General features: G+C 56.6%; 3 protein-coding genes across 8 annotated transcripts; 1 reads left to right on the top strand and 2 right to left on the bottom strand.

Annotated features, from left to right (window-relative positions):
* The first annotated feature begins 749 nt into the window (after positions 1–749).
* Positions 750–43,596, top strand: BAIAP2 (BAR/IMD domain containing adaptor protein 2). Of its 6 annotated transcripts, none has more exons than XM_065415523.1 (11): positions 750–811; positions 1,631–1,702; positions 2,485–2,622; positions 23,491–23,643; positions 27,337–27,564; positions 28,355–28,556; positions 29,820–30,021; positions 30,889–30,957; positions 32,120–32,285; positions 35,484–35,518; positions 43,527–43,596. In XM_065415523.1, exons 1-11 carry the CDS (start codon positions 767–769, stop codon positions 43,594–43,596), a joined length of 1,380 nt encoding a protein of 459 aa, XP_065271595.1. In that variant the 5' UTR covers positions 750–766. The 6 variants fall into 6 exon arrangements, with proteins under 6 accessions (XP_065271595.1, XP_065271596.1, XP_065271599.1 ...); XM_065415524.1 differs by lacking the exon at positions 43,527–43,596 and adding an exon at positions 38,885–38,920; XM_065415527.1 differs by lacking the exon at positions 43,527–43,596 and adding an exon at positions 37,544–37,601.
* Positions 43,597–54,059: 10,463 nt separating this feature from the next.
* Positions 54,060–73,388, bottom strand: AATK (apoptosis associated tyrosine kinase). The gene is made up of 13 exons (XM_065416048.1): positions 73,344–73,388; positions 71,447–71,588; positions 69,554–69,633; positions 68,608–68,726; positions 67,531–67,618; positions 66,411–66,544; positions 62,807–62,890; positions 61,241–61,381; positions 60,382–60,531; positions 56,438–59,921; positions 55,980–56,133; positions 54,967–55,203; positions 54,060–54,088 (listed from the first exon to the last, which is right to left on the bottom strand). Exons 1-13 carry the CDS (start codon positions 73,386–73,388, stop codon positions 54,060–54,062), a joined length of 4,887 nt encoding a protein of 1,628 aa, XP_065272120.1.
* Positions 73,389–78,756: 5,368 nt separating this feature from the next.
* LOC135887617 (proline-rich protein 36-like) lies at positions 78,757–105,780 on the bottom strand. Its single transcript, XM_065415335.1, has 3 exons — positions 105,699–105,780; positions 82,019–82,098; positions 78,757–81,855 (listed from the first exon to the last, which is right to left on the bottom strand). The coding sequence occupies exons 1-3, from the start codon at positions 105,778–105,780 to the stop codon at positions 78,757–78,759; spliced, it is 3,261 nt and encodes a 1,086-aa protein (XP_065271407.1).
* Between the last annotated feature and the right edge of the window lie 483 nt (positions 105,781–106,263).

The following is a 106,263-nucleotide window of genomic DNA, read 5'->3' as shown; positions in this document are numbered from 1 at the left end:
CTGCTGGGGGAGAATGCAGCAGCCATTCTGTCACCCCTACTGTATGTTCCAGTCTTTGAAAGTGAGGAAGAACTTCCCTGTTGAACTACACTGGGGGGGGAAAGGGATGCGGAATAGAATTGTCCAGTCTGAACTTTGGCCAGGACACCAGGGCTAATGACCATACACCTGGAGTAAGTGTCGAGGGGATCCTTAATGACCGGGGATCTCTGTATCATGACTTGTCCAAAAGCTAGAACCTTCAGCTTCACAGCACCCTCTAGTGCCATGCTGGGGAACAGGTTCAGTGCTGACTCCAGAATGGGATTGCACTAGCGTGCTTGTGCTCATATTGCTGGTTGTAGCAAGCAGAACTATGCTTCCAGTGTGGGGAGACTCTTCCGGTATGGGCAGTTCGCATTTATGCAGGGTTCCAGGGTGCTCTGCTCATGCTGCTGCTTCCTTTTCCCCCCTCCTTTTATTGCGTTGCATAATCAGAGGAGGCAGCATGTAGGTTTCCAAACCTCCTAGCTAAACATCTGCATGCTTGAGACTTAAATGAGCATCTGATGTAAACACGCTCCATGAATGCCCAAGAGCACACTGAGCTTATTCTGTAAACTCAAACTGCAAAGCACTTAGTCTGATCTCTCATTCCTTCAATCTTGTTGATACGAATGCCCCCATCCTTCCCAGCTGCATCGGTGTGCGTGATGTCTGCAGAGAGCTGAGTGTCTTTAAAACCCTCTCCTTCTCTCTTGTCTTTCTAGGGGATGTTCTCTTCCAGATGGCAGAAGTTCACCGGCAGATTCAAAATCAGTTGGAAGAGATGGTAAGTACTGTACAGCTTGCAGACATGCTCTCTAGAGGAGTCTGGATGGGCCAAATACATAGGGGGAACAGCAGCAAGCTTTTGGACCAGCAGGTGTCTCAGCAATTTGTTGGCCTTTAGCTGCATTTCAGTGTGGAAATGCAACCACAGTACTGCACAGAGGGGGATGCATGAAATAATTGCCAAGCGTTTAGCTAGGAGTAGAAACCTCACTTAGCAAACCCTGACTGAATAAAAGAATAAATTGTACAGGGAGGATCAAAAAAACCACTAGGATGTCTAGAGAGCACTTGTGCAAATGGTATTGTCTGGACAAAAGAGCCAGCTATTCAACAAATCTACTTCACGCAGAGCCAGTTAGCATCAAAGTCCTCCAGTGCTGTGACCAGGGAACAAAATGGGCTTCAGTTTCCTATCCACATAGACTGACTTTATCTAAAACTTGGTTATCCTGCTGATGTCCAGCCTCTCCTATTGGGTCTTTCGCCATATGGGCTTCCATCTGTTTCTCTGACCATCAGCCTGTCTTCCTTTATGTAGCCAATTATACACCTGTTTTTCCATATCCAATTGGCTGCCCTAATGTTAAAGTGCCTCTTTCTGTGGTGTATCCACTATCTGTCTGTCTTCACGCTCTGTCTTGTTTCATCCACTGCTCTCCATCAGCTTTCTGTTGCCTGCATACATCCTACTTTGCAGATAGCCCCTCGTCTCTTCCTCATGAAACTGTCCTCTGCATCGCACACTCATGCTCTCTTTGTATTTGGATTCAAGGCCAGGTCAGTGTTTGCTAGAATATGTACTTTTTTTGTCTTCAAGCTGAAGTCTTTTCACAACGAGCTACTGACGCAACTGGAGCAGAAAGTAGAACTGGATTCCAGGTATCTAAGTGTAAGTAAATCAGAACTCTCTTAGTTTAATATATTAAACAATACGAGCATGTTCCCAGCTCTTCTTTTGACTTTCTCTTTGCCGCTGCCTTCTCCACCAGTATTCCAAGCTTCTCCTAGTCAATATGGGGGTGCAAGTGTTCCACCTTGACTCTGCTTGTTTGGGATCCGATTACCTTCATGTAATCCTGAATACAGTTGCGGGAGTTGAAGACCAGCCTCTCACCATGTTGCAGATTTTTAGCAAAAAATACTCTAGTGCTGTAAAACCTGTGGGCTCCAACCATCTCAACCCTGTGATGGCTGCACTTAACCTTTTCTGTATAATGTGCATGAACTGATACTAATTATGAATGACTATTTATTTGCCTTGTGGTAGTGTCCAGAATATGCTAGGTGCTTTCCAGTCATCCTGCGCTCCCAGCTCTAAGGAGCATGCAGTCTAACTCTCATTGCTGCTAGTGACTGCTGTTTTTAAAGAGGAGAGCGATCCTTTTTTTTCTTCATTTGGTAGTCCACCGTGAAATCACCAACGTGCTGATATTTCTGCTTTCTGGGTCATTGGGAATCTGGTGTTCCCTCGTCTCCCAGAGGAGGATGGCTGCACGGTTGCCTTTTAAACATGCGAGTGTTCTAAAACATGCCTCTTGCCTCAGGAACGAGGTTGTGGAGGCCTTAGCTACAAGGAGAATGTAAACCGTGCTCATTAGGAGCAGAAAACCTCAGCTGATCTGCTGAGCCATTGTTTCAGCTGTTGAGAGCTTCCCCCTGTTTTATATTCAGGCTGCGTTGAAGAAATACCAGACTGAGCAAAGGAACAAAGGGGACGCGCTAGAGAAGTGCCAGGCAGAGCTGAAAAAACTTCGGAAGAAGAGCCAAGGGAGCAAAAACCCTCAGAAGTACTCGGACAAGGAGCTGCAGGTAGGACTCTTGGCTGGTAGTCTGCTGTCGATACCCTCAGTGGTACTGACTAAAATGGGCCTTACTGAGTACTCCATTGGTTGCTAAGTTCATAGGATCATAGAAATGTGGGGCTGGAAGGGACCTCGAGCAGTCATCTAGTCCAGCTGCCTGTATACCAAGTATGGTATACCTAGACCATACCTGACAAGTGTTTGTCCAACTTGTTCTTAAAGTGATGGGGATTCCACAACCTCCCTTGAAAGCCTATTGTGGAGCTTAGCTTTCTTTATGGTTAGAAAGTTTTTCCTAATATTTAACCTAAATCTCCCTTGCTGCAGATGAAGCAATGTCCTGCCTTCAGTGGACAAGGACATCTATGAAGACTGTTATCAAATATCTCCCCCGCCGCCCCCCAGTCATCTTTTCTCAAGACTAAAGATGCCTATTTTTGTAACTTGGCCTCATAGATCCGGTTTTCTAAACCTTTTTTTCACTTTTGTTGCACTCCTCTGAACACTCTCCAATTTGTCCATCTTTCTTGAAGCGTGGTACCTTGAACTGGACACAGTACTCCAGCTGAGGCCTCCCAGTGCTGAGTTCAGCAGGACAGTTACCTCTTGTGTCTTACAAATTGACCCTCTGGTTAATGCACCCCAGAATATTAGCCTTTTTCACAACTCCATCACATTGGTGACTCCTATTCAATTTGTGATCCACTATAACTCCCAGATCCTTTTTGCAGTACAATCACCTAGCTGGTTATTCCCCATTTTGTAGTTGTGCATTTGATTTTTTTTTTTTCTTTCTTAAGTGTAGTACTTTGTACTCTATTGAATTTCATCTTGTTAATTTCAGATCAATTCTCCAATTTGTCAAGGTTGTTTTGAATGCTAATCCTGTCCTCCCAAGGTACTTGCAACCCCTCCCAGCTTCGTGTCATCCACAAATTTTATAAGCATATGCTCCACTCCATTATCCAAGTCATTAATGAAAATATTGAACAGTACTGGACCCAGGACAGACCCCTGTGCATGCCACTAGATATGGCCTCCTAGTTGGACAGCGAACCATTGATAACCGCTCTTTGAGGTTGGTCTGTTAACCAGATGTGCACCCACCTTTATAGTAATTTCAGTTAGACACATTTCCCTAGCTTGCTTATTAGTGTCTCATGTGGGACTGTGTCAGAAGCCTTACTAAAATCAAGGTATATCACGTCTACCGCTTCTCCCCCCCCCCCCCCTCCCCCTTCCGCCCCGGCTAGGTCAGTAACCCAATCAAAGAAGAAAATTAGGTTGGTTTGGCATGTTTTATTCTTGACAGTTCCATGTTGGCTACTCCTTCTAATCCTATTATTCTCTAGGGGTTCACAAATTGATTGTTTAATAATTTTGTTCCAGTATCTTTCCAGGTATGGCAGTTAGGCTGACTGGTCTGTAATTCCCCAGATCCTCTTTGTTCCCCTTTCTAAAGATAAATACTGTGTTTGCCCTTCTCCTGTACTCGGGGACCTCACTCCTCCTCCAAGAGTTCTCAAAGATGGTTGCTAATGGTTTCATGATCGCTTCAGCTAGTTCCTTAAGTACCGTAGGGTGGATTTCATCAAGCCCTGCCAACTTGAATGCATCTTTCACCTGTTCTTTCCCTATTTTGGCTTTTGTTCCTCCCCTCTTGTTGTTAATAATACTTGGGCTGAATATCTGGTCACAATTAACTCTGAAGCAAATCAGGCATTAAATACTTCATACTTCTCCTTGATGTCATCCATGTGTAGCTCTTCTTCCTTGCTAGGTAGAGGACCAACAATCCCCTTTGGCTTCCTCTTGCTCCTAACTTATTTGTAGGCCCTCTTCATATTGCCTTTTGTGTGCCTTGCTAGGTGTAACTCCTCTTGTACCTTAGCCTTTCTGGTTTTATCCCTATATGCTTGTGCTGTTCTTTTGTACTCCTCCTTAGCAATTGGTCCATATTTCCACTTACAGGATTCCTTTTTGATTTTTCAGGTCATTTAAAGAGTCCCTGCTGGAACCATATTGGCCTCTTACTATTCTTACCCTAGATAGGATGTTATTTTGCCCTTCACGCATCACTTCCCAGTGGCAGCCCAAACGCGGAAGCCTCTTCGATAATGGCTCCCTGTTTTCCTATCTCACATGAGCTGAGCACCCTTAGGGAGAGAAGGAGGCAGCATGGTCCAGAAGATAGAACATGGGACTGGAAATTGGGAGACCTGGCTCTTCAGTTGGCCATTAGATCCTGGGCAAATCACTTCACCTTTCTCTGCTCTCTCTAAACTGGCGAATGATGTTCAGTTTTGCAAAGTGCTTTGAGATCTACTGATGAAAAGCATTGTATAAGAGTCAGAAGTCAATTGGGCTCATTGGGCAGACCCAAGTCAGTTTCGCAGCCAGTGGCAAACGATGGAATCCTTTGCCCAGCATCCCGTCCAACCGCCTTTGACTGCTCTAACCTGATGGGATCGGATACCCATTCTGCAGCAGGGTGAATTGGAAGTAGCCTTTTAGTCCAGCACCTTAACCATTCAGCCAGTGCATTAATTAATTCTGTCTCCTTGAATTGACTGAGATTGACTCTTCTCTTATCAGTGAAAGACCCAAGAAATAAAATTTTCATCCTAGTGAATTTCCAATGTCGGACACATCGCATTCTGCTGAAATAATTTCTGTAGCCTCCTGGCTTTAAATTCCTATCCATTTCTCCCCCTCCACTCCCTTGGTACGACAGCTTGTACATGCTGGAGGCCTTTTTTCGTTAGACAGCAAAAAACTTACCTAAATAGTGACTTTTGATTCAAGCATACTTGAAAACTGCATACTGTTTTCTAATCAGATTTTGATTGCTCCCTCCTGAGACTGCTGCATTTGAGTCCCTAGGCAGAGAGACTCTCACTCTTCTCTCAAGAACAGCAGTGCACAGCAGTTTGTGTCTTGGGGAGAGGAGTGGTTTTTTTTTTTTTAATATGCACATTTTAAAAGGCTAAAGCTTCAGGATTTCCAGGCAGGGATAAATGGGGGATAATATTTCATTTCAATGTATCCCACAAAGAGTTCTGAGAAGGCATTGCTGACATATGCAGAGCATCAGGAATTACTCTCCTAGGTACGTCCTACGTTGCAGTAAAAGACCTGCAGCATGCCCATGGCTGACCCAGGTCAGTTGACTCAGGTTTGGGCTGGGGGAGGGATAGGCTAAACAGTGCAGGGTAGACACTGGGGCTGGAGCCTGGGCTCTGAGACCCACCCTCCTCACAGGGTTTCAGTCAAGGCTCCATCTCAAGCCCAAACATCTATGCTGCGATTTTTAGTCCCACAGCCTGAGCCCCGCGAGCCCGAGTCAATCGACCCAGACTCTGAGACTTGGTGCGGTGAGGTTTTTATTGCACCTTCTATTGACAGCAATGGACATCGAACCTGGATTGTGGCACCAGGTGTATTGAGGGGGTAGGTTGCTCAGGGGGTTAATGACTGTATTCATAGCATGAGTTAATTTCTTGTGGAAGTCACTGACCTCCGATTCAAGCCTCACCTGCAACACATCTGGGAGCAGTGCAAGTTTAAGCAAGCAATTAATCCATGGATCTGTAAACACCTTCTGGCTTAAAATGCTCTTTCTGCTTGTCTCTCTCGGTTAGTTCTAGCCACAGCTATGAAGTAAATACAGCGTCAATGGCACATTCCTGTTAGGCAAAATTAACCCACCGGCCAGATGACTTGCTAGCTCCTGTCTCAAATGCAAAACTTTCAGCAGCCGTGTTGCCCCTGGGATCAGTGTTACCCAAAGGTTATTTGAATGAGATCATACTTCCTAAATGTTCTCTTTTTATCTAAGCTGACCTAAACATAGGTAACAACTCCTCAGCCTGGGTTTATTGAAGTTCTCTGTACTGAAAAGCAGATGTGAAGTACTCACCAGCTAATTAGAATGAAGGTTATATAGGGGAGACTACACTTTGTAATTGTACTAAAACTCGGTGAGGGAGTTATTCTGTTAGCAGCGTGGAGCAGAAAGATCGCTGAAGGGAAAAACTGGAAGTGTTTATCAGCATTCTTATCTCAAGCTTCCAGAAATAATTCTTGTGCTTGTTTAAAATGCTGCATATTGAATTTTTACTAATCTGTCCTAAGGCATCATTTATCCAGTGGCGTTTTGATAGTGGGACTGCTGAGAGCCATTTAACAAAACTGTGAACCCTGTATATGTTGGAAACCACTTGAAGCCCGGGGTGCTGCCACACCCCCAGCACCCTGAGTTCTAGCACACATTCTTGTATCCACCTGAGATTGTTTAAGAAGCTAATTTTAAAAGCCAATCTAAAGTGTATTGGTATAATAAAACATGCAGAGAAGTCCTGTTTTCTAGCTTATCTTGCTTGAAGACTTGATGAGCACATGAACTCTTAATTTAAAGATTTTTAAATCACTTCTGAATATCTGCTTCCTTGCAACATATTTCTCTTAATTGCCAGCTGAAAGAGAAGGAATGGTAGACCAGTGGGCAAGGATATCTTTAGATGCAGGAAAACCCAAGGCACCAAGATTGGCAATTAGCTATCGCTTGCTCACGAATGTTGCCTGTATGGACAAAGAGAACTAAAATCCTGCCACTGCTCCTTTATCTCCTCTGAGTCATCTAAGCACCTAGAGACTGCATTGTCCTTATTCTTGCAGGGATTCCCCCACCTATGATGTACACCTCCAAGTTAGCTAAAATGAATTCTCCCCTTCTCCTCCTCCATCTGCACCTCTCCGCCATACGAGAGAGAGGGTGACTATTCAGACGCTCCGTTAACTGAGCCTTTGATGTTCTTGACACAAAGTAGCAGAGATGTGGGTTAGTTCTATTAGCGTGACTTGTTTTGGGTAAAGGGAAAGAAACCGGATCAATCTTTCAAGCACTTAATCTTTCTACCGTAGGAGTTTAGGAAGAGCTTATCTCTTTGGAAAAACCTTACAATGGTTTTTAAGCTTAAAAAGAGCTGTGAAAACTGCTGGATTGCTGGGTTTTTCTGGATTAAACTAAAAAGTTGGCATTGCTGAATTTGACCAAGTGCTGCTGATTCATCTCTGTGCTGTGCTGCTCAGTGTGTTGGGGCTTCATGTCCTCAAAAGAAGAAAAAAGCAAACCCCTTTGGGCCACTCTTAAAACTATTTCCCCCTTTTCTTTACGGTGGATTTGAAAGCATGATTTTGGGGCAGCGTTAGCAAAACAGCCAAGCCCCTTTGCTGGCCCAGGATGCCCGAACTGCCATAGGTTCAAGTGGACTCTTGCCATAAATGCTCACTGGAAAACTTGGGCTAAATGTTGAAATCCAGCGAGCCCTGGGAGAAGACCAACGTACAGCACCCTGTGGAGAATCGCGTGTGGAGGAATGGAAATGTCTCGTTCCTAGGATAGCCGAGGTCTGGTGTGAGGATGTGGCTTGGCAAGAGGAAGTGGCATAGCTTTTGATTTAGTATGTGGAGTGGAACCATGTAACACAGCCCTACAGCAGTTTCATGCGGGCGGCATGCCAGGTGTAGTCATCCTGGGTCTGGGCCTTATCCTCACCCAGAACTCTTCCACTCTTGTTTCTTGTGCTGGCTTAGCACAAGGGCTTGCCATGCTCAGGACTGGAGCTCCACCATCCTCTGTTTTTTTTTGTTTTGTTTTTTTTCCCCTCTTCAGCTGATCTCGACTGACTTCCTGTATCTAAAGAGCAGCTGGTTTGAGGAGGAAACCTCTTGCCTGGGGTACGGAGGATGGAAAAACTTGCCAGCATTGGAAGTGAAGAATCCCAGCTTTATTGGCAGCTCTGAATTCTCTGCTGAACAGCTACTGATGTCACACAGACATCCAGTCTTGTTCCACAAATATCTGATCTCTCTGACAACTCTGCTTATTTCAGCTAGAGAACCACTTGCTTCTTGGCAGAGGATTTGGCATTTGGCTCAGATGCTGCCAACTTTTGAGTTTTGGGGGTGTTTTATACCTTGGCTTAGCACTGTCTGTGTGGTTGTCTTCTAAAACCAACCAACTTGGGGCTTTAAGGAGGATGCACTTCTAGAGACTCTAGTAAGGTGGAGCCATGCTTCACTGAACCAGTGTCTGAAGGCACGTGTGTTGCAGATGAGCTTGTTTTGTAGTGAGAGAAGTTGCTGTTGGCAAAAATATCCTGGCAGTTACAGAAAAGTCATTCTATTCCATAAAAAAAACCACTTGAGGACTCCTAGATTTAAGTTATCGTATCACTTAAACACAAGTGACTGTTAAGCAGCCAGGATTCAGAACCTATGCAGTGTTCTCTGTTCTCATATTTAGAACTGCAGGAAGTGTAATTGCTCTTCTGTGCCGTTTCTTGGTTTGCTGAATTACAGCCGTTTTGTCATTTTGTCCTGAAATTAAACTGAAGCTTAAGTCCGTGCCCCAGGAGGATAGGACTAGTGGCTGCTCTGTGAATAGGTTCAAAATGTGTTTGACTTCTTCCCGTTCCATTCCCTCCACCCCCACTATTTCAGCCTTCCAAGACCCTCCAGCACATCCTTTCCACGTCTAACTAGGATGTGTCCAGGACTAGACAAATAAGACTCCTGAAGCTGTTTGGTTTCTGGCATACCGTGTGGCAGAGCAAGGCCATGATGAATCTAATCTTTGAAAGGGCCATGGCTTAAGAGTTGCCCGCTGTGTCAGATTGGCCAATGGAATTGAGGCCAAACAAGTATCCCTTATCTCACCTGTGATTCTTCTGGCGAACTCCTGCTTTTATTCTCCCTTTCACAAAGGGAAAGATCAGCGCCTAATCCGGATCAGGCGTTCAGACTTCGTTTTGCTGTTTTATCTTGTATGTGGGAAGTTGTACGTTTTCTATCTCTGGGAAGAATAGGGATTTGAGGTGAGGCTTGATCAAGCCGACACAGACAGGCTTGCTCGCAGGACTCCACCAAAGTGGAAGTGTCAGTGTTCACTTCCAAATGAGCCCAAAGTAGAGCTGGTAAAGCCCCTTCTCTCTGAACAGCTTGGGTGCCAGGACCGAGCTAATCCTTGCCTGAGCCGATCACCTGCCTGTCTGAATGTTCCAGCTGAAGTGTGAGCTCTCCTCCTGTCATGCTTGCTTCCTTCACTAGAGTGTTTAGTGGGTGAGGGAGGGACTCTGAAGATTAATGTAGCTAAGTGGCAGAAGCATCATGATTTTCAATGGAAAAAGCTCTGCTTGCATGTTATGGTGTTGGCGCCTACAAGCAACTCCTAGTGTGGCTAGTTGTTGACTTGTGTATTGATGATCTTCTGTCCTGGTTATTATCGCTATTTAATACGTTGCATTAGCTGATTGCTCAATGTCTGTCTGTCTCTTTGTTTTGAAGCACAGTCGCTTTGGGTAACAAATCTTAAATCTGAGTCTAGTACAGTTGAGTCTGAAAACACTATCCGTTTCTGGGATCACTTGTATTGACTTGCTGAATATCAATGCTCCCCCTAAATCAGTGCTCCCCAAACTGTGGGGAACACCCCCCAGGAGGACACAGAGAAATGTTCAGGGGGGCATGGCGGTGCAGGGGTCATGCTCTATGGAGGATGGGGAGGAAGTGCCATCCAGCCCTGCTCTGGCCTCTGCTCCCAGCACCCCAGCCTCAGGCTGCAGACTGATTCCATTACAGGGGGGGGAGCATGACAGAAAAAATGTGGGGACCACTGCCCTAAGTTGATTTCCCACCCCCACCCCCAATGTTGGTTCAGCCAGGTAGGCTTTTGTGTGATTTGCAACATCAGAAAAGCAGGAATCAAAGAATTTTATTTCAAAAGCTCTTTTTGTAGTTGTGTTAAATATTCTGACCTCTTCCCTATAAAGCAACCAACAATCATACCATCCTAATGGGTTTGAAATTGAAGCTCAGACTTAAACAATACAGGTATCAAAACCTTTGACGGTCTCAGCAGGTGGGCTGATAACTGGGGGAGAGGAGAATCTAAGAATGGGGTGGGGGGGATCCTTGAACAAAGAACTTGATAACGGTTTAAATCTCAGCCCTGAAGCTGAGGGGTAGGTAGTGTCTGCTGAGAAACTGACTGTAACCCAGTCCTCAGGACAGTGGGGATACCAGGGGTAAGTCAACCCACTTAAGTCTTGCAGGAAAGGCTAAGTTTAAAAACATATAATAAAATGCCTTTCATTATTTTAACCCTCTTCTCTGACTGCTGTGTTCCTATGGATAAATAAATACTTGTTTTGAACAAGTTACTCAATGTCGCTGCATTTACTACTGTCTGCAGCTCCTAAAAGAAACCCAGTTGGACCTGCTGAGGAAACAAGGGTGCTGTAACCTGGAGACCCAGTCTAAAAGTGGGGTGAACGGCAGGTTTTCACTCGGAGAGAAGGGCAGGTGCTGGGCCTGCCTCTTGGAAGGGTGCCCACAGAGAGACTGGCTAAGGGGTCAAAGGTACATCTCATCCTGGAACTGTGACACTTGCCCGTTCTTAGAGACTTCACCCATCCTCTTTATATTGCATTGGCAAGAACAGTATAGGAGTACAACAGACTTCTTCCAGCCAGGGGACTTGCTAATGTTGCAAGGTTTTCATTCGTACTTAGTATCAGGGGGTAGCCATGTTAGTCTGTATCTACAAAAACAACAAGGAGTCTGGTGGCACCTTAAAGACTAACAGATTTATTTGGGCATAAGCTTTCGTGGGTAAAAACCTCACTTCTTCGGATTCGTACTTAGGTTATTCCGGTCGCTCTGTGTGGGGGGACGGGAGGGGAGGGGACACAGGCAGCAGCAGCCTTATGTAAAGGGTAGGTTAAGTTACACTGATACGTGATTGGAGTAGAACTCCTGGGCCAGGTATCTAGTGCCTTCAGGTACATACGCATACTCTTCTCCTTTCTGAACACTTGAAATGCCATTGGGTCAAATAGCTTGTAGTTTTCATAAAGGTTTTGTAATTGAAGCCTCACTTTGATATTCCCATAAGGAGAAATAATTTTAGTTATAGGTCAGGCAATCCTAATTGATAAGGACTTTGCTGTAATGAGGCCACCAGCTTTTATATAAAGACCAATAAAAAGAATTATGTCAAAGCTCAGAGGAGGCGCTGAATAATTGACATTATTTTTAAAATACTAAAAATGAATCCGGCTCGATTTCCTGAAGTGCTGAGTACAGTCACCAGAGGGACAATAAAAAGGGAGCCCAATTAAAATCTCTCCAGTGCAGCTTCCGAGCATTTTGCTCATAGGTTGTTTCTCTGGCCTTATCTCATTGGCCAGACTTGTTTCTCTTCTGGACCTGTTCAAATTAGGGCTGGGAGATGAGGTTTAAATTTAATAAATATCAGCCTTTAGCTCCACCTAAAACTCTCTCCCCACCTCTTGTACTGAAGGTTTTTCTGAGTTCTTGCAGCCGCCTCTGCAGTTCCTAGTTATAGCCAGCTCCTGAAGCAGCCAAACACGCCATTGGGTGGAAGCACTGACCGGAAGCAGAGTCCTGGAAACCTCATGAGAGCCTGGTGTAAAACTTCCAGCCCAGTTGTCGATGTTCTGGGCCTCGGAGAAGCCCCTGACTCTCAGGCTGTTTCTGGTAGTGAGCCCGTGACTCCGTGCTAGAGGAACCGTGACCAATCAAGGTATTCGCTGCGCTTGTTTCAAGGTCTCTAATTGGTGAGTTGCTGTAAAAGGTGGGACAGTGAGAGGAGGAACCGGCTCTACTCTACTTTTTAGTCAGTTACCCAGCTGCTCCAGCCATAGACCACCAGTCTTTCATCACTAAAATCTAGGCCTTAGCAAGCACAGGTCTTTGAGCTCTGCAGTGTAGTTTAGCAAAGCTGTAAGCCGCTGTTATAAACACTTCCAGCACTGAGTGATTTTTTTTTTTTTTTTTTTTAAACTTTTTCCCTCTGAGCTGAGATGCCCCAAATTAGTCTCCTGGAAACTGCCCTTACAGTTCATTTCTGCTCCGGTTTGGGATAACTTTGAAATGTGTCCTTCAGTAGAGAAATGGCTCTGAATGCTGCTAGTTCGCAAAGACCGATCCTAGATGTTCTCTATTGAGGAGTTGTTTTAAGTGGCTGATCTCAAAACGCCCACATAGTCAGCTGAAGAGAGCAACTGGTTTCTGTTCTTTGCATTTTATTTAATGTCATTTGTGCATGGCACTTTACAGAGAAGTAAGAAAGCGAGGTTTCTACCCTGAAGAACAGTCCTGTGAGAGAGGAAATGTAATGAGAAAAGACCCTAGATCATGGAGGAATGAAACAGGAGGCCTGACTTTTAGCAATGATCGATTTATTAGCTTTGTGTGTTAGAATTGCCTCTGCACATTTCCCATTGGATATGCTTCAGCTAGTGCAATAACCAGCCACATATCTCTGCTCACTCTGCAGAGTGTTTCATGCAGAGAGAATGTCAGTCGTGTCTTGCCTTGGGGTGGGTCTGTTGGGCCTTTACAGCAGATGAACAGTTTGTTTAACAGGAGATTTGTGGACTGAAATGGGGACGTGAGTGGCTGGGAACCTGACTCTGAGCACATTGAGATAAAACAGAACAAGGGGAAGGGCATCCTCAAGGGGGTGGCAAGGCGCTGGCTGGGGTGTGAAGGAAGAGGTGGGCAGAGCGCAGACTAGTAAGATGGTGCCTCGGTGGTGGTAGTGGCGAAGCGGGCTTGACAAACCGGAAGTGTGACCAGTACCTCTTGTTGTCCCACTGGGCGCAGGTTCAGGGCATGGTGCGACCCAAGGAGGTAATAAGGCAGTGTGCATTACCTCCTGAGTAAAAATAAATGGGCTGTTCCTTAGAGAGGGAAGATGGCTGTGTGATTGGGGCACTAGCCTAGGACTTGGGAGACTGGGAGTCGGTTCCCTGCTCTGCCTGAGATCGCCTGTTCTGAGAGACCTTGGACAAAGTCCCTTAGCGCCTCTCTGCCCATCTGGACAATGGGAAAACAGCCCTGCCCTGCATCACAGGATAAATACATGAAGATTGTGAAGGGCTTTGAGATCTACTGATGTGAAGCCCCTTCCTCTCAATCTTGTTTTGTTCCTGCTACCTAGCCTCCCAAGATGCAGTGGGTGCTTCGTGGTCCCTGCCTGAAAACGCTTACAACCTAAATGCCAGTTGGGGGGGTCACCTGCAGTAGGCTGGTGAGGGGGGAATTATCAGAGAGAGAACATGGCTAGCTCAGTGCAGGGATTCACTCTGGCATCGCTTCTAGAGGACAAGTGTGGAAGAGAGGCGTTTTTGAGGCATTTCAATGAAGCGACGACGCAGTGAATCAGAATGGGGGGTTGCACCCTGTGCAGAGGCGGTGGCAGGAAGAGGCCGAAGTCTCTGCAGGTTAACTTGCATTAGCATAGTGGTTTTGAATGCTGTTTGGTGAATAAAGGCATTTAGGAATAATCCCCAAATACTGTGATATTTGCAGTCTGTCTCTGTCTCAAATGCACAAATGGGGAAAAACTGTCAGTTAAGCTGAATATTATTGCAGAATTCAGTGAGTAAAATGACGGCTATTCTTTTCCATCTCCATTGCTGAGACCCACCTGAATAGGGGGTCAGTGCTGTGTATCTCGCAACTACTTATCCCAGTCTCCTCCCAAAGAGTGGGGGGCTGACTACTAAGGGAAGTACTGTGCCAAGAGCATTCTGAGTGGATTTCCCCTTACAGATTTAAGTGTGCTAATGTGGTAGGACAGTGTTTATGAAATGAGGTGTTTGCATATTCATAGGTCCATGTTCAGAACCTCATGGCTTTCTGGAGTAGGGGTTCTGAAACTAGGGGTCGGGACCACTCGGGGTCATGAGGTTATTTCATGGGGGGGTCACGAGCTGTCAGCCTCCCCCCAAACCCCACTTTGCCTCCAGCATTTATAATGGTGTTAAATGTCCAAAAAAGTGTTTTTTAAATTTATAAAGGGGGGGGGGAGAGATTGCACTCAGAGGCTTGCTAGGTGAAAGGGGGTCACCAGTACAAAAGTTTGAGAATGACTGACTGTTCTAGAGGGATTGTTTCTTTGCAAAAGAAAATGAAATGTGGTGTGGCTTCCATGGAAACCCACTTGCAGGCGTTCTCCAATCCAGGAGGAAGGTTGGTTTGCTTACCATACAAAGGAGAGGGTTAAGAGCATCTTTGGCTCATTTCACAGCCTGAGGTCTGCTAGCTGCTTGTGTGTCTTGGAGAGAGACATGTTAGTATCTCCAGATCATTCTTCAAAACAAAACATACAAGCCCCCTAAAATGTCATATGTTAAAATAATGATGGACTCACCAGCATGCTAGTAGATTTGCAGGAACTCTGCATGTATAATTGAGTGCCAAAACCTTTCTCTGAAGTCTTGACTTCAGTGGAACTACACATGCGCTTTAGTGGCTTGCGGCCAGTGTGCGGAGAGACTTTCAGGACTGAGCCTCAAATGCGGATGTGTTACTGACTATTCTCTATTCTCATTCAAAAGGCAGCAGCTCCAGTAAGTAGCCTGTTGCCCCTTGTTACTCAGCTGATGCATTGATTACACTGGCGGGTAGGGATAGGATACAGAGGGGACCTAGACAAATTAGAGGATTGTGCCAAAAGAAATCTGCCCTTGTCCTTGTTGAACCTCATCAGAGTCCTGCACTTGGGACGGAAGAATCCCATGCACTGCTACAGACTAGGGACCGAGTGGTTAGGCAGCAGATCTGCAGAAAAGGACCTAGGGGTTACAGTGGACGAGAAGCTGGATTTGAGTCAGTGTGCCCTTGTTGCCAAGAAGGCTAACGGCATTTTGGGTTGTATTAGTAGGAGCACTGCTAGCAGATCAAGGGATATGATCATTCCCCTCTATTCAGCATTGGTGAGGCCTCATCTGGAGTTCTGTGTCCAGTTTTGGGTCCCCCACTACAGAAAGGATGTGGACAAATTGGAGAGAGTCCAGTGAAGGGCAACAAAAATGATTAGGGGGCTGGGGCACATGACTTATGAGGAGAGGCTGAGGGAACTGGGATTGTTTAGTCTGCAGGAGAGAAGGATGAGGGGGGATTTGATAGCTGCTTTCAACTACCTGAAAGGGGGTTCCAAAGAGGATGGGTCTAGACTGTTCTCAGTGGTGGCAGATGACAGAACAAAGAGTAACGGTCTCAAGTTGCAGCGGGGGAGGTTTAGGTTGGATATTAGGAAAAACTTTTTCACCAGGAGGATGGTGAAGCACTGGAATGGGTTTCTTAGGGAGGTGGTGGAATCTCCATCCTTAGATGTTCTTTGTCAAGCCTGACCTTAAACCCTGGCTGGGATGATTTAGTTGGGGATTGGTCCTGCTTTGAGCAGGGGGTTGGACTAGATACCTCCTGAGGTTCCTTCCAACCCTCTGATTTAATTGTGACTCTTAATTGGAAGAACACCCCCTACAGAATCTTCCAGAATACTTTCTGCAGCTCCTGGATTCTCCTTGGTCTTCCATTCAAGTAGAGACCTAACCTAACTCTCCTTAGTGTGTGAGAGATCCCAGCTCAAGGCAGTACAGCTGCAGGTGGCTAACCGTTGTTCCTGTTATATCCCTGAGAGATCACTTGTGTCCAAGTAGTTGTATGATATAACCTAGGAAAAGCAAAACCTTTCCTTCCCCTTTGTCTCTAGCTTAAACAAGCCGGCCAATAAAATAACTCAAGCCTGTGGTTCAGAATAATTGTTACTGAAGATGACAGATGAAGCACAAAGTAGTTCACTCTCATTCATAAATGGTATGGGGCTCGGAGTAGCGAACTTGTTTTAAGTAATGATAGCAAGACATAAACTTGTCACCCTGCCAAGTGTTCAAATCGAGTATTTTTAACATCTCGTGTTTCCTTTCCCCCTCGTTGCAGAGTAGAGTGTAAGTCCGTCTGTGGACATAGCTCCCCTCCCCCTCCCCAATGTTAACAACAGGGCCCCTCTTGACTTAATTGCCACTTAACTTCCCATATGTCACAATCTTGTGCCAGAACTTTCCATCTGCATTGGTGGTGGCAGCTACTGGTAAAGCCTGGCTGGGGTGGCTCTGGAAACGCGTGTCGTGTTTGCTTAGCACCTTGCTCAGAAAGGGGAGGGCTAAGCTCCTTGGGGGCACTGAATGAATCTGCTAGTTTCGGATTGACTCATGGAAGCTAGAGCTGAAGCCATGTCCTTCCTGGGGCTGCGGCAGGGTCGTGATCCCTAAACATTCGGTCTAGTTTTAAATGTACTCAGCACTATGGATTTTGTAACTTCCCTTGAGAGGCTGCTCTGCGACCTGATAGGGCTCGCTAACAGGAAGCTTTCCCTGGTCATCAGCCTTGCTTTTCCATTTCTGAATTTCTATCTCATCACTTCTAATTACTCCCCCTTGTGCCACCTTAAATAAATCCTCTGCTTTTGGAGCTCACACTTTTCAAAACCTTGTAGGCGGTTTCCATGTTCTCACATCATGGTAGTCCCTTAGCTCTCTGAATCCTTCCAATTCCTTCATCTATCACTCTGATCTCCCTGGTTGGTCTTTAGATTCTGTTTCCAAAAAACTAGTGTTCCGGGCATGTTCCCACCAGAGCTATAGATTGACTGTTCCCTCCCTACTTGTGATGGGATGCATTTGTGTATGCAGCCCAGAATTGCATTAGCCATTTCTGCTGCCACAGCCCATTGTAAACCCGTCAGTCTAGCAGTCTCCTGCGGTGTTACTGGCTTCCCTCTGCTGAGGAGTGGTGTTTGTTTTCCCCAAGATGTATCAGGGCTTGTCTACACTGGCAATTTACAGCGCTGCAACTTTCTCCCTGGGGTGTGAAAAAACACACACACCCCCACCCCCCAGCACAGCAAGTTTCAGCGCTGTAAAGCGCCAGTGACAACAGTGCACCAGTGCTGGGAGCTCTTGTGGAGGTGGGTTTTTTAGAGCACTATCTCCCAGCGCTCTGCCGTGACTACACAAGCCACGTTAAAGAGCTGCCAGTGTAGACTAGCTCTTAGCTTGTGATTTATTTTTTTTCCAAGCCAGATTGTTTTGTTTGCCAGGTCCCCTTTAGTCCTCAATCCCTGGGAGATTTCATTAACGTGGTTCAGTCTCTCCTTTCAGTCATTTATTAAAGAGGGACCCTGATGCGGATTCCTGCAGTACAACTCAATACATTGCTGATTAGCGTTGCCCTTGGTTTTCACTCTTAGCTAGTTTTTCATGGAATTGTTTCTATCCAACATAATTTGAATTAATTTACGCAGTAACAATACATGATTGAATGCTTTAGTGAAATCCAAATATGACATCTGCTATTTTGCCTGCACTGACTATAAATTGATCACTCTCTGCTCGGAATTAGTGTTTGTCTCAAGGATTTTTTTGATCCTTCTTAACATTTATATTTTTTTATATACCTCTAGCCTTAATTTGTTAACTTTTTGTGCCAGCATCTGGGATGAATTTATTGGTCTAAAATCTTGCAATCTCCAGTCTTCTTGTGTTAGTGATGATGGTTGCTTCCAGCCTGCACGGCTGTGTTTTTTCTTCCTCTGTTGCATAATCTCCCATCAGGATATATTTGTCCTTATAGTTATGAGCTGCTTACAGGGAGGGGAAAACCTGGTCCGTCAACTCAAAGCACCACACAAGAGTTAGTTGTTTGTTGTTATAAATATTCAGTAAGCTCTACTGAGGGTACTTCTCTTGATTTGCTAAACAGACCTTGCTTGTGTTTCTAGCAGAATCTCTTACAGGTGTTGTCTTGTAACAGATTCCAGCAGCCCAAGAGTTAAAGCTGTAGGCTGGAAGAATGGCTGCTGTTCCGGGAATGATTCACGTGGGCAGTGCCTCCTTTTTAGGGCAGCCTCCTGTGCTCTCTGCATAGATGATGGCTTTCACCTTGCTGGCTTGGCTGTGAGTGCCTCCCTCCCCCACCTGGAGAACAATGGAGGCAGTTTGCAGTGCTTTAAGTGGAGAGAGCTCCTAGTCTAATTGGGATTAGTCACCAATTTTCAGGGATAATTCTGTGTCTTGTGAGGCTGTCCAGTTTTTGTGACTTGCAAGGTTTTACTCTTCCTTATTTCCCTTCCCTCCCTCACCCTGGGAGCAAAGCTCAGGGTGACCAGACAGCAAGTATGAAAAATCGGGACGGGGGTTGGGGGATAATAGGCGCCTATATAAGACAAAACCCCAAATATTGGGACTGTCCCTATAAAATCAGGACATCTGGTTACCCTAGCAAAGCTGCAGCTTCCTTCAACACAAGTTCTGGTCTCCATGACTCCAGGCCTTAAGTGAAAGCTATTTTAAAACAGAATTCCTCTCCCATCTAATATTCTTGGCTCCCTTGGTGCAGCGATGAAGTGCTGACATTGCTAATTAGGTCATCTTTGTTCCTAGTGCATATTTTAGCTGGTGCCTATACCGGAATGAGGGGAAAGTTATTTGAAGGCTGTCTATCAACCTAGAAACCCAGAAACACTTTCCTGAGTTGTCAGTCAGTAGTTTTTTTGAGGTAGTGGGACATTACTCTATTACAGAGGGTTTCTGTGCCCCTTCTCTCCCTAAATTCCTCCCCTGGTGCCCAGGCAGCCCCTGCAGGGTGTTTGAAGCACTGCAATCATTCACAAAGACTTGAGATTGTGTCTTGGAGGTTACCCTCTGGGCCCATTCATGGGGAGAACAAATAGCAGTGGGTGTTTGATCTTCTGGCATGCCCCATGAAACACCTCCTGCACTAAGCCAATACAATGGTAAGATGCTTCCTTTTTTCTCCTCCCTTTACCCACCCATATGATGCTGACAGCCTTTTCCGATCAATTGGAGCCTACCTGCCGCATTCTGCAAATGCATTGCGTGAGCTTGTTTCATAGTGTGCACAGAACACTGTTACGTCGGTTTCAAAACACACAGGCTGGCTGGAGTAGTGGGGAAGACTGGGAATCGTTTTTGAAGTGTGTTGTTGTTTTGTTTTTGTTTTGTTTTGTTTTTTTTAAATGCAGTTTCTGGGTGCAGAACAGGTGTTGTTGTTTTTTTCCCCCCCCCCCTTCCTTTTCACTGCTATCTGCTTGGTGCCTGTGGGGGAGATCCAGGCGCAAACTAGCCAGAAGACTCTCCTGTGTGCAAAAAGCAGGATTCCCCAAGGGTTTGGTCTTGAGGAGGCATGATCAGAGCACAGGACTGAGAGCCAGGATTTCTGAATGCTAATCCCAGCTCTGACGTGGGCTTGCTCTGTGGATTTGGGCAAGTCACTTAATCTTGCTGTCTGTTTTTATTTCCCCTGCGTTTCATCCCATTTTTGTTCTGAGAGCAGATACCGACAACTGCTGTGACTTGCTCCATATTCAGTGAGAAAGAAAGGCAGAAAATGGCGGGGGGGGGGGGGGGGGTTGGAAAAATTCCATATTTGGTTCTCTTCCAGGGGAATTTAGTTAGTCCACAACCTTATTTAATTTGGGCTAGACTGTAAAGCTGGTCATGACAAGTCTGAGATCGCCTTCCCTGCAAGGCGGAAATGGAGCATATGTAGTATTGAACCCTCCCTTTACATGGAGCATTTATTGCACAAAAATGATGAGGGGTATGGAATGCGTTCCGTATGAGGAGAGAGTAATAAGACAGGGACTTCAGCTTGGAAAAGAGATGACTGAGGGAGGATATGACAGAGGTCTATAAAATCATGACGGGTCTGGAGAAAGTAAATAAGGAAGTGTTATTTACTCCTTCTCATAACATAAGAACTAGGAGTCGCCAAATGAAATTAATAGGCAGCAGGTTTAAAACAAAAGGAAGTATTTTTCACACAGCGCACAGTTAACCTGTGGAACTCCTTGCCAGAGGATATTGTGAAGGCCAAGAGTATAACAGGGTTCAAAAAAGAACCAGCCCAGTTCATGGAGAATCGGTCCATCAATGGCTATTAGCCAGGAAGGGCAGGGAGGGTGTCTAGCCTCTGTTCACCAGGAGCAGGGAATGGGCGACAGGATGGATCACTTGATTCCCTGTTCTGTTCATTCTCTCTGGGGCACCTGGCATTGGCCACTGTCAGAGGACAGGATACTGTGCTAGATGGACCTTTGGTCTGACCCAGTCTGGCCGTTCTTATGTCGCTCAAAGTTACAAGTATGCAGTGGTGTTATAGCCATGTCAGTCCCAGCATAGTGGAGAGACAAGGTGGGGACGATAATATCACTTCAGTTGGGGAGAGAGACCAGTACTTACCCAGAGCTCTTCTTCAGGTCTGGGTGTTCACTGGCCACTTCACCTCGAGTGGCCCCTTGCAATGTGTTAACTACTTATGCTAATTAATCTGTTCCCTCTTGGATTTAGCTGGGACACCCTGAGGGCTTGTGTACATTTAATGCTTCAGTGCCGCAGCTGCCCTGTTACCTATACTGATGGGATTGGTTGTCTGGTTGGCATAAGTATCCACCTCCCCGAGAGGTGGTAGCTAGATGGACGGGAGAATTGTCCCGTTGCCCTAGCACTGTCTACACCAGGGATTAGGTCGGTTTAACTGCGTTACTCAGGGGTGTGGATTTTCCTAGTGTAGACCAGGCCTGAGTACCTTTCCCAGACCCGAAGAAGAGCTCTGTGCAAAGCTCGAAAGCTTGTCTGTCTGTCTCCTCTCTCTCTCTCTCTCTCTCCAGCAGCAGTGGGCCCCAGAAAGGATATTACCTCCCCCACCTTATCTCTCAAGCTACAAGTGCTTTTCAAAAGGGGAGATGTGTTTCTCTTGGATGTGATTTGAAAGATACGAGGCTGGGGATGCGTAGATGTGGTGCAATGCTTTGTAAGGCTGATGCTCTATCGCTTGAAGTGTACAGAAGCATTCTGAAGGACAAAGGAATCCTGAAACAGGGCATTGGCACAAATGGCCTGAGAAGCGAATAGCAGGTTCATAAATGTGTCGGTAGCTGCTGAGGAGAAGGCGCAGGGAATTGGTGAAGGAATTCAGAACCTCTCCAGTCTAGCTTGTTTTTTGAATTCAGCCCGAATTGACAGATGGTCACACTGCTTGGGGTCCTGTGGAAAGAGAATTTGTGGCCGGAGCCCAGCTGGTAACTGACTTTGAGGCGTCTGTCTCAGAATCCTCCATAACAATTGTTACTAAGAGACACCCCCGTTGGGCTTGCTGGGGATGGAAGCCATCCGTGGGCATGGCTTGTGCAACTCTTCTCGGGTCCCAGAGGTCATCCCGCTTGTTTTGATCAGGAAGCTTCAGTTGCCCTTGCTGAGCCGACGGATGTTTTGGGCAGGTGGAGGACTCGGTTGCTATTGTCTTGGTGGCTTCTTCCCCCAGCACAAAACTCACCCAGTTAAAGAGGAACTGGTGAAGGTGAAAGACCGAGCTACACATGGTGGTGGGCCTGGCTGATTTTTGCATGCAGTTCACATGCAGAAGCTATGTACCTGAGGGCTAAGTAGCAAAAGCAAAATGGGACGATTGCAGAATAGTCTGACGATTTGCTGAAGGTTTGTGTGTGTGTTTGATGCAAATAGAGGGGTGAGTATTGGTATCTGCCTTTCCATAGGGAATCCTGCGCAAGGGCTACTGACTCAGCTGCCCTACTGCTGATCTTCTGAGGTACTGGGCAGTAGAGTTCAGTGAGCTCTTGCTACTAGTCTGTCTAGTGACAGATCGGCTGGCCAGGCAGCACGCGTTACGGGAGCCGTTCAGGACAGATTATGGAGTCTGCGCTTGGACATTGCTGGAGAAAGAGGTGGCCAGAAATGATTTTGTGCTCATGGGTTTCATTTAGTTTTTCAATGCATTTTCTAGATCGGCCCCAGAGAAAGGGGATGCCAGATTCCTGCCTCTGGGGCTGCAGCATGGGTGAGCACAAGAGGGATTTGGGGAGGGGCAGGTGAGGCATAAGGGGAAGGGAACAGTTCTTGTCTTGCTCACCAGCCTCTCCCCAGTCTCTCTTCTGTAGCTCCTTGTGTTGATTACTCTGAGGGTGGGTGTGTGTGTGTGTGTGTGTGTGTGTGTGTGTCCATGTGTGAGAGAACAATACTGCCCATGGTTTGCTTGGAAGGAGAGCGCTCTCGGATGCTGTTGCAAATGGAAGTGTCATGATTCCTATCAGCATAAATCCAGCAGGGTTTAAGCAGCAGAAGCAGTGTGTACAGTCTGAGAGCATTAGCTCTACCCAGGTGTGGGTGTTTGAGAGGGCAGCTGCAAGGCAGTTCGGCTCTGCCCTCCCCCCAGCCACCCACACGACTTTCGAAGCCCACGTTCTGAGTCAGTAGCTTTGTGTGGGGGAGTTCGGATGAGTAAAGGATGGTTGGGAGGGATGCGTGCGCGCGCACACACGTGGATGTGCACACAAACACCCCACGTGCGCACACCCTCCCACCCCCGTGTGTGTGTGCATATAAATGTTCTGTGCTAGCAGGCAAATTTTAAATCCAAGCAAAATTGTAAGAGTTGTGTGTGGAGTATTTCAATAATGTTCTCTCTAGTGGGAGAAGTGAAGAGACATACAGGTTAATGCTGCATTTATGTCTTGGAGCAAATATCCAGGCATGGCAATGCACAGGATTCGTACCCAAAAGAACTTCTGTCTTGTTATGGGTTTGCAGGTGACATTTTTCAAACGTCCATTGAGGCGCAGGTAATCACGCAGTGCTGGGTGTGCAGAGATTAACCACATGCCCCTTCCAATCAGGGGGCGCTCCAGGCGCCAGCACACCAAGCACGTGCCTGGGGCGGCAAGCTGCGGGGGGCCGCCTGCCAGTCGCTGTGAGGGCGGGAGTCAAGCTGCCTTTGGCGGTATGCCTGCGGGAGGGCCCGCTGCTTCGGCAGCACTTCAGCGGCGAGTACGCCGAAGGCGCGGGACCAGCAGACCTCCCGCAGGTGTGCCGCCAAAAGCTTCCTGACTGCCGTGCTTGGGGCGGCAAAATACAGAGAGCCGCCCCTGCTTCCAATAACGTGTTTGCTTGTCTTCTTTCCCTAGTACATTGATGCTATCAGCAACAAACAAGGTGAGCTAGAAAACCACGTCTCTGATGGCTATAAGACAGCGCTCACAGAGGAGAGGAGACGGTTCTGCTTCCTGGTAGAGAAGCAGTGTGCTGTGGCTAAGAACACCATCTCCTACCACGCCAAGGTGAGCAACCACCATGTTAATCAGCCTGTGAAGCCGCCTCTGGATAGGAGACCCTCCAAAGAGGTCCAAGTGCTCCCATCGGTATAGGCAGTGATCACACGAGGGCTGTCAATCGTTTTGGTTGGGTGCTCTGTGATGGCTGCCCTTTGACTGGTGCTGGGTTGGAACCAGGGACCTTCAAACAGACTGGGTGAATCTCTACAGTTTATGCTAATGAGCCAGACTGTCCAGCCGAGCACTATACCAGACCAGTCCCCTGTGGTTCAGGCAGACGGGACAGGAATGCACGCTGATCAGGGTACTGCACGTGTGCGTGTATGTGGTTTTTTTTGGGGGTTTTTTTTTTTGGTTTTTTTTTTCCTGGGCTGTGTAAGCCACAATCTCATCTCTGTGAGGTGGTGGTGTTTTTAGTTTTCAGCCACTCCTTGCAGATTGTGCCCTGGGAGGCAGGTGTTTTGTCCAAAGATCTTCGGGATGGCAGGGCACATGCCATTTATCTGCAGGGCCCTGTGAGTGCTGCTTTTCTGGGCTACTGAAGGAGGCCCCCACTTCATAGCTCTCCTGGAGAGGCTGCCAAAGACCAGCTCTCACCCAGCCAGAGGAAGCCGATTGATTCGCTGTCTAGAACGACGGTGACTGGCGAGGGCACGGCAGCAGCACACCACGGCTCAGCTTTCCTTTAAAGATGCTAGCCCCATCTCCGGTGCCTCTGCCTAGCACAGCCCAGCTGAGGAACACACCTCTCCGGTACGCTCATGTAATCCTTGAGCTGTCATTAGTCACTGGGATGGAGTACACAGGCTTAAAGAGGGGGGTCAAATCCCTGTTTGATCTGCTAATGAGTCACAAAACCAGACCAGAACCTGGCGCAGTCACCTTCCTCCTAAAGGGAGGTGAGAAAATTCCTGCTTCTCGTTTTCTGTTTGTCTCGGAGGAGCAGCGAGCGACAGGGAACATGGTGAGCTGGCTCCCTTTGTGAGCCATTGTGATTGCTACCTTACAGCTCATCGTTAACAAAGGAGAGGATTCAATAGGAAGGCGGCTGTTCCACGCACTGCCTACATCTCTTACGAACTGTTCTGCAGGGGGAGGACAGCCCAGAGCACTCGCCTGTCAGCTGGGATCTCGGAGCAGAGTTCTCTTGCCCCCTTGTGGTGCTCTGTTTGCTAACTCGGGTTGATACTGCGTGTCGGCGAGCATGCTGCTCCCTTAGCACAGCAGCCGGCCGCCTGCGTGCGCTCGCACTTCCAGTCACTCCTGTGGCTTTTTCCTACATCTCACTTCTAATCTCCATCTGTCAAGAGTGAGCTTTGAATAAGGGAGTAACAGAAAAGTCCCAGTGAGTCATCGCTATCCCTGCACTAGAATATATGCTGAGTCAAAACCCGACGTAGGTTACAATGGGATGGGGCGGCAGCGGGGTGTGTGTGTGTGTGTGTGTGTGTGTGTGTGTGTGTAACTCTTCTCTTCAGAGATGGAGGTTCCAGAGTTCTCTCCAAGAGTTGTAAGTGACCTAGAACGTCGCTGTAGCCTCACACGTTAAAAACAGCCCTTTTGCACCCCAGGCGTCATTGAGGTTTTACACTGTGGCTTCTCGCAGCAAAGTACGTGGACGATTTGTCAGAGGGAATTTTGCAGGTGGTTCATCCGCACTGCGGGTGGATGGGTGTGTAATGTGTCGGCCAATTTCCGAGGCTGGCGAAGTTAACAAACGGCCATTCCCACCAAAAGCGGCACTGTTTCTCCCCTGAGGTGCTATGGCCTGCCAGCCAGAAGCCTGCACATGAGGTGAAAGGACTTTGATGACGTATGCCGTGGAAATGAGACGGGGCTTTTCCTAAAGCCAATGGAGATGGTTTAGGGACTGACTTCAATTTGCCCAAAGAGAATAGTAAAGCTAGAGGCAAACAGGTACAGTTTCACCCTGCAATAATGCTGCTTTATCAGTTAAGGGAGAATGAGTTAATTTGCCTTCTGGGAGTGGCAGCTTGTCTGCTTTGGCTTCAAAATCTGCTACAGCTCATTTGTAGTGGTGGCATATTGTTCTGTGGTGTGTCCATATTCCGGAAGCCATTAGGTGGGTGTGCAGTTGAGCTGCGTGGAAGGTGGCACCTGCTCCTTCTGTGTTTGGATGTGGGAGCAGTTCCTGTAGCATTATCTAGTTTCCCAAGGGGACAAAACCCAAACTACCAATTCCCCTGCTTCGACAGAAGCTACAGGTCTTAATTTAGGCAAGAAAACCCAGAAACAGAGTTCAGCCCCAGACCTTTGGGCTGGAGCATTGCCGTGGCCTCTGAACATGGGGGGACCCCTATACCATCTGGCCCCAATGCCTAATCGCAGCCAGTTGAGGCAGGCTGAAGACTGAGCTTCAGCTTCAAAATCCTTGAGATTGGAAACTGCAGAGGTCGGGCAGCCCTGTCAGACTAAACGAGGAGTCCTCTGCCTGTGCTGCCGTCTGGCTCCCAGAGAGTTCATTGCATTTCTCCCCTCGCTGCGTGCAACAGATGGCGAACGCTAACGCTGCGTCTGCATCTGTTGTTTTAATATGCCGTGGCTGTGGTCAGTGCTGTTCTGTCGGATGCTTCTGACTATCCCCGGGTTTCCACCTCTGCCGTTATTAGCTTTTTACTGGTGAGGCGTGCAAGTCTGCTGGCATGGACATGATGTGCTGCAGGGACTCTCCCCTCTGCCTGCAGTCTGTCTCAGAATAACAATCCTTCATTAGCCAGCCCTGGGAATACAGCTGCCTGCTGACCCCCAGCCCCCGCTGCTTAGCAATTTCCAGATTTAGCGGAGGGGTATTTCTGAGGATTGAATGGTACAATACTGCCTCCAGCCACCCCCTTCCACAACATGCCCCAAACCTGTCTGCTCTGGCAGGCCGTGGGGGATGGCACAGCCTTGTCAGCATCACAAAGCAGCAGGCTTGTACAGCCAAATATCGGAACAGCAACTCTGGACTTTCCGCTTGCTCACCCAGCGCGAGAAGCGGGGTCCCCCTTGCTTTGTGTTCCAAAAGAATAGCAATGGATGCCAAGCAATGAATGCTGCACTAACACAATTTGTGCTACCAAGTCACACACCACACGTGTTCTCCCCCAGCAAGGCTGGCTAGGAGCTGTCGCTGGATAGCGAACTGATGTGGCTTCCAGTGCGCGCTTCTCGCCTGAGCCTTTGCTTGGAATAGATTTCTTGGTGTACAGGAGAGTTCAGATAAACTGAATAGCCCAGCTCTCTCTCCCTCCCTCCCTTTCTGCTCTGGCTCGTCCATTCTTCGAGCTGCCACGCACACAGAATGTTTCCAAGTAAGCTAGGGAAATGAAATACTCTTCAATTTTTCATGAGACCATACTGGCTCGTCTGCCATTCTACACCCAATATTTGTGAGGTGCCGTGCTTTGTCCTGTTTGTTACACATCCGGGTAGATAAATGTCACTTACTGCTCTAATTAGATGAGTAGAGGAAATCTGGGCTAGTGGCATTCTGTGTTCCAAGCCGGCTCCGGCGGCAGCATAGTCGTGGTCTGCTTTCTGTGCCTCCTGGAATCCAGTCTGAAGAACGGATATTTGGGGGGCCTGGTTTGAGATGGGAGCTTTGCCGTGATCATTCTCTGCCCCTCCTCCTGAGAGTGGATTTGTCTGGGGTCTCTTGTGTTCTCACTCTTCCCCCCCCCCCCCCTTTGATTCTAGGGGAAAGAGATCTTGACACAGAAGCTCCCGATTTGGCAGCAATCTTGCTCGGACCCCAACAAGATCCCAGACCGGGCTATTCAACTGATGCAACAGATGGCCGCCAGCAGCAATGGCACAATCATCCCCAGCTCCCTGTCTACGTCCAAATCGAACCTAATCATCTCAGACCCTATCCCCGGGGCCAAACCGCTCCCTGTCCCACCAGAGTTGGCGCCCTTCGTGGGGGTAAGTATGCAAGGCATCAGTGGTGCTGCCCTTGCTGAATAACGTTATGGGTGTAGTGAGCCTAGCACGGTCTCGCTAGCCTCCACCAGTCAGGCAAGTCCCCTGCCAATAAGCTTTAGACCGCATTCAGCGGTGGGGCTTTTGGGGAATCCCCTAGTGCACACTTGTGAAGGAGGCTGGCGTGGGCCAGTGTGAAATGGACCATCCTGCTTTATCATGTCTTTGAGGTTTGTGTGACATTCGGTGCCTCCCTGTGAAGACAGCCAGGATTTGCAAAGCCCCAGGGGGAGACAGGGACCACAGTTTTTGAGCCCTGGCTTTGCAGGAAGAGTTGGGGAGGGAACCTCAGAGGCTGCATGATCCAGTGAAAACTGCTTAGCAATGTAAATGAAAGGATGTTCCACTTGATGTAGTTAGTCTGTAGGACTTGCTGTCGGAGAGGACTGAACTGAAATCCTCTGGGTGGGCTTAGAAATGGGCTGTCTGAATGCTAGCATGTCTCACTTCACCTCCTGTCAAGAGGTGTATTTGTATCTCCGCCTGCTTGGCACACACTGATCACGGCAGGGATCTGGTCCCTCATGCCACCCTAGATGGCTTTACCCCTCCTCCTGAAGCATTAAGAGCAGGCCATGACTGGAGGCAGGATACCAGACACAATAGACCAGGGCCTGATCGTGTATGGTAAACCGTATTCTCCTAAAGTGTGTGGGTCCTTTACGGAAATGTGACCTCTACGTGACTTGACATCCCTGATGCTGAAATCTCCCTTTGCCCTTTCTCCCTTCAGCGCATGTCGGCACAAGAGACCATTCCCGTGATGAATGGCGTCTCGGGCCCTGAGGTCGAGGACTACAGCCGCTGGCCCGAGATGAAGCCAGCCCAGCCAAAATCCCTAACTCCTCCCCAGCATCAGAAGCAACTGAGTGACTCGTACTCCAACACACTTCCTGTGCGCAAGAGCGTCGCACCGAAAAACAGTTACGCAACCAGTAAGGATTTAGCCTCCGTCAGATCACAGAGCAGCGACGTAGCCGCTTCTCCCAGGGGGTTATGGGTCAGCTGCTGACCGGAGCTAGGAGTAGCAGCGGTTAAGGGTCTTTGCACCTTAATGCAGTGGGAGGAGGCAAGGTGGGATCAGGTGGCACAAAAGCCTAAGTGGGGGCAATGGCTTCCTCAGTTAGTGACCGTGAAGTGTCACATGGTGACTGTAACTGCCTGGTTGACTTCCTTAGTAACTATGCAGTAATTCATGGCTTCTCCCAACAACCATGTGAGGTAGTGTCTCCCTTTTCATGCGTCTTTGGGCACAGGATTAGAAAATAAAGGGGGCAGATTTGGGCTGCAGTTTCCCTTGGAAGGAAAAACTTTGAGCCTTATGACGGGATTCCTGATAAGCAAATCGGAAGGAATCTGGGAGCGGGAGGAGGGATTGTAAACGCCAAGGCTGCAGCCATCTCTTTAGGGTGTTTGTACAACATCGAGCACAGTGGGGCCCTCACCTTGATTGGGCCGCTAGGCACCATATCATGATGATGATGATTGTCTCTTTGCGTGATGGGATAGGGTCACTGGATTAGGCCAAAGATAGTGGGACCTTCCCTGCTGAGTCTTTAGTCCTCTTATGCCTGCGGTCATATGCAGGTGTGTAGCTCAATGCATAGAGACAATGCCTCTCACCTGCTTTAGTTCACTTATCCGCCTCCCCGTGGGCATGTTTCCAGGAGGGTCACGCACTTCTCTCCTCTGGGTTTTTCCCTTTGCTAATGTTAACATCTCAGAGCAAAGTGTCTGGAATAATGAATGGAACCTGGGCGTAAACCATTACAAATAGGTCTATTTGCATACTATTCCAAGTCCTACCTTAGCACAGAAATGCATCCGTTGCATCGAAGGTGTGAAATGAGGAGCATCGAATGGGGGGTAGCCGTTAAGTTAATATTCTGACCGTTTGCCTAAATGCTCTCCACTGGGGAGAGAGTAAGAGGAACTGCACCAATCAGACTGGGTCCACTGAGTGCATTCACTTAAGGTCTTTGTAACCGACTGCTCAAAAAAAAAAAATAGCCCAGAATTAGGGGGGAGGGGGAGGAGGGTCTGAGCTGTACTGGCTAAAAGGGGGTTAGTTTTCCTTAACTGCAGTGCTGGCTGAGCCTTGGGTAGATTAATGACTCTAAATGCCACAGTAGAAAACGGCCAAGGATGTGGTCAGCCACATGGTCTGAGATCTTGGGGCTTGCTTTGCGTCTCACCAGCTGAAAACAAGACCTTGCCACGCTCCAGTTCCATGGCTGCCGGGCTTGAGAGGAACGGCAGGACGAGAGTACAGGCCATTTTCTCTCATGCTGCGGGTGATAACACCACCCTCCTGAGCTTCAAGGAAGGAGACCTCATCACGCTCCTGGTGCCGGAGGCCCGAGATGGATGGCACTACGGGGAGAGTGAGAAAACAAAAATGTGAGTATCTGAACTCCCTAGAACTACAGCTGCCTCAGCACCTAGCCCTTAACATTGGAGTAGCTGGCGCGCCAGACTTGCTTAGCTGCCAGCCAGTATTTCCTGGCATCCCATCATGCCACTTGGTTACTATGGGAGTCGAAAATTGTGAGCAAGGTGAAATACCAGCTTTGCTGGCTGATGTTTGGTAAAGCACCGACCTGAGGCGCAAGGCCAGGCTTTTGAGTGCTGGGACTGCTGGCCTTCTGGTCTTGACTCTTTATCCCAATTTCACTTCAGTGTAACACATGGGGGGCTGAGCGTGGGGCCCTTGCTAATGGCAGAATCGTGGCGTGCTTGTGCAGCACTATCCGTAACGCCAGCAACCTTAAATAACCTCCTTACCGCGCCGCAGAGCCTCCCAATAAAGCAAACGCTCCAGATGGTCTTGGCAGGGATCTGACCTGGCGGGGACCGCTGCTGGGGCCAGCAGCCGGCTCCTAATGGCCCGGGAAGGAGAAGCAATTTTAGTCCAGCATACAAAACCTGGAATCTTACATTTAAAAAACCCAATCCTGTTGCCTGCAAAAGTCCTTCCCCATTTTTCCTGTAAGTGTGTGTGTGGGATGGGAGACTCTGAGAGGGGGTGTCTGAGGCAGGGAATGGGCCTTTTTGAGTAGTATCCCTAAGATCTGGAGTTTTTACCACACTTGACTTATTGGTTTGCAGTGTGTGTAGCGCCCCCTTGAAAGCTATGATCCAAATGATGGTCCCTTCTGTCACAGCATAGTGTGGCATGTAGCCGGAGCGTAATGTTCATAGACTCCTCCCTCCACATATCTCTGCGTGAGCGGCTAGGTTTGACTGTCTTGTGGCTCTGCATTACAGGAGAGGCTGGTTCCCTTTCTCCTACACGCGGGTTCTTGACAGCGATGGAAGCGACAGGTTGCATATGAGGTAAAAACACCCCCTTTTAAAAAATGTGCTGCGTGGTGGTGTGTGGCAGCCGGTGACATTCCCTTGGGTCTGGGGAAAAGCTCCCAGCACTGACCGGCATGTGTCCGGGGCCCGAGGCAACGATGGACTGTGCTTTTCTCAGCTCTGTCGAGCCAGTCTTGCCAACTTTGTTATAGAAACGTTGTGAGATTTTCAGATGTCATGTCTGTAGTGGAGTAAACCAGAGAAATATGCAGGGAAGTGAGACTCCTCACCAGGCGTGTGTTGCATCAGACATGGTCATATGTGATGCCAAAACAACTAAGGAAAAGGCTCTGGATGTCCTAGGACAGGGGTCTCAAACTCAATTTACCTTAGGGCCAGTGCCAGTCCTAAAATCCTCCCAGCGGCCCAATGTCACTCATACCACCCAGAACCTGTGCCCCCCAAAAAACTCTGCCCCCCACCTGCCTATGGCTCTGGGATGGAGTTTGGGTGGGGGAGGAGGTATGGGGATTGGGGTGCAGGCTCTGGGAGGGAGTTTGGGGGCTGGGGTGCCCCCCATAGCACTGCTTTACCGCGTTATATCCAAATTCATGTTATATCAGGTCGCGTTATTATCGGGGTAGAGGTGAACCTTTAAATGGATTAGTGTGTGGGAGGCTGTGATTTTTCCCTGTCCATTACTGCTAAATGGGAGGGGGTCCAGGCTAGAGGGAAGGGGAGCCCTGATACAGGGAAGTCTGAGAACTGCTGGATTAGTCTTCTCTGCTGGAGAAGTGACTGTCTGTAGAGGAGAAACTAGCTCTCCCAGAAGAGCTTGGTGTACGCTCCACAGCTTGCCCCTCTCACCAACAGAAATGGGTCTAATAAAAGAGATTATCTCCCCTACCTTCTCTCTCTCATGTCCTGGGACCAACACGGCTCCAGCAGCCCTGCGTGTCTGCAGAGGACTCAGTCACAATTGTGAATGATAAATAATTGCCACTGGTTAGTGAGCGTCTAGGATAAAATGTGCCACGTGATTTCGCTGTGCTCCCTGCTTGAGGCCCCTGTGACACCTGGGCTGCAGAACTAAATACATTGCTAGCACCAGCGCCACTGGGCAGGATCCCCAGGGGAGCCTAGCAATGGCAGGAAAGTGTGTGTGGGTGGCGGTTGATTGATTATTTTCCTGTTGTAGCTTGCAACCAGGGAAAAGCAGCAGCACAGGCAACCTGCTGGATAAGGACGACATCGCCATCCCGCCGCCAGACTACGGCGTGTCCTCATCACGGGTCTTCCCACCACAACCTGTCAGCACTTTCAAACAGAGACCATACAGCGTGGCAGTGCCTGCCTTCTCCCAGGTGAGGTGCCGGGAGCCCAGGGGGAATCAGTAACCTGTGGATGCAGAGAGTGAGTGCACGTTAATCACTGTCATTGCTGTCAGCTGAGGAGCAGCTTGCCTCCAGCGGGAGAGCTGCCTGGAGAGCAGGCGTTCTGGAGTATTGGGGGCCGGCGGGGGAGTTAAACCGAACAGCCCTTGAATGCCGTGAGAAATGGCTTTAACAGCAGCAGTGTGACTTGGGGGGGTAGGGGGTGAAGCTGTTGGGTTAGCGCCTGTTGCTGCTGTCGATCAGTCATGTGGGTTTCCCTTGGGGATGCGGGAGTTGTGCCTGATGGTTTCCGTTCGCAATAGACACTCCTGGGTGAAATTTTCAAAAACGCCCAAGTCCCATTTTCATAAATGACTTGGGAGCCTAAATCCTATTGACTTTTGATGAGCCTTTAGCTCCCATGGGCAGATTTTTAAAGGTATTTAGGTGCTGAACTTCCATTGAAATAATGGGAGTTAGGCACCTAAATACCTTTAAAAATCTGCCCCCAAAATGGGTCTTAGGCTCCTAACTCATTTAGGCCCTCTTGAAATTTTTACCTCAATGTTTTTTCTAGTCTTAACTAAATAAGGGGAGTGGCTGCATTTGGGGAAAATGCTTGGGGGAGGGTTTAAAAAACCACCCCAACAAACCCCCCAAAAGCACCAACACAACCTCTCTCCTACCCTCCTCTTGGGCAGCTTCAGGCTGTTGAATCCCCATTTAATGTAGCAGATCAGACAATGATTTCCAGACTCCTTCCTGTAGCCGCTGTGGGTTGCGGTATTAATCCAGGGCAGGGTTCCTGTGTGCCTTTAGCTCTGCTCTAGGTACGGGCGTCTGCCCCAACCTCTTGGCTCACTCTCATTGGCTGTTCAGATGTGCCGTCAAAGGATGGGCGTGTGGAATGCCGGTCAGCTGGGAAGAGCTTGTGGGAATGCACTAAACCAGGGAACGCAGGGAATGCACCCCCCAGGAGACAGCCAGTGCCCGTATTCTCCCCATACTGAACTGAGTGGCCTTCCCTGGTTTCTGTGATGTGCAGCAGTGAGTGGGAGGAGGGTTTTACGTACTGGAGTCTCTATGGCCCTGGCGCTGGTGGGAGCCCTGGCTGCAGCACCACGAAGAGCAGTTTTTACAGTGGAAGTAGATGTGGGAGGGTGTTAATTTTATTTTCAATGTTTTACTTTGATGTTGGCCTATTGCAAGTGAATGAGGGTTACTCTCCAACAGGCCTGTGTTCATTATTTATAGGACTACCTTATGCCCTATGGTTGTGCAATTAAAGAATACTCCCGTGGCCTGTGCCAACTGCCATCGGCTCACTACAAGCCTTACACTAGGTCAACTGTAAGTCCAAACGAAAGCGATGTTTCCATTGGGGTTTACCAGCCTTTGCTGTTTTTGCCAGATGATTCTTCGTAGCTTACCCAGGGCTCCATGATCTTTCTCCTTCCGGTCCCTCTCAGAGGGGAACTAAAAAATCCCCCCCTTCAAAAATTATAGTGGGAGAGGAAAGCCAAAGTGATGGAGAAGATGAGCCAGTTGGCTGACTTGGAGAAGATGGGTGAGACACACAGAATGGCACAAAATGGCAGCATAAACTCCCAATCGACAACACTTGCTGCTTCCATGAGAGCCTCCCACCAGAAATGAGTTACTCACGGGTCATATCCATAGATTTTTGAGGTGGAGAAAGCCCCTGGCGCACCAGCCCCACCCGAGACCAGCAGTTATCAGCTAATGTATGAGCTTTAAAAGACTCCTGAGATGAATAAGTTGATCCTTTGTCACTGCTGGACAGAGCAGCATGAGACAACATAGGCTTGTGAGGTGGGAAGCTGTGGGCGAGGAGTTGGGGTTGGTATTCGTAGACGAGAGGTAACTAGGTAGAATGGCCGCCTCAGGCCAGGGACGTGAGGCAGGATTTTTACTTGAAAAGACCAAGCTCTCCGTTCAGAACCGCCCTCCCCCGGCTTCCTGGGCCATGTCCGCGTTACCGTGGGTCCCGGGCGCTCATGTGCCCAGCAGGCCCCACAAACAGACTAAAAAATAATCATTCTGTTACTCGGCTGGAACGGATGCGAAGCGAACGTTGACGTTAAATAGATCTCAGGCTGGCTCCAGCATGGGGCCACGCGGTGCCAGCTGCCACAGCCAGACTGCAAGTCCCAGGATGGGCCGAGCTCCCCAAGTCAGCAATCTGCCCCTTCTTGAGACAGTGAGCAGAGGACCGGCATGTTAGCTCCTGGCCACTCCACAAGGAGCTTGCGAAAAGCTATGCCCAAGCTGGGAAACCGAGCCCCACTTCTGTGCCTGCAGCTGAAGCACAGTGGGGGGGGGGAAACAGTCTCACGTCTTGCTAGTTGGCGCCAGATGAGCTGAACGAGGAACTGGCTCTCTGCAGGGGTGTTTGGCGAGGACAGATATTTGTATCAAAAATAATCTATTCCTGGACTGCCAGAACCTGCTTCTCGGATCCCAGGGACCTGGGTAGCGGGTGCAGGACTCATTGGTCTTGACTCATAACCCAGTATTGCTCACCAAGAAGAGAGCTACTGTCGTCTCCTCTGCCGGCCCCCCTTCTCCCTCCGCACAGATCCTGGCACGGGGTTGGAACGTCCAGGGTCCCCTGCACTAGAGTGCCACGTCCATCTGTTCCCCAGAAGGCTGTAGGCTGCCCCTTTCTGTCCTCCCCCTCCGGCCACCCACAGCATAATGCTATTCAGTACCAGTCCAAGCAGCCGACAGCCCAGAGCGCTGCAATTTCTGGTGGGATTCGGTTACAAGAAACACACTTTTCACAGACCATTTCACCAGTGTGCGCCTAACTTCTTACTTTGTCCCTTTCAAAGTGCGTGTGACGCTCCTTGATAGTTACGGGATCTCTGTAGCAAGGTGGAGCCGGATGGCAGGAGCTAGATTCCTTCTGCCTTTCCTGTAACCGACCTTGTTGTGTAAAGTCACACGCTCTGCAGAGATGAGTGTCACTTTACTCCATGCTGCATTAAACCCCATTTCAATCACCTTCATCACTCTCCACTTTCTAATACCCAGATGCTTCGGCTCTGAGCCTGAAAGCCATTGGGGCCCAGTGTATTTGCTTCTGTTCTTGTGTCCTTCCAGTGCCATCTAATGGCAAAGCCTGTCTCTCTGCCGTCTCACGGTTGGTTTCTTTTTCTCCCGCAGGGCCTTGAGGACTATGGGACGAGAGCTGGAAGCAGGTAAGCCTCTCTATTTCCCATCGTGTTCAGTAAAGTGAATCGTAATGTTCAGAGCGCTGGGTACAGTAAACAACGCTGCAGTATCCCTTGGCAGGACGCATTCTGGGAGGTGGCCATACACTGGCATGCAAGCAGGTGATGCTAGATGTGGCAGTTTAGACGTAAACATGGGGTTAGATAATTTAGGCATTGATAAATCTGAATTTGTCATCTGAGTGTGGGGCAACCATGAGTCTCCTAGGAGAAGAGTCCAAACGTATCTAGCTTGTGTCGGCCTGTTCCAAGCACAGCTGTGGCCTCTCTCAGGGTCACTAATTGGCTCAGAGACTCTGCAGCAGATGAGCAGTTCTCACTTCTCAAAAGCAGGCTAATCCGAAGGGAACATCAGCACTGCCAACGTCTCGCATTCCACCAGTTCAAACTGGGGCAGCCTTTCTGGACATTCCTAGAGTATCTTCTCTTGGTACTTTCCCCTCTAGACACTCACTCCGCTCTCTCCTGCCCCGATGGGGACTCAGCCCAAAGTATAACAGAATGGGAAGGTCTGTCTCCAAAATGCAGGCCCTCCTGCCTGCGTTCGGAACGCTCTCGTTGAGTAGAGGGAAAGCAGCCTCTCGCCCGGGGATAGGGGTTCGCTAGTTTGAGCCCTGCGTTGGTGGGAGGAACTGAAATATTTCAAAATAAAGAGAGAAGAAACCTCCCACTTTTTGCCATGTTGTGAGTGAAATGGCCACCAGTTGTGATGAGCAGGATCTGAACCCGAACGCCAGGGCTGCATGTGGTTCCTCTCCCTCACTGGGGGACAGCCAGAGACGTCGCACGTGGAGCGACTGCAGGAGTTGCTCAGAGCGCTCTCAAGAGATGGTTTGCTTTAAGCAAAAGCGTAATGCGCTCTGCGTTCTCAGCCAGCTGTTCTAGGGAAGTTGTAGGGTAAAGCCAGGGCACAGAGGACTAACCTGAGCTCCAGAAAAGGGATACTGCATTGCAATAAGTGTGTTGTTGTCCATCTGATGCTCTTTGCAGTGAAGTGCAGTCTGGCAGTCTTCCTGTGCTTTCTATTCCACAGTGGCAATGGCACTTTGGTATCAACTGTGTGAGGACACCTGACTAGAAATGGCAACTGCTGCTTTGAAGAGCTTTCTGCTTCTTTCCCTCTTTTCTTTTCTCCTTTTATACTTCTTCTTAGTTTGGATTTTTAACTCTTGTGATCATCCAAGGAAACCATGGTGCTGCTACCTTCCCCTCCCTGATGTTTACAATGCCCTTGTTTTGTGAAGCCTTTCAGAGCAGGAACTGCCAAACAGTGTGTGCTAACTTTTGGAGCAGCCTGGATGCAGTTTACAGTTACTGGGCAGATCCAGTTTTTGTACTTTGTGAATGTTCAAAGATGCACTATCCCTTTTCTGAGGCTTAACATGAGCCACACCGTCCTAACAAAATGGAAGAAACCATTTCCAACACTGAACAAATATGCATGGCCTATGGTATACGTACTGTTACTTTAACTATCCTTTCCATTTCATTCTGATGCCAATTTCCTGTTTCTAAGGGGAAGGCAGGTGTAGACACTAGAGAGGTTTGGTCATTTCCCTCTCTGGGTGGCATCCACTTTAATTCAACCAAACTCGACATGGTTGCTTTAAGAAAAGTGGATAGTGCAGAGGTTTAGGCCTCAGAGAGAAATAGTTGGTTCTTGGTGGGGGTTGGACAGTTACTCTGCTCCATCTAATTAAACCACCAGGGCTGACTCAAGCAGCATTGTTGGAAGGTTCATTCTTTCTTTTGTTGTATATTTTGTAGCAAGGTATTGTTACCTCACATTCGTGCTCTGGGGGATAAATCATGGGATTATGCAGCTTGCCAGAGCAATCCAAAGACTCTTTTGCATTTTGAAATTGGACTTTAAAAAAACAACTGTTTTTTGGTTTGGTTTTTTTCTTGGGAGGGTGGCTGGAGGGGAGAAGAATTCCAGTGTTTAATTTCCTAAATCCTGTCAATCTTCTTTGTGTGTCTTGATAACTTTAGAGACAAACACAGTAGGATTGGAATTAATGGCTACTGGTATTGCTTCTTCAATCACTGAGTGCGGAGAAGTCAGTAAGTGGCCCACTCCCAGAGTACAGACTTAACCCTTTCAGTTCCGGTGAAAGTCTTCATTGCAAAGCTGTACACACTTCCTCTTTCTGATGTGATTTTAAAACCTCTTTACATGCCTGTTTACTAGGACATTGCTGGCAATATACACACACACATCACACACAGAAAAGGTTTTTTTTTTGTTTGTTTTATATAATAGACTATGGGCATATGTAATAAGAACCTCCTGCGTTGATGTCATAATTTTGCTAAAGATTTTTAATCCAGGATATTCCGTGCTAAATGAATGTAGAAAATTAGCAAAACTTGTATGAAGATTGTAAAGTGCTGAAAACCTTTTTTAAAAGCTGAAGAGAAATGTGCCCTGTACTGAGTTATTGTTTGAATAAAAGTTTTATTTATTGCATTGAGTTGGGCCTTGGTGGTTTTTTCAGCTTTCATGCCTATATCACTGACCAATCACCAGACTGCCTCAGCCATATATATATATATATATATTTTTTTTTCCATTCCCCATGATCTTGGAGGGCCAGAAAATGACCTTTTTCCTCGCCCAGTTTCTCTGGTCAGTTTGCAGGTCTGGCAATTTGCATTAAAGTCCATTGCTGAAGGGAAGCAGCTGCAATAGTGTTGAAATGCATAGTCCCCACGCTCAGCCAGTGTCCGGATTTGTCGCTGTTGCAGGTGAATGACTTGCTGATCTCCAGTACAGGATAAACCTAGAATTAGTTGCTTTGCAATATGGCTTGTGGGTAATACCACAAAACCAAATGCAGCTCTTTCCAAACTGCATTTGGGTGTCACTCAGGAGGTTTGAATGCCGTTAACTGAAAGTAAATGGGTCTTTTTTTCTTTTTTTTTCCCCTCTGCGAACTTGTATGAAGGGGAAAGTGAGTTCTGAGAGGAGTCTGGTGCAGGGTGGGAATGCTGCAGGGTATCTTTCCCATGACTGGTATATAGAGGATCTAAGTGGGTTTGTCCTTCATTGCAATCTTCACAAGGGGGTTGTGATGAGGAAGAGTTTGTGTCTTAAGTGCTGTATAAGTGATAAGTATTAATAACAAATACAACTTTTCCTTTTTTGCATCCTGTGTCTGAAGAAGCATGTAACCCAGCCGGTGACCTCTCCTGGGAGTGGAGCGATCCCAGGGGAGCAGCCGGCTCCTAGCCTAGCTTCTCTAATTAACCAGATACCCTTTTTATTTCTCACTAAGGCTGCTGAGTGTGTATTAAACACGTCCTACAAACTGCCTTTTGTTTCCATTACAGCCCCGATGTTGAAGTGGCCAGGTTTTGATGTCCCTGACTAGTTAGTAAGTTCACAGTTTTATGTGCCAAACCCCTCACTATTGCAGTGCTTTGTACTGACTGGTCAGAACCTGGCGGCTCAGCATCAGGCTAATGAACGGGGGAGGGAGGGAGCAAAATGGGTCCTTGATCTGCTCACTGTGACCATCAATCCGAGCGAACGCTGGATGGGCACTGTCTTGTCTTTCACTAATGTCCATCGCCAGGCAATGCCAGTCAGTTCAGAGCACAGCTCCTAACTGGGCTCAATCACTCGCTTGCACCTAAGCCCATTGGTGGAAGCCTCTCTGCCTTCCTGGGGCTCCTGAAATGGATTCCTCTTCCTACACTGTCGTTCCATATAAGCCTCAATGTGCCCGTCTCTCTAGCCACACCTGTATCTGCACGGCTCGATGCATAGTGCCTGCCCCGTCTCCACCCCTCCCTCCCGCACTGCTGGGGCAGAGCGTGCGCAGCCTTCTGGTTTCACGCTTCCATGGCTGGGCAATGAGCATCTTTGGCCTATTCCTGCTTTTTAGAATTCTCCCCTTTAAATAACAACCCATCTTGGTTTTAGGTCTTCAGTGAGTCCCAGCGTCTGCTGCCATCACTGGGTCACGGTGATGTTCACCGCATCAGATGCACCTCCGGTGACTGGCACTTCATTGCCATTTTGCACAGCCTTTTCCCAGTCTTCTGGCACGTAGGGATAGAAAACCTACATTATCACTATTTAAGTAACAGGTGGTTTGGGGGTGATGGTAGAGTTAATGTCCATTGCCCTCCACTCTGCAGAGCCACGGGTCAACATCGGCTTTGGTACAGTGACTGTTAGTTTGGTAGCCTCCATCTAGTCTCCCATGGCTGATTGGTGGCCTTTGTTCAGCAGTAGCCAAGGGCTGTAGTAGCAGGAGGCTGAGGGGGAGGGGAGGTTTCCTTGCATAGCACTTCCAGGAGTTCCAGCCTCCCCGCCAGATACCTTTTTGCACTTTCCCCCCTAAGCCTGAAGTTGTTTTTTGAGTCTGAGATTTGGGGGGGTGCTGCAGGCTCTGATCCACCTCTCTGCTTTGCCAGAACAAAGATGGTTAAATAATCCCTGGTGAGTCATTGAGTCACCTTTTCATTCCTTTCACACGACATCAATTCTCCAGGCATCCTAGGAAAAAAGCAACCTGAGAATCTGCATAAATTAGGTGGGGAAACTAATCGCTTTGGCTTGAAAACAGGGAGTTAATCTTCTTGCTGGAAACCAAGCCACGATTTAAAGAAGAGCTGGTGCTGCACCAGGGAGCTGGGCCTTGGGGAGGTGCGATTACCTTTCCCCTAGCACTGCTGGAAGGCTGAGCCACTCTTCCTGTGTTGGTGCTGGGGGCTGAAGTTCTGGATTTTAAACAGAGGCTTCATACTAGTAGGTTTGTTGGCCAGCAAGGCCTTTACCCTGCTCTCGGGCCCAGGGAGCAGTGGGGCAGCCGCTCGTGTTTGCTTGGTGAGTGTGGGGATAACTTAGAGAACCACAGTGAGAAAAGGAGGGCCAGATCCCTGCTCCTAATGCCCCTGCCCCTCCCCACAGTATTTTTCATCCTTAAACTACGGTCCCTGATTTCCTCAACTTCCCCCCCACACACACACCCCATCCCGTGCGCGCACACACTCTCCAGCCCATCTGACCCCTACGGAGACCATTTGGGATGCTTCTCCCTAGCCAACGTTTCGCTAGACCTAGTGTTTCAAGACACGGGGCTGCACTAGCTGCTGAGGGCATGGGGGGAGCAGCAGAGTGAAACCCTGGAGCACTGGATTTAGAAGGGGGGTGAGGAGCAGAGAAGCAGCACCACAAAAAGGCTCCAGCTCTTGCTTTGCAGCCAGGCTGGGAGTGTTGATGGGACCCTCCAAGGCTCCTTGTCTGCAGCCAGGGCTGCTGGGTATGGAAGTGGGGCCCTCAGCGACGAGAGGGGTTGCAGTTCAGAGGTACCCCAAAAGTAAGCTCCTTAACGATCCCTCCCCCTCCGCCAGGAACATCTTTTGTGGCTCCCTGCTGCACGGTCTCTGTGCCCCCCCGAGACACACTGCTCCTGGGTGCCTCACCATGTCACCCTTCCAGCAGCGCTATGCGATTGCTAAAGAGCAAATGCTTCCTTCAAGTAATTGTTGAGCCTAAAACTGTTGCACTGTACCAAGTTTTAACCTCACTTGTGCTTTTCCTCCCACATTTGCCTCACCCAGCCTGACTGTCAAACAAGAATAGGATATCTGGTCAAGACCCTCAGTAGCTTATACGGGTACATCTACACCATGGGGGGGGGCCCGCATAGCAGGGGGTACAGCTGCAGGCTTTTACCCTATGGCCCTAAAACTAGCTGAGTAGATGTTCCAGGTCGGGCTCTGAAGCCTGGGGGGAAGCGAGGGGGACTGGTCAATGGGTAGGGTGGAAGGGAGAAGAGCCCTGGTCTGGAAGGAGCAGCAGGACAGAGCTGGTTAGAAGAGGGGTGGGGATGCAGCTGCATGCAAACAGCCCCTTGGAGCTGCCCTGGCATTTACGTCCTAAAGTGCATCCCAAACCTGCCGGCCTCTGGCAGCCCTGCACCTACCCAAGGAGTGCTGCCACCCGGTCTGGGAAGCAGCCCAAGAGTGTCTGTGCATTGCAGCAGCTTCTCTTCATCCCCCCTAGAGCTGTACGTTGTCCTTCACCCCCAGACAGGCACGCTTCAGGCCTGACCTGCTCTTTGATTTCTCCCCCTCCCCCAACTGGTGCCAAAGGGGTTGGAAGCAAAAGGATGTAATAAAGTAGGGCAGCAGCCTGTCCTCTTGGTGGAGGGTCTAATGGATTAGCCAGAGTGGCCCTGCCCTTAGGGGGGCAGGAGGAGGGATGAACCCAGGGCGAGGGCTCACTGGAGGTCAGCGTCTCCTGGGCAGGAGGTGCGGCTGTTCTTTCCGCTCCTCGGGTTGTGATCAGCTCGGTGCCTTCCTGACGGATCCTACCCAGCCATGACTTGTCTCCTCCACTCTTGTCCTCTAAATCTGGCGGGGGAATGTGTTTGCTGCTGGGTCTGTCTGCAGAGCTGTTGTCTGTGATGTGGTGTAGGAAGAACCCCTGGGGGGGTCTACAAATACTGACCGGCTCTGGGGCAGTAACCGACAAAAGCCCTGGGCTGGGGCCTCTTCTTTTTCCTTGAGGGGATTTTTGTGCTGCTGTGTTCAGAGCCGATCTGTATTTTGCTTTATTAATCTCCTGTGCTCTGGCCAGGCTGAGGAGCCAGCCTGGGGAAAGTGGCCCAGGCTCAGGGCCGTCTGTCTTCTGCTGGCCCCCTCCCCGGTGCTCTGGCTGACTCCTCTCCTCCACCCGCTTCTCTGCACGGACTCCTCGGCCTGTGCAGGCTGTGCCCCGCGCTGATGCAATTAGGGGAGTGAGCTGACAGTCCCAGCTGGGGGGTCTCCAGAGCTCCAGCAACGGGAGCATGAGCACCCTGCTTGGTTCTCAAGCAGTTGCAAGGCCAAGACAAGTGCCGGGGGTTATAAATCATATCATGAACATGCATCGGCCAGACAGGTGTTTTGTGTGTGTAAGATGTAACGCACAGCATGTCTGGCTTTGAAGTGTTAACTAAGCTGCGTTTCTTTCGTGTGGCTGAAGGACTGGAACTGGAATGTTTTTGTTTAAATGTTTGGTCTGATCAAATTCAAGTGTCTCCTTTCATGCCACCTCCCCTTGCAAATTTCAGCCCAGCTGCTGTGAAACTCCCTCAGAGCACATGCCAAGAGAAATCAGTGAGCTTCCTCCAGCTGGCTTGTCTGGGTGGAAACCACCGTCCACCCTTCCTCCTGCAAGGAGGCTTAGTTGAGCTCTGACCGCCTTGGGAGAGTCCATCCTGTGCGTAGTGGTAACTCCTCAATCTCCTCTCTGCCATCTCAGCTTCCTGAGGTCAGGTAGCCTGTCATTGTAATCCCTCAGCTTCTCCATGTAAGGAACACAGGTCTGTACCTCCAGCAGTCCTGATCCTAATGCAGATCCATGGACGTAGCTGTTGGTTGGTGTTTGAAACCACTTCTCCTTCAGATTCCAGGGAACTGAGGGAAGCCCCATCCTTCGGGATTTTAAAAATAGCCTGGACAAGTAGAAGTAGCATCATAGGAACTAATCCTGCACTCCTCAGATAACCTCATACCTTTTCTGTGTCTCTAAATTCTAAGAGGCGCTTCCCTCTCCCCAGTACAAACCCCCCACTGCTAGAAATCGCTGCGACAATCCAGTGTTGTAGAGTTAGCACTAAGGGGGGCTTCTCATTAGAGGAAGCGGAGTCTGTCCATTCTTCCCCACCTTAAAGAAGTGCCATGCAGTGGGTGAGTGCGGTGAGGCAGAAAGACCCTGCCACGCCTCTGCAAAGTAGGGTATGTTCCGCTCGCACACTGCGTAGGGTTAGGTCTTGAATACACTAAAAGTAAAGCCACCCTGCAAGGAGTGTGCGCCCAGCCTGCCCCCCGCTGCAGCGTTTGCTGCTCTCCGAGCTAACGCGGCCTAGGGAAAGCTGTGTGTGTCTCTCGCTGTCCTGTTGTCCATTGTACTAGCTGTGCTGCTCAGGGCATCCACGCCTCCCCCACTGACCTGTGCCTTCCTTTCTCTCTGCAGGAATCCTTTTGCCAACATCCAGCTGAAACCAACAGTGACCAACGACAGGTCAGCTCCCTTCATCAGCTGATCCCTGGGATTGCTGGAGCCAACAAGCACCTCCCGCCTGCATTGCTGTATCTGACCCACTGTAGCTGCCTTGTCTGCAAGTCTCTCTCTTTCCAGAACTTTATGTTTAGGCTGCGTTTGTTTAAACCTGCTACTGCTGCTTGGAAGCCAAGGGCTAAAGCCGGTGTTTTGATGGTCTCTCCTCGAGACTCGAGATCGAGGGTGAGGGAGTTAAACTCTGTTACCATTCGTTCACTCTGGTCAGGGCAGGTGCGGAAGTAAAACCGCAGTCACGGCCCTGGGTTCCCAGCCTGTACCTTCCGGCCCTGGGTTCCCAGCCTGTACCTTCCAGCCCTGTTCAGCTCTCCCAGGGCAGAAAGATCAGCAGTAGCCGGGGGAACATACTCACCCCACAGCATGCTGCTGTTCTGAGTGGGAAAGCAGCAGCACCCAGTGTATCCCCAGCCTCTCGCTCCTGTCTCCTACACCGAGCAAGATCCAGGCCAGGGAGCTGTAACCCTCACCCCAGCCCTCTCAAAGGATGGCAGCGGGGCACCTGGGACCGAGGCTCCCAGCCTGGGCCCACAGACTCATGGGTAGTGCACTACCCATAGTGGTGTGGATGGGGCGGGTCAGGCCTACCCCGCTTGTGCTAGCAGGAGCCTTATTAACACCCCTCCGTGGAGCTGGGCTGACTTGCAGAACCCCCTCTGCTGCTGTTTAGAGCTGCCGAGGGCAGCGAGTGGCCAAGCCTTGGCCCCTTCCCTTCTTCAGGCCTACAGCAATTCTTGGCCAGTGGAACAGCAGAGCTGTGCAAAGCGCCTCTGTCCTCCCCCAAACTGCTGCTCCGGGCTGGCTAGCACGGCTCGTGCAGACAACTAGCGCTCCCAGGCAGGCCTGCTGAACGTCAGTTAAACCGTTGCTAATGTTTTTACAGCCCACCCCCGTGGGGCAGCGTCTATATTTTACTTAGCTCAGTGAGGTATTATTCAAGCTAGAACAATAGGCTTTTAGATGCAACACCCCCGGTGCGGAGGCAACCGGTAATACTCACCCTCTTACCTGTAATCGTGTGTAGTGAAACCACAGGGAAGAGGAAACAGAGGTGTAGGCGGGTGCACCATGCCCCACTAACACTGTCCTAACCCCCTGTCTGTGCTGAAGGAGAGAGGGTCTGTGGCTTGAAAGGGTCTGGGCTGGAAACATTCCCAGTCCCCGAGCCCCCTCCCATGCTAGTAGCCACTTCCCCATGTGTCACTAGTGTCTGCCTTGCAGGCCCCTGCGAGATGAAGCCTTACAGCTCCGTGAGTGACTGGCTGAGAACTTGGGATGGGAACCAGGCCCTGGAAGCTCTGGTCAGCAGCCGCCCACACCCCAGGCTGCTGGCGCAAGTGCTCGGTGTATGAGCCAGTGTCAGGCTCTTTAGTGAGAAACCTCTGCCTCGCTGAGCTCCCCCTTGTTTGTTACAAAGATCTCTGCCCTCCTCTCCGCGTGAGGCCATCTCAACTCCACCCCACCTGCCCCAGAGCTTGCACCAAGGCGTCTGCAGGCCTTGTGTCCTTACTAAAGCATGAGGGAAGAGAGAGGGGAAAACAAGCGCCACACCCTGTGTGAGCAGGCCCTGCAGCCGGGCTGGGTCCTTCCCTGCCTTGCTCCAGCATGGGCCAGATCAGAAATCAGACAGTGCCCGGAGAAGGGGTGGCCGTCTTCATGGTTTGTCTGTTTGCACTTTTTTTTTTAAGGCTAGATCGCAGAGCACTAGAGCTGCCTGTTACTGCACGCTAGGGTTAGCTCCTAATAAGCTTACGCCGAGTAGCAAACGAAACCAAATGCAGAGTCCAGTGTTTGTATTTTTATATAAAGGAAAGTCGATTTGACCCCTCTAATGAGTGGCTGCTTGCTGCAGCCGCTCTGCGCTGTCACGGCACCCCCCAGCCCCGGCAGGGGCAGCTCCTGAGCCACGCAGTGGGCACCACGCGGCAGGTACCTCATGGGCTGCCTTGCACTGCTGGGTGTGACGCTGGAGGCCCTGCCCCCTGGGGTTAAATCTGTCCAACGGTGTTGTCTCAAACTCTAATCTGCTCTTCCTGCGCACTGCAACTTCCCCTGCTTTTCAGCAGTCAGTGAGGGCTCGGGCAGGCTCCTCTCACTGAAGTGACGCAAGTCCGTAACTCCCTGGTGCCCGAGGGCTGCCGTTAAACCGGCCTAACCCCTCCTGGAGGTGGCGCTAGGGAGCATTCTCAGCGAAGCGCTACAGCTGCCCCCCTGCGGCAGTTTGAGTGTAGACAAGCCCTGAGCCTGTGCTGCTCTGAACTGGGCCCCCGTGCAGTGCCAAGCGCTAACGAAACACCCTGGAGACTACAAGGGTCAGCACAAGTAAATGGCCCGTTTTCTGCTGTACTAGTTCTCTCTGGGCCTGGTCCCTGCGCTCAGCCCTTGCTCACGTGGGCATTTTCCTGCTCCGTGAGTGAAGTTCTGCCGGGCTGCAGCCTGCTGATGCAGTAATTGGTTCATGTGGAGGCAGGGCCAGCTAAAGGCATAAGAAATATTGGCCCAGGTTTAGGGCTGCAAGTGCGAGAGTCCTAGGAGGAGCCCAGCGTCTGACTGCAAAGACGTTTTCTTGTCTGTGAGCGCTGAAAATGTAAACGATGGTGCTGCTGCTTGCCTGAGTGTGCAGCCAGCCTGAAACAATAGCTGCCGGAGATGTGACCTGCCCACTCCAGCTTAACTCTGCCACCCCCTGGGGACAGCCAAAGAGGCTACAGCTGTGGTGTGCCTGAGGCCCCATATTGCCTTAATTCCTCCCTGTGTGGACCAAAGGCAGAACCGCTGCGCAAATGGGCCCTGAGTGAACTCAAACCTGGCCTCCCACAAATCATGGGACCAAAGAGAGGCCAAGGAGCTTGGTGAGGCTGCAGGGCTCCTCTGGGACCAGCTCCAGCCTAAGGTCTCTGTGCGTGGGTCTCTTGTCCTGGAGCTTTCCCTACGGTGCCCACCATCACGCTGTGCCTTCCTGTGGTGTGAGCGAGAGGGTTTGTGCACAACAGCTGGCACTGCAGTCACTGGCCCACAGCTCGGGGAAGGAGGGAGCCTAGCAGAATACTGATGTCGTTACCGTAGCTACTGCCTTGGGTGGGAGGCTAGGGAGAGAGCAGGCCTGGTCCCTGCTCCCCTCCCACTGGTGCACTGGATCCCGTGCACATGGGTGAACCCACGTGCCAGGGAGGCCTGAGGGCTGCTCCCAATGGTTGTACATCACTGCACTGCCTGGCCTACTCCCAGCACTGTTCAAACCCTCCCAGAAAGGCTGCCTTGCCTAGAGGAGCCTGCTTAGCTGGAGCGCTTTCAACTTGGGCAGCCAAGCTTTGCTTCCCACCCAGCACGGCCCGGTAAGGTGCTGGGCCGCCGCTCTGGCTGCTTCCCTGCGCTTTCTAGTCGGGCTAGCAGCTGCACCATGTACCCTGAAATTACTCTTTTGGGAACAGTAATTTATGAGCAATAAAACCCACAAATCCTTGGCCTGGGTGCATGAGTTTTCTTTTCCTCCTGAAATTGGTGCGTCTCTTACAGCTGGGAAGGAGCAGGGCGTTACGGGGCTGTGGTTCCCCTCCTGCGGGCGCAGGGGTTCAGGGTCAGGGCACATTAGCAGCAGCTGGAGGACGCAGCAAGCTCCCTTCTCCAAGCTCCGCTCACACCGCAAGGAGGATTTGTTTGGTTCTAGTGTTAATGAGCTACAGCAAAACTGCTTCCTTACCAATATGCTTTGAAAATGTTACTTACCTAACTCCAGAGCTGGGTCTCTCCCATATCCCCTCCAGCTCCCATGGGGGAGGCAAGGCCAGTTGCAGAAAATGTAATCCCGGCTCCCCTAAACCAGGTTAATAAGCACTGCTCTGCACACGTGGCTCTGCTCCCAGACAGCTGCCCGGCCCCCAGCCCGCCCAGGGGAATGATGGGTGGAGCAGTCTGGTGACGCTATTTTAAAAACTTTATTATTGGCCCAATGATATTTGACACACATGCTGGGAGCTGTATGGAAATCAGCACTGATAAAAAATACAGCAATTATGACCCGTATTGATAAAATATACAATGTAATCGCCTTTAGATTTAAAAAAAATAGCCACGATGCAGCTCTGGCCTCATCCTGCCCCAGAGAGGCAGGTGCTTTTGACTCTATAGACCAAACCCTGGGGCTCTGCCCGTTGCTTTCCCCATAGCCACAAGGAAGGAAGGGGAGATGAAAAGGGATTAACTGTTCCTGCCTAGCGCGGGCTGCTCCCAGCACAGTTATTAGCTAACCTCCCACCGCCTGCCCTGGGACCACGCTTTGGCCTTAGGCACCTTTCAGAGGCACCTTTCAGGCCTATACATCCAGCGGCATGTTGGTCTGCAGAGCAGGGTCTTGGCAGGCAGCAGCTAACAGCCGCCATAGTGCAAAACTTACCTCATGCTGGAAGAAACCCTCCAGTGCCTGACTCCCTCCCTGGCTGGGGAAGAGAGCATGGGAGGCTGGTTACTCTGGGAGCTCCCCTGCGGCTGGTCTTTGCTGCCCTTGGCCTATGCCACGGGGCTCCTGTACCCCAAAACAGCTGCTTCAACACCTCCCCCAGTGCCTTGCCTCGCACAGCCCCCCGGCTGTGAGCTGTGTTGTAGGTCTTGAGGGGACACTAACTCAAATGATTTACTCCTCCAAGGGAAGAGAAGCAGCACCAGGCAGTCTGCAGCTAAAGCAGCGCCCTGGTCTAGGCAGTAACTAACCAGCTGTGGTTGCACCTGAAGGGCCTAGCCAGGGGGGGAATCACACAGCAGGAGGGGATTTTAGCTCATCTTCAGTTTGCCTCTACTCTGTGCTAGCAGGGAGGAGACGTGTGCACATGGTAAGCAAGGCACCGTGTGGGGAGGTGGGTGTGAGAAGGCTACTGCTAACACACACAGGCTGTCAGTGCTCCAGGTGCAGCCTTGAGCGGGTGAGCAAACAAGTGACCCAGGAAAGAAGTTTAAAAAAGGGTTAAAATACAAATGCCTCATGGGGTAGCCGCAGGATTAAAGCCCCAGAGAGTCATGCTGCAGCCTGAGGTGCTAGCCAGGGGAATACAGGCGCATGTCTGCGAAGCGAGTGTGAGTGGGTGACAAGACACTATGGGCAAAGCCAGCATCAGTTGGGGCAGCAGAAGATGCCTTGAAGGCTGGGTCCATCACCCTGGCTAGGAAGTGAGGCCTTGGTAGTTAAACATCACACCAAGCTGCCCGTGCAAGAAACCACCCGCTTAGTGCTCATGGGTGCTTTAATCCATCCCCGCTCTCCCCCGGTGCGGAGTCTTTGCAGTCACCTTAGCTGCTCCAGCCCTGACGACTATTTAAGAGCAGCACCTGGCAAGACCGTGTGCTGAACTAAAGGGGCCTTGGGCGAAGCTAACCGCTGACGAGTCTTTTCACTGTTATTCCGCCTACGTCGTCCCACGTGCAAGGCAGCCAGTGGCTCCTGCACCACTTCACGCCCACGTGAAGCACTGAATTACAGTCAGCTGCTTGAGTGGAGGAAGGCAGGGGGGCAGGAGGAGAGAGCCCATCAAACTACAGTACAGTCCTGGTTACAAGGGCTGCTGGCACTTGAGTCAATCTTGCTAGACACTCAGTGGAGCTGCTCACTCAGGCCTGGGCTGCTGGCGCTCCAGCCAGGGGTTTCCGACCGCCATGGGTCAGGAAATAAGTCAAGGGCCAGGAGCAACACAGCTGCTCAGTGCTTTGAGGCTGCAGTGAGCTCTCGAATTCATTGAACGTGTCCAGAGGTGACCATTTATTTCCACTTTCAAATGGCCTTTGACAAGGTCCTACACACGCGGCTGCTAAAGACGCTTGGGGGAGGGGTCCTGATGTGTGAGCAGCAAAGTGTTGTCATGGCGCAAAACCTGGCTAGGTGCCTGCCCGCAAAGACCAGGCGTGCATCAGGCACATGGCTAACAGCAGGGGGCCTCGCGGCACCGTCCTAAGGCCTGTGATGTGTACGATTTTAATAAGCTGGAGGGGGGTGGGGGTGAGCAGGGAGGTAGCAAACTGTGCCGCTGACGGAAAGTTATGTAGTCAAGACGGGAGAGGCGTGTGACTGAGACCTACACAAAAGAGCGGAACACGCTGACAAATGCAAGGGGATGTAATGCACATTGGAAGAAAAAACATTAAAGGCCCTGTGCAGCTCGCTGGGTGCCGGAGTAATGGGCGCAACGGAGCCCAAACCACGGCCAGCTCTGCTGCAGTCAGATGCTAACAAAATGGCAGGCTGCGTAAGGCCTAGGCTAGAGTAGCAGGGATGATGCTCTAATGCAGCGGTTATTAAACTGGGGGGCAGGACCCCAAAGTGGGTTGCAACCCCATTTTAATGGGGTCGCCAGGGCTGGCATTAGACTTGCTGGGGCGCGGGGCTGAAGCCCTCAAGCTTTGCCCCGCTACCCCCCCTCCCGCCCCGGGGGGCAGGGCTCGGGCTTCGGTCCCCCTTCCTGGTGTCGTGCGGGGGGGTCGTGGTGCAGTGACGTTTGAGAACTGCTCTAATGCCCTAATCAAAGTCAATGGGGGTGGCTCCATCTGGAGCCTCTGGGCGGTGCTCGTTACACTCCCAGCCACAGGATACCGCAGCCCATGGGGAAGAGGCCAGAGGAGGGCAAGGAGAATGAGGTAGGGCCAGGAGCATTCTCAGCTGATGAGCAATGCAGCTTGGGCCCTTAGCGTGGAAACAAATAAGAGGGGCCAATGCTAAGTCTCTACAATAGTAACTGGTCTAGTGCCGCGAGGGCTTGGAACAAGGGCCCGTTCCGTGGTGGAAAAGTCAAGCACACTAACAGGAAATATTTTCTGCACACGGCGTGAGTAGCCCGTGGCCCTTGGAAGCCAGTCAGCCCAAGAATGTACCAGTCAAGAAAGGCCTGGGCATGCCTAGGGAGCCAGCCGAGCCAGCGTTGTCATTGATGCTGCCAGAAATGTTGGCAGGGTCGGAAATCAGCGGCTTCGGGGCTAACGCTGCTCTCTAGCTTCGCGAGCCGCGCCGAGCCCCGGTGTGGGGCAGAGGAGCCCACAGCTGTTGCTCCGGGGTTCTTACACCTTCCGCTAAGACAGCGCCACAACACAGGGCTCAAGTCCTGTGCCCGAAGAGGTTGCACCAAGCTCAGGCATGTGTCCTGGGGCCAGAGAGCACCAGGTCTTGCTCCAAGCCCTGGCTGTTTGCGCAGCAGCTGCATTGCTATGCCTCCCATCCCTCCAGCAGTGCAGCCCCAGGGACAGCAAAGCACTCGGCCTCGCATCCCTGCTGTTTAGACCAATCCGTCATGCCGCAAAAGCACCAAGGAGCCAGCAGCTCCCTTTGTGCACTGGACGCTGACACTCCCCCGTGGCACAGGGAGCCAGCGAGCACAATGCGATGCTGCTGCCTCTTCTCTGCCATGTGGTGCTGGGCTCCCCCCGGGGCCGCAGGCTGCAAGAGCAAACTGGCTGTCCCTGGTAGTGGAGGACACGTCCCCTGGGGCTCCGCACTGGAGGGGGAAAGGCTGTGCTGGCTGGGGAGAGGGCGCTGCAGCAGACGATGTAGCAGGGCTTCACCATCGCTATGGGTGCAGTCACCACTAATGCAGAGGGCTGGGGCTGGGGCCTCTGCCTCGTCTGAGCCCCACGTGGCGGGTGTGCGGGGAGTGCATTCTGTGCAGGGCCGTACCTGCACTCTCCCAGCCAAAGCCGAGGGCCTGGTCTCTGGGCTGGCCCAGACAGGGCCCAAAGGAACGGTCACTGGGATGGGGGCTGCACATCCACATATACGTGCATCCAGCAAAACCCGTGCCCCATGTAAGAGGAGGGGCTGGGGCTGGGGCTGCTAGTCCAACCCACGGACTGGCAGAACATGCTGGGCTGAGCTGCGGTCGGGGCGGGAGGCAAGGCACAGCAGCTTAGTTCGCAGAGCTCCCACCGCCCATCCAAACGGTGACTGTGCCAGTGGCAGTCCCTACCATCCCTCGCCCCAGAGCTAAGCAGGGCCCCTGACACACACTGCCAGCCATGCACAGCCCCAGGCCACACTGCAGCTCTGTCTTCCTACACTGGCAAACGGACCGCCCTCGCTCCAGAGGGGACAGGCCATGCAGGGAGCCGGGCCGGTGCCAGGTGAAATGACCCAGCCCGGAGCAGCGGGAGGCATACAGAGCCAGGGGCCTGGGGGGTGGGGAGGAGGAGATGGAGGGAGAGGTTAACGTGCTTTTCATGCCCCACAGTCACAGTCCAACAGTGAAACGCACATGTGAGCGAGAGCCATAGGCTTTGCCAGCACCACGGGGGGGGGGGGGGGGAGCTGAGCATGGTGCCCGTTTTGCTGCCTCTTCATCTCTGCCAAACGCACAGCACTGCCCAGGCACAACAGGATCGAAACCAAAGCAAATTCAAACAGAGCTGCCACACGCACACGCCCCCACCCTCCCCAAAGTCTGCAAGCAGGCAAGGACAGTGATGGGGGGCAGGGGGGGTGGCTGATTGCTCACCTCAGCGTTTGGTCTATAGGCCCAAAAGGAAACAACCCCCTGATTTCGAGGCTGCTCTCTGCTCCATTTAGTCTCTTTTCCTTCGGGAAGGCAGAATTGCACAATTATCCTAAGCCTCGAACTAATAAAAATAAAAAACAACAGAGACCTCACCCCTCGATAAACTCTTTACATCTCTTTGGCAACAATAACTTACAGCACATTGGAGTTAGTTCAGTCGACAGCAGGTTTGTTCAGTTTTACAAAAATAGTACAGATGGCAGTTCCTCCGCTTCGCTATACACCTGACGCCTCCCAGCAGCACCCGGCTACCAGCTCGCCGGACACGCACCATCTGCTGGGATGCCTGGCAGTCTGGCACAAAACCGTTGGTGCCAGGCACTATGCTGCCAGCCCCATTACCAAGGAGAGCACTGGGCTCCCACTCCCTGGCCTTGCCCTCCACTGCACAGGGTGCGATGCCAAGAGGGCTCCACTTACAGCTGCGATAGGAGCGTGGGCATATGGGGAAAATACAAACACCTTAGGGTACGGCTCTCCCTCAGGGATGAAACATGGCCAGATAATAATACTTAGCACTTACCAGAGCACTTGCTAGGCACTAAGGCTGCCATCCTCACATCACCTCTTGCAAGGCAGGACAAGCAAGTATTATTATCCCCATTTTACAGATGGGGAAACTGAGGCAGGGAGGCTCAGTGACTTACCTAAGGCCACAGAGGCGTCAAGGGAGTACGTGTCCAAGCTGGGAATGCCTGGCTCCCAGCCCAGCCCTGCCCTTGGCCTGTACCATTCTACTCAGCTATAATTCTGGGGCAGGCAGGTGCCGCACCTGGGCTCTAGTGACACTAGAAGAATGGCAGGGACCCACACAGGGAGGACACAGCTGGGAGAAAAGCAGGTGGGGGGAACACGCCAGCCTACAGCAGGGAGCTGGGAGGACAGGGCAAACAAACTGCTCTTACTGAGTTGCTCCCAGCTCCTAGGGGGCTCTTACCAGATGCCCTGCGGGGGAGCCGGAGATCGGAGGCAAAGGGCAAGCGCTGTTAGCAAGAGCGTTCTGGAAAAGTAAATCACAGAGAAATAAATGTCAAGAGCTTCCTCTAATCACCAGTGATCAGCCTAGGGCATGTGAGTTTGGACTCCACCCAGGCCGTCTCCCCTGCTTTGCCACAGCTCTTTCCCAAGCCAAGGCACAGGGGCTATCTGTGCCAGGACGGTGCTGCCACTGCCGTAGCTACTGCTCCTTCCTGACCTCGGCAACATCATCAAGCTCTGCTGTAACCGTCCTGAGCCCTCCTCTCCCAACAGCTCCAGAAGCAGGAGGCGGAACAGTGCTTAGAGGAGGGGTGAGTGTGAGATTACAAACACCCAGCAGGAAGGAGGAAGACCATAACCAAAGACGGGCAGTGCCCTGTGACCAAAAAGCCACGTGCCCGTGCAGCAGAGAGCATGGGTGGAGTGCCCCTCCCATCTACTGACGTGAAAGCGCAGGAATGCCAAGCTCCTTACATGTCGGGCAGCCCGGAGAGCACAGGTGAGTCTGTGACAGGTGTGTCCGAGAGGTGAGTCTGACTCTTCTCAGGAAGCCGGGGGACAGGGGGGCAAGAAGCCACGAGGTGTGAGCTGCTGGGTCACAAAATGGCCAAGGTGGAGACTCAGTGATGTTAGCAAGGTCACAGCGCTACCCTTTAAATGCTATAATTTATATATGTATATTTATACACGCACGCACCCACCCACCCACCCACGCGCACACACGGTCATCACCAACCGCTTCGCTGCAGCGCCACCGGGAGCGATTCCGGCTAGCAGCAAACAAAATCCTTCCAATAAAATCTGCCTAGAAAAATAGAGCAAGGTCCCAGGAGTCCGGGTGCTGCACCCGGCTCCCGTCCTTCAGCCTCTCTCGTTGGCCCTGAGGCCGACACCGACACCAGGAGACGTCCAAGCAACCATGTGGGAGGGCTCATTCTCTGTCACCGTCTTCACTGCTGCCTGGAACAGAGACAGAACAGGCGGAGTTCTCAGAACTTTAGGAGCCAGCCCACAGGAATGGACATGTCACCTCGACAGACCCATCCCACCCTAGCTGGTAGGGCTGGCGGCCTACACTGAGTACAACACGGAGGGGCCAAGTCCACCACTCCCAGCCGACAAGGGGAAGCTCCTTTGTGTGGTATGGGGCACTGACATGGCCCAGCCATGTTCATGCCTGGCAGCCTCCCTAGAGGGCTTAGGGCCTGGGGAGGAGAGACTGATGTCACAGGGACAACATTCCAGCTCCAGTTCCCAAGCGCAGCTGACCAGCTCATTTAGACAAGCAGGAGAGCTGGGCAGCAGGCAGCCTGCACAAGGGCCCCACAGACACAGTAAGAACTACCAGTACTTAGTACTGGTGAGTTCAGACATCAGCTCACTGAGCAACGCAGCATGGTGGGCACACCCATCTCACACATGGGGAAACTGAGGCACGGGGGGTGCAGTGACTTACCCAAGGTCACTCAGCAAGTCAGTGACAGAGATGATATAGAACCCAGGAGTCCTGGCTCCTAGTTCTGTGTATTCCCTCCCTAAGCCTGCAGTATGTCTACGGGCAACAAGCTGTCTGATTTGGTGTATGGGGCCCCCTAGGGGAGAGGGACTTGCCAGGATCAGAGTTTGAGTGAACCTCAGGAGTTCATGGCTCCCATTCTGGGTCCAAACCACCCCACTTTGCGTCCTATAATGGATCCCAAGGCAATCAGATGGGTCCCGGGCTCCAGGCAGACCCAGCCACGCACGGCATGCTAGCCAGAACAGCTCAAAGAGAGATGGCTCCAAGTCTCATCACTCCCAGCTGCCTATTGGGCTGAGCACCCAGCCCCAGCCCTCACCTCCTACGGACTCCATGTCCGAGTCGGAGACGTGTGTGATGGAGAACCTGGACACCGGCGCAGGAGACACGGTGAACCGGGAGAACTGGATCGGCAGCACCTGCTTCTGGACTGGGACCAGCGAGGGAAGGCTGGGGATGGCCGAGACTGGCATCACTGGCGTCACCGTCAGTGAGGACATTAACGATGACTTCACGGGCATGAGCGGAAAGTCGTCATCCCACTCGAATCCACCACCTGGAGCAGACAACGACCACAGTGACACATCAGGGAGCAGGCCCATTGCTGCTGTGCCCACGGCCCAGGCCTGCCGGCCTTCGGCCGGGCCTATCGCTACCGCGCCCGCCGCCCCCTCAGCCTGCCCCCCCTCGGCCGGGCCTATCGCTACCGCGCCCGCCGCCCCCCTCAGCCTGCCCCCCCCTCGGCCGAGCCTATCGCTACCGCGCCCGCCGCCCCCTCAGCCTGCCCCCCCCTCGGCCGAGCCTATCGCTACCGCGCCCGCCGCCCCCCCAGCCTGCGGCCCTTCAGCCGGGCCTATCGCTACCGCGCCCGCCGCCCCCCCCCAGCCTGCGGCCCTTCGGCCGGGCCTATCGCTACCGCGCCCGCCGCCCCCCTCAGCCTGCCGCCCCTCGGCCGGGCCTATCGCTACCTCGCCCGCCGCCCCCCCCTCGGCCGGGCCTATCGCTACCGCGCCTGCCCACTGCCCCCCTCAGCCTGCCGCCCCTCGGCCGGGCCTATCGCTACCGCTGTGCCCACTCCCTCTCTCAGCCTGTGGACTCTCAATTCGAGCTCCACCCTTGCACAGAGTGCCCACTGTAGTCCATGTGGATTTGCCTCCAGATTCTCTGGGGCCTTGTGCTAGTGCTACCTGATGCCCGCTATGCCCAGGGGAATCAGGCCTGGAGGGGGCAGCCTGGAGGTGGTGGGACAGGTGCCCATGCCCAGCGCCACTGGCAGTTATACAGCTGAGTCCCTCCCCAGCTGCGGGCGCTCCGCCCACCACAAGCCCTCACTCTCTTCAGAGGCGTTGCCATCCGAGGAGTCATCAGATGCGCTCAGTCTGTCCACCGGGCTTGTGGGGCTGGTGCAGTTGCTCTGCACGGGCTGCAGCGAAGGTGCCGTGACCTCTGGGAACGTCTGGTCGCTGAGCTCCCGAGTGGGACTTTCCTGGACATTAAAAGACACCTTGGAAAATCACCCCATAAAGACACATGCCCGAGAGCCAGGCAGTGATGACACTGCCATCCCAGATACTCCTATCTGTGCCCTCAGGGGCCTGGCACCCACTGACTGGGAAATGGATGGAGGCCCCATGTCACAAAGGCCTCCCCAGTCTCCCCAGCTCAACTGGGCTGGGATGTGGAGGAAGCTGGGGACAGAGCCCTGGGACGCCCTCCCAGATGGTGCCCGTCTGCTGCCCTCCTGAGCTCACTGCACGGGAAGGCAGCGACTAGGCCCCAGGACTGCTCACCTGGTCAAAGAGGTAGACGGTGACGTCGTCGTAGAAGGACACGGCCTTCTTCTTCCGCTCCAGGTCCTCGCAGAAGGTCTGGGACAGCAGGTTGGGCATCTTGAGCAGGCTGCGCAGGTTCCTGGCGCTGTGGCTCTCAGCCACCACAATGGGCACAGCAGCCGGCTCGTCCTCGCTCTCCTCACTCTGCTCCTGGATGTTGTAGCAGCGCAGCTCCTCGTCCGACTCGTCGCTGTCCTCGGTGTCTTCCTCCTCGTCCTCAGGCTCCTCCCGCCGCTCGGGGCCGGGTGGCCGCAGCTCCGCGTGGGCCTGCCGCAGGGAGAGATCCAGGGACAACTGCCGGCCCTGAGCTAGCGACAGCTCTTCTGCCAGGGCCCTGCCAGGACCCTCCTGCGCTTCCCCTTCTGGGGCCACTCGCACCCCTGGCTCCTCTAACGGGTGCTCCGGCCCCTCAGGCTCGGAGCTAGGAGCCACAGCCTCACCCAGCAGGCCTGAGAGCCCTTCCTGCAGGAGTTCTTCTCCACCAGCTTTGGCCAGAACCAGCAGGGCTGGGCCCTCCGGGCTCGTTACCACGGGAGACAGGAAGAAGGACTTGGATGGTACAGATTCTGCTGGGATGCTGGGGATGGCAGGGCACTCCTCCCAGGTCGTATCTCTGGAGCCGTCCGAGTCTGGACTGTGGCCTGCAGCTGTCTCCTCAGCCCTGGCGGCACCTTCCAGCTCCAGCTCCGGCTCTGGGTGGGCAGCCTGGACGCTCCCTTCCCCGGGACTCACCACTTCACCTGCCATTGAGAAGCCTACACCAGAAGCTCCAGTCCCCATGGTGCAAGCAGCTCCCTGAGGGCTGTCAGGGGTGTCGCGGGGCTGGGGCGGCTCCTCCCCATCACTGTTTTGGCTCGGGGCACTTCCCAGGTCTTGCGCATCCAGCTGCAAGCACCCCGCCTCCCTGTCCTGGGCTTCAGACCCATCGCTGTCCTCATCCTCCTTGAGGTACCTCTCGGCGTCGGTGTCGTAGTCTGAGAAGTAGGCTGAGTCGCGGTACGGGTTCTTCTCACTCAGGCCGTGAAGCTCAGCGCTGAAGGATGAGGAGAGGTGCATCTCGGAGGCCACGCCGTCCCCTTCGCCCACCGCCAGACCTACGGGCGACTTCCCCAGGTGGGTGAAAGTCTCTGGCTCCCTGGGCTCATGTGGCTCCTTTAGGACAAACTCCGGGGACTCATAGTTCTCGGTGTCATAGCCACTGTCCAGGGCCTTGGGCTGGCTGGAGGGGACGTAGCTGGTGGGGCTGAAGACTTCGCACGAGCTGGCTGTGGATGGGATGTCGAGGGATTCCAGGGAGTCCGGCGTCCCCACCTGCTTCTGGAGAGACTTGAAGGATGGGATCACGTCCACTCGTTCCATATAGTCTCCGGAGAAGTCGGTGAAGACACCAGACGTGAGCTCCGCGGTATCTTCATCACTGCAGTCATCCATGTCAGGGAAGCTGGTGCTGGAGAAGGTCTTGTCTGGGGTCCGGTCCAGGTCACTTGTGATGCTCTTCCCACTCTCCACTGCAATGTCTCCGGGCACTTGGCCAACTGCCTCAGAGGCCTCTGAAGGGATCTGGGTGCAGTCTGCACAAGGGTTGCCCTCTGTGTGGGCATACGGGACAGCCCACTCCCCAGGACTTAGCGGGAGGGCTGCCCCCTCAGCCGGCATGGTGGTGCTCTCAGATAGCTGGCAAGCTGCCCCTGCCTCGGCATGTCCCATATCAACAGGCCCTGGTGGATCCATACCCCTTGGCTGTGGCATTTGGGCATGGTGATTCCCCTCCCCTCTCTCGGCTTGTCTTGATGCTGTGCTGGCATCATCCAGGCACCTCTGGGCTGCAGCTCCGGCCGAGGAGTCTGTGGGGAGCGCTGCACCGGAGGCACATTGTGAACTGGAAATGCCTGCCAGTGCTGTGTCTTCCAAAAGGTCGAAAGCGGATGAGTCATGGCTCTCCCAGTGGGGGGAGGAGGAGGAGGAAGAGGAGGAGGAAGAGGAAGAGTCCTCTTTGTTGCTCAGGGTCCTGCGCTGCCCGGGATCCAAGCAGAAGCTATGGTTCTCAGTGAGGGGCTGGTCCTGCAGCGCTAGCCGCAAGTCCTTGACCAACAGGCTCCTCCTCTCTTGCAAGGCGTCCCTGAGCTGGGCCTCGTCGCGTGGCACGGAGTCCAGGGGCTCGGCCATGAGTCCCCGGAAGGTGATCATGTGGCGGTAACACCAGCTGTCGTTGGCAGGGGGCTCGCAGGGTGGAGGAGGGCAGTTGCTGCTGTTGTTGTTGGCCGAGCTGTTGGACGTCCAGTGCTGCCTCTGCACCGCTGTGCTCACATCCTCCGGGACCAGCCCGCTCGCGCGCTCTCTGCTCCCGCACTGGGGGCTGCTGCACGGGCTCTCCTCGCCCAGCTCCAAGGTGATGCAGTCCAGCCTGGAGCCCTGAGTCCTGCTAGCCACCTTCTGCCCCACACACTCCAGCAGCCTCCCTGCCAAGGGGGCTGGGTGGGGCTCCTCATAGCTGGGGGGGCTGTAGGCACAGTTCACTGATGGGGAGATGCCCAGAGGGTCCTCAAAGATGTTCTTCTGGAAGCTGGGGACCTGCCACTCCTTGCTGCTGGCCTCCAAGGGCTCCTCCTCCAGCAGATAGTGGTCGGTGCCATCGCCTGGGGACGGTTGGTAGTATGGAGGCTCCTTGCTGTGGCACTGGTAGGGGTAGTAATCGGGATGCTCCCAAGAGCCCTCGCTGGGCGTGGCATGGCCCAGCAGGGGTTCCATGGTCAGGGAGACAGTGGGGCTGTTATCTGAGTCGTATGTGCCACTGTCCTGGCCCCCCTTGGCTTGCCAGCGGGACCCCTTGGCCGGGGAGCCGTACTCACAGTCGGGGCTGTAGGAGCACATGGCGTAGTCCAGCTCGGTGCGACCCTCCGAGGGCCCTTCGATGCGGATGTAGTACTCACTGCTGAGCGAGGGGCTGTGGGCCCCCAGGATGGGCACCACGCTGGGCGCGTGCAGGCTTGGGCAGCCCTGCTGCTTGCACTCATAGCAGGACGGGGAGACGCCGAGGCTCAGCCGCCCCATGGAGCTGGTGGGGTAGTACAAGTCCTGGTACTGGGCGGCACTGCTGGGGCTCAGGGCCCCCGTGGGTACCTGGAAGCACTCAGCCTTGCTGGGCTCCCATTTGTACTCGAAGTTGAGGCCCTGGCTGGTCTCCATGACAGTCAGGACGTCGTCCCCATCCGAGTGGAAGCCTTCGGCAGAGAACTGCTCCAGCAGCGGGAAGGAGGAGACCTCGGTGCCGCGGTGGCTGCTGCTGGAGCTGCTGTTGGGCTTCATGGAGTTCCAGCGCCTCTCGAACTCCTCCTCTGCCTCCGTCGCCCCCTTGGCACACAGGTAGGAGAGAAGCAGGTGCACCTCTTCCGCCGTCGGCCTCTGCTCGGGCTGCAGCCAGCAGAACTGCATTACCTCGTACCTGCGACACAGAAGGACACTGGAGTCCGTCCCTGCACAGCGCCCCCACCTGCCTGCAGCCGCTCCGGCAGGAGCCTGTGGCTGCACGCTCCCCAGCCCCCGTCTCCCTGCCAGCCCCAGCCGGAAGGCGACCTTCCACCAGCCGGTGAGAGGGCGGCTGGGCATGGGCACACGCCCACCCTTCGCCTGCACATGGCGCCACCATGCGCGTTCTGACTCACTGTTCAGCAGGACTGCCCCCGCTCGGCAGATGGCACCGGGCCCCTCAACGCACCCCTGCCCGGAGCCAGCCCAGGAGAGAGGAACCGGAGGAGAGGAAGGGAGGATGCACAAATAGGAGAGCGTTCAGCAAGCACGTTGCTAACGCAGTGGTCCGAGGCCTGAGGCAGGCGGAAATCTGCCACCCTCCGGCAGCACCTGGCAACTCCACCCCACCCCAGTGCCCGCAGCATGCTCCTCACCAGCGCTCAGACAGCAACAGCTTCAGCTGGGGCTTGGGCAATTTGAGCTGCTGCTCCTTGATGGCGTAGGTGAGCACCTGCCGGTCGGAGTAGCGGTAGTAGGGCTGGTTGCCCAGCTCGAACAGCTCCCAGATCGTCACGCCCAGAGACCTGCAGAGACAGGGACGAGTGTGTGTCGTTGCAGCACGGCAGGGGGGACAACCAACAGCAGAGAGGAAAGGCCAAGGGAGGGACGTGCCCCAGCCGGCCCTACTGACCTGGGCAAGACAGGCAGCTGCAGGCTCAGGCCTCTGGGTTACACATGGGCAGAGCCGCCTGGAGATGGAGGAGAGAGGCCAGCTCCCCACCTGGCGTGAATGGGCCCCGTTCCACGGGAGTCCATAGGCCAGATCCACCCTGGTGTGAACAGGCCCCGCTCCACTGGGCTTATGCCTGTTCACACAGCTGGGGATCCAGCCCTGGACTCTCAAATTTTAAGGGCAGGTGGCGGCAGTCAGATGACCCGTGCTGACCTCCTCTAGAGCCCTGGCCTCGGACCCTCCCCAGCCACTCCGCCCCCGATGCCCACCCTGCCAGGGGCTGAGGCCATGCACAGGCTCTCCAGGAGCGGAGGCCCATCCCCTGCTGGGTCCATATGGGAGTGGCAGCCCTGCCCTGTCCCCCGCCCCACACCCCAAGGGCTCAGGGCCGCCTGCCAGACCACGAGGCACTGACACATCCTGAGCAGGGACACAGGCCCGACTCACACCCGCGTGCTGGCTGAGGCCAGGGCCTGAGTCACTCGCACACAGCCGGGGGCTGGGGGAGGGCAGGGACCGCTGGCAGCCGGGCATGTGCCCTGCCTGGGCCCTGCGCTCACCAGACGTTGCTGGATTTGGTCTGATCCACTATGAGCAGGTTGCCGTGCACCTCGTCGATGAGCTCGGGCGCGATCCAGCGCAGCGGCACCCACAGCTGGTCGGCCGTCACGAAGTAGTCATCCTGTCGAGCATGCGGGGTCAGCGCGAGAAGAGAACGTCAACCTACGCGTAAGGGACCGGCACGCCCGGGTGTGACAGCAGCACCCCCAGCCCCCTGCTGCCCCGGGCCCCTCTTCCCTCCCCTCCCCCCAGCCCCCTGCTACCCCGGGCCCCTCTTTCCCCACATCCTCTCCCCCGCCTGAGCCCCCTGCCTCCCCATTCCCTCTCCACTTCTCCCTTTTCCCCCAGCCCCCTGCTGCCCCCTTCCCCCAGCCCCCATCCAGCTCCTCTTCCCCCAGTTCATCTCCTCCCCAGCTCCTCTTTCTCCATTTCCTCTCTTCCCCTCCATCCCCTGCCCCACTCTCCTGGCTACTGCCTCTCCTCCCCACCCCCTTCCCACTCCTCCTCTGCTACCTCTCACCCCCCAATCTCCAGCCCCGTCCACTGCCTCTCCTTCAACCCCCATCTTCCCACCTCTCCTCCTCCCCCATCCTCTGGCCCACCCACCACATCCTCCTGCCACTGCCCCCTCCCCGGCCTGGCCCTCTGCTGCCCCCACTGCCCCCTCCCCCGCCTGGCCCTCTGCTGCCCCCTCTTCTGCCCGGCCCTCTGCTGCCCCCCATCCCCCGCTGCCCCCTCCCCCGCCTGGCCCTCTGCTGCCCCCATCCCCCGCTGCCCCCTCCCCCGCCCGGCCCTCTGCTGCCCCCCATCCCCCACTGCCCCCTCTTCTGCCCGGCCCTCTGCTGCCCCCCATCCCCCGCTGCCCCCTCCTCCCAGCAGTTCCAATCCCTCAGGGCTGAAGTGACCTCCCCAAAGGCTGCAGCAGACAGGAACCTGCCCTGGGTGCCAGGCAGAAGCAGGTCTCCAGGACTCGGCTGGCAGCTGCGATGCCCAGCGAGAGGAAAAGGCTAGCGGCAGGGACCTGCCCCTCCCGCCACGACTCAGGGGAGCAGCCCCTGCCCCCGCCTGTGCCCCTGCAGGGAAGTGAAGGCACAGCCGCCCGGTCCCTGCTGGGCACTGTTTGCATTAGGAGGAGGGCATTGCCAGCTGCTCTGTAGGGGAGAACCCTCCCCTCCCCTGCCCCCCCGAGTCACGCCAAGCAGTGTCTGCCCTGCCCAGAGGGGGAGCGTAGGAGGCTCAGAAACACCCATTCCCAGGCCCCTCTCTCCAGGAGGACAAGCCCCATTCCCAGGACACTGGGAGCCTCCCGCAGCAGACAGCCGAGGAAACCGACAATGAATCCCAGGCGCTCAGAGTAACCAGCCCGAAGGGACCCAGCAGCCAGGGCCTGGCCCAGGGCTCCCATCCTCCAACACCCCCTGCTACAGTAACCCCAGCTCCCGGGTCCCTGAACCCCACTGGGCCGGGAGGATGCCCCATGACTGAGCCCAGATCAGCCCACAGAGGCTGGGCTCCAGCAGGTGCCGAAAGCCCCCCCCCCAGCCCCAGCCCAGCCCAGCCTTACTTTGTACTTGCAGCGAGCCAGGCCGTAGTCCCCGACTTTGACGGTCAGGTCAGCAGTGAGTAAGCAGTTCCGCAAAGCCAGGTCGCTAGACAAAGGAAACGCACAGCTGCTGTTACACAACCCCAGGCGCGCTGGGGCGGTGGAGTGGGGAGCTCACACGCCGGTCGGGGTGAGGGTGCCGGGCAAGCGGCAGCCACCCAGGCCAGAGGGGCCTGAACAACCCGGCGGGGAGACAAAGGAGGGGGAGCGTCAGGGTTCTGGATTTGAACCCGGGGGGGGGGGGGGGGGTTGGCCCCAGACTTTGGCCAGAGACAGCAGGGCTCAGGCTGTAACTCACCAGCTAGTGCAGGGCATTCCAGTCACCAGCCCAAATACATGGCAGGGAATGCTAAGCCTCCGGCCGCCTCCAACTGCCCATCCCGCCGTCAGACTAAGCCAGGCAGAATGGAGATTGCCTGGCAACCTACCTCGGCCATTTCCTACCCTGCCGCTGTGACCCCTCCTCGCAGCATGCGTGAGTGTGTGTATGTGTGTGCACGTGCATGCATGCAGGTGAGTGTGCGTGTGTGTGTACATGTGCGTGTATATATGTGTGGGTGGGTGCAAGTGTATGCACACACGTATGTATATGTGTGGGTGTATGCGCACGTGGGTGGGTGGGGGAGAGGGTGTGTGTATGTGTATGCAACTGTGTGCATATGTGTAGGCACGTGTGGGTGGGGGACAATGGTGCATGTATGGGTGCAACTGTATGCACACGTGTATGTATATGTGTGAGGAGGGCATGTGGGGGGGCATGCGTGGGTGGCAGAGCAGCTGTGTGTATGGGGATGTGGGCATGTGTGTGGGTGGTGGCGTGGGCGTATGAGCACATGAGTAGGTGGGGGGCCGAGGGTTTGGGGGGGCATGTTTGTATGTGTGTGGGTGGGTGTGTGCATGCTTGGGTGGCAGAGCGGCTGTGTGTATGGGGAAGTGGGCGTGTGTGTGGGTGGTGGCGTGGGCGTATGAGCACATGAGTAGGTGGGGGGGCGAGGGTTTGGGGGGGGTTTCTATGTGTGTGGGTGTGTGTGTGCATGCGTGGGTGGCAGAGCGGCTGTGTGTATGGGGAAGTGGGCGTGTGTGTGGGTGGTGGCGTGGGCGTATGAGCACATGAGTAGGTGGGGGGGCGAGGGTTTGGGGGGGTGTTTGTATGTGTGTGTGTGTGGGGGTGTGTGTGCATGCGTGGGTGGCAGAGCGGCTGTGTGTATGGGGAAGTGGGTGTGTGTGTGGGTGGTGGCGTGGGCGTATGAGCACATGAGTAGGTGGGGGGGCGAGGGTTGGGGGGGCGTGTTTGTATGTGGGTGGGTGGGTGTGTCCATGCGTGGGTGGCAGAGCGGCTGTGTGTATGGGGGTGTGGGTGTGTATGTGGGGGGGCGAGGGTATATGCATGTGTGTGGGGGGGGTTATGTATGTATATGTGTGCATGGGTGGGTGGGAGCCAGGAAGGATGTGGGTGGGTGGGTGGGGGTGAATGCGTGTGGGGGGGGGCATGGGTGTATGAGTGCGTGTGTAGGTGGGGGTGAGGGTGTGTGTGGGTGTGGCGGGGGCATGGGTGGGTGGCAGAGCGGCTGTGTGTATGGGAATGTGGGCGTGTGTGTATGTGTGGGAGGGCAAAGGTGTATGCGTGTGGGGGGGGCGTGTGTGTATGTATATGTGTGGGTGGGAACCAAGAGGGATGTGTGTGGATGGGTGGGGATGAGGGTGTGTGTAGGGGAGGGGGGGAGGGTGTGTGTGTGTGTAGTGGGAGGGGGGGCAAGGGTGTGTGTGTGTGTGTAGGGGGATGGCGGTGAGAGTGTGTGTGTGTGTCTGTGTGTAGAGGGGGCGAGGGGGGGCGTGTATAGGTGGAGGGGGAGCGAGGGTGTATGTATATGTGTGCGTGGGTGGGTGGGAGTGAGAGTGTGTGTGTAGGGGAGGAGGGAAGGGTGTGTAGGGGGAGGGGGGGGAGGGTGTGTGTGTGTGTGTAGGGGGAGGGGGGAGGGTGTGTGGGGGGTGGGTGGGGGAGGGTGTGTGTGTGTGTAGGGGGGTGAGGGTGTGTGTGTAGAGGGAGGGTGAGGGGGGTGTGTGTGACCCAGGCAGGACCCTGTGGGGAGTTGGCGCACACCAGGCATGGATCAGAGGCTGCAGGTGTCTGGTTCGAGCCCAGCTCAGCGGGGATTAAAGGCGTCCCCACTAACGGCGCTGGTGGCTCTGGTTCGAGCCCAGCTCAGCCCAGCTCGGCCGGGATTAAAGTCGTCCCCACTAACGGCTACGGTGGCCCGTGCGAGATGAGTTTGGGGGGTCCCAGCTCACGTGTCACACTCGCTGCAGCGCTTTGCGCCGACTGGCGGCTGAGTAGAGAGGCCAGGAGTGCGTGGGCCAGGGGGTCTGAACTGCCCCAGGGACCCCCGAGGGACCCCCGCTCCCGCAGGGGCAGGGGAGGTGTCCGGGCAGCTGGCCCTGCTGCTGCCCTGGAGAGACCCACCAGGCTCCATTCACCAGCATGAAAGAGAGACGGGGAGGCACTGGGCACCCAGGAACTGCCTCTGCCAGAGCCTCTGGAGAGCAGCGCCGAGGGCACCGGTTACCCGCCGGGCGGTGGGCAGCGCTGGGAGGCAGAGGCAGCGAGGCAGGGCCCCGCCCGAGGCTCTGTGCAGCGCCCGCCGGCGCAGGGCCCAGGCTGTGGCAGGCGAGAAGGATCCGACGGCCCCAGAAGCCAGCGCTCGCCCTCTTCAACAAAATCACTGATGCTGGAGTCTCCGTGTGCAACTCACTCAGCACCAGGATATTGTTGGGGAGGAGAAGCCAGAGGGCGGCGGGTGGACCAGGGTTGAGGAGAGGAACCCCGGAGTCCTGGGCGAGCGGCAGTGCCATGCTGTGCTGCTACGCTGGGGTGAGACCCTCTCGGCCCCCAGCCAACGGGTGGGCGTGGAAAACCACCGGCTAAAGGAGCCATAGGGCAAGCCACATGCGACCCCGTCCGCCCACACGCCAGGCGGGGGACCAGACATGCCCCCAACCCCACGTCCCCCCCCCGTTAGGCTGGACCCCCCCGCACACTGCCCCCCGACATGCCAGGCAGGGGACTGGACACCCCACCCCCCCACCCCAGGCCAGACCCACTGGCAGCCCCTCTTCCTGCTTGGCCCATGTCCTCTAGCTGCACGTGCCGGGGGGGTGGGGGGGGGGTCGCCAGCTCCCAGGCCTCAGCATGGGAAGCACCTATACTGCAGTCTCTGCTCGTAGCCTGGGCCCAGGGGTGTCACGGGCCCAGCAAACCCGGGGACAGCGCCTGAGGGGGCCCCGAGCCTGGGTGATGGGGAGGCGGTCGGATGAGGCTGCATAGGGTACTGGGGAAGTTACAAAGCCTTTCCAGCCCCTGCTCCCCCAGCCCCAGTCCCCACTCCTGCCCCCCTCCCCACCCAGTGTCTAGCTCTCCTCCCACCCCAGGGTGCATATCCTGCAGGGAGCTCACGGTTTCTGGAGCCATGGGTGCCGGGTGGCAGGGGCGGGCGATGCTCAGGGCCCAGCAGGCAGGGGAGGGGAGGGGAGTGTCTGTGGTGCCCCCTCCCCCTCCGGCCCAGCCTTACCTGTGCACGTAGTGGTTCCTGTGCAGGTGCAGGATGCCGCATGCCACTTCGCAGGCCATTCTCTGCAGGGTGAGGGGGTCGGGGGCCATGGAGTCGGCCACCTGGCAGCTCCGCAGGTAGCCCTTCAGGTCGCCCTGTCACGGGAGCAGCAGCCGTCACTGACCCTGAGCCACGGCCCCGCCGGCCGGTGCCGAGGTCTCTGAGCCCCTCCCCACTCAGTGGCCCCGCGCCGCCCTTCCCCAGGGAGACCCCGAGGGCCCCACGCACCGTCACAAAGGGGGGAGCAGCCGGGAGCGGAGCTGAGTGCATCAGGGGAGCGAGGGGGCGTCAGGGCAGGGAAAGAGATGGAGCAGAGCAGAGGGCCTGGCCCAAAACCGGTTTGGGGAGGGGGGGTGTATATACCTCCCCAGTCCCCTGCCCACGAGCCACAGGCAATGCCTGGGCCATCTCCAAACACCCGCCTGGGGAGTGGGACGTGGCACAGGGGGCACATGCCCACCAACCCCCCCACCCCCCATGGGTTCTCTCCCCACATGGGGCTCAGGGGTCTGGAAAACCCGGCAAGGCTGGGACTGCCCCATGCCGGCAGGCAGGCAGATCCACTGCGATCCCGGCTCCCCAGTGTGAACCGCATCGCCCCAGCCGCACGGGGAGCCTGCCAGCGCCGGACACTACAGACCCCCATTCACAGCCTGCAGGGATCTGCCGTGGCTGTGAGCCGGCGCGAAGGGCTCTGCGGAGGTGGGCCCCAGAACGAGCCGCACTCGCTGAGACCCCAGCCATGTTCTCTCGCTCCCTGGAGACTCACTAACCCTGCTACCAAACGAGGGGCAAGCGTCCCCACCCCGCCTGGCATCCCCCTCGCTTGAACCTGTGGCTCAGCACAGGAAATGAGCCAGCCCTGAAGCTGTGGGGAGCGGAGATTCACCAACGCTGGGGGGCAAGCGGGACCCAGCGCGCTAACGCGGGGCCTGAAATAACCTGCTCTGGACCCGGCGTTTGCCGTTCAGCCCCTGCAGCAGCAGCTGGGCCCGGGTGAACCCGCAGGGCGCCAGCCCCAGCATGGGGAAGTGGAGGAGAGGGCCAAAGAGGGCGAAGGGTTTTAAAGCAGGTGACATACCAGCGGGCAGAACTCCATGACCAGCAGGTAGGGCGTCACCTCGGCGCACTGGGCCAGGCACTGCAGCAGGTTCGTGTGCTGGAGAGCCCTGCGCAGGGAGGGGAGAGAGCAACGGAGATTTCAAACTGGGGAAGCAGGGTTGGGACAACTTACCCGTCATCTCTGGCTTGGGGCAGCCAGGGGGCTGCGGGTCGGGCTGGAGGGGCACCGGCAGAGCTGTGTGCGGGGAGCCCAGGGCTGGGCTAGCAGAAAGAAACCTTTTCAGAGAGCTTTCCCCTTGTCACCCAGCCCACACAATGCGTCTCTGGGGGCAGCAAGGAGCTCTCTGTGACCCGTCCCCACGCCAGGCCTGGCCGGGCAGAGAACAAATGGGTACCGGGAAGTGCCAGCCGCCCCAACAGGACCCACAACAATAGGGTGTTTGTTCATCTCGCAGTGTAAAGTTGACTCTACTCCAATCCCAGCCCCCCCAGATCTGTCGATGCGCCTCAATCCCAACCCGCAGCCCCCCCAGCTACTGCAGGCCAGCTCCCCCCTGCCCCCCAGATCTGTGAATGCTCCTCAATCCCAACCCCCCGCCCCCCAGCTCCCCCCTACCCCCCAGACACACTTCCCTGTCAGTGCCCCTCCATCCCAACCCGCAGCCCCCTGGATTAGTCCAGGACTCCCGCCCAGCTCAGCCGCCCCTCAGTCCTGCCTGGCCCCCCTGAGTTTCCTGCCAGACACAGACGGGCTGATTCGTGCGATGGTTTGGGAAGGGACCAGTTTGCTCTGATCTAGGCCCAGACCCAACGTGCTGCCCGTGACCGGAGCCTGGAGGACAGGCCCGGATGGCAGCGACCATGAGATGGCGGCTCAGGGATGGCCAGTGTGGGAAAGGGCCTCTCCGTGCCACGCTGCCGGCTCAGCCGCAGAGGGGAGGCACCCCTGGGAGCAGAGCGCCAGAGGCTTTGGCTCCACACTGGCAGGGAGGGACCCAGCACTGGGGCCATCCCCAGAGCCCTTCCCTGGGGCAAGGGAGTCCTTTCCTTGCATGGCAGAGACACCGGGGCCAGAGCGGGCGCTGTGTTGGCCTACCTGTACGGCTGGGCTTCCTCCAGGAACTGCATCTGGTCCTGGACGCTGGCGCTCACCTTCAGCTCCTTCACCACCACCTGGGTGCTGCTGAGCCCCGAGTTCACCTCCCCCAGGAACACCTAGGGACGGCAGCGCACGTCAGCCCTGCGCCCTCGTCCTGCGCCCCCGGCCCTGCGCCCCGCGGCACGTCCCCTGCCTGCCCTCATGGCCCTGCACCCACGGCCCTGCGCCCCAGTCCTGCGCCCACGGCCCTGCGTCCCGCAGCACGTCCCCTGCCTGCCCTCACGTCCCTGCACCCATGTCCCTGCACCCCGCGGCACGTCCCCTCCCCACCCCCACGTCCCCACCCTGCACCCACATCCCCATCCTGTGCCACGGCACCATGTCCTGCAGCACGTCCCCTCCCCACCCCCACATTCCCGCCCTGCCCCTGTTGCTGAACCCACTTCCCCCTGTGTGGGGCATACATGTCCCCTCCCCTCCACCCCCTTCCTACCCCATCGCTGCCCCACACCCATCCCTGTTCCTGCATCCCCACATCCTCCCCCCAGCACACCCCTTCCCCAGAGATGGGCGCCTCTCTCCCTGCAGGGGCACATTCCCCTCCCGAGACCGGCACCCACCTCCCCAGGCTCCTGCGTACCCCCGCCCAACGGCCCCAGCCAGGACGGCCCCGGGGCAGCGCATGGGACAGTCTGGCCAAGGACGCCAGAGCCACCGAGGGTCCCAAACGCTCACGCGCAGCAGTTTGGGGGGCGAGAGGCTGAGCCGAGAGATGGAGCAGCCGGTGCTCAGACACTCAGCCCCACACGGGCTCTAGGGCCCCCCCCCCCACGCAGCTCCACGACCCCGCTGCCAGGGCAAATCCCGGCCTGAGCTGGCGTCCCTCGGGGAGCCCTTCCCGAGCACAGCCCGCCCCCCCCCCCCAAGAGAGGGACGTGCTCACCTTCCCAAACCAGCCGTGGCCGATCTCCTGCAGGTAGAGGAGGCTGTGCCTCCCCAGAGCCGCGGACTTGAGCAGCTGCACTGTAAGAGAGCACATCCAGATAGCTGGGCATCAGCGCTCCCGGCGGCCTGCCCCACCCGCCGGGTCACTCGTGTCTCCCAGCTGCGCCCGGCTCCGCCCGCCCGCCAGTTTACCCGCGTCTCCCAGCCGCGCCCAGCTCGCCCCCTTCTGCCGTTCGGCGCCAGGCCCCGCGCAGCCTCATGGTGCTCATCCATCGGCCCTGCGGCGCTGTCTCCTGGGCTCCAGCTGGCAGAGCTGTGGGCTCAGGCACAGCCTGGCAGCATTGTCCCTGGGAGGCTCCAGCCCCTCACACCCTGCGATACGGCGCTGGGCGGAGCTGCACACCAGGGGAGTCAGTTAGTGCCCCCGGGCGGGCAGCAGGTGCCAGTTGTGGCCCCTTCATGTCCAGGAGCCGCTCCCCACTGGCGTTCCCCACCACGGGCTGGGAGCTGTCTGCCCCAGTGGAACAGCCCTTTCCCGCTGAGCTCTCCCCAAGGGGGCAGCGGGGGGGGCTGCCCCTCCTCCTCCAGTCCAGCTGGGAGGTCCAGAAACCCGCAGCCAGACCGGAGGGGGGTGAAGTCAGAGCGAGCAGGCGCCCTGCATCCCAGCCCAACCACCCAGCCAGCAGCTCCGGGGCATCGGGGATGTAGCCCCCATGCTCCTCCCGCCCAGCGCTCGCTCCCTCCCTCCCCGGCGGAATCCCAGCATTCCGGACCCACGGGGGGCAGCAATGGGCCCATTGTTGGGCAGCATCGCGCCGCCCTGCACCACTCCGGCCACGCCAGACACTGGGGCCATTGTCCAAGCCCCAGTGAGATCAGCTGGGGCAGCACCCGGCACAGCAGCGGAGAGGGGCAGGGGGTGAGGGCGGCTGCTCTGTAGCAGCGTTTGTTGGCTCCTCGCCCCGCCCGGCGATCTCAGAATTCCTCTCCCACTCACAGGCCTGTTTACCACGGCCGGGGGGGGGGCAGCGCCAGGGAAGGAATCTGGGGCCGTGGGATGAGCTCAGAGAGCGCCTGTGTCTCCAGGGGCCTGTGCCAAAACAGGAGCCCAGTGTGACCTGCCTGCCCAGGGTCCAAGCTCCCCCTCCAGCCAGGGCAGGGCTGTGGCAGAGGCCTTCCCTTCCCCAGCCTGCCCGGCCCGGAGCGCTATTCCCAGCCCTCTCAGCACCGGGGCTGGTCAACCTAGGCTGCTCCCCTGCACTGGTGCTGGAGAAAAGGCCTGAGGGATGCTGGTCAGAGGGGGCTGCAGGCCAGGAGACAGGGCCCCCGGGGCCGGCTGCCCCTCCTGCTAATGGGCCAAGACCAGCTCCTCCCGGGACATGTGTCTGGGCTCCTGTGATCCCTGCACCCCCGCAGGGAGCGCTTTCCCCCAAAAGCAACCCTTTATCCCAGGTGTGTCCACCAGGTGGTGCCACTGAGCTACGGGCCAGGAAGCGGGATTCCCCACCCCAGGCAGGGGCCAAGAGCGCCCTCTGCAGGTGCCAGGCAACGCTCTGCGTGCCAGCAGCTCGGGGCAGAACAGCCCCCAGTAAGCCCCAGCCAGCTATGCTCCCCTGGCCGGGGGCTGCAGGCAGTCGATGGCAGCGTCCTCGGAGTCAGCCATGGGCAGGGGCTGCTGGCCGTGGTCACAGAGTCTCCGCCTCCCTCCCCCAGAGCGCCGCGTACATGGCAGCAGTGACCATGACGGGCGCTGGCCCCGCTCCTTGATCAGGACAGGGAGCGCTGTCCTGGCAGGGAGACGCCACGAAGGCTCCCAGGGAGCAGCACGATTCGAAGCTGCAATCCACTCGGGAACTGCAGCCGCCCGGCCCCGCTCCGCCGCGCAGCTTACCTGAGCGCCCTGGCTGCTTGGCCATGGGGAGCGACACCTCGGTGAGGGGCAGGATGTAAACCTCGGGGCCATTCTGCGTGGCCGGGGAGCCCTGCACCGAGAACTCGGTCACGTAATCCTCTCCCTCGGCATTCTCAAACTCCTGGCCCGGGCACAAAGCAGAGGGCAGGGGGTCGGCAGGGGCAGACGTGGGCACAGCACATGCACACAGAGCTGAGCGCGCCCCTGCCCCCCCTCAGCACGCCACGGCGCTGCAAGAGACGGGAGGAGCCTGGCAGGCCCTGCCTCACACGCTTCTCTCCCTTTCCTCACGTCCCACGCCCGACGGGTCTGTCAGGCTGTGGGCTCCTCCTGGGCCCCTCGTGTGTTTGTACAGCGCCCGGCGCGCCTTGGGGGCTGCCCAGCCACCCGGTTTCTATCACGCCCACACCGAGCGGCGGCTCCGCCAAGCCCGCTCACCTGCTCCCCACGCAGCCGCGTGTCTGATGCAGAGCCCCGGCCCTGAGCCCTTAGAGCTGCAAGCCCCCCGTCAGCAAGCACCCCTACCCAGCGAGTGGAGCGCACCCCCCCGTCAGGGCTACTGCCCAGTCCCCCAGGGCGCGATCTCAGCCGCCTCCCCCCATGTTCTCTGGGGCCGGCTGCCTAGCACTGGGCTGGGCAGGAGAGCCACTCTCCGCCCCGTGCCCTCACCAGCGCCCTCCCACTCCCCAGCGCTGCCTTCGGGGCAGGGAGCGGGCAGCCCCATCCCCGGAGAGCGGAGAGGCCGGGGAGACCCCCGGGGAAGGGGAGTAGCCAGATCGCCCATCACCCCAGTGGGCGTGTGTGACCCTGACCCAGGCACGCACAAGCTGCTGCAGCGTGAGCTTAAGGGCCAGGCAGCCCCACGTGGGGCCGGGAGAGACTCCAGCCCCCCAAGGCTCCGCCCGTGTCACCAGAGGGCTCTGCCCGCCCCACGTCTCTCTCATCCCTCCTCAGAGGCCTGTCCCAGCCCCATGGCCCTGCTCTCTCTGTGCGGCCCATGGGCGCCCTCCCTTTACCTGGCTGTGTGCCCCAGACAGCCCTTCGGGCCTGACGGCTGCCTCCGTGATCAGACAGGACACGGCGAGCATCTCCCCTGCCCCGCCCCGCCCCAGCTGCCACCAGCCTCATGGTGCCTGGGGGCCCGCTGCTGCGCCACGCTTGGGGCTCCTCCCTGGCGGGACTTGTTGGGCCATGGGGCAGCGTCCGGGCTGGATGCAAACCCTCTCCCTTCTCCTATATAGGCAGCGTGGGGGGCTGAGCTGCCTCATTGTTCCTCCCCAGGCTCCGCGGGATGGTCAAGCCCCCCCCTCCCCGCCCAGGCGCCGCGAGCCTCCACAAAAATCCCAGCAAACAGAGAAAACTGTTCCTCGGGCACATTCTGTGCAGGGAGGTCACGGCCCCTCCCACCCCGCAGGGCACCAGGGGCATTTCCAGGGCAGAGGCCTGGCCAGAGAGCGACGCGACCAGAGCCAGGCACAGCCGGTGTGTGGTGCTGAGCTGCCCAGGCCTGGCCCAGCTCCCTGTTAGTGTGGGCCAAGGAGAAGGGCCCCAAGTCTCCACGGGCCCAGGCACACACGCCATGACCAGGGGTTAACAAGTCACCAGACCCACCAGCACCCCCAGCAACATCGCTGGCTGGTCCCCTCTCCCCTCCAGCCAGGCTGGGACCCCCTCCCCACATTCCCTCCCCCAGCCAGGCTGGGACCCCCTCCCCTCGTTCCCCCCCCCCAGTCAGGTTGGGACCCTCTTCCCACATACCCTCCCCCAGCCAGGCTGGGACCCCCTCCTCTCCTTCCCTCCCCAGCCAGGCTGGGACCCTCATCCCACATTCCCCCCGCCCCCAGCCAGGCTGGGACCCCCTCTTTGGAGCATTTACCTTGAAGCCAATGTCTCCCTTCTTGCAGCACAGACAGGCCAACATGAGGAAGATGAAGGTAAAGAGACCAGAGAAGGAAAGCGCCACAACGGCGAGCGACGAGGACCAAGAGAGCTCGCTAAGGGGGGTGCCGTCTGCGGGGAGACAAACGTGGGGGGGCGGAGAGATTAGGGGGGCCGGCGACAAATGCAGAGCGTCTCCCTTGCGGGGCCAGGGGCCAGACAGTGAGAGGGAACAAACCCAGGGAGCTGCACGAGGGAGCCCAGCCATGGCAGAGCTGGGAGCCCCGCGGCGCTGACCCCAGTGTAGACAGAGCAGAGGTTGAGCCGCCTCTGATGGGAAGGGCCCATGGATACACTGTGTGAGGAGGCAAAAAATAGTCCCAGCCCAGGCCTCCCGACCCAGATGCTGTGCCCCTGGCTGTACACAACACCTCCTTGGCTTCCCAGCTGGCCCCGGAGGGCAGCCCCAGCCCAGCCAGTGGCCCACGGTGGCCGTGAACAGCAGCTGAAGGCCAGGGTTCGACGCTGAGCAGAGTACCCCAAATGCAGCCCAGGAGGGAGCAGGGAAGTGGGGAGATGCTGCATTGCTCCCATCGCCCACAGGGGGGCACTGCCGCACCGCAGACAGGCGGCTGCCGGCCAATTGCTCTAGGACCCATCCCCTGGCCAAGGGGGCACTGGCCTGGGGCCCTGTCGCCTGCTAAACACAGAGGCGCCCATATGGAAAAGACCAAGAGAGAACAACTGGACCGGTCACAATTGGTTTTGCTGCCAAGAAAGCAAAAAGAACAGCCGAACCCCGGCCACCAGGCGCTGGGATCGGGGGCAGGAGACACTTTTCAATGCGAAAGAGCCGATCTGCCCTTTGGGCCAGTTTACACAACCCTTGAGGAAGCAGTTAACCGGCTTCCTAAATCCTCGGTCTGTGTACGGACACCCGCGTGCGTCTGTGTGCGTGTGCCCGCTCATGCGTGTGCGTGCCCGAGGCTGGCTGGGTGCACGTGCGTCCTGCCTGCACACACAGACCCGGCTCAGCCTCTAATCCTGGGCCTAGCACTCACTGGATCCCTCGGCTCCACACTGTTGCCATGACAATAATTCACAGATTCATAGCAGGGACCTACCCTGAAATAATCCCACAGCAGAGTTGTTAGGGGAACATCCCCGAAGGGTCCGTGATGGTGACTCCCCCACGCCCCTTGGTAAGCCGGTATTCCAACGCTGCGCCCAGGCGGGGCACCCCACCGGCCTGTCCCAGGGGATTTCTAGCCACCGTCCCTTCTGCTGGGATCCTGCTTTAGCCCTGCCAAGTAATTCCAGCAAGGGCCGTTTCCCCAGAGGCTGAGGCAAGGAGCAGAAGCAGCCCCTGCTGCTCCCCAGCTCCCTGCCCCACGAGCACTGGTCTCTGCAGCCCACGCGGGCACCCAGGTTGCTTCCGGGCACCATTCGCTTGCGGAGTCTCTGGGTCCTGCATGCCCCCAACCACATTTCTACTTGCAGAGTCAACTTCATCCAGCAGCCCCCGGGCTCTGCAGGGTCCATGCAGGATGCTCTCAGCGAAGGAGCCAAGGATGGCTCCCTTTGCACACACACTGGGAGGCTGTGGAGCAGAGGGGCAGGGTGCAGGGGGAGTTGCGAGTCTGGGGGCTGCAGGGCAGGGTTTGTGGGGAGGTCCCTTTCCAGGGCGCTGGCGCACGCTCCCCGAACACCAGATGGGGGAGGGGGATGTTAGCAGCTAAACAGAGATTAACATACATGAAGGTGCAAGGGCGCCCGAGCACGGCCCCGATGCAGCCACCTCTGGGGTTGGCCGCAGCCGCAGTTCTGTTCCGCCAGCATCACGTTGGGGTGGAAGGAAGGAGAAGGGGACGGCCTCCAACTCAAAGCGCACGAGGGGCAGAACGCCCCAGCTGCAGCAGGAATTCGGGCAGGCACCGGACATGCTGTTCCTCCAGCTGGAAAGCCGTGCTAGGAGGCTGTGTTCCCGGCCTCGGGCCCCGGCTCAGGACGCTCAGGGTCAGGTGAGCTGCAAGAACTCCCGTCACCCAGCAAACAGGAAGGAAGCCAGTGCCCGTCTCTCGAAGGGCTCCGCAGGCCCCAGTTCCTTCTCACGCCCCACCCAGAGGAGGACTGAACACGGCCCCCACTCCTGGTGCCATCCTGTCGCTTAGGGCCTGGCCCAGCCCGGCATCTCCTCCCAAATATCCCTCCGGCTGTGACGGTGCCGCAGCCCCAGGGAGACGGCGGGTGGATGAGCCCAGCGCCTCCAGGTGAGGGGGAAAAGGAGCCGGGGACCCACACTTGGCAGGAACCCAGCTCTGGCCACAAGCAGTAAAGCACCAGGAGGAGAGAGAAGTGCTGCGAGTACCGGTAAAGGGCCAACCCCGCGTCTCCCCTCTGCTGCAGGCAAGTCACCAGGGCTTCCCCCGGCCCAACCAGGAGGCTTCGGCGTCTTTCAGGAAAGCCCAGGGAGCAGCAGGGTGTGATACACCCCCCAGCCCTCCGGGGAGCCCAGAGCATCGCTGCTGCGGCCAGGGTAAGCGAGAGGCAGCATGTTGGAGCCGCCGAGCGAGCCTGCCCCAAGCAGGGAGCCCAGCAGAGCCATCCAGCCCCCGCTGGCCCCCAGAGCAGCCAACGGCAGACACAAGGGCCCTTCATGCAGAGGGTTTATGGGGCCCCTGTGGAGAGAACATCAGCGGCTTTTGTTGCCAAGCTGTGAGCTTGCTTTGTGGGCGCTCGATGCCAGCCGTTCTGCCGCTTCCCCCAGGAACCCACCTGACAAGCTGCCGCTGAGCTATTCCTATGCTGCTCCCGAGCCGCCGGGAACAAACGGCGTCATTCTACCCGGAGGAAGCAGCAGGGAGGCACAGGGGCTGCAGCCGTGACTCAGAGCCCAGCCGGCTCGATCCACGGCGACTGCCATAAAAACACCACCGCGAGCTCGCCAGAGCCAGGCCCCTCGCCAGCCCAGGGCGCCCAGCGGCACAAGGCTGGCGCTGCAGGGAGCCAAGAGAAAGGCAACCAAAGTGATCAGGGAGCTGCAGGGATCCCGGAGGGGGAAAGGTGAAAAGAGCTCGGCCATGGGGGTAGGGGGTACTTGCAAAGCAGCGATGACTAGGCCGGGGGACAGAGAGGGATGGAATGACAGGAAATGGAGGAAAACGGCCCCCAGTGAAAGGTGCTAGAGCGTGGGACAGCCCAACAGGGTGTGCGGGGAACCTGGCTGCAGGCAGAGGGAACTGGAGAGAGAGAAGGCATCGAGCCGGTGATGGCCACGGGACGGAGTGGCTGGAATGGGTGTCTCAGAGCAGGACAGCTGCTGGGACTGGCTCCTAGCTCGGAATGGCTTCTGCACCACCGAGCACGGCGACCCTGCGAGCCAAAGCAGGGAGACGAGGGGCCCCGTTTGCTCTTTGGCTTCTGGGTCATTTTGCCTGGGGGGAGCTCCCAGGAACAAGCAGGGCCCACGGCACCAGAGACATGGCTCGCAGTCACGTGGTCACCACAGCACCGGAGACACGGCTCACCACAGGGCAGTGCCCGCGGCACCGGAGACACGGCTCAGCACGGCGTGGTGCCTGCGGCACCGGAGACACGGCTCAGCACAGGGCAGTGCCCGCAGCACCAGAGACATGGCTCGCAGTCACGTGGTCACCGTAGCACCAGAGACACGGCTCACCACAGGGCGGTGCCCGCGGCACCGGAGACACAGCTCACCACGTGTCCACACCCCCGCTGTGCAGGGGCTCTGGCTCTCAGCCCCAGATAAAGCCCACGGGCCACCCCGCTGCATGCGCTGTTAGTGCAATGCTCTGTGCTGGCCCCCACATGCCCAGCCTCTGCCTATGCCTATGCCCTGGCCAGCACCACCCCTTTCTCTCTCTCCCGAGCAATACGCGAACCCGTCAGACAGCGCCCTGGGCTCCCTGCAGGAGACGGGGTCTCCTCCTCTGAGACGCCACTCGGACACGTCCCTGGAGAATCGCCGCCCAGGAGTCGGTTACCCGCTCCCAGAGTGAGCGCTGGGCTCCGTGCCAGCCCCCATGTCACTGAGCCGCTGGAAAGCCAGGCGGGCACCCTCCCTCCCCCCACGGTCCCGTCCCGGCTACACCAACGTTCCTGAAAATGGAAGGCGATTTTGAGTCTTCGCTGTGAGGGCCCAGAAACTGCCCCATTAACGCGGGAGCTGAGGGTCAATTCCCAACCCCCTCCCACGCCACTCGGCTACGTGAGGGCACAGTTTAAAATGGGGCGAGGGCAGAAAACCCAGAGCTGACACAGGGTTAGGCCGTGTGCCAGGCAGCGGTGGAGAACTCAGCTTCCTGGGTTCTAGTCCTGGTTCTGCCCCAGACTTGGGGTGTCACCTTAGAATCATAGAATCTCAGGGTTGGAAGGGACCTCAGGAGGTCATCTAGTCCAACCCCCTGCTCAAAGCAGGACCAATCCCCAGACAGATTTTTGCCCCAGATCCCTAAATGGCCCCCTCAAGGATTGAACTCATAACCCTGGGTTTAGCAGGTCAATGCTCAAACCACTGAGCTATCCCTCCCCCTTAAAGGACCCTGTTGGCTTGAACAAACCTAGCGCTTTTCTGTCTGAAACCTCTGGCGCCAAAGGCTTTTGGAGACTATCACCCATAGCATCTGGGCGCTACACCCACCCTCGTGAGTCAGGGCAGGCCTATTACCCCACTGTAAGTGGGGAAACTGAGGCACGGCGAGGCTAAGTGACTTGCCCAAGCTCGCACAGGAAGTCTGTGGTAGAGCCGGGAATTTAAACAGGGTCCCCTGAGCGTCCTGACCACGGGGCCATTCTACCTCTGACGGGGTTTAAAGGTGTGTAACTAGCTCCGTCTAAACCCACCTTCTAAAACTCCAGCCAAGACAAGGCCAGGCCACTCAACTAGCTCACAACTGGCCTCGTCTCTCCTCGTGTGCGGTCTGCCACCAGCGGGGGACTGGGCCCTCGTCCAGACAAAGCCTGGCCCTGGAAGGGGCTGGGGGGAGCGTTTTCTCTCTCGCTCTCTTCTCAGCCTGTTTCCATGGTGAACAGGCAGCACTTTGCGCAGCGGCTGTCACCGCGTCCCCTGGAGAGTGGGGCTGGCAAGAGAGAACAGGGCGACCTGCAAAGAACAACAGGAGAGCAGCAAAGCCGGTACGAGCCCCTGGGACAAGGATCTCTCGGCCAGGCTCCTTCAAGGGGCAGGGGCAGGGGCAGGAAATGGATTTCTCTAAGCCAGTTCCCAGACATGAAGATGGACAGCCCCTCACTAGGCTCGCCGTGCCTCAGTTTCCCTCCCTGTAAAATGGGAATGTCGATTAGGTCCGGCAAGGCCCGAGTAAGGACCCCAGCCTCTCGGCTAACAGACGGTCCTCCAGTGCACGCCCCGTCACACGCACTCGTGACAAGGATCAGCAGTATGTCACACAGGCCCGGACAAGGGAGCCAGGGGCAATGGCGCCATGGGAGCAGTCGAGGGAGCCGGGGGGTGAGGGTAGCATGAGAGCGGACAAGGCAGCCGGGGGTGAGGGCACCGTGGGAGCGGACGAGAGAGCCGGGGGCGAGGGCAGCGTGGGAGCGGACGAGAGAGCCGGGGGCGAGGGCAGCGTGGGAGTGGACGAGGGAGCCGGGGACGAGGACGCCGTGGGAAAGGACGAGGGAGCCGGGGGCGAGGACAGCGTGAGAGCGGACAAGGGAGCCGGGGGTGAGGGCAGCGTGAGAGCGGACAAGGGAGCCGGGGTGAGGGCAGCGTGAGAGCGGACGAAGGGCACTGGGTGAGGAGGGCGCCGTGAGAGCGGACGAAGGGCACTGGGTGGGAGGGCGCCGTGGGAGCGGACGAGGGAGCCGGGGGCGAGGGCAGCGTGAGAGCGGACGATGGAGCCGTGGGCGAGGGCGCCGGCATTGTGAGAGCGGACGAGAGGCGCTGGAGGCGCCGGCGCTGTGAGAGCGGACGAGAGGCACCAGGGGCACCGGCATTGTGAGAGCGGACGAGGGGCGCTGGAGGCGCCGGCGCTGTGAGAGCGGACGAGAGGCGCTGGAGGCGCTGGCGCTGTGAGAGCGGACGAGAGGCACCAGGGGCACCGGCATTGTGAGAGCGGACGAGGGGCGCTGGAGGCGCCGGCGCTGTGAGAGCGGACGAGGGGCACAAGGGGTGCCGGCATTGTGAGAGCGGACGAGGGGCGCTGGAGGCGCCAGCGCTGTGAGAGCGGACGAGAGGCGCTGGAGGCACCGGCGCTGTGAGAGCGGACGAGAGGCGCTGGAGGCACCGGCGCTGTGAGAGCGGACGAGAGGCGCTGGAGGCACCGGCGCTGTGAGAGCGGACGAGGAGCGCTGGAGGCGCCAGCGCTGTGAGAGCGGACGAGAGGCGCTGGAGGTGCCAGCACTGTGAGAGCGGACGAGGGGCACAAGGGGTGCCGGCATTGTGAGAGCGGACGAGGGGCGCTGGAGGCGCCGGCGCTGTGAGAGCGGACGAGGGGCACAAGGGGTGCCGGCATTGTGAGAGCGGACGAGGGGCGCTGGAGGCGCCGGCGCTGTGAGAGCGGATGAGAGGCGCTGGAGGCACCGGCGCTGTGAGAGCGGACGAAAGGCGCTGGAGGCGCCGGCGCTGTGAGAGTGGATGAGGGGCACCAGGGGCACCGGCGCTGTGAGAGCGGACGAGGGGCGCCGGAGGCGCCGGCGCTGTGAGAGCGGACGAGAGGCGCTGGCGCTGTGAGAGCGGACGAGAGGCGCTGGAGGCGCCGGCGCTGTGAGAGTGGACGAGGGGCACCAGGGGCGCCGGCGCTGTGAGAGCGGACGAGGGGCACCAGGGGCGCCGGCATTTTGAGAGTGGACGAGGGGCGCTGGAGGCGCCGGCGCTGTGAGAGCGGACGAGAGGCGCTGGAGGTGCCAGCGCTGTGAGAGCGGACGAGGGGCACAAGGGGCGCCGGCATTGTGAGAGCGGACGAGAGGCGCTGGAGGCGCCGGCGCTGTGAGAGCGGACGAGAGGCACCAGGGGCACCGGCATTGTGAGAGCGGACGAGGGGCGCTGGAGGCGCCGGCGCTGTGAGAGCGGACGAGAGGCGCTGGAGGCGCCAGCGCTGTGAGAGCGGATGAGGGGCACCAGGGGCGCCGGCGCTGTGAGAGCGGACGAGAGGTGCTGGAAGCGCCGGCGCTGTGAGAGCGGACGAGAGGCGCTGGAGGTGCCAGCGCTGTGAGAGCGGACGAGGGGCACAAGGGGCGCCGGCATTGTGAGAGCGGACGAGAGGCGCTGGAGGCGCCGGCGCTGTGAGAGCGGACGAGAGGCACCAGGGGCACCGGCATTGTGAGAGCGGACGAGGGGCGCTGGAGGCGCCGGCGCTGTGAGAGCGGACGAGAGGCGCTGGAGGCGCCAGCGCTGTGAGAGCGGATGAGGGGCACCAGGGGCGCCGGCGCTGTGAGAGCGGACGAGAGGTGCTGGAAGCGCCGGCGCTGTGAGAGCGGACGAGAGGCACCAGGGGCACCGGCATTGTGAGAGCGGACGAGGGGCGCTGGAGGCGCCGGCGCTGTGAGAGCGGATGAGGGGCACCAGGGGCACCGGCGCTGTGAGAGCGGATGAGGGGCACCAGGGGCGCCGGCGCTGTGAGAGCGGATGAGAGGCGCTGGAGGCGCCGGCGCTGTGAGAGCGGACGAGAGGCGCTGGAGGTGCCGGCGCTGTGAGAGCGGATGAGAGGCACCAGGGGCGCCGGCGCTGTGAGAGCGGACGAGGGGCACAAGGGGCGCCGGCATTGTGAGAGCGGATGAGGGGCGCTGGAGGCGCCGGTGCTGTGAGAGCGGATGAGAGGCGCTGGAGGCGCCGGCGCTGTGAGAGCGGATGAGGGGCACCAGGGGCACCGGCATTGTGAGAGCGGACGAGGGGCGCCGGAGGCGCCGGTGCTGTGAGAGCGGACGAGGGGCACCAGGGGCGCCGGCGCTGTGAGAGCGGACGAGAGGCGCTGGCGCTGTGAGAGCGGACGAGAGGTGCTGGAGGCGCCGGCGCTGTGAGAGCGGACGAGGGGCACCAGGGGCGCCGGCGCTGTGACAGCGGACGAGGGGCACCAGGGGCGCCGGCGCTGTGAGAGCGGACGAGAGGCGCTGGAGGCGCCGGCGCTGTGAGAGCGGACGAGGGGCACCAGGGGCACCGGCATTGTGAGAGCGGATGAGGGGCGCTGGAGGCGCCGGCGCTGTGAGAGCGGATGAGGGGCACCAGGGGCACCGGCGCTGTGAGAGCGGATGAGGGGCACCAGGGGCGCCGGCGCTGTGAGAGCGGATGAGAGGCGCTGGAGGCGCCGGCGCTGTGAGAGCGGATGAGGGGCACCAGGGGCACCGGCGCTGTGAGAGCGGATGAGGGGCACCAGGGGCGCCGGCGCTGTGAGAGCGGACAAGAGGCGCTGGAGGCGCCGGCGCTGTGAGAGCGGACAAGAGGCGCTGGAGGCGCCGGCGCTGTGAGAGCGGATGAGGGGCACCAGGGGCACCGGCGCTGTGAGAGCGGACAAGAGGCGCTGGAGGCGCCGGCGCTGTGAGAGCGGATGAGGGGCACCAGGGGCACCGGCGCTGTGAGAGCGGACAAGCGGCACCAGCCAAATCCCCATGTCAGTGTGAGAAGCAGCCGAGGGCTGCGGGGAGGGAGGGGCTGCTGGCTCCCAGCCTGGGCCTGAGAACAGTCTGTGAGTCGCTTACGCTCAGCACCATGGACAGGGGCTTTGGGGTCCAGGAGAGGGAGCGGCTGAGCCGGTCCTGGAGGCTCTGGCCTTGCTCTCCTGAACGGAGGGTTTGGTTTGGGGGCGCGGGGGAGGCCCGAGAGCCCCGGCCCGTCTGCCTGTGGCAAGGATGAAGGCAGCGCCGGTCTCCTGCATGCCACGTCGCCTCGGGGCGCCAGCCATTCTGCAGCTCTGTTCCCCGGCCCGCCACAAGGAGGCACCGCAGCGGGGTCAGGGGAGAGGAACGGGAGTGGGGGAGCCCGGCAGGCCCCAGGGCCAGCACAAGGCACCGGCTCCTGGGGGTTCAACACGGCCGTGTCTCCCAACCTCCCACCCATTCCCTGACGTCAGGAAGGATCCCCCAGGCCTTCGGCACCATGGCTTGGAAACAGCCCCGGGCCTGTGGCCAGCCCCCCGGGGTGGGGGTGGGGGGCACAGGCTGACTGCTGGCTGGCACCGCAGCACAGGACTAGCCTGCAATGGCCAAGGCGGGGTCCCCACCCGCCCTTGGCTCCTGTTTTGCTTTGCCAGGGTCTGGGCAGTCAGGAGCGGGAGCCGGGGAGAAGAGACGCCCCAGCGGGGCTCCAGACAGACAGCACTAAGCAGAGAAACCCCTCACGTGCCCGCAGAGCTCAACCCCCCGCCATGGCACTGCCCCAGGGCAGCCCAGAGCTGAGCGGGTGCACAGCCCGACTGCCTCCCTGGCTCGTCCCAGGGGCAGTGCTTTGCCCTGCTCAGCCAACCGAGACACTCCTCTGTGCGCTGCTTCCCCCGCTCGGCCCTGCCCTGCCCTGCAGCACCGCGAGTCCCCCCGCCCAGGCCCTGCTTCCTGGGTGGCTCCTGGGCTCATTCGTGCCTCCACGCGCGGCACATGCTGCCCCGAAACACCTGAGCAGATCACTCCCCCCACCCCAAATTCCTGGGACTGGAGCAGTTTCATCCTACGAACTACCAACCAGCAAGAGCCACGCAACCCGGGAACGCCTTCGTCTGTGGTTAACGGCCAGCGCAGCTGCCTCAGAGCCTGGCGCGTGGGTTCTGATCTGCCCCTGCAGCGCGTCACCCACCGAGCAGCTGAGTGTCGACTTTGGCTGCGTGCAAGTCAGATCACAGCTGGGTGTTGCAAGGGCACATCCTGGGGCAGTGCCAGCCCCTCTGCAGGGGCACAAGGGGAGAGGAGACGGGCAGACGTCCTGGTGCCATCCAGCGGTGCACAGCCCCTGGGCCCCGCTCTAGGGGTAGGGTGACCAGACAGCAAGTGTGAAAAATCGGGACAGGGGTGGGGGGTAATAGGAACCTATATAAGAAAAAGACCCCAAAATCGGGACTGTCCCTATAAAATCGGGACATCTGGTCACCATATCTAGGGGTAACCACCCACCCAGGGCTGCAGCTCAGAGCACGAACAGCAAGAGAGAGAGAGAGAGCGAATCAGAGCAGAAACCAGACTGGGCTGGCCACGGGCTGACTCCCTCTGGATACCACCTGGCTCCCAGCTCGCTGCTATTCATGAGCCTACAGTGCACCCTCCCCTGGGGCTCACAAACCCACTGCCTCCCTGACGGAGAGCCACAGCAGAGCTCGCGCCCGCAGCCCACGGCCCCGGGAATCTCGCTGGGCTCAGCCTGAAGAGCAAACTGCGGCTCGGGTCGGTCTGGGAGGTTAGAGAACCGCTGCAGAGCTCACCGGGTGCAGCTCGGCGAACCGCCCTCGGGTCTGCCGGGCGTCAGACTAGGGGGGTTGTGTTCCACGCCCACATCACAGGCAGAGAGGCTGTGCCAGGCTGAGCAGACCAGCCCAGGCTCCCAGCGCCCACGGTGACCAGCAGCATTTGCTTCCGAGGAAGGTACAAGAACCGCCCAACGCCCAGCTGGAGATAACCCGCCCGGCAGCAAGGTCCTGACCCCCAGGAGTTAAGGCTGGTTCACGCCCTGAAGCACACAGCAAATGGAAATGTGGTGCAGCCTCACTCCCGGACCCAGCAGTTTTGCTCGCCCTGACTAATAAAACACGGCAATGGGAGGACAGCACTGCTGAGTGGTTAGAGCAGGGCGCTGGACTCAGAACTGCAGGGGTCCGTTCCTGACTCTGCTACTGACCTGCTGCACAAATCTAGGCAAGTCACGTCCCTGCTCTGTGCCTCAGTTTCCCCATCTATAAAATGGAGATAATCCTGGCTCACTTGAATGGGGAGGTGGGGGTGGGTTTGCAAGGCCCAGTCAGAGCATGCAGCACTCTGAGAGCCTCTTCTGGACACACTCCCAGCCCGGGCAGACACAGGTTGCAAAGGAAGCCGCACTGGAGGTGACTTTTGTTTACCAGTTGTCTTTGGAGCATGTCTGAGCCTCCCTCTCTCCTCCTTTGATTCAGGCACTGAGCGCTCACCTAGCGCTTTACCAGCTCCACAGGCCCCGGGCTAGGCAGGCAAATATCATCATCAACCCCATGACACGGGTGGGGAAACTGAGGCACAGAACAGGGAGGTGATTGGCCAGGGTCAGTGTCAGAGCAGGGTGATGGCTCCGAAGGTCCCACCTTCCAGGCTTGCGCTCAGACCACAAGGCCCTAGCTGCCCCTGCAGGACCCACTCCCCGGGAGGACACGGGTGGGGACAGAGCCTGCCCCTCTTGTATGGCTGGAGGCCGGGCACGGACTGGCAGGACTCACAGAGGACAAAAGCCCGCACTGGGAGCACACCCCCTTTGTGTGCCAGCGCCCAGCTCTGAGGGGCCCAGGAGCGAGGCTGGGGTGGGAGAGGGATGGGGATCCAGGACTAAGTAACGCAGTCACCCACCCATGCTCCATCCCTCTGGCTGGCGCTCTGAGACAGCAGCGTAAGAGATGGACACGGCACAGAGATGGGCTCGCCTGCCCAGCCATAGCAGGACCAGGGCCCAGATGTGCAGGACTCCCCTGCCTAGGGGGGCCCAGGGGAGGAGCAGGGTCTCTGCTCTCCCACCGGAGGGGAAGGGCTTCACCAGGGTGCTACTAACAAAGTCATAAAATGTGGAACCGCGAATACTAAAAGGGGAAACCCCTCCTCAGCTTCACCACCTCCCGGGGGCTCAGCGCCGGGTTGCTGCGGTCTATGCCAGCGGCACCGAGCTCAACCCCATCCCACGTGCCCCAGCCTCCAGGCCCAGCGGGCACCGAAAGGTGCCAACTCCCGCCAGCTGAATGCCACTGTCACGGAGACCCCGGGCGATGCTCTGGGACTGCTCCCCACAAAGCCAGTCAGGACTTTGGGGAGCCTCCTCTCCCTCGGAGCAGACCGTCTTCAGGGCAAGAAGCTCACACGGCTTCACCTCCTGGGTCTCTCCTGGGAGCATTCAGCATATGCCCCTTCGTGTGCTTCCCACAGCGAGTCCGCCCCGGCAGAGTCCTGGGGAAGCCAAAGGGTTCTGCACCCCCCACTTCGCAGTCAGAGTGACTCTCAGCCAGCCAGTAAAACAGGTTTATTAGATGACAGGAACATGGTCTAGAACAGAGCTTGTAGGTCCAGCGAACGGGACCCCTCCGCCGAGTCCATTCCGGGGCCCAGCGAGGCAGACCCCCGTCTGCACTCACTCCCCGTCCCCAGCCAGCTCCAAAACTCAAACCCCCTCCAGCCCCTCCTTCTCTCGGCTTTGTCTCTTTCCTGGGCCAGGAGGTCACCTGATCTCTTTGTTCACCTTTAGCTATTTCCTTGCAGGGGGGGAAGGGGCCCTGGCCATTTGTTGCCAGGGAGACAGAGTGTCAGTGATTGATGCACACTGGCCTTTCCCCACCACCTAGAGACTTAAGAAATGCATAGGGGAAACTGAGGCACCCACCCAGTATTCAGAGGAAACATTAAGAACAGTCCCACTTCGTCACAGTCTCACAAACCCCAGCCCTCCAGCCATGGGATTGCCTGTTCTCCCCGTGAACACCTTCCACCACAAACCCTCCAGCCGCTGCGCTGCCCTGCCTCCCCCGCACATGCGGCCCAGGGCCCAGCCAGCCAGGGCCGAGAGCTGCAGGGTGACCTTTAGCTGAACACCCGCAGGAAACCTTGGGACGTCGCCGTCATGGCGGAGAGGAGCGAATGGAGCGTGACCTTTCAGGCTTCGTGCAGCCCCGGTGCTAGGGAATTCGGTCTCTCTTCCCACCGCCTGGGCTCAGCTGCAGTTTAAGTCTCGCTCAGTTTAGCGCCCAACCCAGATCTGTTTGCGACATACGCCTGAACTGGAAAACAGCCGGGACGAAAGACGTCCGTCCAGCCAACTGTTTGGATGGCAAAGGTGCTAGGAGGTTGGACACTTAGCAAGGCTGCTGGAGGAGATGAGCTGTCTTTACAACACAACTTACGAGTCAGGAGCTGACCGCTGCCATTCCTGGGCAAAGTTTTACATTTTTTTCTTGCAAGGACTGGGGTCTAGTTCCTGGCCGAACTGCAATCCAGGTAATTCCATTCCGCTGCTATTCTCATGCGGCAGTGTGCTATGGTGACTGCTGTCAAGTCCAGCCGCGTTTCACACCAGAGCTGGCTGCATTTCAGTAGTGGGCAAGGCAGTCACTGGCTATAGACTCGGGATGAGAGGCTCTGTACAAACACACCATGCGATTTGCTGGGGACTGCTAAGCGGCAGGGAAATCCTCCTACCTCTGGGTGGTTGGTTGCTAGGGGTCAATATTCTGGGAACTGGGCCTTCCCATTGTCTTCTTGGATTGTTTGTTTGTTTTTTTAGCCCGCCCTGCGAGCAAACTGAATCCTTTCCCCCCAGGGGGAAGCCATACAAAGTATGGGGGAAACTGAGGCACGCCCAGGCATCAGAAAAAATATTACAGAAAATTCCCACTCGGTCCCAGCACCGAGATGTGTTAGGAGCACGACCCCCACTGCAAGTCAATGAGATCTGTGCCTTAGGAGCCTCTGAAAATCCCCCCCTTACGTTTTACAGTCTAGTCAGCAAAACTTTAGCACCAACCCCGTCCTGCTGAGAGCGCTTCCTCTGAACACACACCCTCCCCTCCCCGTCAGCACTCCCTGCAGCGCAAGACAGCGCGCAGGGATCAGCTGGCACCACGGTCCCGGCGTTTGAGCCCATCCCCTGCCCCAGGCAGAAAACAGCCGTGCACACAGCGTGGATCCAGAAGCAGGATGTGACCCACGCGGCTCTGGTGCCAGCCCAGCCCCACTCAGCACTCGCACTCTTGGCCTGGGAGAGTCACTTGCCCCTGCTGCCCCCCCAGGAACAGAGCTGGCCTGAGGACGGGCTGAGAACAGGGAAGGGGCAGGGCGCCCGGTAAGCTGTTTGCCTGGGACGAAGAGGGCGCTCTGCTGTGCCAGCGCCAGGCGCTAGCCGGGCTCTGGGTGCCACTCCTCTGCCTGTCCTTTCTCTCCGCTCTTCAGTGCCTGGGGGCTTCCGGGGGCCATGCCAGGGCACAGACAGAGCAGACAGACAGCGCCAGTGTCACTTCCAGCCAACAGTCCAGCCCTCCCCCCGGCGGCTCCTCCAGCACTGACACTTTAATCCCAAGGGAGATTAAGGGACCAGAGCTGTGGGCAGCTTCCAGGAAAGCAATTTTACACCTCGCAGGGCACGAGTGCCGCTCGCCCAGACGCAGCCAGCCAGCACGGCAGCTGGCCCTGGCCCTGGCCCTGAGAAACACACGTGGGAAGGGATCCCTCGCCTTCTACCGGGCTGCTCATCAGAGTCCCAAGGGGCATTAGAGACAGTCCAGCGAGCGTGCCCTGGGCCCCACAGAATGTGGGCACTGGTATTACCGCCAATTAACAAATGGGGAAATTGAGGGTGATTCAGAAACACAGCCAGGAATAGAATCTAAAGAACCTGGCTCCCTGGCTCTGCTGCCGGGGCAGCTCCCCTGCATGGGGTGAGGAGACCGGACGGGGTGTCTGGAGAGAAAACCAATGAGTGTTCCCCTACTGTTCCCAAGTTCGCTGTGGGGCCCAGACGCCATGGTGGGGGGCACTGGAGACACCCCACCTCAAAGGTCACCTTCCCAAGCCGTGTTTCCCAGCCGCTCCTGTCCCCTCACACCCGCACTCCTGTCCCAGCCATGCTGGTGTGTGTTTCTGTCCAGGGAGGCTCCGCTGGGCCGGGGAGGGGGTTATTAGGAGTGAAGTGACTCACGAAGCTGCGTTCGCCACAGAGCGCTCCCCCCCCCCCCCAGAACCCCACCTCCGAGGCCCCGGCAGCCCTGCTGCCAAATGCATGCACACTGGGAGGTGCAGATACCGGGTCTTTTCCTTTGACAGGGCCGGCGATGCTGGGGAACGGGAATGACAAGGAGCTAGTCCAGCTGAGACACAGGCCAACCCGTCCCCCTCACAGCACAGGGCCACCACTCCACCGGGCCCCGTCCACCTCCGCACCCCCCCTGCTCCCCTTGGTTTGTGTCCCCCGGGAGAGATGCGTGGGGGGGGCAGGGGCCCCAGGGATTGCTGATGGATTTAACTCCATCCCAAAGGCCCTACCCGCTCTAGCCCTACTGTCTCCGCTGGGACTCACTCCTGTCCCCATTGGGCAGGCGTCCACACACACAACTCACCCTCACAAACAGTTCGGGTCGCCCCCCTGGCCGAATACACGGCGGAGAACACAACCCCTCCCTACCCGGGGGAGAGGGGGCAGGCGGTGACTCGCTTTGCCACCATCCGGGCTGTACTGAGGCCATCAACGGTTCCCAGCGTGGAATTCACACGGGAAATTAACCACGTTACAGCAAACCTTGGGCCATTTGCACGCAGAGGGTATTCCTGAGTCTGAAGAGCCCTGCTTCGGGGGCTTACCTCACTGCCCACGCCCCACGCCTCACGCCACACCCTCGGGAACATGAGCCATTCCTGCAGCAGCAGGCCTGGTCCAGGGACAGTGACACGGACTTCAAGCCAGGCAGACAGGACAGGGCCTCAGCGTCCAGCGTGTCCCCAAGCCCCTTGCGGGGCTGATCAGATGAGATTCCTCCATTTCCATGGTGCAGACTAAACTGCTGCGGCACTTAGGTGCAGGCAGGTCTGAGCGCGACAGCGGCTCCGAAACGTGCTCTCTGGATACTCAAAGGTGTCCCAGCCGTCAGGGCCTCGGCCAAGGATTCCTGCATCCCAGCCACCACCTCTGCTCCTGCTCCAGATGAATGTAAATCCCGGGCCTCCAACCAACTGCATTCCTATTCCTGACCAGCCAAGCCACCGCCCCGAGCCCCAGCTCAGGGCTTGGAATCCAGATCCCCATCGGGGTTGGGCCCAGCTGCGAATCCAGCCCTTGAAAAAGAGCTCTGTGTAGCTCGAAAGCTTGTCTCCCTCACCAACAGACGTTGGCCCAATAAAAGATATTCCCTCCCCCACCGTGGCTCTCTAAGGCGGGATGGTGACTTTTAGCCTTGTGACCCGCCAAAGGCCCCTTTCCCCACTACCTGTGCTCTACTCTACTGGGGAGAAGGATAGCTCAGTGGTTTAAGCATTGGCCTACTAAACCCAGGGTTGTGAGTTCAATCCTTGAGGGGGCCACTTAGGGATCCGGGGCCAAAAATCAGTACTTGGTCCTGCTAGTGAAGGCAGGGGGCTGGACTCAATGACCTTTCAAGGTCTGTTCTAGGAGATAGGTATATCTCCATATATAATATTATTACCCAGCCAATGTAAGTGTCTGAACTAACTACAGGACAGGATCTGGGGCAGAGGGTGGGCCGATTTGAAGGGTGACAGCCTTTAACAAACTATGGAATTGAGCTCATGTTCGACGGCTAAATGAAGAGTGACTGGCTTCTGCCAGCGGTCGCGCTACATCATGCACTACCCAATGAAAGGCGTTTATGTGAGTCTCAATTAACAATCAAACAGGACAGTTAAATACCGCCAGAGGTGCCATTCCAGCATGGATCCGCCGTAACTCCTCATGGCGGGAACTCTCTGAAACCACCTAGCAATCAGTTACCCCGGCGGTGCCGTTCCGATCCAGAGACCGTCCCACCGAACAGCCCATGAGAGGTGACGCCACCCCAGGGGCCTGGGCTGTGGTGGGTCCATCCCGGCCTTCCCCTTCCAAAGTGCAGCAGTGGGGGCTGCCTACGGGGCTGCCTGCAAGACTACACCACGCAGGTCTGGGTGTTCTAGGAAGTCTTCTGCCGCAGACAATGCTCTGGGGCTCTGCACGCAGCGCTGGGACTGATCCCAGCGGGGGACGGGGCGGTGTGATCTTAGCACAGGGCAGGACAATCCAGACAGCCTGCTGGAGGAGGGTGAGGGGAGCTGGGCTGACAGAGCATGGCAGACAGAACGGCTGGCGTGAGTGGAGTGGCGGGGGCCATGCCTACACTAGCACGCAGCTCTCCGCTGCTGGAATTCCCCCCCTCCCGTAAGTCCCAGCTGCCCGGGCACTGGATTAAACGCCCCAGGAGCCTGCAGTCACGTGCGCGCTCCAAGCCATGGCTGGGTATCTCCCCCAGTGCAAAGATCACCAGTCCCCAGCCCAGACCCCCGTGATGCAGACAACTTGCAACTGGACAGCCCATCACCCCCACATACTCCCCCCAGATCTCACGCTAGTCAGGCCGGAGACACAGGGGAGCTGTGCGGGACACCAGGCGAAGGTCCATTACAAACACACCCAGCTCCAATGACTATACGCAAGCGCCTGCCCCAGGCGGACGGCATGGCCTCCCACCACCAGCCACGCCAGCCATTCATTCACCCCAATTGCAAACTGACCCAGCAGCTGAATCTTGACACTGACTCGCCGGGGGGGAGGGGGAGGGCAGAGCTGCACCCCGGCACGTGGCTGACACGTGCCCAGTGTCTTGCCTGCCACCCTGCCCGCTCTTCAGGGGAGAGCTAAGCCAGCGTCAGATCAAGGCTCCTGCAGCTGGTGCCTGGCGGGAGCTCTGGCCCTGCCCATCCTTAATGCAACTGCAAATAACCATGAAACCACTTCTCACACTGCGCCCAGCACTGCAGTGTCCGAGGTCGCCTACCCCATGCTAAATCTCAGGTCCCCAAAGTCCTGCTACTGTCCCCACCCACCCCCCTCTTGTCTGAAATACTGGGGGGGGGATAAAGGTCCAGTAGATAAATAACCCAGTGAAGCCAATGCCCCACGGGAGCTCTGACCACGCCACGATCCGTCCCATTGGGATTCCCATGCCGTCCGGATCGCCAGGAAGCGCTGACCGCAGAGGACCAGGGAGGCCAATGCAGCTCTAGCAGCCATCGACGCCCATCGCCCCCACTGCAGGTTAGAACACCAAAGGACCGGGAGGCCCTCTGGTCTGGCTGTTGGACACTGTGAACCCCGCAGCTGCAGGCCAGGGGAAATCCCGGGGACCGAGCGTGGGGGTTGTGCGCATTCCTGACCAATTTCTAGCCCTCGCGTCACCATGGCCAAAGACTGAAAAGCTCCGGCAGCCTGCAGAGCCAGCAAGGCCTCTCCCGTCTGTTGTGGAGGTGGTCATTTCATGAGGCCAGGAGCCCGCAGGCGACAGTCCACAGAGCGCGAAGGGCCGTTCCAAACGGCACCTTTAGCTCCCTCTGCACGGTGCACTGGAAGGCTGAGAGCTGAGGCTGGTTTGCTCCCGATGCTGCTGTGACAGGCACGTCACAAAGGCCAGAGAGCGATTCGCTGAAGCAGGCTAGGCAGCAAGAGCGTCCAACAGGAAGCATGCTGCCCGCGCCGGCAGGCCCCCACAGAGACACCCCCTAGACTCCGTAAGCCAATCTGCATCCTCAGGTATCCAGACTCCAGTGGGAGCTGCACACACGCATCAATAAAGCAAAACCCAGCGCAGTATCGGACGCCGTCCGCCCCTCAGGCAGGGCTGCCCATGGAGCTGCAGGGCTCGTCCGACAGCTGACCAACAATGGGCTCAGTCCAGGGGTCCGAACCTTTCTACTGCGCACCAGGGGGTTACACCTCCCTGCGCCAGACGCAGGGAACTGCACATTCGGACGGCAGAGGCCAGCAGCAGACCTGCCAGGGGAGCTTTTATGTAACATACAGGGAGAAGCAGCATGGAGAGGAGCAGCCTATTTTTATCAGCCGTGATCAGTGCAGTTACGAAACCAGAAGCCTGGGCTCTGAAGCCGAGCGACAGAGACAGGCAGGGGCCCGTGCAGAGGCAAATCAAGTAGCAAACAGAAAATCTCTGTGACAGGCCTGGCCCCAGCCGAGGTCAATGGGAACTGATACCCCCTCCCCACGATACCCCGCATTAAGGGTGCTGGCCAGGGTGATGCAGCCCTTCCAAATGAAGGCTGCTAAGTGGGGCCACTCCTAGCTCCTCACTAGGGACTGGGCACATGAGCTATAGCAGGAACGATTATCAATGGGACACGGGAACGCCAGGGCACTGGATCAGAATTAGATACATTCCCAGAGGATAGGTCCATCAATGGCTATTAGCCAGGACGGGCAGGGACACAACCCCATGCTCAGCTCTGACTGGCAGACACTGGGACTGGATGACAGGGGATGGACCACTCAACTGCCCTGTTCTGTTCACCCCCTCTCAAGCACCCGGCACTGGCCACTGTCGGAGACAGGATACGGGGTTCGATGGACCATCGGTCCAGTATGGCCGTTCTTATGTAATGCCTATTGCCTCTGCTTGCCCATTCTCTGATACTGGCACTGCTCTCTGAAGCGCGGCCACCCCCAGGGCCTTGCGTACCACAATGCCCCATGGCTTGCCTGCGAGAATGGAGCAGCAGGGAGAGGGTGACCTGCCCCCACCCCACCCTCCCAGCCCCACATACCAGAGCGAATCTCCAAGCAAAGATGGAGGGGAAAAGCTTTCGATCTGCCAAGCCCCAAGTCCAGGTACAGCCCCCTAACACACGTTGGGGCGGGGCTCCTTCCGAAAGCAGGCCAATGTCACCCAGCCCTGAACTCAGATCTTGGCAGGTCAATAACACAGGAAATGGATTTTCAACTATTCTGATTTCAATTTACCTACAAATGTGGAGCAACATGTTTAAAGGGGCCTCAGCCCAGCCTCCAATTTCATGCAACACCCAATCAACAGGCACCAAGCAGCAGAAGTTGGTCACCTAATGACCTCATTTGCTGGCTGCAGTCAGGCACACGTTTAAATGAGGGCTTCTTGTGTCCATAAAACTAAAGGCTACTTCTTAAAAATTGCCCCTTTGAGCCTGCCCCCAGATCCGGAGAATAATCCCCTGCCCTGTTACAGAACACCTTTCACTAAGAGATCTCAAAGCATCGAACGGCGAGCAGCATGTTCCATCTTCATTAGCTAAGCCTCACACCCCTGGGAGGCTGGCAGCACCCCCATCTTACTGAGAGGGTTAGCGAGGCCCGAGAGGAGACGGGACTGGCTGACAGAGTGGCAAAGACAGGAATAAAATTGTCATTATTAATAAAGCAATTAGCCCAGGGCTCTGATCCCCATCAGGCCCTCATTTGCGCTGGGTGCTGTACACACACAGACAAAGAGACTGGACCCCCACACTCCCCGTCCCAGGACTCTTTTGACGCATGCTGTCCTCCCCATGTGCATTTCACGCGCATGCCCAAAGCGCCGGTCCCTACAGAGTGTATTTCTATCTCCATGTACCTGTCAGGTAAAGGTGCTAACACAGCCCCTCCCGGCAGTCTGACCCCCGGGGGCAGATTTTGTCTATTCGATGCTCACACCTCCGCTGGGGTCCCTCCCAGTCCCCGTGGAGCCTGCCTTGTTCTCAAGACCCCCGGCCGTGCCTGCTCTCCAGCACTCTCCTGAGCGGAGCTACTCCATGATCTGACCATGCCTCCCCACACCTCCCGACGTGCCTCCGCAGGGGCGTCAGCGGTGAAGGATGGCGTTTCCTCCTCGCCCACCCGAAAGATGCCACAAGAACGGGCGGTGTTCAGAGGCCTGTTCAGTAGCAGCACAGTGTGAATGTGCCACGGGGCAGCCAGCCACTCCCACAGGCGAGAGCCCCACCTGAGCATCTGCTAAGCAATGCCAAAGAAGGGGCTCTAAAGCTGGTCCGAACCTCCTCATCTGAAAGAGCGCATCTCCCCCAGCACTGCGACCCCCAACGCTGCCCTGGGACACTGAGCCAGGACTCCCCAGAGGAGAGCGCTCTCCTGGCCATACCAGCACTGTGGGGTTTGCTCAGAGGTATCTCACCCTAGCCCAACCCCTGTCTTGGCAGGCTCCTGTCACTCAGTCTCAGCTGGTGGTTGGACATGGCGGCTTTATCTCCCTGTCACACACACAGGGGTCCCTGCAGTGCCTGGCTTGGGCTCTTGAGCAATAAGCAAAGATGCAGCAAATCCCAGGCACTGCAGCATACATTTGCTGGTGCCGTTAAGTCTTAGGGGGGAGGGATAGCTCAGTGGTTTGAGCACTGGCCTGCTAAACCCACGGTTATAAGTTCAATCCTTGAGGGGACCACTTAGGGATCTGGGGCAAAAATCTGTCAGGGGGTTGGACTAGATGACTTCCTGAGGGCCCTTCCAACCCTGCTATTCTATGATTCTTTCTTGCACTGCTCTCTAGCTTGTCACGGCCTTGATGTCCGAGAGGGCAGATGCATGAGCACCATGCTGCCCTGGCAAGGAACTAATTCCTGACCCTTCCCAAGAATCATCACCATTTAAAAAACCACTGACATGCCAGAAAGAACCTGGCAAGCCTTCCAAATGCTCCTTCCCCACAGGACGAAGGCCACTGCCTCAGAGCTGCATGTGTGGTATCTTGGGCCTAAAGACACAAGCACAATGGAGCAGAAACACACGAGTGCAAACACCACCACTGTGTCCAAAATAGGTTCTCATTCAGCTAAATGGCCAGCTAGACACATACCGGCTCTTTTGTACGAGCAATCCAAGTAACTGTGTGTACATGCGCAAATCTAAATGTCTGGCCCCAAATATCTGACTGTAAGTTTCACCACATCACCTGCTTATATTTAAAGATAAAAATAACTTCTGGGCTCAAGGGTTCTTATCTATACCGCACCAATGCAGGATCTCTGCATGTGCGCGTCTCAGAGACCAGGCCTGAACGCACATGGCACGTGGAATGCACGCTGGTTTCAAAGGGGAGTTGCAGGCACGGAACCAGGCCCTTTCTCTACCAATAAAGCCTGTTTCAGAGGTTGGCACTTGGTTCACATTTGTGGGGGAGGGGAAGGCAGGGTGAGGCAATCAATCAGTCAATCAGTTAAAAAATAAATAAGGGAAACGATGCAGCATTTGGTTCAGATTCACATAGTTTGCTATACAAAAAACTTCATGGATCTGGCCAGAGTCTCGCGCTACCTGGATTTTACAAAGCCCATGTTGCAGGCAGATCTCTCACCCAGCATCTGCCTGCTCTGGGTTCCACACAGCTGGCTCAACAAAGCTAGAACAAAGCACCAGCCAGAAAGTCTTGCGTAAGGGACGTTCTCCCGCCTCCCTTCATTAGTACCCACATGGATCGGGCCTGGTTCTGCTCAGCCGTTTGTGAGAAATGATTCAGAAAAGTCCATTTGCCTGCCTTAGAATTTCTCTTTGTGTCTATAGTTAAACCCACCTCCTTCCCAAGGTGGATGCTGCCCCTCAGCTGTGACGAGAGAGAAATCGGTTGTGGGAAGGAAGGAACAAGGCAAAAGGCAGGACTGGGCCACAACCAGCCTCAACCCCCTTTCCCTGCCAGCGGGGGTACGACTTGCAGGGACTTCTGCCCCTCCCCAGCACGCACTAGCTGCAGGGTTTAAAGCCACCTGCACCGACCAGGGGGAGCATGGAGCTCCGGTTTGTACCTTGAGCAGAACTGGATTCCCTGCCTCCCCCGACGTGAGGACTGAACAGTACGTGGCTAACACCCCAGCACCATGGCCAGCTGTCTGTCTGCGTAGGGCCACCACCATCCCAGGCCCTGATCAGCACCTGGCAGCGTGTGGCCCAGAGGGTTCAGTCCCTTCTCTGGGAAGCTGCAGGTGATCATCCTGTCCAGGGGAAGACGTCAGTCTGAAGCAAACCCCAGGGGACAATGCGCGGGGGACGGATCAGTATCACGCGTGGTTCAGGATCAGCGCCACCTGCCCACGGGTCGGGGCGCTCTGAGCTGCGTGCTGGCAGTTCTGGGGCAGCAGTGACACAGCCGGAAGCTTTTAAGCGGATTATTTCTTAAAAATCAAATGAAGTCAGCACAAGGAACAGCAAAGAGCCACTGCTCCCTGGGCTGAACAACCAGCTGCTCCAGTGCCCCGAGCCACCTCCTCCCTTCGCTTCCCAGGTAGCGGATCGGCGTGCCGCACGCTGGGCTCCTGCCGACGACGCCCACCACCCGTTACAGGCACTGGGGGGCTCACTTCCCCGTGCGCATCGAGAGTTTAGCCCCATGCGATGTACAAATCCTGCTGGGCTCTGAGATGGCTTTGAGAGCTCCATTGATCGCAGATGCTATTATCCGGTAACTGCCATCCGACAGCCAAGCAGCACCGCCCCACAGCACTTCCCCGAGGCTAGCGCACTGATTAATACCCCAGGGGGGTTATTTTCCAGCAGTCGGAAGTGCTGGGTAAGCACCAGGCTCCCCTCTCCTCACTGTGCCTTCCCCCCGCCCCACCTCTCCGTAAAGCACCCAACGTCTGGGACTCTGTGCTTGAGCTGCGAGCACACAGCAATGCATCCGGCAGGCAGATCCCTGCCGCAGTGAACTCCCATAGTGTATACGCTGCAATCAGAGGCCCTGCCCAACCAGCCTTGCTCCAGAGCAGGATCCCTGCAGCCAGGGACCGTGTCTGACACTCAGACTTTCACCACCTGTTCTGCACCCTAACTACACACTCACCAAGAACACATTCGCAGGGCATGGGAGGAGAGCACGGAGCCAGGAGAGACAGGCCAGGGAACAAGGGAGACGATTACCCGGTCCGATAATTTCCTGACACACAATGCGAATGGCCCGACACGACAGCCCAGCTGCACGCGCTGCTGCCAGGCAGACAGGAGGGTCTGCAAACCCCGTCCGGAACCCAACGGGCTGGGAACGGCAGACCCAGCGTCAAGAACAACGACCTCGCCCTTCCCTAAACCTGCACCCGAGGATCCCCCAGCCCGTTACAAACACCACTGGAGTCAGCCTCTGCAACGGCCACCCATCTCGCCTCCCCTGCCCTGGCGCAGCCCGAAGATAAACCTTCCCTGCAGCCCGCGGGGCCGTCTGGCACATCATGTTCCATGACCCGGGGGCAGGGGAACGGGATTCCGGGACTCAGAACTGGGCTCTCAGAATCCCGAGAGCTCGGAGCCCTTCACAACCTCACGGATTCATTGCCCTTCCTTTGCTCTGACGGGGATTTGTACTGTCACCCATGCCGGGGCGGGGAGAGGGGGGAGCGGCCAAGCGGCGAGAGGATGGGGAACAAACCCCCCACACAACGTGGAGCGTCACCAATCGCCACTCTAATCCGGAAGCCCAACCGCCACGGGAAAGCAGCCTGCTGCACTGCAGTGCTCCAAGAGCACCGTTCCCGGGGCTGTCCCAGCATCCAGGGCCAGCCCAGCTGCCGGCCGAACGGAACGCTAGCATACAAAACAGCCAGCCTTTGCCCCCGCCCTGCCTGATGCTGGGGAGGGGAGATGACGCACCACCTACAGCCACCTCCCCCGTGATCTCCAGCTCTCTTGATGCAGGTGGGGGGGCACAATAAGCCATTTTACGGCCCCCCCCTCCGGTGAATTCCAGCTCTCTTGATGCAGGTGTGTGTGTGGGGGGCACAATAAGCCATTTTACAGCCCCCTGTGAATTCCAGCTCTCTTGATGCAGGGGAGGGGGGTACAACGAGCCATCTTACAGCCCCTCCCTGTCATCCCCCCGCTCCCTCGCCCCCCGATCTCCAGCTCTCTGGGCAGACCTGATCCAGTTGTACTGGCTGAAGCTCACTTGCGAAGCCTAAACCTCTCCCCACGTGGCTCGTTCTGGGTTAGCGGATACTGCGCGTTGCGAGCAGGTCTGCCCAGCATAGCCGGCTCTGTGGGTGGATGAGGCCCCACAGGAGGCTACAGGAGAAGGCACCAACTAACCGCCCGGCAGGGCGACCAGAATGCAAACTGCACCCCCCAGACCTCCCCTCGGTATTTCAAAGACTCCATTTCCCTGCCCTGACACAGCCACTCACGGCCTTGCTCACGCTCCGGGGCTCTGTAGGGCTGCGACTGGTGAAAGGTGGCTTGTCTGTGGCTTGGCTTTTCACACTTTACAGGAGTGTCACATTTCTCTCTCTGACAGCTCCCTTAACCTCAGGGTCCCCAAGCAGCTTCCTCCCGGGGTAACTACGTTCTGCCTGTCTGCAGTCCCCGGCACCACTTTCGCTTCCTGGCCTGAAAGCTTCCACAGCATTGCAAGTACAGCTGTTAAACTGCTGCCATGTTCTGCTCCAGAGGGGGCTGCATTTCAGTGGTGGGTAAAGCATGCCATGTGCATAGCCGGCATAACAATGTAAGCATGCAAGCCACCTTGGGGTCCCCTGGGATAAAAAGTGCTCTGAACAACACTGTCACAATCCCGCTCTGCCGGTCATGGTTCTAGCAGGGCTTACGGTCACAGGGCTCCGTCCACCTCCTTGCACACACGCCAGGCCACGACTCATGCTGTGAGCACTGGTGCAATAAATGCTGTGCACCGCCTGCAGAGAGTGCACTCTCATGTGTCCTATTAAAATCAGGGGGCGTGTCTGCTGGAGTCTTTTTCGAAGGAGGGGGCTGGTCCAGTTTCCACCTTTCCCTGAGAAAGCAGCAGCTTTATAGACAGTCCAGGGAACAGTCCCTGAGCTCCCCACCCACCTGCACACACTCAGCCTGTGACAATATAAAGGCAGAAAATAAACCTCTCTCCAATGGCACTAACAGAGTCATAGTCATCTAGTCTGACCTGCTGAGAAACCCAGGCCAGACACCCTCACCCGGTCATTCCTGCTTTCAGCCCGTCACGTCTGCTTGGGCCACAGCACGCCCTTGGGAAGATATTCAGTTCTTGACTGCAAAAGACGGCCAGTGCTGAAAACTCCCCCATCTCCTTTGGTAAACTGGTCAAGGGGGCCAGTCCCCCTCACTGCTCGATGCTGTACCTCGTGTCTAGTCTGAAACTGCCGCCTGCCCCTGGCAGCCCTCAGAATTCACCCCTCGCTCCAGAAACACTGGCGCCAGGACTGGAGACCACACAGGCACTGCTGCAAAACGCACACTGAAGGCAAAAGGGGCATCAAACCACAGCAGCTTCCGGAACCTGCCGCGCATCCTCCCAGAGCCATTTCAAGCCACCCCAGGTCCGACTGATGTTTTATTAGCATTGGACCATTTCACCTTCCCTCGCTCTCACTGAGAACACAGGGCAGCAGCCAAACGTAGCTATTTATGGAGCTTCAAGGTAGGGCAGATGTCCGGCTTTAAGCTGCTTTACTCAACCAAGTCCCATAAGCAGCTATGGGGCCAGCACCAAGAGCCCCACTGCTTCCGGCAGACTGAATGCTGCTGGTTTCTTCCACACGCGGATGTTTGCACTGGCCTGGAGAAGGCAAGCAAGACTGATGCTGATGCGGACTATGTGCCCAGGCCAACAGGGCACTGAACTGCCTTTGGGTCTCTGCTGCAGACTCTTCAGCATCCAAAGCCCAGAGCAGTTTGCATCTTCGTCAAAATTCTTGACCAGAGGGCAGAGATGGGTCACTGGGTCACGCCAGCCTTTCACCTCTGGAGTGCTGCGCTCTGGGCAGAGGAGGCCAACGGGGCAACTGCCCTGGTAGCTTCAGTGTAAGTATCCCCGTCAGAGCGCACCCGCTCCCAGCCCGAGCGGGGACAGTGCGAAGTGTCCAGCCAGGAGAGGAACAGACGGATGCTGGAGGTCAGGAAGGAAACAGTGAAGTGTGTGGGGGGGGGCCAGGCTTAGAATCGTGGGGGGCTGCGGGTCGGGATTGAGGGGCATTAGTAAAGCAGAGTAGGAGAAGCTTGCACACCCCCTGCCCACTTGATGTCTAACCCCAGGAACAACCCCTCACCTCCATGGCAGGAGCGGCCAGAGTGCTACAGTGCTCAAGCCTGCAGGCTGCGAGCGAGCACCAGGCTCACCCCAAGCCCAGAAGCGAAACACTTCGCAAACCCCGAGCGACCTGGCCATGGAGGAAGCCCAGATACCCCCAGTGTGGGGAGCTGGCAAGGAGCCGCCAGGCTCAGACACGAGGCATACGGCAGGCGAAGACATGGCTTAGGCTCTGCGGGCTTGGAGCACATTAGCCATCCTCAGGGCTCAGCTGAGCTTCTCAGGCTGGGCACAAGGCCTGGGTCCAAGAGAACAAGTTGTCTCCAGAAGCCGGGAACTCCTGAATCCCAGCGCCAGCCCTGACATCAGTTGGAAGGGAGTGATGGGCTAGTCTGAGGTCTAGGCCTAGGCCAGCACCAAGAAGCACTGCCAGGCTGAGGGGCAACCCCCAGGGCTGGGAACCCAGCCCCCCCGGGGGAAGGGAGCTCTTGCCGAGAGGGCTGGGAGCCAACACCTGCTCCAGAGACATTTGCCCCCAGCCCTGCCCTGTCTAGCTCGCAAACAGAAGGGGGGGGTCATTCTGGGCATCCTGTTTTCTCCCCACCTCCCCGAAATGGGCTACACCCTCAGGACCAGCCCATGGGAGTGAGGGCCCCTTGGCCAGGCTAGGGGGCGGGAGGGGTTCTGACCCTGCTCAGTGGTGGCAGATGGCAATACCCCCTCTTTCCCCATGGAGGTCACTACAGTCCCCATGGAGCTACCAAAACGAGAGAGCAGGATCAGGGCCCAAGGGTGGGTCACATGAGCGCTGGGGGGGGGTTGGGGGCTATGGGGATGGGAGGGGTGTGAGAATGACAGTACAGCCCTGCCCCCCATCGGGTGGAAAATAGGGAAGGGAATCGTCACCCCGCTAAGCTGCCCTCTTCCCTGAATGGGGGAGTTGGCTTGAGGTTCCTTTCACCTCAAACAAAGAACACCCCCAGCCCCACCCCCCGTATCTCACCCCACTGCCAAACCTCAGGCCTGGCTCAGCCAGGGGCCAAGCGCCCCGCAGACATGAACAAGGAAGTTTTAGGCTGAGATTTGCAAAGGAGCCTACGGTCACCCAACTTCCACAGAAATCCAGTAAGATCCAGGTACCGAACACCCAGCGGGTCTCTGGTAAGTCGCAGCCTTCAATCTGCTTGGTAAGGATGGCGTGGAGTCTGCCACCAAGTCTTTGCACGTCCACTGGGCTTTGGGGGAGAATGACCGGGTCTGGCTAGTGGATTAGCCAAGCGAGAATTAAAGAGGTGCTGGAGGCATCTGATAACGTCTGCTGGGAATCCAAGAGGAATGTGGGCTGATATCTGAGCGCTGATCCTGCACTGGAATATCCCAAAGGGTGGAATAGATGCAGGCCGCGGTGGGGAGAGTGGGAGTTCATGGATCCAGAGTCCACAGTACAGGAGAGCCCAATGAAGAGAAGTATTCTGATGTATATCTGCACTCAAGGGGTTAGCGACACACAAGCTGCATAACTCACCTACAGCACAGAGCTGGGGAGCCAAAGAGAAGTGATTTGTTCAGGGAGGACTGGAGCAGTAATACAGCCACGCAGGCTAAACTAAGGGGCCAGCACCCGCTGTGGACTGGCAGGTCCCTGACTGTCACTTTCGCACCCCAATGCCCCGTCACCCCAACATCACCCCGGTGCCTCCCCCATCTGTGATGCAGTGAAACAAATGTCAGCACTGCAAATGACCTGCATTTCATTCCGAGACATCCCACTGGGGCCGCCTAGTGACCTGTTCATTCCGAGACATCCCACTGGGGCCGCCTAGTGACCTGCCCCCACCAGCAACCTCGGCACTGTTTTTAAAGTTTGAAAGTCACATGTCTCAACAGGCTTGTTCCCAAGTTTTCCTTCCTCCCCACAGTGTCTGTGGGCCATGTGAATGGTGCCAGCGTCCCCTGAAGTTAAAGCGACACCATCAACTTGAAACGTAGTTGGGTTTGGGGTTGTTTTTTTTAAAGGACCCAAAAGTAGCTTCAGGCTGTACCCAGCCCCTCCCCTGCCAATGTTTGTGAGTTTACAATGAGCTTCTCTTACTTTAAAGCTGTCCAGGCTCCAGCCCCAATGAAACACCCAAGAAACTGACAAGCTGGGGAAACTGCACAATGGCCTGACCCAAGGTGGTATCAAATGCACAATGCAAACAAATGGAGGGAACAGAGAACACTATTTTTCCCCTTTACTTTCTTGCTTTGACAGTAATTGTAGGAGTCATTTGTAACAACAAACAAAAATGTTCAGATGCAAGGGTGCGATCAGTCGCTGTGGTGAGAAGCGCAGTATAAATCCCTAAAATAGATAGATTTTTAAATGACTTCATCCATTTAATCTCGTTTGAAGAGATTAGGGTCTCAAATTGGGTGTTTGGTATCACCAGTGATAAAACATTTTCAGTGCAAATAAAGGGTTTGCTTCAGAGCACAAATCAAACTCAACAAGTCTCCTGCAGAATAAACATGCTTTTGTTTTTTAAAATCACACTCTGGAACTAGGTTATGCACAGTTACTAACAAAACTTTGTGCTAGATGCACAGAAATCTTATTTTCCAAAGGAGGATGGGGAAAAGGGATCTCATTTTTAACAGGCAGAATCTGGAGCAAGGCCATCAAATCTATTGCGTGCAGTGCCTAGCAATGGAAGTTGCTAGTTCCAGCTATGTAAATTTAGCCCTTTACCAATAAAATGGTTTTGCAGATGCAAATGGATGATCTCTTTACACAAAGCCTGATGGGAAACCAACCTCATAAGCAGTTGGTTTGGTTGTGTACTTAAACCAAACGCGCACACAGGCTTTTTAGCTCATTGTTTTGGTAAACATCATAATACCTGCAAGTATATAGAGCTTGGTGTGCTCAGAGCTCTGTGACTCATTACTAGATCACTCTTGATTTTACAAGTAGCAAAGTCGATCTCTGCCTTCTGCAGTGCTGGGCATGTATGCAAAGGGTTTTGAGTAACCGCTGCATGTGGAATTCAACACATCTGGCTGCATGTGAGGTTTCCGCCAGGCCACCCTCACCCTCTCGCCGTCAACAATGAATGACAGGGGGTAGATTTGCACAAACCAGCCCCAGAAACAAACAAGAACACAGCCACTGCTCTGCAGTCGGGTTTGCCGTGTGCTCCTGCAGATGGAACACAACCACGGCCATAAAACGGCTGCTTACATAACATCCAGCTCCCTGAAGTGCCTGCGTGACCGACTGTCAGCATCACCCCCTCATGCGCTATCAAATATAAGCCAGCTCATCAGCGTTTCGCTAACCATCAATCATCTTTTCACAGATTCTATACAACGGGCTAATGCACCCGGGCCCCCGTTAGGAACAAAAGCCAGTATGAGCGTTTAATGGGGAGCAGAGGGGCTTGATCGCTTGGGTCTCTCCTTCGTCACCACACCTTTTTCAATCACATAAATGCCGTCCGAGGCAGCCCAGAAGCCAGGATTCCAAAACACAGCCCAGGCTGCTGAATAAAATGCAGTGCCGCCGGAAAAGCGCCAAGCTCTCGTATCAGCGCCAAACACAGCGGTTTGTTTCTGTCTGACAGCTCCAGGGGAGCACATAAAAGTGACATTTCAAGGTATTAAAGGCAAATTCATGTTTCTTTCATAGCCAGCTGACTCCATCTTTCACCCGTGCGCAGCTAAGAAGTCGAGATGGCACCAACCATCGGCAGCTGCAGCTATGGCAGTGAATGCAAACCCCCCCCCGCCCCCCTTCCCCCCCCGCCCGGGCCTGCAGCCCGTTTTGACAATAAAGGTAAATGCCCAGTAAGACAACGAATGTGAAATCATGGATCTCGCACACCAGAACAAATTGGGCCTGTTGCAAGGAGATTCGATTTCTTCCTTTCAGCTGATAAAAAGCAGCGACATTCCTCACAGCGAGAGGAGTCCGGGGGAGCCAAACCAGGAACATTGTCCCTCTGTGAATCAGGGACCAAGAATCCCAATAGAGAGGGCAGCAGGGACGCAGCTCCAGCGAAGCTTACACTGAGGTTTGGGCTCGATCACCGACGGAATAGCCATTATTACCCCAGTCCCTACGGCTGAGCTCTCCCACCTCACTCCTTTAGAGCCCAAGATCCAAGCCACATGGGGTTTGGCGTCGTGCCATTTCCCCCTTTAGGCTCAAAGCAATATGTGGGCAGAAAACCCGAGCGGGACCCCTGCCAGTCCTAGCCCCAGACAGAAGGAGTGGGCCCTGGAGAAATGCTCCTTTTCCCTGGGAGCCCACATGGGGAAACACGTTTGGGATGTTTAGTTACGTCAGGTACAGATGTCCAGGGAATGCGCCCCCTCCCCAAAGGCTGCCACAGCTGAGAAATCGGGCCGGCCCTTTGCAGACATTTATTCCCTTAGGTCCCTATAAAATCACTGCAAAACAATTGCAATTTTGCAGCAGCTAAAATAAATAAATAAATAATAACACACACACCCTTCACCACCGCCCGCAGGGTCTGATAGCGCTGGTGGGGGTCAGGAAGGGTTAAATTCAGTGCAAAAAGAAAAAGGGGGGTTAACAGGCTGAGAGGGGGAGACGGAACCAGGCTCAGTGCCCGCTACAACATGCTCCAAAGACAAACTCCACCTGCAGCTGGGGCGAAGGAATGGGAAGAGGGGGAAGGGGAACCGCAGGGCTGGGGGGGACGGGGAGCCACAGGGCTGGGGGGGAAGGGGAGCCGCAGGGCTGGGGGGAAGAGGAGCCGCAGGGCTGCGGGGGGGGGGACGGGAGGGACGGGGAGCCGCAGGGCTGGGGGGGACGGGAGGGGAGACGGGGAACCGCAGGGCGGGGGGGGAAGGAGGCACATGGGGGGGGAACCGCAGGGCGGGGGGGAAAGAGGGCATGGGGGGGAACCGCAGGACGGGGGGAAAGGGGGCACGGGGGGAACCGTAGGACGGGGGGGAAGGAGGCACGGGCGGGGAACCGCAGGGCGGGGGGAAAGGGGGCACGGGGGGACCGCAGGGCGAGGGGGGAAGGGGGCACGGGGGGGGACCGCAGGGCAGGGGGGGGGAGGGGGCACAGGGGGGAACCGCAGGGCGAGGGGGGAAGGGGGCACATGGGGGGGACCGCAGGGCGAGGGGGGAAGGGGGCACATGGGGGGGACCGCAGGGCGGGGGGGGAAGGGGGCACGGGGGGAACCGCAGGGCGGGGGGGGAAGGGGGCAAGGGGGGGGACCGCAGGGCGGGGGGGAAGCGGGCACCGGGGTGACGGGGGGGAAACCGCAGGGCAGGGGGGAAGGGGGCACGGGGGGGACCGCAGGGCGAGGGGGGAAGGGGGCACGGGGGGGACCGCAGGGCGAGGGGGGAAGGGGGCACATGGGGGGGACTGCAGGGCGGGGGGGGAAGGGGCACGGGGGGGACCGCAGGGCGGGGGGGGAAGGGGGCACGGGGGGGACCGCAGGGCGAGGGGGGAAGGGGACACGGGGGGGACCGCAGGGCGAGGGGGGAAGGGGGCACATGGGGGGGACTGCAGGGCGGGGGGGGAAGGGGCACGGGGGGGACCGCAGGGCGGGGGGAAAGGGGGCACGGGGGGGACCGCAGGGCGGGGGGGGGCGGGAGGGGAGACGGGGGGGACCGCAGGGCGGGGGGAGGCGCGGGACTCGCCCCCCGGACCGCGCCCAGCCCCCCGCCGCCGCCGCACTTACCGGGGTCGAGGGGCGAGCTGAAGGCCGAGCTGGGGTGCAGCAGCGCGGGCGACATGACAAGAGCGAGGCGCGGCGCGGCCATGCCCGGCAAGCGGGGGGCGGGGGGCTCAGGCGGGAGCGCAGCGGCGGGGGCCGAGCGGGGCCCGCACCCCCCCGGGGGCCCGCACCGCACCGCCCCGGGGCGCGCCAGCGGCTCAGCCCCGCCGGCCGGGCTCCGGTGCCCGCCCCGGCCGGGGTGCGGGGCGCCGCGGGGTCAGCGGGCGGCGGCGGGGAGCCGGGGCGGGCGCGGGGCGGCGGCGGGGGGCGGCGGGGGGCCGCGGCGCGGGGCGAGGAGCTGTTCCGGTGCTGACCCTGGGCGCAGCGGCGGCGGCGGCTTCGCCATCTTGCTCCGGCTCCCCCCGGCGGCTCTGCAGTGAGCGGGGGGGGGGGGGGGGCAGGTAGATGGGGGGGGCTTGGCCAGGCTGCTGCCCCTGAGCTCATCCGCGCCCCCCCGGCTCGGGCTCCGCTGAGCAGCTGGGGCGGGGGGGCTAGTGCAGCAGCGGGGGGGCTAATGCAGGGGTGGAGA

Source organism: Emys orbicularis, chromosome 13 (genome assembly GCF_028017835.1).
Source record: "Emys orbicularis isolate rEmyOrb1 chromosome 13, rEmyOrb1.hap1, whole genome shotgun sequence".
NCBI lineage: Eukaryota > Metazoa > Chordata > Testudines > Emydidae > Emys > Emys orbicularis.
Note: the sequence above shows the minus strand (reverse complement) of the source record. Positions and strands in the feature narration are given on the sequence as shown.

Bases quoted from the DNA above. Each gene is read 5' to 3' on its own strand.
- AATK (XM_065416048.1), bottom strand. From the start codon at position 73,388: ATGTTGGCCTGTCTGTGCTGCAAGAAGGGAGACATTGGCTTCAAG. The intron at 68,727-69,553 runs GTGAGCACGTCC...TGCCGTCCCTAG, and splicing joins GCCACGGCTGGTTTGGGAAG to GTGTTCCTGGGGGAGGTGAA. The intron at 56,134-56,437 runs GTGAGCAGTCCT...TTTAATGTCCAG, and splicing joins CCGTCTACCTCTTTGACCAG to GAAAGTCCCACTCGGGAGCT.
- LOC135887617 (XM_065415335.1), bottom strand. From the start codon at position 105,780: ATGGCCGCGCCGCGCCTCGCTCTTGTCATGTCGCCCGCGCTGCTGCAC. The intron at 82,099-105,698 runs GTAAGTGCGGCG...CCCTCCGTTCAG, and splicing joins CAGCTCGCCCCTCGACCCCG to GAGAGCAAGGCCAGAGCCTC. The intron at 81,856-82,018 runs GTAAGCGACTCA...CCGCTCTCACAG, and splicing joins CCCTGTCCATGGTGCTGAGC to CGCCGGCGCCTCCAGCGCCT.
- BAIAP2 (XM_065415523.1), top strand. From the start codon at position 767: ATGGCAGAAGTTCACCGGCAGATTCAAAATCAGTTGGAAGAGATG. The intron at 23,644-27,336 runs GTGAGCAACCAC...CTTTGATTCTAG, and splicing joins CCATCTCCTACCACGCCAAG to GGGAAAGAGATCTTGACACA. The intron at 27,565-28,354 runs GTAAGTATGCAA...TTCTCCCTTCAG, and splicing joins AGTTGGCGCCCTTCGTGGGG to CGCATGTCGGCACAAGAGAC.